The 125,886-nt window shown below is 51.0% G+C and overlaps 2 protein-coding genes across 6 annotated transcripts; both read left to right on the top strand.

Moving 5' to 3' along the window:
• The first annotated feature begins 798 nt into the window (after window positions 1-798).
• Window positions 799-57,555, top strand: GRK3 (G protein-coupled receptor kinase 3). 2 transcript variants are annotated; one of them, XM_039724407.1, is made up of 21 exons: window positions 799-1,012; window positions 14,114-14,190; window positions 28,123-28,196; window positions 30,651-30,752; window positions 31,562-31,636; window positions 32,513-32,574; window positions 33,558-33,609; window positions 34,223-34,314; window positions 36,748-36,847; window positions 43,053-43,131; window positions 43,535-43,665; window positions 44,415-44,509; window positions 45,346-45,453; window positions 47,434-47,500; window positions 47,672-47,772; window positions 49,215-49,281; window positions 49,738-49,833; window positions 52,022-52,184; window positions 52,929-53,065; window positions 53,964-54,077; window positions 55,529-57,555. In XM_039724407.1, exons 1-21 carry the CDS (start codon window positions 900-902, stop codon window positions 55,688-55,690), a joined length of 2,067 nt encoding a protein of 688 aa, XP_039580341.1. In that variant the 5' UTR covers window positions 799-899; the 3' UTR covers window positions 55,691-57,555. The 2 variants fall into 2 exon arrangements, with proteins under 2 accessions (XP_039580341.1, XP_039580342.1); XM_039724408.1 differs by lacking the exons at window positions 799-1,012; window positions 14,114-14,190 and adding an exon at window positions 15,151-15,230.
• A 4,926-nt stretch (window positions 57,556-62,481) lies between these two features.
• Window positions 62,482-120,402, top strand: MYO18B (myosin XVIIIB). 4 transcript variants are annotated; one of them, XM_039724385.1, is made up of 45 exons: window positions 62,484-62,847; window positions 63,837-63,898; window positions 64,520-64,675; window positions 64,754-65,037; window positions 65,101-65,995; window positions 66,217-66,283; window positions 66,419-66,531; window positions 66,629-66,805; window positions 67,835-68,033; window positions 68,739-68,881; window positions 69,791-69,891; window positions 70,287-70,350; window positions 71,567-71,711; window positions 75,825-75,989; window positions 76,544-76,634; window positions 77,511-77,703; window positions 78,326-78,406; window positions 79,213-79,363; window positions 79,486-79,645; window positions 80,286-80,469; window positions 81,673-81,865; window positions 82,384-82,493; window positions 84,064-84,129; window positions 85,444-85,572; window positions 85,800-85,943; window positions 87,474-87,563; window positions 88,749-88,868; window positions 88,979-89,087; window positions 89,566-89,690; window positions 91,286-91,440; window positions 92,386-92,509; window positions 93,086-93,280; window positions 93,381-93,491; window positions 94,044-94,148; window positions 96,144-96,290; window positions 99,352-99,465; window positions 99,869-99,985; window positions 100,619-100,702; window positions 102,066-102,203; window positions 102,440-102,625; window positions 110,141-110,274; window positions 111,479-111,520; window positions 112,321-112,482; window positions 117,756-119,014; window positions 119,785-120,402. In XM_039724385.1, exons 1-44 carry the CDS (start codon window positions 62,703-62,705, stop codon window positions 119,011-119,013), a joined length of 7,734 nt encoding a protein of 2,577 aa, XP_039580319.1. In that variant the 5' UTR covers window positions 62,484-62,702; the 3' UTR covers window position 119,014; window positions 119,785-120,402. The 4 variants fall into 4 exon arrangements, with proteins under 4 accessions (XP_039580317.1, XP_039580318.1, XP_039580319.1 ...); XM_039724383.1 differs by having other exon boundaries at window positions 62,482-62,847; window positions 64,754-65,995; window positions 119,746-120,402; XM_039724384.1 differs by having other exon boundaries at window positions 62,483-62,847; window positions 64,754-65,995; window positions 79,216-79,363.
• The last annotated feature ends 5,484 nt before the right edge of the window (window positions 120,403-125,886 follow it).

Here is a 125,886-nt window from a genome sequence, read left to right as displayed (position 1 = left end):
CAAAAAGCAGGTTCTCAGACGGCTCATAATGAGGCACATGGTGAAATCCTCCCAGCTGTATGCTCTACCTCGCTTTAATCAGATCATTAACTTTCATAAAGATGTAGGCAGGAGGAGTGGCGGCACTTGAAAAGAACTCAAAACACGCTGAGTTTCAAACTTCAGACTTGTCATTGACTTAGCCTTTCATTGAGCCAATTATTTATGACATATTTGATGAAATTCAGAAAAGAAAGCACTTAAAATCTGCATATCTGCTTGGCTGCAGTGGAGCTACTACTACTTGAAGGAGGAACACGAGCAGGGATCTCTGCTCGGAGCCTGAGGACACCTGGGTGCCTTGTTTTCATCGTTATTTGCCAGCAAGTGGTTCAACGAGCACCGATGGGGCGTCACACAGACAGCATTTATTTGTATCCTGTTTTTGCTATGCACGCGTTTTAATAAATTATGAGGAAATTAATTCTGAATTTATGCGTCCAACTGGGTGCTGAGGCTTTGCAGGCAGCTCCGCGGCTGGAGCTGCCTCTGCTGCTCCCCTTTTGCGGAACCGCGGAAGTTTGGCTTGAAAGAACCTAAAATTCCCATCCCACCCCTGGGTAGGGACACCTTCCACTACCCCAGGCCGATCCGAGCCGTGCCAAACCTGGCTTGGGACGCTTCCAGGGATCCGGGGGCAGGCACAGCTTCTGTGCCAGGGCCTCGCGTCAGAGCGGGCCCCCGGCACCGCGACCCCCGCTCGGTGCCGCGGGCGGTCCCCGCTCCGGCCGCCGCCGCTCCATGTCCGCGTTTCTCGGCCGCACCGGCGGAGCCGCCGCCGCCGCCCGCCGCCAACCCCCGCCCCGGGGGCGGCTGCCCCGGCGGAGCCTCCATCTGCAGCCCGGCGGCGGAGCGGGAACATGGCGGACCTGGAGGCGGTGCTGGCCGATGTCAGCTACCTGATGGCGATGGAGAAGAGCAAGAGCACCCCGGCGGCCAGGGCCAGCAAGAAGATCACCCTGCCCGAGCCCAGGTACCGCCCGCCCCGCCGCGGCCCCGGCCCGGCCCCCGCCGCCCTCCCCGCTCCGGACATAACGGTCCGGCCGTGCCCCCGCGGCCTCCGCCGGCACCGGGGCCGGCCCTGGCAGCGCGGGGCCGGGCTGGCTGTGCTGCATGTGTGTGCTTTAATGTGTGTGTTTATTTGCCACAACTTGTGCGGGTTCCCTCGGCGGGTGAAGGGGGGACGCCGCTCCCCGCAGGGACGAACGGGGGTTTATGGATCCCCTGCCCGGTGCTCCGTCCGGCGGGCGAGGAATTCCGTCCGGAGCGGTCGGTGGCAGCGAACGGAGCCGCTCTGGCCGTGCCGCTCTGCGGAGCGGTTTTTCGGTGATGCTTCACGGGGTTTGACAGGGGATGCGGGAGGAGGACGGGGCCGGAGCTCGCCCTTAGCAGGCGGCTCACGGAGCAGAGGTGCTGCTGCAGCTCCGGGCTCCGTCGCCCCGACCTTCCCCGGTCCCACCGCGGCGGCAGGAGGGTGCCCTGGCACAGCCGAGGTTGTTTGCTTGGGGCTTGGTGCTAAAAGCAGCTTTTCTTCTGCAAAAACAGCTTTTTTTCCCGTGGTTATGTGTTGGTTATAAAATCACCTGAGCATCGCTTGTTTATTGCTGAAATTAAAACTGAGCTTTTCCTTTTTTTCGTGGCTCTGTGTATGTGTACATATATATACATACATAAAATGAAGATTTGGCCAGCAAACAAAATACTGCAACAGGAAAAATCTAAACCAAATTTTACTGCAGAATGTGTAGGCAGTTTGGAAGCCTGCTGGTGGCCTAGCCTAGCTGTCTGCTGTGAGCCAGGGATCGCTGGAGCCCTCTTCCCACTTCTTCACTCGTTTTCCTGCCTTTCTGCTGGAATGCTGGGAGGCTGCAGAGCAGGGGAAGGTGGAGGATGCTCTGCCCGTGTTTATCCCCCTTGCAGGGGCAGTGAGAGCTCAGGTGATGAAGTTTGCCTGTTGTGTTTAAGGTCTGGTCGAGGATGGTGCTGCTGGCCAGACAAAGGTGCCTGCTTTTCTCCTGGTGTGTGTTTACACTTCAAAAAATATCCATGACATTTCATCTGCCCTGTTAGCCCGAGGTGCAGCTTTGCTGGGGGTGCTGGTGGCTTCATGTGCCTCTGGAGATGCCAGCGCTGTCCTCGGTGATGTGCCAGCGGTGCTGCTCCCTGTTCCCAGCAGGGATGTGGGCAGGTAAAGGTGGGATGTGGAGGGTTGCAGGGCAGGAGGAGTCCTCCCAATGCCATGAGAGATATCAGCACGGTTGGTGCTTGTGGAGAGGCTGGAAGCTGCTGCCTGCACCGACATCCCTCGTGCCCAGCGCGGTGGAAGCCTCATAGCAAGCACAGCACGAGGCCCGAGGAACCTGCTGTGCTTTGCTCTCCTGCTCCAGGATTGACGTGCTTCGTGGTTTCCCTGCGCTGGGGGAGATGGTTCACCTGTGTTTGGCCCCACAAGGTGGGAGAGGCAAGCCAGGTGCCAGAGGAAGTTTTGCAGGGAAGGCGGAAGGATCGGTGGCCAAAGTGCCTCGCTCCTTGGGATGCCTGTGGAAGGACCTGTTGGTGTGAGATATTAAAGGAGAAGCGTGGTGTGTGATGCTCTGCAGGAGGTGAGAAACCTTCAGTGAGGAGAGGTTTGGGGCTGTACAGGGACACGCCAGGCCCTCGGCACAGGAGCGGAAGGAAGCACGGACACAACCGAGCACAGGGACTTACCTCAGCCCCGGACCACAAACGGCTCTAGGGTGCCCAAAATGACTGAACCTCTCAGCTTCTAACTGAAACCAGGGATTTCCTCATACAGTAGGAAATGGTGACCGTTATTCTGGTGTCAGATATCTTTGTGCTGGCTTCTGGCTGGTTTTTTTGATCCCTCTCATTAGAGCAGACATGGTGTGCTGGGTATACTGAAATATTCTGTATCGCTGGCAAAGTGATTCATTTAAAATGACATAAATCGGCTGGTTAAAGGCAGGTTGATATAGTAACAGGAAAAAAATACAACACACAGAGTCCTCTCTTGTTTGAAATCAAACAATTTTTCCAGATATTCCTTATTTCTGTGTGTGTGTGAGCAGCTCCTTGGAGGAGCCTGAGCCCGGCTCTGTAACACTGGGTGTGCAGCCATCCCCGCCATCAGTCCTGGCTGTCACTGGGACAGAGAGCAGGAAGGTCACTGGAATATCACATCTGCTTGAGAATAAATGCCCCTGCATTATTGCAGTGCTCTGCTCACAGGAAGGTGTTGGTTTATCTCTGGTGGGCAACCACAGCCCAGGGACGGCTCCTGTGCCCTGGTTTTATCTCCTATTGAAATATTAGAAAGGTTTTACCCCTCGTCTCCTTGCTGGAGCCCAGTACACCTGTCGGCACCCTTTTATCTTTCCTAGATAAGGCTGATGCTAAATGAAGCAAATGAGTTTACTGTAATGCAAATTTGAGGGGGCTTCCTGTTTACAAGGAAATAGCTGTAGTGCCGGCAGAATGAATTCCAAGGCTGCAGGCCAAGGCTTAGCAGCAAATAAACTATGAGGGTGAAGAGTTTATTGGCCGTAGGGCTGATTATTGCTGAGTTTTCCTGAATTATCCTCAGACTGGTTTTGTCCTGAAATCGTTAAATATCACAGTTTGGGGAGGAAGCACAGAAAACACTAATGAGCCGGGGAGTGCCTAAGGAAGAGGATTAGTGTGTTTTTGTTTTTGTTAAGCACCAAAACAAAACAACCCTTCTTCCATCCTCTGTCATCTGCTTTTCCTTCCCTTCTGCATTTCCTCCTTTGGTTCCTAAGAGCATTGCCAAGAGCTGTGAGAGCTGTGGTATCTTTCTGCTGTACATTGTTTCCTAAAAGCCTGTTTTTCAGGGAGATTCGCATGGGTGGGCAGAAAGGCTGTCAGAGGCAGAATATCCTGCTGAAATCAGGCCTGGAATGGGAAGGAAGTCAGCCCTGTGGAAATAGGAGCAAACATGAAACCTAAATCTTATCCTGCAGCATTGCTCTTAAATATCTTGAGTTTTGGTGGGAAATGAGTAAATTAACTGCATTCTGAATTTTTCTGCTATTCAGCAGGCTGCTGAGGGTTTTTACTTTTCCATGTCGATTTTACATTTCCCTTATTTTGGTCAGAGGGAGTGGAAGAGCACTATAGAACAGCTGTTTTTATTTGCCAGCAGCTTGTTCTGGTTTGAGTAAAGGATTTGCGTAATGTGAAGCTGAGAAAAATGGTCCAAGAAATCAGGTAACAAATGGGAGAGGGTTCAGGGCTTGCAGAAACCTCTTGTGTGCGCCTCTGGAAAGTTGACATTAAACCTTTCTTGCTATAAACATCACGTAAGCTTTGGGTGCTTTTGGTATACAAATACCACGGGCATGGTAACAAAACACAGCATCCATCTGTCCAGGGTTCGCTCCCTGAGGCTGTAGATACTTCTCATCCCATCTCTCCTTTTCTAACCTGCTTTCACTAATTACCTCTATTTCAAGTTAATTCTGATTTTTCTCCCAATCTTTTTATTTGGTTTCCTGTGTTCCCCTGAATCTTGTTGGAGCATGTTGCAGTCACTTCTTTTCTTAAAAATCATGCTTTTAACATGAGATTTTCCCTCAGTTATCATCTCATCTTCACTTCACTTGTAGGGGTGAATTCTGGCCCTTGGTACCCAGCTGCTTTCTCCTAGGGTGGTTGATGTGCCCTTTGCTTTCTTACCCAGTATTCAAACTGGCTTGTTAAAACTCTGATTGAGGGTTTTTGAAAACACAGAGGTTAATTTGCCTTCTGAATTCCCAATTCTATCCTGAGCTATTTGTAATTTCTTTTCCTCCTCTATTTGTGCAGAATATTGTTGAAATCCAAGCGACATCTCCCGCTCAGGGTTAAGCATCATTGCTCTGTTCTCTCTTGCTTCTGATTTAGTAATTCTGTGCTCTTGGCATTACTTTGCTCTTTCTGTGGATTTCACTTCATTCTTTGAGGTGGCCTTCAGGGATTTCTTGCACCTTGTGAAACTTCTGTAAATCTCCAAGTTGCAGGCTCACGTTCCCCTGTCTGAGCTGTCAGTCTGGGTGACTTTGGTGGTGTTTTCTCTGGCATTGTTTAACGCCTCCGTGTTGTGTTTATTCATTTACCCTGCTGTCTCTGGGAACGTTTTCCTGACAATTGCTTGTGTAATTTTCATTTTTGTTGCTGTTTTGCCCGTGTCAGCCCTCTGTGTCTCTCTAGGTGCTTTTTTGTTGCTGTAAGGAAACTGTTCAGTTTCGGGCACCTTCCTGGGTAGCTCCTTCCAATCAATGCTTGACAAGCATTTCCATTAAGAAATTCTTTCTGATATCCAAAATCTGAAGCTTAAATGAGTAAGCTGAAGCCTATCTGGCTATCTGCATTGCTAGTGTGAAAAGGCACATGTGAGGGTTCATGGGGGGGCTGCTTGAGGAAGGGGAAAAATTTGCTTTTTTCTGAGCTAACGGTACAAGAAAGGCTGAACACTTGTGATTTTTGGTGGATTAGCTGAGGGTGAGAGAGAGTAGTGAAATTTTGATTGGAAATTCAGCCTCCCTGCTTTGCCATCAGCAGAAGTGTGTGGTTGTGAAGGCAGTAAGAAATGGCTCTCTCAAAATAATTGGGTGTGCATACAGAATGCTGGGGCTGCTGACAACGTGTACTTGCTTTTTATCTCAAGTCAGCTTTGTACTCCAGCACTTTCTTGGGAAGAATACATGCCTGGGGATGGATTATGGCCTGTCAGTGTAGGAGGCTGCATGGGAGGGCTCCTGCTTGCTGTGGGTGCTGCTCTTGGCTCTGTTTGGGTGCTCATTCTCTCTATTGGGAATTCAGTTTTTACTGTACCTGCAGTGTCCCACACCCTGATAACAGACAGGCCTCTGCAGCAGAGCACAGGAGGGTGAAAGTCCTTTGCAGAGCTTTAAGAGACAAGGGATGAGAGTCTGGATGAAGGACAGCTTGTTATTATCTGTATTGCACAGATCAGGAGCCAGTTAGGCAATACCTGATGTAGCTTTGTTCACTTGTGGCACCTTGGGCAGGTGCAGGAGTTGAAGATTAATTTTCTGAGCCTCAGTGGAGACCCTCGACTGTCTCAGCTGCTGAGCATCCAGTGCTTGGAGCATCTCTGGGCACAGGAAGGAGAGATCTGGCCTTCAGAGAGATGCTCCAATTACTTCTCCCTGGGGATGCTGCAGGATTGCAGCGTATGTTTTGCAGCACAGACCTTCCCTCGGGTGTCATTACCTTAAGTAAGAAAAAAAAGGGTAAATCAGCGGTGATCTGGGGGGAGATCAGTGTGCAGCCTTCTGTTCCTGTGCTAGAAACAGAGGGATGATTCTAGCTGTGTTTTTTGGGGAAAGCTTCTGAAATGTGATGTTGTGTTACAGGTGTGAAGCACTCTGATCTGGTGCAGGTGGGCTGCAGGGGCTGTGGGACCTGCCAGATGTTTATTTTCAGTAAAATTAATGAACTTCATAGCTCTTAATCCTTTTATAGCTGATTTTTTCAGTGCCCAGACCTTCCTGTGTGACATGGTTTCAGCCAACACTGGAACTATAACATCAGGACACGAGCGTGTGCAGCCCTTGGTTTCTGTTCTGGTGAAATCGTGTGGAATGCCCTGGTTTAATCTTCTTATCAATAATAGCTTTATTTTGTTGGTAATTAATAAAATTAGTAGAAAGCCTATCAGGAGCCGTCAGGTCCAGGTACATAAACCAATAAATAACAGAATTTAATTGAACTAAATTGGTGCAAAAGCAGCAGTTTCTAGCTTAGAAAATACAGCTGTTTTCCACAAGAGCTTCACTCTATACTTATCAAAAACAATCATTCCAATACTGACTAAACACCTATATAAATACGCCTTGCAGAAATAAATAACAAATTTTGAAAGCATTTGAAGGATCATAGAGCCCCTCAGCCCCCTTCCACCATGCCAGGAATTTGTCCTGTCACCACGTGTCATGTCCTATTGAGGAGGGAGCCGGGGGAAAGGGCGGATTTTTTGGGATCTGGTGGAGCTGTGCAGATCAAAGCCATGATTAGGGATCGAGTCTGGGATGTGTGACAGCAGACAGGCACCAACCAGCTGCACTCGCAGCTCCTGCAGCCTCCCTGGGAGCTGGGAATTGCTGGGTGCTCGGGGGAGTTCCACCTCTGCTCGAGGTGCACATGAGCAAAGAGCTCCTGCGTCCTCCCGGGAAATTAAAAAGCTCCAGGGGAAGCCAATGAAACACTCAGTGCTTCAGACCTTGGAGAAAGACACCTCTGTCCCGAGGGGCCCTCCGTGTGACAGCTCTGGGATGTGCCTTGGCTGCTGTTTGTTGGGATTCTGCCTCAATTTCAGCAGGGAAAACGAGCTCTGTGAGGATGAGCTTTAGGTGGTGGGATCCAGAGGATGGTGGTGAATGGAGCTGGATCCAGCTGACACCCAGAGGAAACGGCCTCAAGTTGTATCAGGGGAGGTTTAGTGGATTTTTGGGTGGATTTTGGGCCTCAAAATGGTGAAATTTGGAGGGGGAAAGGACCCGAAATCCACCCAAAAATCCACCTTGGGATCATGAAATCTGGGAAAAGGGACCCAAAATTCCTGGAATTTCAGGATTCCAAAAATTCCTGAAAGATTTTGGGGGCAAAGGTGGAAAACTGGCGAAAATCAGAGGAAAAATGGCACCAAAATGGTGAAAGTTAAATGGAAGAAAATCCCAAAAATCTACCCTGAGACCACAAAATTTGGGAATGGGGAACAAAATTCCTGGAATTTACGGATCCCAAAAATTAGTGGAAGTCTCCATCCCTGTAGTTTTAACTTGTTTAAAAGAGCTTTGAAAGATCTGATTCTTAGGCCAAATATTTCATCCCAGTTTTCACTTTTGATCAATCTTGCATTGCTAAACCTTTTAAATGCACTTGTCCAAAGAGAAAAAAACAACCCGCTTTAGGCTGTGGTGGCTCTGGGTCATTCTGCCAATGCTTTGAATAGCACTTGTTGACCCTGTCATGCTTTCAGTTCAGAGGCCTTTGGGGCAGGATCTTTGGTCCAATTTTAGCAACTTTATGATGGATTTGGATAGTGGAAGTAAACATTTTAAAATCTCTGTAAAATTGCATCCTGAGCCTATAAATGAATAAATAAATCAGAGGCGTCTGTCAGTGTTGGCCGTAGTTCTTGGTCTCTCAGTCAAGGTTTATACTTGCTACTTGCAAAGAAAGTTCTAAACATTTGAGATTGAGAAAGATTAGAAAAAATTGGCACGTCTTCAGTAATTTTGTGTTTGTTTAAAAAAAAAGTAATTTATGATTGGCGAATGCCTTAATTGCAGTCAGAGCGAGGAGATGTGATTTTGCTCTGATTTCCCTTTCTTGTAATTTCTCAGCAGCAGCAATCTGGTGGAAGGGCAAGTCCTTGACACTGCAATTTGGTGTAATTATTCCTGCAAAATTCATGTACTTAGAAGCTTTTATATTAGTTTCAGATTTCAGCGCTGATAATGCCTCAAGGATCTCGGGGCTGGTGTTTTGTGAAGTTGGAGCTACAAAACTCCTGCTTCTGGCTCCCTCCTTGTAAACTTTCTTCATTAAAATAATTTGCATAAGTGGAGCTGCTGATGCAGGGAGGGGAGGGGGTGTGGGCAGGTGTTGCTGAGCTCTAATCCCTTCCATCCCACAGGGCTCTGGGGTGAAATATGTTGCTAATCACCCACGACAGCTCTAAGAGCATTAGTTTGCTGCAGTGAAACGACTTGGCTTGGTGTGGGGGCACAAAATGGGGCAGAAATGGGTGAAGTTGGGCCAGAAAATGGCAGGGTCCCGTGGAGGTGGGGGGGTGTGTGTGGTGTGATGTGTTTGTGGGGAGAAATCAGCGTTTGGGGTCACTCGTTGCTTTGTCAGGTGATGAGGATGAGCATGTGCATTAATTAATAACTGACTCACAGAAGGATTTGCATTGGGAAAGACCTTCAAGATTGAGTGTGATTCTGTGAGTTTACAAGTAATGCATGCATGTATCAGTTTAGATGGTGTAATGATCTTTTCTGTCTTTCTGTGCTGGGAATTTGCCCCATGAACTGCTGGAACCACAGTGAGCACGTGTGTAGCAGCTTTTAGAGCATTGAGAGCCCAGTCATTTGGAGAAGTATTGACTTCTGCTGAACTTTGAGCCGAGTGCAGTCTGAGAGGAAGCAGAATGAAATGGGTTCAGTGGTTTGTGAGTGTTCAGTGTTTATTACCCCTGACACAGGAATAAATGAAGGTGGCTGTGATGTGGAGATGGGATTTTGGGAGTGCAGAGAGTGGACAGGCACTGCCAAACCTCGGCAGTCAAAGCACTGGCAATGGAGTTGATGAATAACTGGCATTTTCTTGAAATAATCATTAATTTGGATGTGCCAGGAGCCATCAGGAACTTAGTGTGCTGTTGGATACTGGAGCCACATGTGGCAGAGGGATGGTATCTGCTCTAATGACAAAGAAGAGGGAAAAAATAAATCCAGCTTTATTTAACAGACTGAAGATCTGAGCAGATAAAGTTTATGACCTGCTCTTCATAGTACAGGAAATGTTGATAGAGTTAAATCCTGAACTAAGCTCTTAGTCTCTGTGAAGCTGCTGTTTCATTCTTATTTTGTTTTTCTGTTCTCCTGTTTCAGCCTATTGGAGAATATATTAATGACTGGAGCTGCTCATTTTTAATGCAGGAGTGGTTCTTCAATGCTGGCCATTGTTTTTTCCAACCTGTGGTGTGCATGTGTACACCTGCACACCAAATAACATCCCACAAATCTGAACTCTTATTGATTTACAAGAAAAAATCATCTGCTCTGATGATAAATAATTCAAAGCTCCTTTAAGATCCAGCAGAAGAAGGGCAGTAGTAAGGAGTTCCTTGACCTAGTTCCAATAGTAGGAGCATTTTGCATAGGGATACACCCCATTGCCTCATTCTGTGCCCTTTCCTTGTCTGAGGAATGAGTTACTTTCAGAAGAACTTCAGGGACAAAGTCTGTGTGAAATGAATAGCATAACCTTTATAGAATTATGGAATAGTTTGGGTGGAAAAGACCTTAAAGCCCAGCCAGTTCCACCCCCTGCTATGGGCAGGGACACCTTCCACTGTCCCAGGGACACCTTCCACTGTCCCAGGGACACCTTCCACTGTCCCCATCCAGCCTGACCTTGGGCACTTCCAGGGATCCAGGGGCAGCCACAGCTTCTCTGGGCACCCTGTGCCAGGACCTCCCTGCTCTCACAGGGAAGAAATATTTCCTAATATCTAATTTAAACCTCCTCTTTGCCAGTTTGAAATCATTCCCCCTTGTCCTGTTGCTACATGCTCTTGGAAAAAGTCCCTCTCCATCTTTCTCAGAAGTGTCAGAACGAGTGCTGATTGTTTTCCTCTCCTCTGCAAATCCTGGTTTGGGCATATTCCCTCATCCCTTGGGGTTGTGTTCCCTGTGGTCAGTTCCTAGTTCCAGTGGCCATCCCTGGGCACACACACCCAGACACCCAGCAGAAGTTTGATTTCTCCTGCTTGGCATGCTTCTCCTGGTAGTCCCAGGCTGTCACTGCTGTGTTCTGGGGAGCAGCAGGAGTGGCTGTTGTGTCCAGTGCTGCAGCCAAGGACAAGTACTGGCTTTGGCTGAGCTCCTCTCCAAGGCTCCTTCTGCTTTGCTGCTCCTCCTGGAACTCGTCTGAGAGGGAGGATCATAGATGCTCTTGCCTTACATGGCCTTTTCTGTGTTAGAAAGGACATAATGTGTTTTCTTCTGAGCTTTTCAGACATGTTTTCAAGTAGACATTTTCCTCCTGTGCCGACCTTGGCACTGCGGCTGCTGCCTGTGTCCTGCCAGGCTGCTCACAGACACTGAGAGCTGTTTAATTCCAGAATGGAGCTTAACCTTGAAGGCTGCTTTTCAGCAGGTTTCTTTGATCAAGGCTGGAGTAACTAGAGCTCCAAGATGCAGCTTGAAGCTCCTTTCAACAGACTGTTCAGCTCGTGATTGAAATAAATCCCTTTTCTGGGCAGGTGGAGGAGCTGACCAGGTTAGAGTGACCTGTTTATGGTTTGATGAGGGTGCAGATAAGTCATCTTCTGCCTGCTTGGGGCTGGCAGTGTGCTCCAACCTGCTCTGCAGGCCTGAGGTGTTTGTTCAGCTCCTTCGTTTGGGGCAGCTTCACCCAGGGGCTCTCAGAAGTGCAAGAGCACCCAGCTGCCCATGCCCAGGCACTGCTGGGCATCTCCCTGGGGCCAGTGGCAAAGTGCTCCCAGTTAAACCAGTAATTACAGAATCCCGCAATCACTGAGGCTGGAGAAGCCCTCCAGGAGCATCGAGTCCAAGCTGTGCCTTGTCCCCACCTTGTCACCCAGCCCAGAGCACTGAGTGCCACGTCCAGATGTTCCTTGGACACTTCCAGGGATGCAGACTCCATCTGGGCAGTCCCTTCCAATGCTTGACCACGCTTTCAGTGAAGATAAAGATGCCCAGAAAGAGGCACACAGCGTCCAAGCTGCATTTCTCACCAAATTTTAGGCCTGACTTTGACTTCCCCTAAACATACTTCAGTTGACTTGTGGTATGTGGATAGTAGATGGAGTGTTCCTGAATTTTTTGTTGTTTGTGGTTTTCTTCCTCTTTGAAATGAAAAGAATACATGAACAAAAGGTTTTGCTGCAGTCCAGTTGGATGTGCTTTCATTTCTGAAGTCTCCCTGGATTTTGTTTTTAGCCAACTTCTGTTTCTGCTCCTTGTGAGTGCTGCTATTAAGGTGGATCATGCTGTGAACTGAGATGAACTCGTGCAGAAACGGCCACTTCTTGCATTAGTGCGTGGTTTGTGCTGATGGCATCTCTGGCCAGGGAAAGCTTTTCAGAAATGGCTGCATTTCTGTGAAATGCAGCTTTTAATCCCAGATTGTTTACATGTAGGGCAACTAATGAGTCAATGGACTAAAGCAGAGAGGGAACCTTTCTTCCTGTTTGTGGAATGTGCTAAGCTCCATTTAGAAATTTTCCATCCTTCTGAAGGATACGTGGACTCTGCTTCAATTCTCTGAACTCCAGAAGATTTCTACCCGTAACTTCCATGTGAGAGTTAGCAGGTGATTATTCTGGATAGTCATAATCCACTCCATGTAATTTATTCCTATTTATTCACATGGATAAGTAGCAATGATTTTAAAGCAGAGCGAGCGTCAAGGAGCTGGAACGTAGGGCGGACTCCTGTAGCCTGTGATCATTTTACACATTTGTTCAGTTTCTGTGGCTGCAAAAGACATTTTGTTCCTTTGACGTTATCCATCAGACCAGAAGTACGGGATGTCAGCAGAGGAGGAGGTGCTGGAGAGGTTTGCTCCTTACACAATCACTGTTTTCCTGGGCGCCTCAGTCGCACGTTAAATTTTCATTATCTTCTCCCATTGTCTAGACTGAAGATCTGTTGATGTAATTTCTTGCAGCGCACTCGTTGGAGCAGAGGAAAGCTTCCTTGATGTCATTATTATGAAAAAGGCTTATTCTGTTACTGCTGGTCTGGTGGTCAGTGGGAACGGGACGGTGCCGGGGGCGATGGCAGCGCCAGGGGGCTCAGGGAGGAGGGAGAGCTGGGGGCTCTGAGAGCTCCTGCCAGGCTTGGTCATCTCCAGTGGCTCCTCTGTAAGCTCAGAGGGAAGAGGGGAAGGTCTGGTTGGCAGAGATTTGGGTTGGATTTTAGGAAGAAGTTGTTCCCTGTGAGGGTGGTGAGGCCCTGGCACAGAGAAGCTTGGCTGTCCCATCCCTGGATGTGCCCAAGGCCAGGTTGGATGGGGATTGGAGCAGCTTGGGATAGTGGAAGGTGTCCCAGCCCATGGCAGGGGTGGAACAAGATATTCTTTAAGATCCCTTCCAATGCAAACCATTCTGTGACTCCACAATCACTTATTTACTGCTCCCTCTTCATTTAAAATCAGTATTTTGTTTAGATTGTTAAAATACACAGAGGGCAGACCCAGTTCTTAATGAACAAATAAACAGCAAGTTCGTCACTGAATAATTTATCATCTCAAACCTGATTAACAGTGTTCAGCCCTCCCAGTTCTTGTCTGACTTGATGTGGTGGTTGGCCTCCAGAGCTCTCGCTTTGGATCACACTGTTCAGAGATCCGTGTTCCACGTGGGACTGGGAGATACACAGAGAACTATTAATAGGATTTTTTCCTACATGGGAGTTTAGGGCCTTCCAGCAAAGTCCTTGGCTTGATTATAGACTTTTTTTCTGGTCAAGTCATTCAGACTTCGTGCCTCAGCTCCTCTGAGGAGGAGTGTGGATGCTTTCCTCCCCCCATGGGGGAGATGTTTGTCAGTATTTGGGAGGCTTCTCAGAATTTTGATGATGGGGTCCCTGTGAGCACACAAGAGGGGATGTCTCTGAGATCAGCAAGGCTTAGCTGCTCAGTCTTGCTGCTGCAGAAATAATCAGTGATATTTAATGGCCTTGTTTAGAGCATCAGTACTTTGTTCAAGGTTATTTTTATAATAATAAATAGTATAATTATAATAATAAGTAGTGTAATTATAGTAATAAATAGCATGTATGGAAATTATTGATTTTAAAATTGGAAACAGAGAAAGTCTGGCGGAATTTTGGCTCGATACTGTGACAATAGAGTTGCTTTACCAAGGCCCAGCACTGCTGGCCTGCATTGATTTTAAGATTTATGTTCTTGTATTGTTGCCCATATGAAATTTTTATGGGCATTATATTACAATGAATATTGAAGTTACTTGACAAATAAAGGAAATCTTTGTTAATGTGGTTTAAGTGAGTGATTGTGACATTGTAAATTAGGCAAAGTAGATGTTAAGTGCACTGCAGCCAAGCAGGGCCTGATGGAGCTGCTGTTGGCTCCTTGTGTGACTTGTGCAGCTATTCTACTGTGCAAGCTAAACCTGAATAAACAGGAATAAAATGGTGACCAGGCTGTCCCCTGGGAAGTGACCCCAGGGATCAGCTCACCCAAAGCCAGGCAGGGCTTTTCTTCAAAGGTTTAAAAAAAGCAATTTAAAGTAACCCCCCTTTTTTTTTCCCCTTTTTTTTTCTTTCAGTATCCGCAGTGTTATGCAGAAATACCTCGAGGAAAGGGGTGAATTAACCTTCGACAAGATCTTTCATCAGAAAATTGGTAAGTCATGTCTCAAGAAAATGTTATTTGTGTAGATATTTTCAAGATGAGCTTCGTTTTTACATTTCTCTGTGGTGCCTGCTGAGAACCCAGTGCTGTAGATTGAAGAACACTGGAGGGTGGACAGGACTTAGTGAAATAAAGGTCTTCAAGAAGATGAAATGTTGTGAAAGGGAAGAAGACAGAGCAAGGCCATCTGTCAACTTCAGGTTCTGGAAAACTACAGGGAAAATAATTAAATTATTTGGAAACATCGAGGAGAAAATGATATTACTTGGTATGGGCTTGTCAACAATGTAATGTGTCACATCAGTTAAACTTTTTTTTTCTTTGCAGAGGTAATGAGCCTGTTGATAAGGGAGCAGGAGGAAAGATCCCAGATGTGTTGTCTTGACCCTCTGACATGGTGTTCTTGCTCCCAACATGGGGAGGGTGAAAACTGTGTGTGCAGGGGGTGAAACTGCTGGGAAAATGGGCTGGTGGAGCAGTTAATCGTGGAAAGGTGGATGCAGGGAACGGGAATATCAGAGAACAGTGCTCAGCCAGCTGAGTGCTGCAGTGAGGAGCTCTGTGTTCTGCTGTGACACACCGAGGACAAGGACAAAAACCCCACAAACCAGGGGAGGGGGGAAATGCCATGCTCCCAGGGAAATCCAGCAGTGTCCTTCCTCTCCACCTGTGCCAGGGCAATCACAAGGCACAGCCTGGGGACCCTCAGGGCAGGGACTTGGCTGTGACAGCCAGCCCTGAGCTGTGTTGGCTCAGCTGGATCACCGGACTAAATATAAAATCAGTGTTGTAGCCAGTGAGGCATGTGAAATAATCCTCTTCTGGCAGAATGTTGTGTCCATCCTGGCAGTGGATTAAAAAAATATACATGGACCTGCTGGGAAAAGTCCAGGAAAGAGCAGTGGGAATGAGCAGTCTGTTAAATCTGACCTACAGGGAAGTATTGAAATAGGGTGTGCTGTGGGCACTGGAAGGGAGAAGTGAGGTTGAACATGATTCAAAACCAGAAAAGCTGTTGCAGAAATGATGAGGTTAGTCCATTTTCTAGAGCTTTAATGTTTCAATGTAAAAAAAAAAAATTAAAATTTTAGTGGTAGTGTGGGTAACAAAGCAGGGAGTGGATTTCATGAGGGGCTCTTGGGATCTTTGTCTGGCAGATTTGAGGAGTGAGTTGGCTGGGATAGCACAGCTGCTCCTGTCTTGGAAATAGGGAATGGGCTGGGAAGTCTTGTGGAGGTCAGTGGTTTTATTCCTGCCTGAAATGGGACTGCAGTGAACAAAGTACCTGATTTCCCAGGAGAAGTGGTGCAATGGGGGCATCTTAGGGCTGGTTGAGTTCTCACTGGCCTCCCTTCTGGCTGGAGCAGAAATACCCCAAAACCTTCCTGCTTGCCTGGCAGTCTGCAGCTCACTGGAGTGGGAGTTTTAGGCATTGCCAGATTAAAATAATCGATGTTCCTGTGTCTCAGAGTGTCATTCATGAGTCTCAGAGCCAGTGGAAGTCTTGGGGAACTTCTCAGTGTTTTTCAGCAATTGGAGTGTGGTCTGTACTTGTGCTTAAAACCATGACTTTTTATTGTGGCAGAAAACTTTTGCCATGTAAATGCAGATACCTTGTTTGCTTGTACTGACACCTCAGTGTGTACTTCAGCTCCAATGCCTGTGCTGAATCGTTAATATTTTGCTGTAGCCTGGCAGTTGCAAAATAAGCAGAATTTTAAGCAACCAAACACAGCCTGTCTTCAACTGAGTCTCTTTGGGGGCAGTGAAATGAAGAAGTCCTTTTTTTTTTCTCTCTATAAAAAGAGAAGTCAAACAGACCATCTTCTATGTAATGGATATGTCTATTTATGTAATTGAATACTTTTCATTACCTGTTACAGCGAGGACTGTTGCAGTTATTTTGATTAGTTACAGCAATTACAGTTAGGTAACTGAAGCCTTGGAAGGATTAGATCTTTCTCTTTTTTTCCCCATGTTGGTAGTAGCCATTAAACCTGGAATTTTAGAGCCCAGTTTCATTAACATTTTAGTTTCTGTGCACAGAGGAGAGGTTTCCTCCTCCTCTCTCTGGGTACAGTCAGAGCAGGACTTGCCCTGGATTACCTGGAAATGAGGAGCAGTTCTGTGAATGCTGTGCAGAGTTTCAGTTATTTCTGAAGCTGAAATAGGATTTAGAATGGAATTAAAAAAAAAAACACGACTGTTTTTAACAGCAGACTTTGCATCTCACTGGAAAATACAGTATTTCCTTACTGTGGTTGTTCATTGAAATTTGATTGCGTTTTCTAGCGTGTTCTTTGCCACTCAATTAGCTCTGTTTCCAGACATTAGCATAATTGCTTGTGGTAAAGTACCTGCAGTTTTAGGCAAGCGTTATGCAAAGGGCTGTGAGCAGAAGTATGGGGAGGTAATTAAAACTCTAATCACCTTTTTGTTCTGCTCCTTGTCTCTTTGGCTGGGGGGGATGTGGTGAGACCACAGGTGGGGCAGGTCCTGGGTGTGCCGGTGTGGGGGGGTCTGCATCAGCCTGGGTCTCCAGTAATTCTGCTGGATCATCCCTGGTTTTTCCTGTGATAATTTTGTGAGGAGCCATCCAGCACTCCCTGCTTTATCCTTACACGCCGACTATAAAATGCACCGAGCTCCCCAGATTTTCCTTGGCAACTGCTCTAGATGGTTTTTTTTTTTTTTTTTTTTTTTTTTTCCCAGACCTAAATTTTTCTTCTCAGCTCCAGGTCACTGTTCTGTTTTTTCTTTTTTTCCTATTTTTCAGTATCCTTTCAGATGTAAACCCAGGCTTTGATCAGCTGTCTGATACAAGGGCTCTGATGTCAGTAGGGATGTTTCCCTGTGCATGTGTCTAATTATGGTGCTGGTCTCATCACCTGCAAGTGTTTATTCTTAGTGAGCCCTAAAATCGTTTTTAGGGTCAGTGCTTTCCTGGTCCCACTGCCAAAACTTGGCCCAAATTCCCTTCCTGCCAGGTGTGCAACTGCAGGGAGTCACAGGAGCAGCTCTGGCTTGGAAACCAAAACCTTTAGGCTCAGGATAAGAGCAGGAAGCTCATCAGGGATGAAAATGGCCCTGAGGCTCCATCAGATTTGCATAAACAAGCCTGTCCCCTGTTTGCATCTCTTCCCTCAGCAAGGCAGGCAGGCTGCTCTCATCCCTTGGTGCTGGCGCTGCTGTTTGCCCCCCGAGTGATGCTCCAGAACGATCTGGAGCTCTCTAAGAATGTCCTGGTGAGTCAGAGGACATGGAGCTCGTGGAAGCACCCAGAAGAGTGCTCTGGCAGCCCGGCCCAGCCGGCTGTTCCTTCAGAAGCTGCTTCCTCCACAGCAGAAGCCTCTTGGGGAAGTACAGCCTGTCTCGAAGCCGAGTGCGTAACCACCTTAGCTGGTTTTCTTTTACCACATCCTGTTTGCTACAACACCAGAGATTAGGAGTTTCTTTAGAAAAAGAAACGTTTTGAGAGGTTTTGGAAGTGTTCAAGGCCAGGTTGGGCAGGCCTAGGAGCAGCCTGGGCTAGTGGAAGTGTCCCTGCGCATGGCAGGGATGGAATGAGATGGTCTGTAAGGTCAAACCAAACCATTCCATGGCTCTGCTATCCCAATATCCATAAATTACACGTGGAATCCACTCTGCTTCACAACTGTGTTAAAATTGCACGTGGAGTCCTTGTCATGTTCCCCTGCCCTGTGGGGTGGGGACACTTGGAGAGACCCTGCCCTCAGAGGGAGGTGGGAAACAAGCAGATCAGGGGCTGCTGCAGCAAAGGCCTTCAAGGGAATCCATGAGATCATAATACTGCTTTAGAACAGCATTATCCTGGTTATTCAGTGCTTTGGAGCAAACTTGCTGCCAGCTACAACTCCGTGACTCTGGGCTTTCAGACTGTGCTGTGAGGCAGGGAATGGAATTGGGTCAGAAATCCTGGGATGTGATCTCAGAGCATCCCACAGCTCCGTGCCTGGCTTGGGTCAGCCTTGGGTTCTCTGATGGCTGCTTGAGACCCTCGTGAAGGCTGACAGGCTGCCCTCATCCCTGGGCTGGGGGGACGTGGCAGTTCCTTCACACCCTTCTCAGTTTCTCATCTCTTGCACAGCCGTTGGGGCTGGGGGAAGGATGAGAACAGGACGTGTTTTAGCTGCTTCAGCAGCTGCTCTTGCCACAGTGTAAGTTTTTCACCTTTCCTAGGAAGCAACTTGCTTTTTTCCCCCCCAAAGGTGGCTCAGTTTTTTTTTTTTTCTTTGTGAAAAAGAGCTAATTAAAACAACTTGTAGTTGACGTAAGAAGTTACAAACCTCTTTTTTTTTTTTCCTTATTTACCATCCACTTTCGCAGAGTGAGGGCTGATCTTTCTGAGGTGATTCATTCCACTGTCTTCCATATCCTCCTCAAGCAGCTCCAAGCTGGAGGCTTTCCCAGCAGGGGGGAAGCATTTTACCATCTGCACCAGGGCTGGTTCCAACCCACGGGGGCTTGTGGGGGCTCTCAGCCCCTTCCCTGCTCCCCTTGTCCTGATCCAGCTCAGCATGGATCATGTTTGTTCTGCAGCTCCTCAGCTGAGCTTCCAGAGCATTTGGTCTGTTTTGTAGCTCCTTCTGCACAGGGACTTTTGTGCCTGCCCTTCTCATTTTCAGGGAAATGTGCTCAAACTGACCCTGCTGGCTGCTGTTTCCTCCAGCTTGGTCAGGGACAACTTTCTGTTAAAAAAAAAAACCAACAAAACCAACCAAAACTGGGGTGAGAACAGCTACAGCAGTTTTGGGTTTGTTTTTTTTTTTTTTTTTTTTTTTTTTTTTTTTTTTTTTTTTTTTTTTTTTTTTTTTGGGGGGGGCAGTGAATTATGCTTTCTGTTGCTTCTTTCTCTAGTTAAGGACTCATTATTTCAGAGTTTTGGTGCTAATCATTAAATAGGAGTTAAAATCTGTTGAGAAAAACATTCTTGGTCTTCCTCTTTCTGCTGGCACCGTGCTCCCTGAACTGCCTAAAAATAACAGGCTGGGAAAAGTGACTCCCTAGAGCATTATTTAAGCTATTGTTTAATTTAAGCAGAAGATCTATGTGCTGTTGGCATTCTGGACTAATTAAATAGTCCTCTGAGGAAATAACAATGAAGGCTATAAAACTTGGTCAGGAGTAAAGAGAAGCACCTGAGATTTTGGCTGTGAAGTGAGCAGGGATGACTTGTCTGAGCTGTAACTCAGCACTGTGATAAATTTGCTCTGTTCTGGTGCTTTGATGTTAAATAATGTTCAGTCAAGTAGCAGGGACATCGTTACTTGGTGGGTTTTCTGTAAAAGCAGGGGCACAGGTTGTTTCTGCAAAGTGGTTTTATTCTGAGGTTCTGGTTCTGACCTGGCAGCCGCCACACAGAAGTAGTCACCACCAAAAATAGGAAGTTGTCTTCCGAACAAAAACGATATTTAAAATGCTGTTTGAAGCCAGATCTTCTTCTTTCTCATGGTATTTCTAATTTTCAGCACAAGATCAGCCTGGGATGTGGGTTGTGGACAGGCTGCAGGAGGTTCTCAGGGGCTGTGGAAGCCCCTCTGTCCTTGCACAGTTCTGTGATCAGTTAAAAACAACACAAGAACCCAAACCACAAGGAGACATCGGAAACTGTGTGGCTGCAAACTGAAAGAGAAACCGTTAATGTGAGATATTTCACAGGGGATCTGCTCCTCACACGATTCTCTGCTTGTACCAAACAAGCTGGGGGTGGGGGGGACAGTGAAAGAGAAAATCCATGCTCTGAGCCTTCTAAAAGTTGGTCTGGTTTTCTGTTTGCAGTGCTTTTTTTTCACCAAATGAGTGTTAGATTTAAGATTTATTTATTATGTCATAATTTCAGTGTTACTGGAAGCTACATTTCTTTCAACACCCTCTTATTTTGTGGTAAAATACAGTGATACTTGGCATGAATTACATTGAAGATCATTTTGAGGGGTGTTGCTGTAGATTTTATGTGCATTGGAGTTGTCTGTCTTGGTGTCAGGGATAAAGAGTATCCAAAGGCACTGTGAAAATGCATGTATTCATTTTGGATTTTCTTTTGATGATAAATAATTGAGCATTTCTTTGTTGGGCTTCAGCCTGATCTCCCTGCCTGCCTTTGTTGGGGGGTTGAAGATGCTGAGTTGTGTGATTTCCCAGGGGAGCTGCAGATTAAATCTGAGCTTTAAAATAGGAAAAATATATACCCTATCATCTGGAACGTCCCATGATGGATAATGTACACATCCTGGTAGATTAGCATTTATATGCAGTGCAGTTGTTGGAAGATATAAGGCATGGGGAGAAAGTCTTTATCTCAGCAGAGCAGTGCAATTATATGGTTTTTGGGTTAAATTATCAAGAATTCCAGGCAAACTGGCAATTTTGAACTGAAGTAGTAGCATAGGAGAGAAGAAGAGAGTGTTAAGGAATATCACTCTTTAATAGAGAGAACAAATTAGAAATTATTTGCATGGCATTTCCCTTGGCTGTTTCCAGGGAAGCTTCCAGAGAACACACACAAACACAAGCACCTGCCCTGCTGTGCACCTGCCAGAGGTGTGTTTGGTTTGCCCCTGGAATCCTCTAGGAAAATTCATTCCTTTTGGATCTGAAGGGCTCTGGGTGGTTGGTTCAACCCTCTCCAGCATCTTATTGAGCTCTCTTTGCTGTGGCTTAAAACTATGTGAGGGAGGTTGATGGGTTTTAGGAAAATGTTCTTCCCCAGAGAGTGCTGGGGTTCCCCAGGGAAAGGGCACAGCCCTGAGGCTGCCAGAGCTCCAGGAGCAGCTGGACAATGCTCTCAGGGACAGCCTGGGATGTTGGGGTGTCTGTGCAGGGCCAGGAGTGGATGATGATCCTCTGGGTCCCTGCCAGCTCTGGGTATTCTGTGATTAACACTGTGCAAAGTGGCTTCCATCCCAAAGGTGCCGTTTCCTCTCTGCTTGGCCTCACTTGGGCTTTCTTTGCCCTTTCCTGGTGGAATCTTCTCCTTGTGCACCACACACTGATTTCCTCTTCTTCCCAGCCAGCAATTCCTCAGTCAATCTGAAGCAGTTGCACTCCCATGGCGTTTTTATCAATGTGTCTTGAAACAGTTCACGGGCTAATTAAGCCTCTGAGCACCACTGTGAAGTAGGGCAATGTTAGTTTGCCATGTCTGCGAGGGGGCATGGTAACAGCTTTAATGGGCTTTACCTGCATAGCTGTAAAACCATTATTAACATGTTTAATAAAGCAGCTTCTCTGGGCCTGCCAGTGCTGCTCATTCCCATCGGTGGGATCACTCAGCAGTATCAGCTCAGAACCGGCACCAGTCTGTAGAATCTAAATTACTGGAGCTATTAAGTGCTCTCACTTTCAGCAGTGCATTTAAAGGATAGAGAGGTCAGAGTTGCAGAGCAGAGGAGCTGGAGAGCTCTGGCTATCAATTACCCCATTTCCAGATGCTTTTATTGGTCCATAGATCATTTCTCCTATAAAAGAACGTGGGCAATACACCTGACAAACCCTCTTCTCTGACAGTGTCCTCTCCAGCCACGGCCTCTGTGACATCCTGCTGTCACCTGTGTCCATGGATGTTGGATAGGTGGGGTCAAATACATCCAAACCAAGTTTCTTGGTGTTTCTAGATACTTCTGCCCATGATTTCTGTGATTAAAAGAGGAAGAGCAGCAGAACCATCTGTGTCTGAGCCTCCAGCTCACAGCAGCTTGCTCAGAGTGCCAGAATGAAGCAGAGGAAGAGTCAGAAATTCCTGCAGGAGAATCAGCTGGGCTCTGTCACTGTTGTTTTAGTGGTTTTGCTGCTCTTTACCTAAGTGCTGTGTGTATTTACTAACTGAATACTGCTGGCTTTGTGTTTTGATTTTGACCACAGCACAACAGTTCCTCGATGCTCTGGCTGAACAATTTGGCTCTTCACAGTGGTTCAGATATTGAGCAGAGCTTGAGGCAAATACTGGCACCAGGGGCTTGAGAACACCCAGAACACCCTTTTGTTGTGGAGTTACTCCATGTATTCATCAAATAATCCTGTCTCCTTGCTGCCACTAAAAACCACACCTGGATCTAGGCCCTACCTGAGGAGCAGAGCTGCAGCTCCCAGTGGAGTTTGTGTGTTCAGTAATTGGTAAAAATAAAATTCCTAGCTTGGAGCAGGGCAGAAAGAAAAGTGTGTTTCTCAATAATAAAGGGGTATTGGTTTGTATTATGTAATTAATTTAAAAATGTTTATAATGGAAAAATACTGGTCAGGAAAAATAACAACTTTCACATCCTTGGTAGGGCCTGAATTGTGATGTGGGGAAAGAACAGAGGCAACAAAACCCAATCCACCACCATGAGGTTTTTAAGCTGCTCCTGGTGGTTAGTTTGCTGGTACCTTCTATTACCGGTTGCAAAGGGCTGTGAGTTTCTTCTGTTTACAAGTGAAGAAAAAAGAAAACCTCAAGTGCTGTGTATTCCTTGATGGGATTTAGTGAAGGAATTTAATCATATTCTTTGTAATAACTGATTGAAATGAAATGCTGCTATTCTGTGCTTAGTGGTCCTTTTAAAAATCAGAATATTTTTGTATATTTCTGTTTAGTGTTTTTACTCCTCCATCTTATAGAGGAGCTTTTTCTTGTGTAAAACCCACTTTTTTCTTTCACCTTTGATATGTTGAATGTCTTTGATTTTTTACTTCAGTCAGCTGGAGTCTGCATGTTAAAAGAGACCAAAATATGAAGGATAGGTAGTAAATATGGTTCAGAGCTAAGTTTTCCCCATTATTTTCTCTGCATGGCTTTAAAAAATGATTTATCACACATTCAGTATTCATACTATTTCATGAGGATATTCAGAGAATCCCTGAGTGCTTTGGGCTGGAAAGGGCCTTAAAGCTCATCCACCTTCCACTATCCCAGGTTGCTCAGAGCCCCATCCAACTTGGCCTTGGACACTTCCAGGGATGGGGCAGCCCCAGCTTCTCTGGGCAACCTGAATCAGGATAATTGAATTATTTCAGTAAGTCTGTATATTCACTGCTTGATATACTCTACCTCCGGCTCAAGATTTTGAGGTTTGACACAGAATTTGTGAATATTCCTCCATTATGTGCCCAGTGTCAGTGCTGGAGGAGCAGCTCAGCTCTCCTGCTCCTCTCCCTGCAGGAATTCCAGGCATGCACAAGTCTGGTGTTTGGAAAGAGGGCTGACCAAGCTTCAACAATTATTTCTCTGGGTGAAAAGCTATTGGAAAATAGGCCTGGAAATAAGAAGTTTTTCTTTGACAACACTTAAAACCTTTTAGGCAAAGCTTATTTTCACATAATGATTTCTAGACCTCATTAAACAAGCTACCTGGCAACTTGCAGCCTAATTTTGAGCTCAGTTTGGTTCTGTTCTAAGGGGATTGTTCTGTGCTTCTCACCATTGGATGCACGTCCTCATGAAATACAGTTTGTTCTTTTCCCCTGCTTTCTATGCACAGGAATATGTTTCAGTCTGTTATAATGTATTATTTTTAATGCAAAGGGAATGAACATTGGGCTCAATTAGGAAAGAATAGAAAAGGGAAAGGAAAGTAGTGGAATGTGTGATGCTTTCTGGGCTGGGAGGATTTTTGTGGCTTTGCACCTTGCCAGAGCACAGTTCCTACACAGTTTTCCCTGGTGATCTTTGTTCCTGGAGAGGAAAATTGGTGGTTCTCTCAGTGGTGAAGCTCTTAGGTGGCCTGGATTACTCTGTGCTGTGTCAGCTCTGTGTGGGCACTGCACAGAACAGGAGCCTGAGCCTGGCCTGGTGTTCTGTGACAATTGCAGGCTGGTGGGAATCACAGGTTTTATGTGGTTTTTTGAGACTTTGTCCCAATGTTTGTGCCTATGACCCAGATCTGTTCCTGGTGCTGGTGGATCTGAAGGTCACTGAGGGCTATTTCAGGAGGCTGAACACACCCACAGCTGGATTTAAACACAGCTGTGCTGTAATGTCACTGTGGTGTGGTGGCTGAGCTTTGTTCTACATAAGAGACATTCCTGAGGAGGAGATGCCCCAGAATCCCAAAATAATTTGGGTCAGGAAATTCTTCCCAGAACCATTGAGTCCAACCTGTGCGAAATCACGACCGTGTCACCACTGAGTGCCACATCCAGCCTTCCTTGGACTCCTCCAGGGGTGGGGACTCTGAACCCCCCGGGCAGCCCCTGACCACCCTTTCTGGGAAGAAATTCCTCCTGGTTTCCAACCTGACCCTCCCTTGGTGCAGTGTGCTGCCAGGGAGGTGCAGAGAGCAGGAGGTGAGACGTCCCTCCAGCCATGGCTTCCTGCTGTTATCCGAGTTCACCAAGCTACAAAGATCACGAGAGACATCTTGGAGTGACTGAGATTGGACACCTTCAAGTGTCCTGAGCAGGGACAGAGCCTGTGTTGCAGGCTCACATTCCCATCCCACGTTCCCAAAGCTTTTCCTGCCCGGGAGCCCTTGGCCGGGAAAGGAGCCCGTGTCTGGTGCAGATGTCACTGCTGCTTTGTTTGTCAGGGTTCTGTATTTATACACAGCACGTTTCGGGAGGATTTGGAAACAGCTTGATATTTTTGTTCTCTAATTTGCTATTTTGCCTACTAGAAAGAGGCTACATCAGCGTTTTGGACCATGTTCAGGCCCGCTGTAAATAGATGCAGCTTCCTTTCAATCAGTGACATTGTGAATGCTGGTATCGGGGCTAAACGTGGCTATTTTTAGCTCTGCTCTCTCACCTAGTCACTCCTGTTTGCTTTAATAAGATTTTTATTTACTTCTGTTAAAAGGTTACTTGAATCAGATGCTCATAAAATTCCAGTTAGAATTAGATAAGTCATTTTCTCCGAGTGTTTCATGATGGAGTTCCTCGTTGTTGTTCTGTTTTATTTTATTTATTATTCCATGCTCTCAGCTAACTGACAGGGATGAAGAGGTGGTGCTGTGGCTGCAGGTGACCTTTAGACTGCTGGAGGAGGCAGAGGACAGTGCTGGCCCCTGTGGCTGCTGCCCTGGGGGGACATTGGCAGGGCCACAGACAGGAAAATGCCACGGAAGTGGAAAAGGAGAAGGCGGCTTTAATCCTGCTGAGTGGCCCTAGTGAGGCCACTCTGGGCTGTGGTGTTCAGTTCTATCTCCACTGTTCAAGAAAGACAAGGAGCTCCTGGAAAGGGTCCAGTGGAGGTCACAAACATGATGAGGGGTCTGGAGTGTGTGGCTGGTCACCAGCAGCATTTGTGTTCTTTGACTGTGGGAAGGGCTGAATTGGAGACAAAAACCAGGGGTGGGGTGATGCTGTTGATTAGAGTCAGGATTTCATGCAAAATTCTTGTGGTCATGCTGGAAAACCACAATTATTTGAAATAAATACTGAAGTAAACATTCAGGTTCTGTTTTAAAGAGATGGGTTAACTTGGTTCCCCTCCTTGTGCCCTCCAAGCTTGGACAGGGACCTTGTCCAGCTGGGGATGAGCTGTGTGAGTACCTGGTTGTGGGTGAGCTGCCTGACCTGAATCTGCTCTCCCCACCAGCCCATCCCTTCCTGTTTGTGAGCCTCTGATGAGCACTGCAAACCTCAAAGGTGGCCTTCATCCCTCCTTGAAAGACATTTTGCCATGGTAATTAGAGTCAGTGCAATTCATGGCACTTGGCAAATTTGTCTTGGGATTATCCATACAAAGCTAAAGGGGAAAATGGTTGTCCAGAGGCTGAGAGCCCAGAGGAGCTGGGTGCTGCCTCACACTCTGTGTGTGTATTATTGATATCATCCATCACTTTGGTGTTGCAGAAGAATCTCTTAAAAAATATTTTTCCTTTCCCTTAACAACCAGTGATCTGGTTGTTGCAGAAATTATATAGTTATAGCAGAAGGAATCTTTAAAGCCAAAGCTGTCAGCATCTTTATTTCATAAATAATTGCTGGTTCTTTTTAGCTGTTACTTAACGCTATCATTTTATTAATTCCTGCTTTCTGTTCCTGGGCTTATTTTTCTGTGTGCTGTTCACTGTGCTTATTGTGCTCCTCGTCAGCTCCCCCTGAACTTCTTAAAACTCCTGTCACTTACTCAATGCTGCATCTGTCACTTCGTTGTGCCATTATGTGAGAGCTGCAGTTTCTGGCTGATCATTTTTCACTCAATCCAGGAGCAGCAGCAAAGGAGGAGATTTCCTTTGTGCTGCAGGGGAAGTGCAGGGTCTGTTGATAGAATGGGAGGTTGAAACAGAAACAATTCCAGTCTGGGGAGCATTATGGTCTAACTGGATTTGTCTGAATTACAGAATCACTGAATGGTTTGGCTTGGAGGGGACCTTAAAGATCATCCATGGTAGGATGGGTAGGAGCACCTTCTGCTATCCCAGGCTGCTCCAAGCCCTGTCCAACCTGGCCTTGGACACTTCCAGGGATGGGGCAGCCACAGCTTCTCTGGGAACCTGTGCCAGGGCCTCCCCACCCTCACAGGGAATGATTTCTTCCATATACCTCACCTAAATTTCCCTTTCAGTCTGAAGCCGTTCCCCCTTGTCCTGTCACTCCAGTTCCTGATGCAAAATCCCTCTCCAGCTTCTTTGTAGCCCCTTCAGATCCTGGAATGTGCTGTGAGGTCCCTACCCAACCTTCTCTTCCCCAGGCTGGGCAGCCTCAGCTCTCAGTCTGTATATTTTGGGTGTATTTGGGTTTTTGCAGTGCAGTGCCAAGGGGCCTCAGGGAGGAGCAGCCCGTGTCCTGTGGCTGCATAAGCCTCTGATTGTTCCCTGTGCCATGGGCTTGGGAACCTCATCTTTCTCTGCCATAATTAAATTTAAAAAGTTTGGAAAATACTGAGCCAGGCTGGAATGTTTGGCGTGGCCCTGCTGGAAATGTGTGTTGGTATATTTTCACACTCCTCCCACAGTTGTCTTTGTGGTTTATTGTTGTGTTTTTTTGTTGTTTGTGGGTTTTTTTGGGCACCAGCCAGGAGCTGGGACCAGGCCAGGGATTTTTCTTTCACTGCATTCAGAGCTGTTTGTGCCACTCTTCAGTCTCTTAATTACCCAATCTTTGGTTCATTGTCCTAGAAAAGTTCAGTCCATTCAGCAGGATTCTGCTCCATGCTGCTGCTGGTTCCGTCATGTGGGAAATAAGGAATTTGAATCAGCTCCCAAAATTTCACTTTTTGTCCTCAAAAAGCCAAGCTGGCAGGGAGAGGTGGAGGTGCACGGTCTGGCTGAGGAGGTGGGGGACTTTGGGTGGGTTTGGCACTGATGGGGACATTTGTGACACAGATTGCTGTGTGAAATTCCAGGGTAGCAGGTGCCAGCTCAGAGGCAGGGAAAGACAGAGAGCTTCCATGGGATGAGGCTGGTGACAGTGCATTAAAATGCTCCTAATGGAAGATTCTCATCTGCAGCCTGCCGGGGTCATGCTCTAAATTACTTGCAAAGGAACTGTAAAGACCCTGATGTAATTTATTGAGCAATAAAACCCATTAGAGGTAACATGAACCGGTAATTCTGAAACGCGAGTGCAGAAGAGGTTGTGCTTCATCAGTGAAATGTAGGTAAATCTCTTGCAAAAAAAAAAAACAAAAAAAAACCAAAACGTGAATAGTGTCTAGTTTTCACTGGGAAAAAAAAAAAAGAGAATAAGAAAATATGGTCTGTGAAGAGGAACAGGATATTTTGGTGCATTATGGAAATGCCTGATAAAATCCTCAGCAGGTGGAAGCAGTAATGGGCTTAATACACCTGTGGGAGGTGAGGCAGGCTTGGGATCCTTTTGTGCTGGAAATGAAGAGCTGGAGTCAGAATCCTAAACCTTGGCAATTGGGGATGCTCACACAGGTTTACACACCCCGTGGTGCAACTCAGGTGGTTTCATGAGCCTTTTTACAAGTGTAATGAGACACGTTTTTTTCTGATTTTTTTCTGTTTTTCTTTCCAGGATTTTTGCTCTTTAAAGACTATTGCATGAATGAGATCGATGAAGCTGTCCCTCAGCTGAAGTTCTATGAGGAGGTGAGTGCTGGTGATGGAGGTTTGGGGCTGTGCAGGGAGCGAGGCTGAGGGAGGCTCTCCTTCTCCTGCTCCATCAGGGAATGCTGAGAGGGAAGGAGAGGGAATCAAAGCAGCGTGGGCTGGTAGAAAAGGATCTGGGATGAAGCTGCTGGTGTTGGGGTGACACTGAAACCCTTCAGGTCCTTCCCAGCAGTTTTTCACCCATGGCAAAGGCAGCAGGGGGGGGATTGGGGAGGAATGAGGGGTGGGAGCTGCTCAGATGGTTCAGGAGCTGCTGTGGCAGAGGGGACACGAGAGGTGGCTTCAGATGGATGAGTTGTGTCCCTTGTCAGGAGATACCCAGTGAAGGAGCTGGCAGGCACTGTGCAGGGCACATCCCAAGGGATCAATAATTCCAAGGAATGCCCTGGCCCTCCCCAGCTTCTGCTGCTGCAGGGTCTGAGCTCCATGGCTCTATTCATTCATTCCCTGTTATATTTGTAACACTGAGTAAAGCCCCAGTGAATCCTGTCCCAGATGCTGATTTCATGGCCATCCTTGATGCTCAGGGTGAATTAGAGCTGGGGTAGCCTTGGCTGCTTCACTCGTGAGCTGAGAATTTAACCTTTTTCCTTGCTATCAGCACAAACAGCTGGTATCAATTTAGAGCTCAGTCCTCAGCAAGATTCCATTCCCCCACTCAGATCAGATACCTGCTGTCAATAAAGAATCTTTTTCTATCATTTCCATCTCTTTATACACTGAAGATATCACTGTCATAAGTAATCCGAAAAGGCCTGTTGTACCAGATTATTTAGCAAGATATTTTTGGCTGCCTCTTTATCTCTGAAACAATTCAAAATTGTATTTTTAGGTTATTAGCAAAATGTTGCCTCAAAAGAATTTCAGTGCTTTGTCATGTACTTCTGGAAAAATCCCATTAAAGATATTTAAAGAGAGGTTCATTGTGTTTTCCTCTGTGACATACCGGATCCAGGAGCTTTTCCTTTTTTTATATATTTGATTTACTTGCTGCATTTATTACACATAGAATAATCTGAGTACATTGCTACATTAAAAATTGCTTGATGTAGAAGAGTTCTGTACTCCAGGGATTTCATATCACTGCAGCTGGAGTCACGATCAGGCATTTAACAGGATGAGTGATTCATCCCGATTGGTTTCAGAAGGAAAAGAAAAGAAATTAAAAAGAAAAAGGGGGGAAAATGGGAAAAAAAATGGGAAAAAAAGAGCTTCTAAATACTTGAAAACAAATGCATTCTGATCCCAGTTTTTGAGGAGATCCTTTTGGTCTTTGGGGGACTCTGCTGAAACCCCTGAACACTGACTGGAGAGTTGGGTCCTTTAACAACCAAACATTGAGGGATAGGAGCTTGTGCTCAAATAAGACAATCAGCTATCCATCAGGCTTCCTCCTGTACTGCTAATTATTTTGTGTCATTGCATTAATTAAAAGTGTTTCTTGGGCAAAGACGTTTTGAGTCATTTTAATTATAAATTGGTATCAAGGGGGAAGCAGCACAGATGGCAGATCGGGGTGGGACTGGTGCCTTATCATGTCAGCAAACACGAGCAGTACAGCTAGAAAGATACTGACTTTAATTAATGTTCCACCTCCAGAGGTAGGTTGGTTCCAGTTTGTCTCTTGAGAACTGGACTCGATGATCTGGGAGGTGTTTTTCCCAACCTCAGCAATGCTGGGGTTGTGTGGCACAGAGCAGATCTGCTCACTGCCAGGGCTCTGGATCCCAGGGCTTCACAGGCTGATGCTGGAAGGTCCAGAAAGTCAGTGCTGAGTCTTTCCCCTTGCATGTTTTTTTACATTTTGTCACTTCTGGAAGAACTCTTTCCCTAAATATGCTCCAGAGGACCCTTGGACTGGGTGAAGATTTTGTTCTGGAACTGGTTGTCAGGATTTGTTCTGTAAATGAACTGTCTGAGATTGCTGTTTTTTCACCTGGAACACACTGATCACCTACAGCACACCTGAGGAAACTGGATGTATTTTGTAAAACTGTCTTTTAGCCACCTTTAGGTCTCAAATCCACAGTGTAGCTGAGCTATGTGAACATTTTGAAATGTGCCTTATATTCTTTCTTGGACATCTGTACAGGATGTGCTGTGATCAGGGAATTTTTGATTGGAAGGGCCTGTTGAGTCCCACTGTTCACTCAGCACTGCCAAGTCCACCCCTGAACATGTCCCCAGGTGCCACATCCAGTTAAATCCCTGCAGGAATGGGGACTGCACCAATTCCCTGGGCACCTGTACTGGGGCTGAAAAATTCCAATATTAAAGGGAAATCCCAGCCGTAACTGTGCTGTCACAGGTGATTTTCCATCAATAAAGAAAACAATCAAATAAAACAATCAAATAAAACTTCAGGTCAAGCCCTGTTTTGACCCAATGCGTGAGAAATCACAAGGAAGTGTGTGGTGTGTGCTTGTGCTGCAGATCAAGGAGTACGAGAAGCTGGACTCGGAGGAGGAGCGGCTGTCGCGGAGCCGGCAGATCTACGACACCTACATCATGAAGGAGCTGCTCTCCTGTTCCCACGTGGGTATCCTGCCCTTTCCCCCTGCCTGGCAGCAGGAATAGCTGCTGTTCCATCTGGGTTCCCCCTTTGAAATCCAGGGTCTGGGTTTGGCTGAATTCAGAATGTTGCTTTTTTTATTTTATTTTTATTTTTGAGGTGTAGAGGTTGGTGGCGTGCTGCAATTTTTATTAAACTTAGTGGACACAGAGGAAATATCAGGAGATTTTTCTGGTTTATGTTTCTTTAGACTAAATGTCTGTTTCCAAAAGGATGAAATAAATGCAGGGTGCATGTATAAAGATGTGACTAAAGTCACTGAAAATACACATTTCCTCCAGCTGAGTTTTGGGCCCATTGATCTGTTCTTAACAGTTTCATGTGCTCTCATCTCAAAGAAGGATTTGCAGGGTGTTGTATCCTGGTGATATCATGCTTTGGGTGGAGGGTTTAAGTTTTTCTTTTTTTTTTTCTTCCCCCAAAATGCATTATTTTATTAGTAAAAAGTTCATGTCTTCTTCTGGCTCTGGAGCTGTGTCTGTAAATGGGATTTTTCATGGATTTGTTAAAGGAGGATCATCACCCCCTTTGATTTTTACCTTCCTCCTCCTCATACTCCCCTCTCCTGCCTTTCTGCTTCAGAATAATCCTGTTACTGGATCATTCTGCACGTTTCACACAATATTCACTGTCACATACCTGTGGGAGGCCCTATTGATTCCCCTTGGGGTCGGTGTTTCCATGTGGGGAAAAAGAACAACAGTGCTCTGACCTGAAATGAAACTCCTGACAGTTCCAACTGTTTGAAATCTTCCTTTTTCTTTTCCAAAAGCCTTTCTCAAAACAAGCTGTAGATCATGTACAAACACATTTAGCCAAGAAACAAGTGCCAGCCAGCCTTTTCCAGGTGAGCTTTCACAGTCTGAGCATTCAGCTTCTCTGACAGAAAGTGACTGTTTAGATACTCTTTAAAGAAACATAATAAATGGGACTGGTGCATATTCTGTGCTTTAAGTGGGATTGAAATGCTTTTCCAAGTCAAAATTACAATTTACTCTTCTTACTATAATATTTTCAAGAACATTTAGAAAAGCAAACTATACCTTAGTGTGCGAGCAGAAGAGTTTTTATAGTTGTGTAATTTTGAGCCATTAAATGATTTAGAGTAAATCACTTTCCATCAGGAAGATGCTCATCCTGTCAGGGTGAACTGAGCAATGGAGAAATAATCTTATCCATCATGGGGGTGTTTGTAAGCTTAAGTGTCTTTTATCTAAATCTGATGTATTTTTATGTGCTGAAAAAAAATGTGGAGGTTGCCCCTGCCTGATGTCTTTGTGCTCCTGAGCTGTTCTGGCTGTTGGAAATTGGTGATTGCAGTGCTGGGGGTGTCTCAGCACTACCTTGAGAGGAGGTTGGGCCCTGGCACACCCAGGGGAGGGATTTCCCTGGAAAAAGTCACCTGTGATTTCAAGGTGCTGATCTCTCAGCAGGGACAGAGAGGAGAGAAGCACCACAGAGATGAGTTTTGGGAGGTTTGGGTTCCACAGGGGTGACAATTTATTGGTAAAATACATTTGAAAGAAGAATTTTTTGCCCTCACACCCCTTAAGGTTTTCTAGCTCATGAAAGTATTTTGTGGTTGACTTCAGGGCACCTGCTCAGATTCCTAAAGCCAAATAAAGTTAAAATGCTTTGTTGAGGCTTCTGTGTAATGGATAGGATTGAAAAAAGACTTTTATTGTCTGCTTAAATACTAATTGTGTTTCCTCACCCCTTTTAGCCATATATAGAAGAAATTTGTGATAGTCTCCGAGGAAAAATATTTCAAAAATTTATGGAAAGGTATGAACACGGAATATTACCTGAATTATCTGCCTGCTGTGGTGGGGAGCCAGGTCCTTTCAGTACTGCTGTAAATAAGGCTAAAAATGTGTATTAATGCACGATTAATGAAATTAACCCAGCTTTGTGGGAAATCCTGATCAGAGTCAGGATGTGTGAGTGGAGCAGCTGGAAAGCTCAGGGATTTCTCAGTCAGGGCACACAGTGGTTGGAGTTTGGGCTGAGAAAAGGCAGAACTGGGGTTTTGGGGGTATTCTGTGTAATAAAGAATTGAAGGCACAGGTCTGGCTCAGCAGAGCAGCCCTTTCCTGCTCCTGTGTCTGGCTCTGCAAAGCTCAGCTGCCACCCAGCAACAACCCAAATCCATTTTCCAAACTGGTTTGGTGACATTCTGTGATAATTATAAAAATGCTTCCATAAAGCTGTTATTTCTTACTTTGAAAATAAATACTTAATTATTCATGTAGGAATAAGCAACTATTTTATTATTTTTTTCCCAAAGCCTGTGGTATTGCTGATGTCTTCCCTATTTTAAGATAAAATGAGTTTAAAATGTTCCTTGGAGTATAGGGAGGTTCATTAACATAAATCGAGCTGCCTGTGTTTTTTTATAATTATCTTTCTCTTGGTGTAATTTAAATGTTTGTTAGTTCCAAACATAGTTGTTTAAATATTGAAAACCATCTTTGAATGATTGAAAACCGTGCAAGAGAGCTGTGGGGACACACTGAGCACTTCCAGGGATAAGGTTATCTGCTCTCTTTCTCTCCCAAGGATGTGGAACATGGAGTGTGCTCTGCCTGGGAATTGTTTTTCTTGGTGGGGGTAAGATTACAGTTGGTGAAAGGAAGGCTGTCATTTATTAAATACCACCCCACGCCCTAGCTCAGACTAGATTTTAAATATCAGAGTCTTGACATTTCCTGTAATACTCTACACAATAGTCTCAGACAACTTTTAAACTTTTTTTTTCTCTTTTGCAGTGACAAGTTTACTAGATTTTGTCAATGGAAAAATGTAGAGCTAAATATTCATGTAAGTACTTACAAGTATATTTATCTTGTCAGAGGCTGATACAGGAAAGAGAATGTTCAGTTTTGAATCCTGCTCTGCAAAGGCCTCATTAAGGAGGGTGGTGGATGTCACTGCTCTGCTATTCTTAGGCACAGCCCTGATGATTCCTGTCTGGACGTCCCCTCTGCCTTCCTCAGCTAATAGAATTTTGATTTTTTAATGGCTGAAAGAGCTGAAGTGCCAGAATTGCTGCTCTTCACCAGCCCAAATCCCTGTCCACCTCCCTTTCCCACTCCAGTCTGTGATCCCAGCACCCTCTGAGCCCCTTCCCTTGGCCTCAGCTTTTGTTCCTCTTCACTTCTGTGTGACAACTTGGGCTGCAAAAATAGCCGAGTGAGACTGGCAGATTTTGGGAGCAGCAGCCTCATTCCCCTTGGTGCTACTTCACACTGTAGTGCTTCCAAGTACATGGAAATATCAACAATAAGGGGCTCCTTTTCCAACACAGTAAATGCTCTTGAATTACAGTTGAGGATCTCAGCACATTCATGGATCATTTAGATGTTTTCACAGTAAGTTTTTTAATGCTGGAAAAATGAAGGTTTTGTTTTGTTGTTTCTGTTTGCATTTGCAGCTGACCATGAATGATTTTAGTGTACATAGAATAATAGGAAGAGGGGGATTTGGTGAAGTGTACGGCTGCAGAAAAGCAGACACTGGAAAAATGTGAGTATCACCCACTCTGTGGCAGATTGTAAACTCTGGACTAGTGAGGAAATCCTTCCAGTCATTTCTTAGGAAATCACTGGGAAGCAGCATCACGTTGCTGTAAAGTTCTTTGTGGTGAAGTTTTATCCCCAGAATTCTGATTCCTGGCTCACTCAGTGGATCCTGTTCCATGCCAGGCAGGGGCTCAGTGTCACACAGCTCCTGGGCACCTGGAAATGTTCTGTCAAAAACAGAGGAAGATGCAAATGTGTGCTCCAACAATTCCCTGGATCAGAGGATATTCCTGTGGAACCCCTGGTGGCTGCTCAGGTGTCACCTGCTCCAGGTGGAGCTGCAGGAACCTGTCCCCAAATCTGGGCAGTCAGGGCTGTGCCAGAGCCCATTCCCAGTGTGCTGCTCCCAGTTTGGGGAATTCCATCAGTGCCTGCCCCATGTGTGGTGAAAGCAGAGATGCCTGCTGCCATTTGGAAGGGAATATCCCACTGCTGCACTTGTGCTTCCCAGAGCTCTCCGTGGGAGCTCCAGGGTCAGCCCTGGGTGGTTTTTATTCTTTCTGTGATCTTACCATTCACACACCTCCCCTGATCATCAGATTTCCATTTCTAGGCCTCATGGTCCCAGTGTGTTCTGATTGAACATCTGGGCATGGATTTAACCAGTTGTTCTCAATATCAATCCATTTCTGTATTTACACCCCAGCCTTTCATCTTGCTTTTCTCCTAACAATTTTAGCCCACAGCCCATCCTTAAACATTTCCCTTCCAAGTGAGCAGGGCATGTGTGAGGTGCCCTGTGTCTGGCTCCTCTGGCATTTATGTGTGCCTGACATCCTTGATAATAATAAACTTCTGACTCTTAACAAGTGGAAGACATCTTAATGCTGCTATTATTATATTCAGTATTTCTGCAATGACTTCAGGTATTTATATTAATACTCTTACTAACAACGCTGGCTTTATTCTTGCTTTGGTACTTTTTGTCCATGTACAGTTCATTCATTTGCCCATGTACAAAAATAAACATTTTATTTAGCTTGGGGCACGCTCAGCAGGCAGTTCTCAGAGTCCCAGGCATCTCCATGTCTGAGCAGGGCTCTGGCAGGAGGTGGATAAACCCTTGGGAAGTGAGAAGGACAGGCAAAGTGAAGCAAAGGACAGGTTTTATTAGATGTAAATAGAGCAAAGGGAAGCAAAATGTGTGAAAACAACTTTCTTTTTCAAATACGAAGCAAAACTTAAGCTGAGGGGTAGAGGTTTGGTTTAGTTCTTTCTAGATCCAAACCTGTGTGCCCATCCCTAACCCAGCTCCCATCCCCTCTAGGCTGCCTCTGCTGCACTTAGAGCCTGTGACTTGATTTGGGACAGGTTCCCAGAGAAGCTGGGGCTGTCCCATCCCTGGAAGTGTCCCAGGCCAGGCTGGATGGGGCTTGGAGCAGCCTGGGATAGTGGAAGGTGTCCCAGCCCATGAATTTAAGGTCCCTTCCCACCCAAACCATTCTGTGATTTCCCTCAGCCTTGGGCACCCCCAGTGCCTCTCTCTGGTCAGGGCAGGGTCAGGGGTTATTTTTACTCACCCTTCACAGACTCCTCAGGGAACACATGAATATATTCCCAGTCTGGAAGCTTAAAATTCACCCTCACTCCCCCACTCCCAACACATTGATGGATGTCAGGAATGACGTGGCTGTTTTTGGGAACTGGAGCTCCCAAAAGGTGAGGCTCTGGGGCTGGGTGGGGATGGGCATTGAAGCACTGCTGTCATGTGGTGATTTCCTAAAAATCCATGAGTGCCCATGCCCAGGAGTCTTCTGTGGAGGAGCACACGTGTCCTTCTCACTGATGTCTATTAATGAACTCACCCAACAGCTTGGAAAAATACCCAGCCTGGATCATATCCTCCTGTGGTTGGTGGTTGTTAGGGTAACATCCTTTGTGAGCAAAATTTTATTAATTTGTGTAGCACAGATGGTAGGAGACTAAAAAAGCTTTCTTGTGTGTATCTGACTTTTTTCTGAGTGGAAAGAAAATTAAGGAGAAAAAAAATATATAAAACTCAGCATGTGTTCAAGATATTGCTTTCTTGATAGAGTTGAAACTGTTGGAATTAAATGGTACCATAACAGAGTTTCTGTTATTTAATTCCTAAGGCAGATCCTTGCTTGTAGGTATGAGAAAATGAATATATGTTGTGTAATTCCTATCTCACTGCGATGGTTTGGACATGGAATTATTTGTTAAAGCACATTTCTCTGTCAGGAGGCTTCTGCTGGAAATGTGTTAATTCTGGGACATTTTGGAGGTTTTTAGTCCTGGGTTTAAGTCTTTCAGGAGCTTGCTTACAGGATCCTGTGAATGTGCATGGCCTGGCTGCCAGTGAATAGTCCTGACAGAGGAGATCTTTGGTGCTTTTGCTGATTTTTTTTTTTTTCAGGTATGCAATGAAATGTTTAGATAAGAAGAGAATCAAGATGAAGCAAGGAGAAACATTAGCCTTAAATGAAAGAATTATGCTGTCTCTTGTCAGTACAGGAGTAAGTATCACTATGTTATTCTTTCTTCCTTCCATATAATATAAAATCTGTTACATATAATGCATATTCCATCAATTCCCTTATGTGACATGCAAAAATTAACCTCCACTGGAGCCTCCCCCTGATTCTTGCAATGTGTCTGAAATGAGAAGGGAAAAACCAAACTTGCTTGATCAGTTTGGGTCCTACAGAATGAGCATCTTTGCTGCAGAGGCTTGAGGGGGTGCCCATTTCTGAGGTAATTCATCCTCCCACTCTTCTGACGTTTTAAATATCCATTTTAAAGTATTTTTGTTTGAAACTTTTCCAAAACACGATTCTGTCTTGTAAAAAAGAAATTTTTTCTCTATAGTTAGATAGTACTTTGGTGGGATCTAAAGTGCTCCTGCAGACAAAACTCCAGTTCATCTTCCCTTTCCTGTTACTCTGATATCCAGTTTTTCCCTTTTTGTTTTCTGTGTACTGTAGCTGAGTCAAGGTGTGCTGTTGTATTTGCAGTGACCCTCGTGGCAGGAAGGAATGATGAATCTGACTCTGTGTTCTCAGAAGGCTAATTTATTATTTTATTATACTATGTTATATTAAAGAATACCATACTAACTATGCTAAAGAATGCAGAAAGGATACTTACAGAATGCTAAAAAGATAATAATGAAAACTTGTGACTCTTTCCAGAGTCTCAACACAGCTTGGCAGTGATTGGCCAATGAGTGAAAATAACTCACTCCAGTGAAACAATCACCTGTAGGTAAACAATCCACATGAGCAAAACACAGGAGAAACAAATGAGATAAAATTGTTTTGCTTTTCTCTGAGGCTTCTCAGCTTTGCAGGAGAAAAATCCTGGGCGAAGGGATTTTTCCAGAGAATGTGAATGCCACAGTGTACCAAGCCATCTGTTCTATTTATAAATTGGATTAAAATGAGACGAATTAAAATCTGAAGCTGAAACCATCACTGGTGTGTGCAAAAAGCCAGCAGCTGCCTGGTGCTGGCTGCCCAGCCCTGGGGTCGCTGGCTGGTGGCTCAGAGCAGTGCCAGGCAGGACGGGAGGTGGCTGTGCCCTCCTTGCAGTGACACCGAGGTTGCCATGGCTACGGGTGATGCTGGCAGGAAGGTTCACTCCCCTCACCTCGTGGTGCATGAATTAAACACTCAGTGTGGGAGCACAGCCCCCGTGCCCACAGACGCGGGGGGATGAGGATGAGGATGAGGAGGAATTGTGTGTGGTTTTGTGCAAGGGCTGTGCAGAGAGCAGCATTCCCTGGTGGCACAGAGCAGTGGCCTTTGTCCTGTGACACCAGGGCTGTCCCCAGACATCAGGGGATCTTCTCTGTGGGACAGACCTTGAAGATCCTCAAATCCAGGCGTTATCCCCACCCTGCCATGGCCACCACTAAGCCAAGGAGAGCTTCCAGTGCCTAAAGGGGCTCCAGGAGAGCTGGAGAGGAGCTTGGGACAAAGGAGATTGGCTTCCCACTGCCAGAGGGCAGAGTTAGATGGGATATTAGGAAGGAATTATTCCCATGAGGGGGGGAGGCCCTGGCACAAGGTGCCCAGAGAAGCTGTGGCTGCCCCATCCCTCAAATGTCCCAGGCCAGGTTGGATGGGGCTTGGAACAGCCTGGGATAGTGGAAAGTGTCCCTGCCTTGCAGGGGTGGAACTGGATGAACTTGAAGGTCCCTTCCAGCCCAAACTGTTCTGGGATCTGGGATTTATCCCTTCAGGCTTTTTGATCAAGTTACCTGTTTTCACCAGAGATAAGTTGTGGTTTGTCCAGGTGTGTCAGGATTCCTGAAAACCAGTGGGGAGTGGGTCTGTAGTAGAGACTAGACAAGAAATCGAGGCAAATGAGTAATAATGGTCCCATTAACTTTAATTTGTGATTCTGTGGCTCCAGCACTGAATGTGAATTTGCATGTCTAGAGATTCCAAGAGAAAATAGTTCAGGAGCAGCTGGTGGAGGCAGTTTTCTCACAGGCCAGCACACGGTGAGGCTTTAAGCAGGGGCAGCAGCAGGAGGAAACATTTGTTTCTTTTGTTAAGGATTATCAGCTCGTTAGAGTGACATTTCTTTCAGATCCTCAGAAATCTGAAGGGCTTTGAAGAGAGGTTTTGTAACAAAGTGCTGCTCATTCAGGTCAGGTACACCTGGGCAGGAGAAGCTGGAGCACTTGGAATATGCAGAATGAGATTGGTTTGAAGGTGCTGGAATAAGAGAATTCCTTCAGTCCCTGAACAGAAGCTGGGAGGCTGCAGTGGCTCGTGGTGTGCCCAGGGACAGTTCTGCACTGCCCAGAGCAGAGTGGAACTGGGAAATCCATCACAGTACAATTAGTCATTTAACTGGGAATCCAGATGTCTCTGCAAAAAATGCATAATAACAGCTGTGCAGATGACACAGCTGGTTGTGTAATCAGCTCTGTTAATCCACCTCAAGCCCTGGCATTCCCCAGCACCCTGGAGCACGAGCTCCCATGCTGGAGTTGGTCGTGGCTGTGTGATGAGAGCAGCTTTCCATGGGTTTAGAGAGAGCAGCAATTTCCAGTGGGGTCAGGAGTACAACAGAGCATCTGGAGCCTCTTGGATGGTCCTGGTGGCACCAAATTTGGCTCTGCAGGGCTCGGTCTCTGTCGGCGCCTTTGCTGTGTCACTGTGGTGTAACGGGGACAAACTGTCACTGAGCTTTGTGTTTCCTCTTCTGGAAGACACAGGCCCCATCTTCCCCTCCCACAGGCTGGGAAGGCGTTGTGAAATCCTTGGAAGGTCACAGAGTAGGGAAAAGATTTTACTTTCTGTTAAAACAAAAAGATACTTCATTTCTGTAGTAGCCAATATTTGCCTGATTCCTGTTGAAAACTGGAACATGGAAATCACCAAGGTGGTGATGGACACTATGGAACCAGCCAGTCCCAAATTGCTTGTGGAAGGAATGGTTATTCCATGAATCTTTTCCTGAGGGTAGGAGGGGATCATTCCATCTGTGTTGCAAGACCAGGGGCTGTGCAGGGCTGTGCCTCCTCTCTGTTGTGGCTCCCAGTTTTTTCTTTCTAAAAAAACCTCAGCAGCTCAGCTGCCTTACCCAGATCTTCTTGAGATGATTTTACTGATGGCTGCAATCAAGATTTCCTCCAAGGGATGATAAATATAATCCCAGAATATCCTCACTTGGAGGGCCCTGCCCAGGACACCCCAGGAGATCAATAATCTGGCTTTTTGGAGCAGAACAGGTACTTGGTTGGTTTTCACTGTTTCAGGCACTGACACATCTTTGGTGACATGTCAGGACAGAGCTGCCCTCCAGTTAAACTGGGACACAGCTGCTCTGTGCTCTGCACACCTTTGTCCCCTGTTTGCTGTCACTTTGTGCCCCAAAGCTCAGTGCTTGGCTTTCAGGGAAGAGTCAAAAGCAAAGGTTTCCTCCTAGAGCACTTTTTAGTGTGCTAATGTCTTTAAAATATCACATTTCTACCTTTTTTTAAATGGTTGCTCTGATATTTTTTTTTCCTTCCACATGATTTATTGCCACAAATTTGACTTCAGCATTTCTCTGGATTCAATCCAAGATTGTTTGGATGTAAGGGACTCTTTCCAAACTGGTCTTAATTCACACATTAATGTCATAATGTTGCTTATTTTCATCAGAGAGGAAAGTTGACTGCAATGAAGAATTGCTCTCCAGGGAAATTGGTTTTATTGCTTTATGTGTTCTTTAAAAAAAATAACTGTAGGGTGTTTTTTTTTAATGCTGTAGAATACTCTTTTGCTGTGTTTTTTGTGTCAGGAAAATACTGCAGTACAGTTTTTCTCTCTGTTAAGCAAGGAGAGGGTAGTGATGAAATTAGGAATGCTTGCACAAAAATGAGTTATGCATCACATTTACACTTCCAGATAACTCCTATTTTTAAAATCCATAAAAATATAAGCAAGCTATGTTCTACTGTAGAAAAACCTTTTTATTTTTCTATGTGTGGTGTTTAAATTCTACCACTAAATCCTTCTGGGTAATTAGATTGCTCTGAAATTTTAGGAGCCCTGCTTGGGGACACTTCTGAATTACCCAGTCGATGCAGGAAATTAAGTTAATAATTCTGCTAAAGCTGCTGTTGTGAAGTTAAGTGGCAGCTACAATAGTCCCCAGCACAGAGTTCATAACCAGAGGTGGTGTCTTGTGTTAGACACCACATCAGGCTCCTTATTTTTAGGGCCAGTTAGGAATTTTTTTCCTGAATGTTGTGCAGATGTTTCACACCCATCCCTCCTGTTTGGGGGGTGCAAAACACAAACTGCAGTTGGGTTGGAGAGGGGCAGGAGGTACCCTGGTGTGCCATTCACATTTTCTGAAAAATCCCTTTGCCCAGGATTTTTCTCCTGGGAAGCTGAAAAGCCTCAGAGAAAAGGGAAACAATTCTTATCTCATTTGATTCTCCTGTGTTTTACTGGTCTGGGATGTGTTTAGAGGTTGTTCACCCACAGGTGATTGTTTCATTAGTTTCTGATGTGAGTTGTTTTTACTCTATGGCCAATCAGTGCCAAGCTGTGTTGAGACTCTGGAGAGAGTCACGAGTTTTCATTATCTTATTTAGCATTGTGTAAATATATTTTCTGTATTCTTTAGTATAGTTTAGTATAGTATTATTTAGTATAGTATCTAAAATAATAAATTAGCCTTCTGAAAATGAGAAGTCAGATTCATCATTCCTTCCTTCATTGGGACACCCCACAAATACAATACCCTGGCACTGTGGGGATCCCTGAAATATAATTTTTATTTGTAAAGATGCATAAATAATATATATAAAGATTGATAATATTTATATACAATATATTTTATGTTATTATATAACATATAAATATATTGTTTATGTAATGTAATATTTTTAAGATTTATAAATTTATGAAGATTTAGAAATACAAAGAAACCTTTCTATCTCAAGCCCATGGAAGGATGAGGGGCTCTGAGTGTCCCTGTCCCTCCCTTTCCTCTCTCTGGAGCCGCCCCACGCTGCCCAAGGCCGCCGTGTTTTGCTGTTTCTAAATTGGGAAGGGAGCAAGTTCCTGTCAGAGATTCCCAGAGCTTTCCCTGCTCCATCCTGCAGCTCCAGGACTTTGTTGGAGCCACGTGGGGCTGTGCTTCCTGCAGGGTGTGCGGGGCTGCTCTGCCTTTGGGGTCGGATGTGGGATGGGATGGAGCACAGCCGTTCCCAAAGGGATCACTGCAGAGCCACCCCACAGCCCTGCCGTGCTCCCACAGGGTGTCCCTGCCCATGGCAGGGGCTTGGGGTGAGATGAGCTTTAAGGTGCCTCACAACCCAAAGCATTCCTTGGTTCCATCCCATATGGCTTTGGAGAAGAAGTTGAGGAGGTGCAGCCACCCCCTGGTCGTTAGCCAAGAGCCTCCTTGTGTCAGGAATAGTGTGGCCAGCGGGACAGAGCAGGTCCATTCCTCATGGAAAGGGTTCTCCAGCCCTGGCACAGCTGCCCAGGGCAGTGGTGGAGTCACATCCCAGGAAGGATTTTAAGATCTGTGGATGTGGCACCTGGGGACGTGGGTTAGTGGTGGCCTTGGCTGAATCCCTCAGTCTCAGACGGGTTTTCCAACCTCAGCAATTCCATAATTCTGAATTAGCCCTTGCATGCAGCACTTACAAGTGCAGAGGAAGGTCTGCCAGCTGCTGCCCTGGGGTTTTGAATGTGTGTCCTGGAGGTACCAGCACACAAGCAGACCTTGGGAACAAAGATGTGTTTTTCCAGTGGAATTTTTTATGGCTGCTTGTCTTAGACATGGGGTGAATTGAGGTTCAGGTGCATCAGGAGGTGAGGTGAAGCCCATCCCTGCCCTGGCTGCTCTGCTCTGACCTCCTAAACCTGCTCCCACAGCCCTTGTGTTGTGGGTTTTGCAGGATCTGGATGTTGCTGTAGCTGCTTCCTGAACATTGTAATGCTCCAGAATCCCAGCTCCTGCCTGGGGTGTTCACATTCCTTCAATCTTCTGTTGGAAATGCTACTGGAGGCCAAACACCTTCACTGTCACCTGGGCAGGGCCCTCATTGGGGGGACAGGGGCTACCAGTGAATCTGAATTTCAGGAGAGAATTTGGGAATACTGGCAAATAGCACAGGAAAAACACCAGATGTATTTTTATCTTCCCTAGGTCACACTTTGCTTTTTGCCTGAGGTGAACCTCTTTGCTTTTCCCTTGCAGGACTGTCCTTTTATAGTCTGTATGACCTATGCCTTCCACACCCCTGACAAGCTCTGCTTCATTCTGGACCTCATGAATGGTAAGCAAGGCTTGTTCAGATGATGATGATGATGCAGAAATTTTGGCAGGAGGATTGCTGAGACGGTTGGTCCCTCAAGCCTATGAGCTGGTTTTATTCTGCTCTCCACAAACCAGTGTGTGGTACAGCCTTTGCTGATGTGGAAATCCTCTGCTGGATTAGTCACTGAATGCAAATGTTTATGAAATAAATGCATTTTAAAATGGAGTTTCAGACTGATCAAATCTCTGTATGAACTTTCTCAGCTGTTTTGTCACCACACAGATTTGCAGAGGGTGGGGCTGTGTGATCCTCAGGTAATAAGAACCTACAAAAGCTGAGCTGTTCCCCCACAGTGTCACCCTGTCTGCCTGCAGGGTAAGATTTTACTGTTCACTTAATTACATCTCAATTCTCATTTCAGGAGGAGATTTGCACTACCACCTCTCCCAGCACGGAGTGTTTTCTGAAAAAGAGATGAGGTTTTATGCTACTGAAATCATCCTGGGGTTAGAGCACATGCACAATCGCTTCGTGGTGTACAGAGACCTGAAGGTAAGGGCTGCTGGGTGCCTGAATCCACACAGCCCTCAGATAACTTCCATGGATTACCCTTCCTGAAACCCTTCCTTGGCAGGATTATTTCTTTATCTGCCAGATTTTTGTACTGAGTTTTCAAAGTCGTTCTAATCTGTGCCATTATCCAGTTTAACCAGCCCGGGAGAGGCTTCCTGGGGGTCACTGTAAATCCTGTGAAGTGTTACTGATCTCCCTGATGGCAATAATTTAGAGGATATAGTGTATTTCTGGGAGCCCTGAAAGAGGCCTTTGTGTGTGTAACAGGGGACAGCAGCAGGACAGGTGCTGGGGGTTTCACTGGCACTTGGGAAATCAAGGACAGGTCCCAGAGAAGAGTCCCTGGACCAGGTGACAGCACAAGGGGATGAAAATCTGCCCAGAGACTGAGAATAAAAGATGTAAGAGCCACACACAGACCCTGCTGTGAAGAAACCAAAAGCACCTTGAGGCCAGAATGGATTATTCATTTATTTCCTGCTTTGTGTTCAAACCTTGCCTGGTTATTCCCTCCTGTTATTCAGTATTTCATAACCTGTGGAGTTGATGGTAGTGCTCTGTGAGAACGTGGATTTTTTATCTAGGAAGTGCCTGGTATATTGATGTTAAATAAAAGAAGGCAATTACCAATTACCAGGGAGTATTGATGTTTGAGTTGCTGTGCTGTGAGAGTTTGCAGTTGTCAGCTGGGGAATACCAAGCACTCACCTCCTTCTGTTGGTTTCCAGCCTGCAAATATCCTGCTGGATGAACATGGGCACGTGAGGATATCAGACCTTGGGCTGGCTTGTGACTTCTCCAAAAAGAAGCCGCATGCCAGTGTGTAAGTATCATGTCTGGGGGCTCTGCTGCACATACAGGTAGTGCTAAATCCATCCTGAATTTGTCTTTATAACTTAACTTTGCCTGAAGGGGAGGAATGACACTTGTGTGGCCCAGGCTTGCTGAGCTGGTGGCTGTAATGAGGTTTTTTGGGCTCCTCTCCCTGTTTTCCTGCACAGTTGTAGCAGCTGATGTGTAGGCATGGCTGGGAGATGACACATTATTTCGGGATGATTCACTGCTCAGAGAAGAACCTGACTGAGTTAAAGTACCAGATTGCTTTAATTGTCCCAACCTGGTAATTAAATATTCCCAAACTGACTAAAATCCTGGATTTATTGTGTCTTTCTCTTTCTGGATCTTCATGGAACTAGAAGCAAATTATTTTATTTTCTGCTTCTCAGCATCAGGATTTAACTGGGATGTGAATTCCTGGAGTTGGGTGTGGATTCATATCTTACCTGGCACGTTTCATTCTCAGGTCCTCAATTGCCCTGATTTAGTCTCGGAATTTATGCAAAACGGGAAACTCCAGCCTGTCACACCTTAAGAGATTTGCAATTCTGTAGCTTCTTGAAAAAAGTCCGTATGTTTTGAGTATGTCAAGGGTAAAAGCAGTACCTGGTGGCTGCTTCTTAGTGGTGCCCAGGGGTGAGCTCAGGAGTGCCCTGTGCTCACACAGGTGACACATAAAACCCATTGGCAGCAAAATAAAATGGTTAAAATTAATTCTTTCCAAACTGGGCTGTCTTATTGAGAGAATACTTGTTTTTAATGATTTTTTCCCCAGTGATAATGTTGGATGTAATGAATGCTTTGTGCTGTTGTGCTCTGCAGAGGAACCCACGGGTACATGGCCCCCGAGGTGCTGCAGAAGGGCACAGCCTACGACAGCAGTGCTGACTGGTTCTCCCTGGGCTGCATGCTCTTCAAGCTGCTGAGGGGGTGAGTGGGGCTCCTGCCTTGCCTTTGGGAGCCTGGGGGCCTCTGTGGGTGTCCCTTGGAATAGCAGGACATGGTGTGTCAGATTCTCTGAAGTGAAGCCTCAGTGCTGGCCCATGTGTGACAAAACCAGGCTTTTTCTTCCAAACCAAACCCAACCCAAGCATCCTGTAGTAGCCACAGGTGTGGGACATGAGGAAGGCACTTCTGTCTGCTCTTTGCACTGCTGCAGGCAGCAGTTTGCTCCTCTCTGGCAGTGTTTTAAGTGCTGAGATGTTGGTCCTTGGAGTGCTCCAAGCAGCCCTGTTGAATCATGGGCTTTGTGTTGAGACCTGGTGTGGAGGAGCTCTTGGCTGCACTGGTCCCTTTTTGGGTCCTACTCAGCCTTCCCTCCTGCAGGGTTTGGGCCAGGTACAAGGTGTGGATCCTTCCATTTGCTGAATCTGCCCTGTTACCTTACCAGTGTCCAAAGGTACACAATAATTGCAGCTTTGTCAGCAATTACCTCCTCATTAAACTTACGTGTCTAGAATTGATTAATGCCATGGGATTTATCTGAGCAGTCAACAAGCACTGATGGGCAAGTGCTTGTTGAAAAAGGCATCCTCAGTGTTAATGGAAACCAGAAGAAATCTGAGGCTTTTCACAGTGCTTCTCTGTAAAGGTTGATCATTAGGTCATCCTGTGTCCTCACACATAATTAATTATAAGCTTTTATCTCCATTGCAGGCATTGTACAAAGGAAGGTCAGTGTGTGACTTGTGAATTGAACTCTAGAGCTGTATCAATTTAACATTAATTGTGCACAAAGCAGACTATGTAAGGGTGCAAATAAAGAGAGGAGTGGTGTTGAAATTGCCAGTCTTTGTCCCTGGCAGAGATGTTCAGGGTGGTATCAGTGCTCAGCCAGAAGCTAGAGCATTATTCACAGTGAACTCTCATTCCTCATCTGTTCTGAAGCCAATTAAACACATCACCAAACAAGGGCTGGGCACATGGTGCCATTTCTTGGTATTTGGTAAATTTAGTCTGGCACAGAATCTGCCCATAAGTCGCCAGTGAATCATTTTCTTCCCTGATCTACTCAGAGCCTCCTTGTCAGAGTACATGAGGCTGTGTGGGAACCATTTACCTGTCATGCTGAAAAGAGAAAAATTGAAGTCCTGGTCCATCCATTGCATTCATCAATCAGAACATTTTTGAGAATAAAAGGAAAATAACTTGGGAGTAGCAGGTCTCTAGTTGAAACATGCTGGTACACTCTGCCATGTGGTAAGCCAGAATGCTTTAGAATAGCTAATTAATGGAATTGATAAGTGAGTAACATTTTGATTGTGAAAAACATCATCCCCTCAAGGTTTTAAAGAAAAGAAGCAGGGACTATATCCTAAATATAACCAAAATATCTCTTACTACAGTACTGCTTCTTTCACGAAGGACTGTGTGATAAATCTCTAATGGGTCACAGTCTTGTGTAGCTTAGAGGAAAATTCAAATTCAAGCCAGAATTATAAAGCAGGAAAGGGATGAAGCTGATAATTTATAAGATACCATCAGATATCTTCCCAGTGGCTGATGCTGTGGGATCTGTGATCTCTTATCTCTTTACTTTCCATGATGGGGAATGGTGAGTTCAGTGGGTCATGCTCACCTTCCCTGTAGAAATCCTTGGATTTAAATCCCTGTGGGTGATGGCTGCTTGGGGTTTAATTGTTAGCTGAAAACTGTTCAGGTTTTTGGGAGATAGATGTAATTGGTGAGGCATTTGAAGCACATCTTAAAGGCCAGATCACTGTTGAAGAATTACCCAACTTTCTACTCACCTTCCTGTGGATCAGATTGCTCTGCAGGACGGGGGTGATGAGGGGGAAGGATGGAACTAACAGGATGCTCCACTCTTTCCTGGCATTGCCACAGCTGAAATACCCTGATATGCTGAGGCTTTGCATTTATTTATTAGCATTCTTTTTCTTCTTTCCACAGGCACAGCCCTTTCAGGCAGCACAAAACCAAAGATAAGCACGAGATCGACCGGATGACGCTCACCGTGGTAAGGCCTGGCCCCAGTGACATCCCCGTGTTCCCTGAGCTCCCATTTCCCCTAAAACTGGAACTGCACCCCCTGTTGTCCCAGAGAACTGTATCTGCACGCAGAAGAGCTGTTTCCAAACACCAGCAGAGAAAATGGTGGAATATCTCTTTGTATTTCCTTTCTCCACAGAATGTGGAGCTCCCAGATTCCTTTTCTCCTGAGCTGAAGTCCCTTCTGGAAGGGCTCCTGCAGAGGGATGTGAGCAAGAGGCTTGGATGCCAAGGAAGAAGGTAGGTGTTGTCTTCTCCTTGGACCTCTGCCTTGAAAAATTTCCATTTCTCTGTCAATGAGTGAAAATCTGCTTCCTGTTGTGAGGATTTTAATTTTGGAAAGAGAACATTAAAAAGTGCTGCTGCATGGAATTACATTTCAGATTCCTTCGGTTTGGACATGTTTTTTGGACAATTTCTGTCCTTAAAGCCTTTCTCTGAGTTCCCTGCAGTCATGCTTGCATTGGGTGGTGTTCCTGCTTCTCATCCCTCGGTTGTTTTTCTGGTTTTGCCTGATCTGTTTTGGCATGAAATCATATGACTTGACTCAGACATACTGATAGGGAAAATTTATTGCTTATATTGTATCTGTAATGATAAGAGCATAGTACCAAAAAAACCCCAAAAAACCAATCCAAAAAACAATCCCAAAACCACCAAGCAAAAAGCTGGGATGGGAGTATTGCTGGTGCTGCCTGTCACTTGATTTTTCTGAGGAAAAGAGCTTTTGTTTTGTTTCTTCACTACAAAACACTCCTTGCTCCTGCCAGACTCACCTTGCTTGTAGCTGTTCATGAAATTGTTATCTCCTGCTTAAAAAGCCAGTGTGAGACTGAGAGAGAAAGGGAGAGGAGTAAACAACTGTTGAGAAACCATTGGGATGTGTGATAACAGGTAGATGGTCACACCTGAGCCTGGGGCTGGCTCCAGTTCCAGTGGGAGATTCAAAGGGTTTTTGTTTTGGAGCCCTCTTTGATAATGACCTGAGATTGCTTTTCCCTGGGAGATAACAAGAGGAGTTGATTATTTTCCCATAAAATTTGTTTAATGTCAAATGGTGTGGAGTCATCTGGTTATTTACAAGCAGTGATGGGGCTCTGAGTCAGAGCAGTGTTTGGGATCTGACCCAGATCTGTTTTTTTTTTGAGATCTGGTCCACATCCATGTTTGGGATCTGACCCATAGGATTGTTGGGATCTGACCCAGATCCATGTTTGGGATCTGACCTAGATCTGTGGTTGGGATCTGGTCCACATCCATGTTTGGGATCTGACCCATAGGATTGTTGGGATCTGACCCAGATCCATGTTTGGGATCTGACCTGGATCTGTGTTTGGGATCTGACCCAGATCCATGTTGGGATCTGACCCAGAGCAGTGTTTGGGATTGACACAGATCAGTGTTGGGATCTGACACAGAGGAACGTTGTTTGCTGTTGGAAATGATGGAGTGCCATCAGGAGTTCTTGCCTGCCAGCCCTAGAGCAGTGTTCCAAGTGTTTCCACATGAAAATCTTCTCTCCTGTTGTTTACTGAGGAATTCTTGTATTTTATTTGGCAAAAAAAAGAGCATTTCCCTGATGTTCTCAAGTGATAGAAATGTGACCTTTGAGGGCTTTGTATTCCTTGAATACACTTGAAAAGCTCTTTCATTTGTTGACTTCAGTCACTTCTGTTTTGCAGCGCACAAGAAGTAAAGGAACATCCTTTCTTCAAAGGCATTGATTGGCAGCAAGTCTATTTACAGAAGGTAAAGGATAAAGACAGTAATTTAACTGACTTGGTAAAGCAGTAAAAGGAAACTAAACCCAAACAGGTACTGAACAGAAAACCTGAGGGTCACAGTGCCCAGCACAAGTGCTCACTCACACAAATACTGGGAGGGTTGTTGATGAATATTTGGATATTCATTACTACAGAACTTCCTGATTGTTAGGAGTAAATGATAACATTTCCAGGCTCAAATGACTGCATGTTTCCTTTCCTTTGCTGTCTCTAAACTGGGGAGTTTTATCCCCAGATTTTTGAAGGAGCTCTAATTAAAAGAAGTGCCAACAATTTTGCTCTGAAGTTTAATTCCAAGGGGGGCACTCTGGCACAGTCAGGTGTAATCTGTGCAAAAAATACAAAGGTTGTGCATGACTACAGAAGGGAGTTAAATAATACCCATGAATTTGTCTTTAATGATGCTGATTTCAATTTCTAGTACCCTCCCCCCCTGATTCCTCCCCGGGGAGAAGTCAATGCAGCAGATGCTTTTGATATTGGCTCCTTTGATGAAGAGGACACTAAAGGCATTAAGGTACCCACCTCTCAGTGCTGCAGGGTGGCACTGGGACTGCTGTGCTTGGCTTTCCATGTGTGTGTGGCATTCCTTTGCTTCAGGGCTCTGGATGTGCAAGGAATTCCTTCAGGCTGGGAGAATCAATCCGTGCTGTACCTTGGGCTGGTTCCCCTGTTTGTTGTTGCTTTACAAGTTCTTAAGTTTTTAGGTTAACTGAAATCTACTTTCTTACCAAAAGTTTTATGTGATGAAGGAGATGTTTCAAATGGTCAGGGAAGAATTGGGAGAGCCTCAGTTTTTCAAGAATACCTTATGGTTTGTGTGTTTAAAAGTTGGGATTTATTTCTGGTAGCTTGGAGAAATGGAGCTAAACTAAACCTTATTTTAATAGTTGAGTGGTCAGAGAGTGCTGGGGAAAAATCTTTAAAATTACAAACTGTGTTAATAGTAGCAATGTCATAAGTTAGAAGAGTGGCAAAAGAAATTTTCAGGTTCTGATTTACATTATCCAAAATGTAATGAAAATAATATAAATTATATTAAAAAATAGAGAAGTTAGAGCTGCTGGCCCCTTTGGGACTCACATGGAGGGGGTGACCCCCCTGTGAATTCCTCCACTCTCTGAAGTTTCCCTGGGACTTTGAGGCAGCAGGGCTTGGGTCAGTGCCCTTCATTGTTTTCATCACCCATTTCTGCAGTAGAACAGATCTCATTCTTGTTCTTACAGAAGTGAGTCAGGAGGGAAACTAATTGTTCTAAACTTTATAAGGAAAAAGCCCCATTAAGTACTCAGTGAGCCTAAAAGGGAGCTCGTCTGTCAGTGTCACCTGCTGTGGTGACAGAAGCTGGCACAGAAAAGTGCAGAGAGCCCAGGATGTTCTTTATCCCAGAAAATTCCACATCTTCAGCATCAATGTTAGCCTGGCAGGATTCCAGTCTGCTGTGATCCTGCAATGCCAGGATTCAGAGGAACATTTTGCAAGGAAGAGCCAGGGAGTCTTTTTATTTCTTGAGGGGCTCAGAGGTTCTCAATGACATGATTTATGATTTAGTGAGAGCTCCTCTCGTGGAATGTGAATCACCAGCAGGTCAGTGCTGTGTCATCTCCAGTTTGGTCTCAGAATCTCATAGCTCAGGCTGCCCAGGGGATAAATTTACCCTTGGGGGTGAGTCAGGGAGGGACAGCACAGCCCCCCTGGGTGTCACGGGCTTCCAGAGGGGACAGGAGGATTCCTGCCTGAGTCAGCTGCCAGCGAAGGTGCCAGGAGCCCTCTCTGCCCTGGGCACCACAGTTTGAACCCTTTGCTCTCCTCCCTGCTCCCTGGGGTTGAATTTGTTCTGCAGAGCGTCCTGTGACCCCCAAAAAGAGCATGTGAGCTTTGGGGTTATGAGGGGGGAGCCCTCAGGGGATGCCTATGGCTGTTCCCCTTTCCTTGGGGGCTGCAGGGAGATCTTCTGGGTGTGTATTTTCCTGCTGGATATAGAGTGGATCTCTGAAAAGGAGAATATCTGTTCCAGGAGTGCCTGGCCTGACTGCAGCAGGAGAATTAAGCTGCTGCTGCAGCTGTTGCTGCTGCATCCACACAGCTTTGAGCTCCTCCAGGGATGGGCACTCCACCACTGCCCTGCTCAGTGCTGGGAAGCCCTTTTGGTGAAGGATTTTTTCTCCTGATTTTCTTCAGTGCAATTCAATTTAAGTACTCAAAGGATTAGTGGAGAAAAGAATCCTTCTACCAGTAAAACTGAGATCTGCAGCACATGCTGATGAATTCTGAGGGTTGATTATTAAGAATATAAAGCTGTGGAAGCCTGGAAGGCTTTGCTGTGGAAAAGGTATCTTTGCACTTATTCATGGAGTTTTTGGGCTGGGGAAGTTTTTGTGCAGCAAACTTAAGAGTACTGCTGCTTACATTGGAGTAATTGTTTAAATGTCTAGAGAGCATTATGGGGCAGTGTTGAGTGAGGATTTTGGAGCTATCAAACCAAACAAGTTTTGAGCAGGTGGCCTATTCTCTGCACATAAATTAATATCTTTGCTTAAATTAGTGTCTGTGCTTCTCTTGCTTGCATCTGTTTGTTTTGTGAAGCTTTGAGTTCAATCCATCGTGTCAAATAATACTGTTGCATGGGTAACTATTAACTGTTGGGGATAAGAGTAGTGAAAGTTATTAAAATGTTGGGTTTTTTGTTGTTTTTCTCTTGCAAGTTGCTTGATAGTGACCAGGAGTTATATAAGAACTTCCCTCTGGTAATATCGGAGCGTTGGCAGCAAGAAGTAGCAGAAACTGTTTATGATGCAGTAAATGCAGACACAGATAAAATTGAGGCCAGAAAAAGGGCTAAAAATAAGCAGCTTGGCCACGAGGAAGGTAATCTGTCCTTACACTTCTCTCATCTTTTGCTGCTAGGTAGTAATTCCTGGGTTTGGAGTTCTCCCATTGCTGCCATTCCCAGGAATCGTTAGGATTTGTTTAATTGCTGTCGTGTTGCTTAAGATCTTTCTTAATGTTTTGAAATGCTGAATGATGACATCAGGCTTTGGAAGGAGATTCATGGAATCACAAGAGTCCTGGAATGGTTTGGGTTGGAAAGGATCTTAAAGCCCATTCAGTTCCACCCCAGTGCCATGGGCTGGGACACCTTCTACTGTCCCAGGCTGCTCCAAGCTCTGTCCAGCCTGGCCTTGGACACTTCCAGGGATCCAGGGGCAGCCACAGCTTCTCTGGGCCCCCTGTGCCAGGGCCTCCCCACCTTCCCAGTGTGTGGGGTTTGATTTCCTGCCCAGGAGCTGGGAAGGGCCCCAGGAGGTTTTGCACAGCAAACTGCAGCTTGCACGGGGGTGTCGCATCAAACCCCCAAACTCTGGAGAGCAGCATTCAGCGCTTTAAAAACTTCCTCCAGTGAGATACTTCTTTAAGAGCCAAGTCCTGCCCTTGTTCCCTGCTCTGCAGCCCCAGCAGCTGTGTGGTTAGGGCAGGGCTGGGGCTGTGTGTGTGATCTGACCCTGCTGAGGGCACGGCAGGTCCGGGGCTCCGTCCTGCACAGAGCTGTCTCAGAATGCCTTCAGCTGCACCTCCCGTAGCTTTGCTCACTAACATCTCCTCTTGGTTTAGATTATGCCCTGGGCAAGGACTGTATCATGCATGGCTACATGCTCAAGCTGGGGAACCCCTTCCTGACTCAGTGGCAGCGGCGTTACTTTTACCTCTTCCCCAACCGGCTGGAGTGGCGAGGAGAAGGAGAGTCCCGGGTGAGTGAGGGGCCCTGGCAGCTCTGCTGCAGCTGGGACACACCTGGCGTGCCCAGGAGTTCTCCTGGGGCAGGAGTTTTCTCTGAGTAAAAGCCCATTTGAGTATCTTCTCTCCTGTCTCTCTGTAGTTAACACATAGCTTGCACTGCACACAGGAGACATAAAGTTGACTTGAGAAACCTGTTTGTTTTGTTGTGTTTTTAAAGGATTTTGGTAGTTGATGGTGTTGTTTTTCGTTTAGGACCTCTGGACTATTTATACAAAAAAACACAAACTGGTAAGGTGGCAAATGCTATAGCATTTTATTTCCAAGAAAATGCTATAGTGGCTGTAGTGTAGCCCAGCTGTGCTCATGTACAGGGCAGATAATTTGTATATTTAAATTAAGGAAGCGTTTGGAATTTAAGACATTGTGTACTCTGCAGTCCATAGGGAGAGTTTTCCTGCACACTGCTGTGTTATGTTCTCTTTGTAAGTATTCAGTGCTGAAATATTCCCTTTCAGCTCTTTGAAGTAGTGAAATTGCCTTTTTTTGGTAATAACAGTAATGCTTGAAAAATGTATCAAATTATATGCAACTCTTGAGGGAAAATAGTGAATATTCTGTTTGCAGACACACCTATTTGTAGATTCTTATTTCATGCTGTCATTACTGGCTTTCAGAACTGATATTTTGTTGTCACTATTGAAGCAACAAAGCCCCTTGTAAATCTCTCTCTTACCTTACTATCTATCTTTAGTTCATGACCCAGCCTTCAGAAATAAATGTTTGTGTAATGACATTTAATGTTCATCACTTAATTCATGTGGATAGTCCAGGAAAATGAGATAGTGGCTTTATTTGATGGGCAACAGCATTTTTTTCAATTAATTCTCTGCTCTTTTGCAAATGCTGCAGCAAAACCTGCTGACAATGGAACAAATAGTATCTGTTGAAGAAACACAAATTAAAGATAAGAAATGCATCTTACTGAGAATTAAAGGAGGAAAACAGTTTGTCCTACAGTGTGAGGTAAGACTTGATTTTTTGATAACCTGATCAGATTGTTTTGCATATGACAAACAATTGACATGTTTTTGTGCTCATCCTGTTGCATGTTAACTAAGGCACTTGGTGAAGCAGAGCTGAAATGTTTATCACCCTTGAGTTCTGAAAGCAGGAAACCTGCAGCTTGTCATGGATTTCAGTGGCATTTGGGACAAAATGAGTTGGGTTTATTAAATAGCTAAAAACCCCCAAACTTCTCAAGCTCCAAGGGCCTCGTTGGCTCGTGTCTCACTGTGGGGAGCTGCTGGAGCTCATGTGTGGAAGGGGAGAGTGCTCAGGTCTTCAAAACATTGTACCAGCTTTCATTGGGGTGATGGAGAATTGCACATGGGCAATACCCAAAGTTGTTCATTCCTTTGGAAAATGAAAATATCTTCCCTGAAGTGCTGTCTGACAGAGAATATCATAGATATTTTTGCCCCCAACAAAGGAGAAGAATGATGAGGAGGACTCCATTGATATCAGAAGGCTGATTAGTTACTTTATTATACTATATTATTCTATACTGTATTACACTGTATTACATTACATCTAAACTGAGTCTGCCAAGCACTCAACTGCACTCCACTGCACAACATCTGGTGACTGTCAGCCTACAGTCCTGACACACACACACACACACACCTGGATCCAAGGGGTCAGTGAATCAAAACACTCACACCAAAATCTAATTACCAATTCCCTTCAGGGAAACAATCTTCCATAATGCATTCCACTTGTGAGCAACAAGAGGTGCAGCAATTGAGGTAAGAATTGTTTTTTCCTTACTCTGATGTTCAGAGAATGTGAAACCTAGAAATATTCTCGGGAAGAATTGTGCCTTGCTTTTTCTCTGTGAGGAGAAATGTGGCTACAAGAGAAGTCACCACGTAGGATGAAGTGCCAAACTGTTGCCACATTTCTCTTCGTAGAGAAAAAGGCACAATTCTTCCCAGGAATATTTCTGGGTTTCACATTCTCTGAACCTCAGAAAAGAAAACACAGTTCTTATCACTTGCTGTGCCTGTGCTGTGCCAAAGTAGAATGCAATATGAAGATTTTTTTACCCAGAGTGGGGATGTTTTGTTCCCTTGGGCTATCAGGGCCAAGTGTGTTTGTGTGTTGGACTGTCACGAGAGAATCAGAGATGAGTGCAGTTCTGTGCAGTTGTGAGCAAGGCAGATTCAGTTTAGATACAATGCATATAGCATAGTATAATAAAGTAATTATTATTATAATATAAAGTAATTATTATATTATACTATGCACATAGCATAGTGTAATAAAGTAATTATTTAGCCTGCTGCTGATGGAGTCAGATGCATCATTTTCTCTCCCTCACCCACGTCGGAGTCGCCCTTGTTTCGGTAATTGGTGATCCCGACGTGATTCCAGCACGCAGCCTTCACACCAAACTGCTTCTGTGTCTCTTGCAGAGCGACCCCGAGTTTGTTCAGTGGAAAAAGGAGCTGACAGAGGCTTTCACCGAGGCCCAGAGGTTGCTGCGCCGGGCTCCAAAGTTCCTCAACAAATCCCGCTCCACAGTGGTGGAGCTCTCGAAGCCCCCGCTCAGCCACAGGAACAGCAACGGGCTGTAGGAGACACCCACCACGTTCCCGCAGGGAGAGCTGCTTGGTGAACCCGCAGAGCGTCCCAGAATCCTTGCCAACGAAAGACTTTGTGCGGAGCCGGAGGCGGGACGTGCCTGGGAGAGGAGGAGCGCGATGTTTACAGCGTGGGATCACGTCAGCACCCTGCCCCGGCAGCGCCCGCCGTCACCGAGCCCGGAGGCTGCTCCCTGCTCCCCACCCCCGGCGGGGCCCGCCCGAGCTCCGTCCCTCTGGAACTACTGATGGAAGGAAGAGGCTTTGTCCCTGCCGTGCCCGGGGTGGCGCGGGTGCTGCTGGCTGGGTGACGCTCCCGTGGTGACACCGACGGACCGTGGTGGGTGCCCCCTCACTCTGTGGTGTTGCCGTGTCCTTCCCGACCATTACTGCTGACTCTCTGATAACCTTGCTCCATACTGCTGATGATCAACAGTGTGACTCTGATGCACTTCAAAGTACTGAATTCTAACTGTCCTGTGGTTTAAATGTTATTGCTACTTCATGGGAGCGTTGAACTCGAATTATTCCCTGGGTTTGTTGTACTCACTAATAGTAGCTACCACCGTTTTGCTTCTTCTACGTATATGCAGTACTATAACTGACACAATAGAGTAATAATTGGTGAAGAGGAATTTATGGTAGCTTCATCTAGTGCTCTGTTGTATAAATTGACTATTTTAGCACAGTTTTTAAAGAGCAGATTCCTTTTGACAAGTTTACAGTGAACATAAAAGACAGTTCTTTTCCATTTCAGGTCAACTGCACTTTTTAAAAAATTAAAAAAGAAATTATTTAAATCCAGTGCATTCTAGAGCATGTGCTGGGTTCCGGTGTGTGTGGGTACCTCGGTACGTATCCCGGCTCACTCCTCATTCCTGGGACTTGGGATCCTCCCCTGCTGTACACAGGTGTGCTCCCATAGCATAGAAATCCCCAGAAATCCCCAGAAATCCCCAGGTCCCCCTGGAGCCCGGCCTGGGAGGTTCGTGCACATATCACAGCTCAGCTTGGGAAAGGATCTCTCATTTTCTGTTCTGAAGAGTTCAAACTGCCCACAGTGAAAGCAGTGTGAGGAAACTGAGCGTGGCACTGACAGAATGAGCTGATCAAATGCCAGGTTTATGTTAATTCTACCTGAGGCATCAGGGTGGAAAGTCTTGCTGAAGGAAAGATCTCATCCTGAGCTGTCCCACAGCTTCAAGCTGGGCCTTGCCCTGGGTGTTGTGGTGGTTTTCTAAGAGAGAAGTCAGGGCTGCACTTGAGCTGTTTTTCCAATTCAGTGAACAGCTTAGAGAAGATTTTTCTTCCCAGCTACAGAGGTACAACTCTCACAGTCCCTGAAGACAGTGGAGCTGTGCCTGTGTCAGTGGGAGTAGAAGTTGTGCGTGGTTTGTCGAGCGTGTGTGGCTGTCAGATCACCACGGAGTTTGGAGAAAAGTAGTAAAAGTGGCTCTGTTTGCTTCTGCATGAGAGCTGGGTTTGCTGCACAGCTTGTACAAACCCTGCTGACCAGCTGGGGCTGCACCAAAGGGAAAATGCATTCTGGAAAACACCCCCCTGAGAAAGTAGTTTCTTTCAATGATTTCCCCCCATATTTATTTTCCAAATTATTCTGTGTAAACAGCACCAGCCTCTCTGTCATTCCTGTTGAGCATTTCAGCTCCTCTGTAAGGAGCAGTGTCAGAGGTGATTGGTCAAAGGTTGGACTTGATGATCTTGGAGGTCTTTTCTGATCTAAAATAATCCCATGATTGTTTGTGTGGTATTTAAAAAACGTTTGGGATAAAAAATGCCTCATCCCAACTGGCTGTGGTTCAGCTTTCCCTACAATACCATGCAATGCTCGTATTTTTCTGCTTGATTTAGAAAAAAGCCCTCAAATGATGTTAAAACCTTCTCACAGTTCTTGTGTAAGTTGTTTTTACTTTCTTAGTCCCTGCTCAGTCCCATTCTTCTCCTTCAGTTCTTTTCCATGGCTGGATTTCACTCTCATTCCCTGTCAGCAGATTCCAGTGCCGATGGCAGTGAGGGAGGAACAGCTCATCACCTGGGAAATTGTGCCTCAAACCCAGAGATTTTATATGAAATGAAGGCTGTGTATTGTCTTAGGGAAATACATTTATTTTGAAATGTGATGGAGTTGGGATGGCCCTGGAATATTCTCATTATTGTGATCCTTGCTGCTCCATCCAACCCCCAGTGGGAGGGGCAGGAAAAGATTTGGATTTCTTTAGCCAGCTGTGATTTATTGCCAATTGAAAATAGCTTTATTTTTCTGACTTGTGTCTAATTGTGCAGCTAGGAGAGGAGAGGTTATCACAGTGACAAACTCCTGAATGAAGGTGGGATCCCAGTAAGAGATGGGGCTCTGTGTGGAAGTGACTGGATGTGTTGCTGTGGAGGGAGACCTGGAATTGCACCCTCCAAACCAAAAAATCCTGGATACTGCCACAGACTGCTCCTTCCTGGTGTAGGAACCAGAGTCTCTGAAGTTTTTGTTTTGGACAAAGATTCCTGGTAGTGTTAATTTGTGGGGGATCTTTAGGATTCCTCCTTTATTTGCTAATTATTTTGCAAATTCATGAAAATGTTAAAGGAGCATTTACTGTGGGGTGTTTTTTGTGTTTGTTTTTTTTTTCCAATCCTTCATCCAAGTGTTGGCCATCCACTTCTCCCAGTGTAAATCTTCTTCCTCTTAGTTGTGTTTGAGCTTTTTGTGTTCTTGTCCCTGGTCCAGCAGAGCCTCGGCTGCAGGCTCTCGGGTTCTTCCCAAAGTGCTGCTGTGAGAGAAGCTGGAGTAATGCTGGAGTGGATCCAGCTGGGATTGACATTCCTGGTATGTTCCCCCACCCCCCAGCAGGCTTCAAAAAATCTTGGAGCAGGCTAATAATAGCTGGAAGTGTGTCTGGGAAGGGAAGGCTGGCAGGTAGGGAGAGAGCAGCTCTGGGGATAGACCTTGGCTTAGTCACATCCGAGTTTTCCCGAGTTTCTTGGGGCTGCCCTGAGCAGAGACAGGAGTTGGGCTCTGATGATCCCTTTGGGTCCCTTCCAGCTCAGGATATTCCTGTGATTCTGCACCTCCCCTTTAGCAACCCAGTGGAAGATTTTCCTCTCCCGCTTCTATCAAGGGGAGAAAACCCAAAAATTAAATTGTGAGGTTGAGTTTGGCTTTGAGATAAATCAGCTGTCTGCAGCCCTCCCGCTTCTGTCAAGGGGAGAAAACCCAAAAATTAAATTGTGAGGTTGGGTTTGACTGAGATAAATCAGCTGTCTGCAGCTCGGTGTGGAGGTGGTGGAAACACAGGTTTGTGCTAAAAAAGCCTTGTTTTGGTTGTGATCCTGCCCACAGTGGCCCCTGGGGCCCGGAGGAGCTCTCGGGGTTGATGCTCCCTGAGCAGCACCAGCCCCAGCACCGTCACTCCTGGGGTTTGCAGGGAATCAGCTCATGAGGAGTGAAATCCCTGGAGCTCTGAGTCGCTCTTTCCCTGGCAGCTGGTCAGCTTCAGGACCAGGTTCCTTGATCCCGTGTCCATCTCCGTGTCCCACGGCGGTGTCACCGCCCAGCACGTGGCAGTGACACGGCTCCTCCTCCTCCTCTGAGGTGTTTGCACCCGAAATACCCCCAGGGGAAGGACTGCTTGAAGTGTACAGTAGACAATAAATAATTCTAGGTTGTGTTGATTAATATAAGGAATGAGTCAGTTCTACAAATTAAAGGAAATCTGAAAAGCGTATTTTGACAAAGCATAGTATTAATTTTAATATTGTAAAAAAAAAAAAGAAAAGGAAAATATCTAAAGTATACAGAGAAAAGATGTATATCCAAATGTCTGAGGAGTTTCAAGATAATCTACTTTTGTTTCCTGTTGGTTTCTATTCCATGGTGTACATATTGTGTGGATGGAACATCGGCTGTTTTAATACTATTGTTAAATTGTATTTTTATTTTGTGTTAAACTAATCATCACAGACTCAGCTTTATTTTGTTTATGTAAAGGTTGCTATGCTCTGTAGGTATAAACCCGAGAATTCTATTTTAACAGAAAAAGCATTTTATATTATTTATTAAATACATGTTTCTCCAACTTCTGACATTCCACAGAATTTCTGCTCTGTTTATGTATGGAAGTGGCAGCTCCTTTCAAGCAGGATCAGCCAGCTTTATTCTGTTTTTCATGACAAAGTAGGGATGGATTCCGTGAGGTTGTGCAGCCTTTCTCTCCCTGCACGGGGACTCCAGGCTCTATCAGGACCATCTCAGGTGGCTCCTGAATGGAGAAACACCTGGGAAAATCCTGCAAATTCACCCCTCAGTGGGGTATTTCCACAGTTCTCCTTCATCCCTCAGCATTCCCAGAGCAAGTGTTTATTCACTGGAGTCTGTGCTGAGTTAAAGAGAATTAATGACCTAAACTGGGGCAAGGAGTCAGAGGGGTGTTTGATCCAGCCCAGCCATCAGGGAATTGCAGAGCTCTGTCATTCCCAGGGGAAGGAGCAAGTAGAGGGAGAGCCTGGACACGGCGCTGGGCTCAGGACCCAAAATGTCCTCACTGGAGGTGGGTTTGATGTTTCAGGGGGATCACTTGATCCTTAAAAACAGGATCCTGAGGCAGGAGCAGTGCTAGATCACTGTCCCAGGGCCAGGGCAGGACCCTGCTTGGTGTCACATCTCGGGGTGGTGGCCACCAGGGACCCTGCAGGGATTGTCCCTGCAGTGTGGGGAGGGTGGCACCAGGCAGGACCCCTGCGTGGTGCCATCTCCCAGGAGCTGCCTCTGCTGGGCACATCTGGGCACGTCTGCAGGGCCAACCCCAGCACCTCTGTCCCCAGTGAGGTACAGAAATAGCCCTGAATTTATCAGGTCGCTCAGTTCCTAAAAATAATTCCAGTTGTGAGCCTGGCCTTGTGCAGTTTGAGGAATGCTTGAGGTGTAACATTGTGTGCTCTCAGTTTCCACCGTGGTGGGGCTGGAGGTCTGTGCTGATCCCTGTGGCATTTCTGGGTGAAATGTGGCATTTTCCATTGCCACATTTCCATTGCCACACTGCTGCTGAAGTTCTCTCCGTGCTGAGGGGCTGCCTGGGGCAGGGAGGGATCCCTGCTCTGCTCCCCAGAGCAGTCTCTGCCTTTTTCCCCAGTTTCCTTCTCTGATCCAGTTGGATTTTGGGGTGAACTGTAGCCCAAGCTGTTCCTGGAGTAGGGGGAGCTGGCAGTGCTGGTGGCATTGTGGCTCCTTAGTGTCACCCCTGGAAAGGTGCCGTGGTGGGGACAGTGCTGCTGGCCTGGGGTGTGTCAGGCAGGGATTTGGCAGAGAACCTGGGGACAGCTGCAGGAAGGTGGCTTTGTCCAGGGCCAGGTTGGTCTGGGTTTTGTGTGACACGCTGAGTTTCCAGGCTGGAAAAGGAGATGGGCTGAGGTATGGGAGGTGTCTCCTCAGGGAAAGGGAGAGAGCAGACAGTGGGTGAGGTGGCACAAAAAACCTGTGTGAAAAACAGAATAAAGCAGGAGCATCCTCGGAGAGGGGATTTGTGAGCACTTCTAGTGCCTCCCTAGGTCCTTTAAAACAAAAAGGAGCAGATTCACACGAACAGCTACTCGCGATGAAGGAAATGATCGAAAGAGAACCTGTCCAAAATGTGTAATTAATGGTAAGCAAAGCCAGGATCTGTAAATAACTTTAGATATTGTATCGATGAGATCATTCCTTGTTTTATGTACTTGGCTCTTTCCATATTTATTGTGGGGAGGAGGGTCCCATGAGCTGTGGCCTCGCTCCTCACGGACTGTCCCGGAGTTTACAGCCCCGTCGTGGCGGGTGTGCCACACTCGGTTCTTGCCGCCAGTATTTTTTTAACGGATTATTTTGGCACAGCTAAGCTGCTTCTGTGTGTTGGTCAGTACAACTGCTCTCCTACCAGACCAGACCCCAATAAAAACCATCCTTTGCGTGTGTGCTGGTGTCCTGTTCTTTCCGTGTCACCCGTCCCTTCCCGCGCCGACCGTGAGGCTGTACTGGGCTGTACTGGGATGTACTGGGATCTACTGGATGGACCCCACTGCCCCATGCACAGGTAAGTCCCTTCCCTCCCCCCAGCCCCTGAGCATGGTGTGTTTGTCCTGGTTTTTCCGAGGGACACACCCCAGCTGTGTCCTGCAGGTGAGACGTGCTGGCTGTGCCAGGAGGGACTGGGAGGTGTGTGACAGGTGACCAAGGGTGGCTTTCCACCCACAGTGGCCAGGCTCCCCCATGGCTGCAGTGCCACCTTGGAAGGATCATGGAAACCACGTCCTTGTGCTGTTCCCAGGTGGGATTGGGGTTGGTGAGATGCTCAGCCAGCCCTCAGTCTCCTGCCAGGGGACTCCAGACTGACAATCCTGTTTCCTTTCTTACTACCAGAGCCATTCTGGCAGTGGGTGCCGGTGCCCTGGGTGTGTCCGTGGAGCTTTTGGGTCAGATGCTGAGTGGCCGAGGTGGGGACATTGCCCCTGTGCTGCTGGACTTGTCCTGAGCAGGTGACATGCTCCCTGACTGGCTGCTGGGACATGTGGGACACAGGTCCTGCTGGGCCCTGGGGGGTCACCCTTGTCCCCATGTGGTCACCACGTGTCTGCTGTGCTGCTCCCCTCCCACCTGCCCTGCCTGGGTGCTGACCACGCTGGTGTTGGTGCCAGGGGCTATTTTGAGCTCTGCTCCCAGGTCCTCCTCCAGCTCGGCCCCATCTCAGGGCTGGGGGAACTGGGGTGCACTGGGGAGCCCCGCGCTGGGCTCCCAGCCCTGGGTGTCCCCCTGGGGCAGCCCTGGAGTGCTCTGGGGGGTGGCTCACACCCAACCACAGCGCTCCCCCCATTTCTTTGGGGTGCAGAGGTGCGCACCAAGCAGGGCACGGGTGACACACGCGTGCCAGCCGCTGCAGAAGCCAAGGAGCGGGAGGGCCCCGCGCTGCCACCGCCTCTCCCCAGCCGAGGCCCCGGTGCCACCGCCGCGGCTATTTTTAGCAGTGACATGTGTCACCTCAGCTGCCACCGCGGCGGGGGCGGGGGGAGGCGGCTGCTGACCCTCTCGGCGCTCCCCGCGCTGCCGCCCGAGGCTCGGGGCTCGCCGGGATCCCGGGGCCGCTGCGGGACCGCCGCGCCCTCCGCCCCGCCAGGTACCGGGGGCCCGGGCGGGGGTCGGGGTCTGTGGCTGCGCCGGGCCGGGGACCACGGCAGGGAGGGATATTTTTAGTTGGGAATGGATGGCCAAAGCGGCAGCCCCGGCTGCGGGGGCGGCTTCCAGGCGCGGGGCTGTGCCGGGGAAAGAAACACGGCGGGGCAGCGATGGGGACGGGGATGGGGACGGTGCTCCCTGCCCTGTGCGGGGTGGTGGCTGGGGACCCCTCGATGGCCTCGGCCATGGCACACACCAGGACCGATCCAAACGCCCTCGGCCCGCCCGGGGCTGTGTCCCGAGCGGGAGGAGCGCGGTGCTGGTCCCGGTGGTGCCACTCCGGGTGCTCGCTCAAGGCACGTCCCCTCTGTGCCTGGGTTTCCCCGAGGAGGGTCCCTCTCCGGCCGGGGGTGACAATGCCCTGCGGCTCGCCCGCTCCGGGCTCTGCGGTGCCATCGGGGCCGGTTCTCCGGGGACAGCCGAGCCCGGCTGGGGGGACAGCGCGGGGGCAGCGCCGGTCCCCGAGGGCACGTGGCGCTGGGGGCAGCCGCCCGGGAAGGCAAGTGACATTCCCAGCCCGCTCCTGGCCGCTCCTGCCCTTTACTGTACAAGGAGATGCGGCTGCCGGGGAGGCAGAGCGGGGCCGGACGAGCCCCGGCGCGCTCGGTGCATGAATGATCCCGACAGGTGAAACCGCGCTCGGCCCCAAGTGGGGCACGGATGGGCTCCTCAGGCCATCCCACCATCACCCCCCTGCCACCAACCCTCTGTGCCACCAACCCTCTGTGCCACCACCTCCCTACGCTGCCCTGGTAGCTGCTGGTGGCCTCCCCGTCCCCGCCGTGCCCCAGCGGTGCCGTGAGCTCAGGTGGGCAATGCCCGGCAAGGTCACGGTGCTGCCGGCCTGGCACAGCTCTGGGGCCGGCAGCAGCCCCAGGCTAACTCTCTCCTCTCTCTCTGCCCGGCGCGTCCCCGCGTGTCTCTGCACAGCACCGTCCTGCCTCGCCGCCACCATGGCCATCTCCTCGCGCCTGGCGCTCTGGGAGCAGAAGGAAAGTCTCGGTCCCTGGTGGTGTTTTTGGTCTGGGTGCTCGGGCTGCCTGGGAGCTCAGTGCTGGGGGTATCACTGCAGCAGCATCCCTGCAGCTCCTTGTGCACGCTGTGCTGTGTCCAGCCCCCTGGCTCTGGGCTCACAGCCTGAGCGTTCTGTTTTGAGTGATTTTTGCCTGCCTGCGTGAGCCTGGCAAGGCAGGGCTTGATGCTGGTGCTGCTGCTGGAAAAGCTGTGGGGCTGGTTTTGCCCTGGGACCTGCAGGGCTGCATGTGGCTGCGGTGATGCTGGAGCTGCTTCTTGCCTGGTTGCAGCCAGGACGGTTCCTGCGGTGGCCACGCCGGGGCTGCTGGCACAGAGCAGAGCTGGCACAGAGCAGAGCTGGCACAGAGCAGAGCTGGCAGCACACGTGGGCTCCTGCTGCGCCAGCCCTGGGGGGCTGCACCGATCTGGGCGCTTCTCTCTGGGCTTTTCTTCTCGGTGCTTCTGCTCCCACAGCATCCCTGACCCAGCCTGGTGCCGCAGGGTCTCAGCCGGAGCAGGGTGCCCTGCTGCCACTAAGAGGCTGTGCTGGCTCCTGTCCCCGTGCCTGCCCTGTGACCCATCTCTGCTCCCAACCCCAGATTCGTGACGAGGACCGGGGGCCACCCCCGTCTGCACCCCCCCTGCTCCTGTCGGTCATCCCCGGCGGGTTCATCAAGCAGCTGGTGCGGGAGACCGAGCAGGAGGCCAAGGCGGCGCGGCGGAGGAAGGAGAGCAGGCTGGGCACCAAGGAGGAGGTGAGCACTGAGCGACCTCACACAGCACCGGGCAGCTGGGTGTCCCCAGGTGTCACAGCAGGCTCCTCTCCTTTGCAGCCTGCAGGGAAGGACGGAGAGAGCCGAGGAGGGGCGGCCAGCGAGGGGCCACTGCGGAACGGGCTGAAGGCAGAGGGGCAGGGGGGCAAGGGGGTCACTGCCCCCCCTCACAAGGAGCTGCCCCCTGTGCTGGGGACTGTCTCCAGCAAGACCCCGGCCCCTGCGCCTGGTCCAGCAGCGCCTGCCCCCAAACCGGCAGAGACACCTGCCAAAAAAGCAGAAACATCCCCCAAAACGGCAGCACCTGCCCTTAAACTGGCAGAGACACCCCCAAAAAGAGCAGAAACATCCCCCAAAACGGCAGCACCTGCCCCCAAACTGGCAGAGACACTCCCAAAAAGAGCAGAGACCCCCTGCAAAGCAGCAGAGACATCAAAACCAGCAGAAGCATCCCCCAAAACAGCAGAGGCTTCTTCCAAACCATCAGAGACCACCCCCAAACTATCAGAGACCACCCCCAAAGCAGCAGAGACCACCCCCAAAGCAGAGACCCCTCACCCCAGGGCTCCCAAGGTGGGAAAGCTACCGTGGCTCAGGAAGAACCCCAAGGACTCCTTCCTGGGGGGCAGCCCCCCAACTGCAGCTCCTGCACCCAACCAGGGCCCCCAGCGTGGCAGCAAAATCCCAGTGAAGGAAGGGGACACAGTCAAGGGGAGAGTCCCTGAGAGCACCAAGGAGAAGGGGACAATCCCTGAGAGCATCAAGAAGGAGAAGGGGACAATCCCTGAGAGCACCAAGGAGAAGGGGACAATCCCTGAGAGCATCAAGAAGGAGAAGGGGACAGTCCCTGAGAGCACCAAGGAGAAGAGGACAGTCCCTGAGAGCACCAAGAAGGAGAAGGGGACACCCCTGAGGCACGAGGAGCCCCCAGCCAAGGTGAAAGCCCAGAGGGAGCTGCTGTCAGCCAGGAAAGAACCAGAGAAGATGAAGAAAGATGTTGGAGGTGACAAGAAGGAGCCAAGGGAGATCAAAAAGCCTGAAAAAGCCACAAACAAGTCAGAGGGACTCAAGGGGGAGCCGGGAGGAATCCAAGAGAAGTCCACAGATGTGGGAAAAGAGGTGGGGAAGGTGAAGGAAGAGCTGGGAAAGGGTAAAGAGATGCTGAAAGAGAGCAAAGGGATTGGCAAGAGCACAGACAAGGACCAGGCTAAAGAAACATCAGGAGGGAGCAAAGAGATGAACAAGAGCATGGAAAAGGAGCGGGATGAAGAGGCATCGGGGGAGAGCACGGACAAGGACCAGGTGATGTGCCAGGGGTTATCTGGGTTTTGGGGCACTGGTGCAGTTTTCTGGTTCCATCCAGCTCCTCCCTTTCCCACGGGCTGAGCTGGGGCTGGTGGGATGACAACCCCAGGCCTGGATGGGCAGGGCTGTGGAAATGTCCCTGTCCGTGGGGCAAAGGCAGTTTGCTCAGCTCAGTTTTCCCCCTGCTCCTGCCCAATTCCCCTCTGTGCTCCCCCCAGGCTCCGAGGGACGTGTGGTACGAGGCAGAGAAGGTGTGGCTGATCCAGCAGGACGGCTTCACCCTCGGTAACTGTCCCTGCTCTGCCCTGGGTGGGGAGCAGAGCCGGCTGTGCCCCGGTGGGTCGGGGCTGGCTTTGGCCCCTGGCACACCCCACACCGGCTCTGCCCGGCTTCCCCCACGCTCAGCAGCCTCTCCTTCAGCCACACAGCTGAAACCAGACGTGGGGACCCCGGAGCTGCCGGCAGGGAGGGTCAGGGTGCGCCGGGACGAGGATGGCACTGTCACCGAGGTGGACGAGGACAGCGTGCAGAGGGTGAGCCCCTTCCCCGGGCTGGGCGTGCAGGGACAGTGCCAGGGCTGTGCCCAAGGTGTCGCGGTGCCAGCACACAGTGCCTCTCTCCCTTCCCCAGACCAACCCCCCCAGCCTGGACCAGGCCGAGGATCTGGCCACGCTCGTCAGCCTCAACGAGTGCAGCGTCCTGAACACGCTGCGGCAGCGCTTCCGAGCCCGCCTGCCCTGCACCTACGCGGGGCCCAGCCTGGTGGCCATCGCCGCCGGCCCCGAGCCCGCCCACGGCGCCGGGAAGGTGAGAGAAGGGACTGGGACAGCGGGATCCCCCGTGGGAAGCGGCCACCAACCCTCCAGGGGACAGTGGCGGAGGGCGACGGGCGCGGCGGGGCCGGCAGGTGGCACCGTGGGACTGTCACAGTGCGGGGACAGCCGGGACCGGGATGCTCTGGGGACGTTTGGGACCGGGGATGCTCAGGGGAAATTCAGGACCAGGGATGCTCTGGGGACGTTTGGGACCGGGATGCTCAGGGGAAATTCAGGACCGGGGATGCTCTGGGGACATTTGGGTCTGGGGATGCTCCGGGTAAATTCGGGACTGGGGATGTTCTGAGGACATTTAGGACCGGGGATGCTCTGGGGACACTCGGGACTGGGGATGCTCAGGGGACATTTGGGACCGGGGATGCTCTGGGGACATTTGGGACTGGGGATGTTCTGGGGACATTTGGGACCGGGGATGCCCTGGGGAAATTCGGGACCGGGATTGCTCTGGGGACATTTGGGACAGGGGATGCTGTGGGGACGTTTGGGACCGGGGATGCCCTGGGGAAAATCAGAACCGGGGATGCCCTGGGGAAATTCAGGACCGGGATTGCTCTGGGGACATTTGGGACCGGGGATGCTCTGGGTAAATTCGGGACTGAGGATTCCCGGGGGACGTTTGGGACCGAGGATGCTCTGGGGACATTTGGGACCGAAGATTCCCTGGGGACATTTGGAACCGGGGATGCTCAGGGGACATTCAGGAATATGGTTGCTGTGGGAACATTTGGGACTGGGAGTACTGTGGGGACATTTGGCGACTTGGGATGCTCTGGGAACACTTGGGACCAGGCATGTTTTGGGAAGAGGATGCTCTGAAGATCCTGATGGCCAGGAATGCTCTGGGAGTGCTTGTCTTGGGGCTGGGGGAGTTCTGAGGACTCAGACCTGGGAGGTTCTGCACCCTGGGGAGAAACCATCACCCTGAGTGCGAACCCCTTCAGGATTTTCTCTGTGAGAAGCCTGTTTGGGACGTGCTCTGTCACCCTCTCCCTGCCCGCAGGTTCCCAGGGGGAAGCGGGACAACCTCCCCCCACACATCTGCTCGCTGGCACACAGAGCCTACAGGAACCTGCTGCTGCAGAGGCACGACCAGGCCATCATCCCCCTGGGGCACAGCGGGGCCGGCAGGACCCGCTGCTGCCAGAGAGCCCTGGAGTACCTGGTGGGCACGGCGGGCAGCCTGGACGGCAGGGTGTCAGGTACGGGCAGGGAGAGAGGTGTGGGCAGGGAGAGAGGTGTGGGCAGGGTGAGAGGTGTGGGGAGGGTGTCAGGTGTGGGCAGGTGAGAGGTGTGGGCAGGGTGTCAGGTGTGGGCAGGGGTGGCACTGGGTGCTCGGTGCTGGGCAGAGGCAGCACACAGAGCCTGTGTAGGCTGGGGACACACAGCCACACAAAAACCTGTATTTGTGTCCCCTGGGATGGCTCCTAAGAGCCTGTGCAGGTTGGGGACACACAGCCATGCTAAAACCTGGATTTGTGTCCCCTGAGGTGGCTCCTAAGCAGCCGGTGTGGCCTCGAGTGCCACTGTCCCCATCCCAGACTCAACAGATTTGCTGCTTTGATCAACAGCAGCGGGAGGGAATTACTCGAGTGACTCTTTCCCACCTGCTCGGGTTACTGGTGACGCTGCTCAGCAGGCAGTGGCTTCAGAGGGCAGGGTTGGATTTCGGAGCTCTCTCGGGTACACCGAGCTCTTGCAAAGGGCTGAGGGACAGCCTGGAACAGGCTGGGCAGGCTGGCACGTCCCCTTCCTGCCAGTATACACCCGGTGTGGGATGCTGACCCCATGCCCGGGCAGCTCCCCAGGGCTGGGACAGACCCCAGGGGAGCAGGCAGAGGTGAGGCAGGAGGAGACACCTCCAGAGCTGCGGGGTGGCTCAGGGGGCTCTGCTGGTGGTTTTGCAGTGGAGAAGATCCAGGCCATGTTCACAGTCCTGGGAGCCTTTGGGTCGGTGACCACCAGCCACAGCAGCAGCTCCACGCGCTTCTCCATGGTCCTGTCCCTGGATTTCAGTGCCACTGGCCAGGTCACTGCTGCTCACCTCCAGGTACCTGCCACCTGCTGAGATGGCAGGGCTGTGGCTGAAAATGGGAGTCCTTGGGGTGGGGAGGAGCCCCCTGAGCCGCACTTCCCAGCCAGGCTGGGCACGAGGAGCGATGCTCTGCTCCTAAACCAGAGGTGCCCAAATGGCCCCCAAAGAGCAGAAGCTCTGTCAGCAGCGTGGCAGGGTCCCCCAGCCTGTCCCTGTCCCTGGCAGGGAGCTCAGGGCAGTGCTGGGATGAAATGTTGATGAGGAAATGTATAATTCAGCATTTCATTAGCAGCACCTCACGGCCGCCTGGAGCTGAGCCTCAGAGGGCTTTTATCACCGTCAGGGCTCCTATCAAAGGCTCTTTAATCAGAGCTGCCCGTGCCCCGGGCCTTGTCTGAGGGAGGAGGAGGGGGCTGGAGCCTTGTCTGCTCCTGGGGAGCACCAGGGCTCCCCACTGCTGGCCCTGCTCTGCCCTGGCCACCCACGGGGAGCTGGTGCAGGAATGTCCCCGTTAGAACCACCAGAACCCCTGGCACGTCCATGGGACACGCTGGGGTGGGGATCCCCAGCTCTGCAGACTCATTGCTGGCTCCAGTGCTGGCACTGAACACCTTTGGCAAGGCTGGAGATGAGCTGGGTTTGTCTGGAGCTCAGGCAATGACTTATCCCAATCCTGCAGCATCTTTGCTGGGGCCATGGCACTGCCCAGACCTCTGGAAGCTCAGAGGGACCGTGGGTGTTGCTTTCATGCACTGAAGTGCTGCTCCTCGATGCCTGGATCATGATTCAGCTCTTGCTTGCACAGCCCTGGGTGGGAGGAGCAGCCCCCAAACCCAGCTGAGTCCCTGCAAGGAGAAACCCAGCCCCTCCTTGGCAGCTGCCAGGAGCACCTCCCCACGTCCCTGTCCCCTCTTCCCTCCCCAGACCCTGCTGCTGGAGAGGGCCCGCGTTGCCCAGCAGCCCGAAGGAGAGAGCAGCTTCAACGTCTTCCCACTGCTGCTGGCAGGGCTGGATGTGGCAGAGAGGTGGGTGTGACAGCCCAGGCATTCCCCATCCTTTATACCCAAATTCCCTCCATCAGTGGGGTTGTGAGACCCCCTGATAAGAGACTGTGAGAGCAATGGGATCTTTCTGCGTGTAGAGAGATTTCATGAAAGGAGAGCATTTCCTGATGCATTTTTGCCCCTCCACTAAAGCTGAAATTGGGGTGATAAATGAGACAGAAATCCCTTTCCCTCTCACTTCTGGTTCCCACCAGACTGTGTCCCCTGGAGAAGGCTCCTGCTGCTCCAGCTGATGTCCCTGCATGGGGCAGTGCTGTGGTGGCCTGTCCCATCCAGGTCCCCCAGAGGGTGGCTATGGGTGCTGAGGGCAGGCAAGGAGGGAGCTTGACTCTCATTTTTTTTGTGATTACTCCCAGGACGATGCTGCACCTGCACCAGGTGGCTGAGAGCAATTCCTTTGGGATCAAACCGTTCACAAAGGTAGGGAGAGGGAAATGCTGGAGCCTCGTGCCCACCTGAGGGGGGCTGCTGCAGGGCACCCCCTTTGTCACCAGCAGCTGGAGGGTGACTTGGAGCCCCTGGTTCCTGGGAGACTCGTGGGGATTCCACTGGGAGCCTGGAGGGGAGGGAGGGGATGTTAGGATGTGAGGAAGGGTCTGCCCAAACAGCCCCCCCAGCACCCCTCTGCTGGGACTGGGGCTGCCCTCCCTGGGATGTGTGCTTGGGATGCCACAGCCAGCTTGGCGCCAGGTCCTGCTGCTCCAGGGTCACCAACCCTGCATGTTCCCCTGCAGCAGCAACTCCCAGGGGCAAGAGCATCCTTTGGGCAGCCCAGAATGTGAATTTTAGGGGTTAAAGCTCCATGGCTGACTCCCACCTCCAGCCCCTCATTAGTCTGAGCTGTCTGCAGAGCCCTAGCAGATTGTCCCCGAGCCAAAGTGCTGGGATGAATCGCAGCAATTTGCAGTTACATCATCTACTGATGAATCCAATATTCCATCTTCATTAGGGAGCTCCTGCTCCACTTTGAAAGCCAGAGGAACTGACTGCTGGAGCTGCAGCTCCAGGGAGGGCACAGCGAGCTCCTCACCCTGCTGCTTCATCAGACTTGGGCTCAGAGATGGGGTTTTACCCTCCTTTCACAGCTCTGGCCTCTGGGGATTTGCCATCCCAGAGTTTTCCCTGGTCCCTGCCAGGATGGGGTGCTGCCTGCTGGAGCTGGTGGCTCCTGGCCCCACGGAGCAGCCCCAGCTCAGGGACTGCAGGAGGGGGGTCTGTGGTGGGAGGTGGCAGGTGAGGTCCTGCTGGTGGCCAGGAGCTGCTCAGCTCCGGGCAGGAGTGTTTGCTGAGGAGTGAGGGGTCAGGGCTGGATGGGCTCTGGAAGGTGTCCCTGGCACAGCTTGGAAGGAGATGAGCTTTAAGGTCCCTTCCAACCCAAACCACTCAATGATTCCATTAAATAAAACACCCACCTCCAGCTGCTGCTCTGGAGACACTCCTGAAGTGGGAATTTCACATCCTTGTGTGACAAGGTGATGTACCCAGCTCCTAACACCAGGCACCCCAGGAGCCTGCCGGTGGCTTCTCCCCTTGCTCCAGATTTTCTGTGTTTCCTTGTTGTCCTGATGGTTTCCCTTTCCCTTCTGTGGGCACGGTGCCCAGCAGAGGCAGTGACAGTGGCTCTGTCCCCCTGCAGCCCGAGGACAAGCAGAGAGCCTCGGTGGCCTTCTCCCAGCTCCGGGCTGCCATGGGCACGCTGGGCATCACCGCAGAGGAGCAGGCGGCCGTGTGGCGTGTCCTGGCTGGAATTTACCACCTGGGAGCTGCTGGAGCCTGCAAAGGTGAGGGCAATCCCGCCTCTGCTTCCCTCACACCTTGTGTCTGTGCTTGGAGCGTGTCCTGGCAGGGATCAGTGCTCAGGGATGATGCTCATCCCAAGGCTGCTCCGTTTGTGGTGGCTCCAATTTCTTCCTTGCTCTTCCTGCGTGGTGGGAGGTGGGATGCTGGTGGAGCAGCTCTGTCCTTGCCACACGTGGACAAGGCAGGGGCTGCTGGGTGTTGTGGTGTTTTCGGGGTCCCCAGATGAAGGTGGGAAATGATGAATCTGACTCCATGTTCTTAGAAGGTTAATTTATTATTTTATGTTATTATATTGTGTAAAAGAATGCTATACTAAAACTATACTAAAGAATAGAGAAAGGATACAGACAGAAGGCTAAAAGATAAAGAATCTCATGACTCTCTCTCCAGAGTCTGACACAGCCTGATTGTGACTGGTCATTAAGTTAAAACAATTCACATCTCCAACCACATTCCAAAGCAGCAAAACACAGGAGAAGCAAATGAGATAAAATTGTTTTCCTTTTTCTCTGAGGCTTCTCAGCTTCCCAGGAGAAGAATCCTGGGCAAAGAGGATTTTTCAGAAAATATGATGGTGACAGGGTTTCACCTCATGCCAGCTCCTTGGGAAGGACTGGGGTGGGTGTCTCCTTTGTTGTCATGTTGTCCCCAACGACACCATGAAGGGACAGCTTCAGGTAGCAGTAATTTCATCATCTCTTGAGAGTCTACCACAATAACTGAATTATAATAGGCTGAGTCGGGATGAAGATTGTATTTATAGAGACTTTGTTAATACGGACAGGCAGGAATTGCCTTATCCCTTACAAATTATTTTAGGACGTGCTCTAACCCATTTTAGAGGCAGCCACATTGATTTACACCCTTCAATTTATGAGGGCTGCATAAAGGCTGCCATAAACTAAGGCACAGACATTTATAAATGTCTCTGCAACATGTCATAACACATCTTATGGTAATTTATGCCATTAATCATTTATTAATTATTTTAAAAGGATAGACGCTGTCAGGACTTACAGTGAGTTCTCTTTTCTCCTTCTTTTTGTTTCTCTTTCCTCAACTCCATCTATCTTAATGCCCTTCCAGCTTTTATAGATGACCCTGTGCTCTCAGGCTGATGAGTGTCAGAAGGCTCTTGGCCAAAAAATTTGAAATTCTTTCAGCCCTGTGAGTTTTCAGGAGAGCAGATTTTGGAGACGTGTCTCATTTTGGGAGCGCCCAGCTCAGTGGCAGGTGGAGGGATGGTCACAGGGAGCTTTGCTTTGCTCAGGCTTCCTGCACATTGTGTAAATCAGTCTGGGAGGGAATGGAATGCTGTGCCCAGCAAATGCTGCTCCATTCTCTGAGCAGGAGCAGGATGGGAGTAGCGGATCCGGGCAGGGCTGCAGCTCTGAGCACTCTCTGGTGTGGGATTAACAAGCAGATCATGTCTCAGTGTCGCTCACTCTGGTATTGATTCCCCCACCGTGTGTCAACAAAAGGGGAGAAATGAAAGGAAATATGGATAAAAAATGGATCAAAGCCGGGTGGAGCAAAAGTCTCAGTGGGGGCGACGGCTCTTTTAATGTGGTTAAACCTGTCTCCCGATAGCCATCTCTTCCCTTCCCCTTTCATGCCCTTTGATGTTGTGTATTCCAAATCCTCTCCTTGAAATCTCGCCGAAGGGAGCCTCGGCACTGCTTTTCCAGGGCATTCAGGAGCTCAGCCAGGCACCTCCTCCATCCCCATCCCCGGCCACGGCCCTGGCACGTGTTAAACTGGCCCCGGTGTGGGCTAAAGGCACTTTTCCCCCTTCCCTCCTCACCCGTTCAGTTTGTGCAGGAATAAACCAGGAGGGAATTTCACCACCTCTCCCTGGCTGGGGGTGGAAAATGCATTTGCAGCTACAAAAACGCTGAGAAGAAAAGGCTGAATTTCAAAAGCTCCTTCTGCTCCATCCCAGCGTCAGCTCTTCCCGCTGCCTTTGAGATGTATTAGAGCAGCTCTTTTATTAGGAAAGCAGCCTGGCAGCTGGAGGCCAGCAGGGCACCCCGGGCACCATTCACCTGAGTGCTCCAGTCCCTTTGTGGGCTGCAGAAAATCCCCTGGTTTAATTTATTTGCTGTCCCTGTAAGCAGGAGGGAGGTTTGGGGCGCAGCGGGGGCAGCGCTCAGCTCGCTCTCACGCTGTCCTTTTGCTGCCTGATATCAGAATATCAGCATATCAGAATATCAGAATAAAGCTTTGTGGCTCCCAGCTCCCTGTGGGCTTCCCAGCACGCACCTGTAATGGAGGTGGCTGCCATTCCAGCCCTCCTGGTGCCGCCACAGGTGTGTCAGGGGTCACTCCAGACCCCCTGGCACAGCGAGGCTGCTGCAAATCCAGCCTCCAGAACGCCTCTGGATGGAGGAAAACCACAGGGCAGGAGAGCTGGAACCTGCTGCTCAGGTGGGGGACACTGAGCTGCCCCAAACCCTGCAGAGGTCAGGGGGACCAGGGCAGCAGGAGGGACAGGAGCATCCGGACAGCCAGGGGGGGATTTTGGGGTCAGTGAGACCACCAGCAGTAGCCCAGGGTGAGTGCTTGAGCTGCTGTGGCCCCGGGGGTCCTGTACAGACCCACCCCCATGGCATCATGCCCTGGGAACCCAGGAAATTGGGCATTGAGCAGTTTGGAATTGGGCTGGGGCTGTGGCAAGAGAGGCTGAGCTGTCCCCGTGAGTGCTGAGCCTGCGTTTTCCTTCTGCTTCTCTTAAATATTACCAGGGCCAAAGTAATTCCCTTCAGGAGTTAAAGTCAGCGAGTTTTCCATGGCCACATCACACTCAGGAGAGCCATGTGGGGCTGCTGGTTATAGTTCATGGAGGCTAAAATGGTGCCTGGGGATGCCAGGGCTGAATGGACCCTCTGGTTTGTCCCAGGGATGTTGGAGTGGGCACTGTGGGATGCTGCAGTGGGCACTGTGGGATGCTGGAATGGGCAGTGTAGGATGCTGCAGTGAGCAGTGTGGGGTGCTGGAGCAGTGTGGGGTGGTTGAATGGGCAGTGTGGGATGCTGGAATGGGCAGTGTGGGATGCTGCAGTGAGCAGTGTGGGGTGCTGGAGCAGTGTGGGGTGGTGGAATGGGCAGTGTGGGGTGCAGGAGTGGGCAGTGTGGGGTGCTGGAGCAGTGTGGGGTGGTTGAATGGGCAGTTTTGGGTGCAGGAGTGGGCAGTGTGGGATACCAGCCAGGTCTGTGCAGCCACCCCAGCCCTTCCAGCTCCCTGTCAGGCAGAGCTTTTGTGTCTGACAGGAATCAGCGCCCGTCCAGCCAGCTCAGACAAGAACAAGTGGAAACAGAATAAATCAAAGCCTGGAGTGTTGAGGCAATTCCCCTGCCTGCTCCAGCACAGCCCTTGATGTCAGAGTCCTTCAGTCAGCACAGAAAATACCGGGGAAGGATCAAAGGGGAAGGGAGAAGGGGGTTGGCTCATGGGTGTGCTGCGAAGCACCCCCAGCCCTCGAGCCCTGCTTTGTGCACCCCCTCAGCCAGGAGTGGGTCCCCCATGGAGCTTCCCGGGATGTGGCCACCTCTCACTCTCCATCCCACGCCCTTTCCCTGCCACCAGCTGTTTTAAGGGCCCATTTTAGCTGTGAGCCCCCCGAGCTCCTCATCCAGCACCCCAAAGTGCCACCCTGAGGTCTCTGGGTGATTTTGGCTGCTCCTATTTTTGCTCATCCCCCTGTGTTTCTGAGCTGTGCTGCCCAGCTTCCTCCACTGCGCCTTTCTGTAAAAGGATTAATCCTGCAGATGACTTCCCTATTGATTTAAATCATTAAGCTGGAATCGTTATCACGGGCTGTGAGCAATGCCTGCTCGAGGGCAGGAACTGCTGCTCCCGGCCGTGGGGACAGCAAACACCGCTGGGACCCTGAAAGGCGATCCCGGATTTCGAGGGATTGGCTCCTAATCCCATCAGCTCCCACCAGCACATCTGCTGCTTTGCTCTGCCGAAACTCCGACGCCCTGCGGTTCGCCCGCTCCCCGAGTCGCCTTTGGACCGCTCTGATTCTGGGGGGGCACCGGGGTGATGCTGAGGCAGGGCTGGCCCTGGCTGAGCCCCGTGCCCCTCCGCAGTCGGCAGGAAGCAGTTCCTGCGCTTCGAGAGCGCCAGCCGCGCTGCCGAGGTGCTGGGCTGCGACGTGGAGGAGCTGGGCAGCGCCGTGTTCAAGCATCACCTGAGGCACATCCTGGCGCAGGTGACAGCGCGGGGCCGGCCCCCGGCAGAGGAGAGCCCGCCAGGTATGAGCCGGCATGCCCCGGCCCCTTGATTTGTTTGCGGAATTCAGAGATTTCCCCCGTTTTTCTAGGCAGAGCTCTCAGTATTTAAGCACCTGTGTCCTGCAAGGAGATCTGGATCAGGGATTGTGCTGCTGAGCCGCCAGAAACCTTAAATTATTGTATGGCTCTGATTCATGGAGGCAGATCCGGCATGTGTGAGGTGGGAGGGTGAGATATTGCCTGGATTTCAGGTCAGCCTTCCCACACTCCTTAAAGGCTGGACTTGATGATCTTGGAGGTCTTTTCCAACCTTGATGATTCCATGGTAGCAAGAGAATTCCAGCTGGGCCCTGCCAGTTACCCTGACAAAAGCAAGAACCCGAGGAGGAGACCTTTGACATGGCAATAGAATTCCTTAAACCCACGTGAGGCAGGAGAGGAGCTGGAGGCAGGCCAGGGGATGTGCTGTGGAGCTGTGTGGGTTCCCTGCACCACAATCCAGGGAATCCCAGGTCCCACCTCAGCTCTGAACTGGGAAATAAACGTGTTTCCTGCTCTTCCCTTCGCTGTGCCAGGGCCCAAGATGACGGGAGTGGAGTGTGTGGAGGGAATGGCCTCGGGGCTCTACGAGGAGCTCTTTGCTGCTCTGGTCTCGCTCATCAACAGGTACCAAAGAGGAGCTGGGGGTGGCAGCCCCTTCCCCAGGGCATGGAGCATGGCTGATTCCTGCTGGAAAAACAGGCAGCTGTGTGAAAATCCTCATGTGGGAATGGCACTGGTACTGCAGAATGCAGGGAGACCCCGATGCAGGGAATGATTGGCATTTGATTCTATCAATCCAGAAGGCTTAAAAATTGCTTTATTAAAGCTATACTATATTATATTAATGTTGTATTATAATTCTACTAAAGAGATACAATACAATACAATACATATATATACTATATATATAATATATATTATATATATACACTATATATACACTATACTATAGTATATATATGATATATAGTATAGTATATATACTATATATATATACTATATATACACACACTATATAGTATATATATATATGCACACACACACTATATATATACACTATATATACAGTATATATATATAGTATATCTATACTATATATATATCTCTACTATACTAAAGATACATACCAAAGAAAATCTCCTGACTGTCTCCAGACAGTTAGGTACAGCTTTGACTCAATTGGCTAAGGAAACAAAACTTTCACTGGTGTTTAATTAATTAAATTATTTTAGGTAAACAATTTTCTTAACACATTTTAGATGTGTAAAAAAATAATAGGAGTAGAGAATAGAGATAAGAATTGGTGTGGTTTTTTCCTTCTCTCTGTGCTTCTCCAAAAAAAAATCTTTGGGAGGTTGTGCCTGCTGCTCTCTGTGAAGAGAGCTGCAGCTACAGCGCTGGCACTCCATGTCCTGTGCTCTGTGGCACTGTGAGGGCACAGCTGGCACCACTCTGCTGCCCGTGGGTAAATCCTGGTGATCTGTGTGTGGCTCTTCCCAGGTCCTTCTCCTCCCAGCACCTCTCCATGGCCTCCATCGCCGTGGTGGACAGCCCTGGCTTCCAGAGCCCGCGGCAGCAGCGGCGCGAGCGAGCGGCCACCTTCGAGGAGCTGTGCCACAACTACGTCCAGGAGAGGCTGCAGGGGCTCTTCTACGAGAAAACCTTCCTGAGGGAGATGGAGAGGTACAGAGAGGTGAGGAGCAGGGCTTGGGAGCTGCTCCCAGCACCCGGGAGTGCCTTTGTGCCCAGGGGTCCCTGTGCCCCGCTGTGGTGTGAGTGAATAACTCAGGGGCTTCACTGGGAGGGCTGCGGCAGAGCTGGGGGAGCTCTGCAAGGAGCAGAAGCCTCTCTCTCCACCCCCTGCCTCAGTTCTGAATCCTCTTGGCTATTTCTGGTGTGCCAGAGCTGCTCTCTTGGCATCTTTGTGGAAGCTGCCGTGGCAGGGGAGTTGGAATGAGATGATTTTTCCCAACCCAAACCATTTTGGAATTCTATTATATGCTTGCTCCAGCTCAGGAGACTTTGTGCCTTCTCTTGGCACAGCTGACTTTTTCCTCAGGTGATGAATAATAGAGAATAGAAAGGAAAATGATAAATTATTGCAGAAATAAGCTGTTGAGAAGCCTGGAGGCAGAGATGAACTTATTATAGGCTGGAAGGAGTTACCATAATGTCTCTAGCTCTGGGAAAAGAGCTGAATTCCTATGGTTTAACACAGACATCATCGAGTAAGGCTAGATGTGCCCTTCCCTAGTGATGAAGACTTCCAAATGCCATCCCACGACTGAAACAAGCTTTTAAATGATGTTTTCCAGGAAAATGTTGAGGTGTCTTTTGATCTTCCAGAGCGCTCTCCCCTGGCCACGCTGTCCATCATCGACCTGAGCTGCTCCCAGGTACCCTGTGCCCTCTGCACCCTGCTGCTGCAAGCAGTGAGGGCTCCAGAGGCAGGGTGGGACCCTGTGGAGCATCAGAGCAACCTGAGGTGTTGCAGGGAGAGGGGGGGCACAGCATCCACCAGGGTGTTTTTTGGCTTTTTAAAATATAAACACCCACCCTGACTGAGCTCTGCATTCCATCCTGGGGTGACAGGCTCCTCTGGGACAGTCACTGCTGTGATGGGTGATGTCCAGAGCTGGATCAGGTGGGGAGGGGCTGCTCTGGGCTAGGTGAATTATCATGGTTTCTGCTGGGCTGTTGGGGTCCACTCCAGCTAGCTATGGACCCTTGCCCACACGATAATTCATAGATGAAGATAAAAAATTGAGAAACGCTCTTCTCCACATGGGAAATGTTCTCCTTTGTTCCAAGAGACACAGCAGGTGGACAAACCCATGGGAGAAGGAGGGCGTTCCCTGGTGGCAGGAGAATTTTATATTGGGGACAGAGGAACAGGCCCACAGCCAATGAGATACTGTGAGGAGAGGGGAGGGGAGGGTCTCTTCACCCAGGCAGAGACCACCAGAGGGTACTGGGTGGGTGAGGGAACACCATGTGATGGGAGAAAGGGACAACAACCCACGTGATGTAACATAACCCATTCAGTGCAACATAAAAACCACTCTGTGCAATTCCCAATCACCCAGCGCAAAGCAACAACCAAATAACTATTCAGTGCAACACAACAGCTCGGGGCACAGCTGGAGCAGGGTGTGGGGTCAGGGTGGGCTGTGGCTGGAGCAGAGCCCCCCGCGTCCCCCAGCAGCCGCAGGTGCTCCCGGGCAGCCCCGGGGCCGCTCGCCGGGGGCTGCTGTGGATCCTGGACGAGGAGGTGCTGGTGCCAGGCTCCGGGGATGGCACTGCCTTCGAGCGCCTCTGCTCCTACTTCGCCACCAAGGGACCCGACCAGGATGGTGAGTTGGGCTTTGCTTGGCTGCCCAGCCTCTGGCGTCACCGTTTGGCTTTGGGATTTTGGGAGATGTGGATGGTTAAACCCCTCACTGTGTTTTTCTCTGGGGTGCTGTGACCGTCCCAGGCGAGGGGCACCTGCGCAGGTGTGAGCAGACGCTGCACTTTGAGATCTGCCACCAGCTGGGCACGGCCCCCGTGCGCTACGACCTCACGGGCTGGGTCAGCAAGGCCAAGTTCAACCTCTCGGCCCAGAATGCCATCCAGGTGCTGGAGAACTCCACGGTGTAAGTGCCAGGAGGTGCCACAGTGCCCGTGGGAGGGGACTGGGGATGCTCCTGTCCTGGGCTGCAAAGCTGCGCCAGCTCTGGAGACAGAGAGGGGAGTGGGGCATCCATTGTATGAACAGGGGGGATTGGTTTCCCAGTGCAGAGAGCAGTGTTAGGTGGGATACTGGGGAGAATTTCCCGGCTGTGAGGGTGGTAAAGCCCTGTTTCAACTCTGGAAGTGTCCAAGGCCAGGTTGGACAGGGCTTGGAACAACCTGGGCTAGTGGAAGGTGTCCCTGCCTGCGGAGGTGCAGCACAAGTCAGAGCTGTGAGGCTTCACCAGCAGCTGCCCGGGTTTTCCCTCTGCTTTGAGCAGCCTTGCAAACGAAATTGGAACTGAAAGGGAACTGAAGTGCTGCAGGTGTCAGTGCACACAGGGGGATTTTAACCTTCTGCTTGCATGCTCCTGGCTCAGTCGGTTTGGGCTCCAACCCAGGGAAGCTTTAACAGCAGAGAACAGGCTAGGGACTTCTCCCATGCTCCCACCAGGGAGGATGCAGAGGGCGGGGGTGTCCCGGCACCCCTTCCCGCTCCTCAGAGCTGCACCAGTCTGGGATTTGGGGTGGCAGAGGCCGGGTGCCAGCGTGTGTGTCCCGCAGAGGCGCGGTCCGGCAGCTGGCGCAGCCGCGGGCGAGCGCTCCGCCGGGCTGCCGCGCCCTGGCCGGGCTGGACGGCCGCTCCCAGCCCGCGCTGCACCGCAACGCCTGCCTCAGGAAAACCTTCGCCAGCAGCTTCGCCGCCGTCAGGAAGAGGTCGGTGTGCGCCCAGATCAAGCTGCAGGCGGTGAGTGCCAGCGCTGGGACACGGCGGTGCGGGCGGGGGGTTGTGGCACGGAGCGTGGTGATGCCACGGGGGGATCTTGCCTCGGCAGGGTTCCTTACCGGGGTGCCCGCAGCCCCAGCAGTGAGTGAGCTCCTGCCCGTCCCATCAGCGATGTGGCCAGCGGGGTGCTGTGCTGCTGTCACTCAGGGAGAGCCACAGGCAAAGAGATCAGGCATGGGTGGCACAGATCACACAGAGATCACAGATCTCACACAGAGCACACACAGATCTGACACAGAGCACACACAGATCTGACACAGAGCACACACAGATCTGACACAGAGCACACACAGATCACAGATCTCACACAGAGCACACAGATCTCACACAGATCACACAGATCTGACACAGAGCACACACAGATCACAGATCTCACACAGAGCACACAGATCTGACACAGCGCACACACAGATCTCACACAGCGCACACACAGATCTCACAGAGCACACACAGATCACAGATCTCACACAGAGCACACAGATCTCACACAGATCACACAGATCTGACACAGAGCACACACAGATCTGACACAGAGCACACAGAGCACACACACATCGCACACAGACCACACACAGATCTCAAACAGATCTCAGATCACACACAGCTCACACACAATTTCACACAGATCTCACACAGATCACACACAGATCTCACACAGATCTCACACAGATCTCACACAGATCTCACACAGATTACACGAGCACCTCGCTGCTTTAATCCTCTTAAGTGCTCAGACAGTATCCAGCCCTCGGCGCTGGGCACGTGCCAGGCTCCTGCTGCTCTCACACCTAATTAAGTGTCCAAACTCTCTCAGGAGATGAGGCTCAGGCTCTGCTGAGTCCCTGATCAGCCTGTTTTGTGGTCCTGCCTGTCCCTGGCAAACCCCCTCCCCAGCATCCCTCAACCACAATGATTTTTAATCCTTCCAATCCAAATAATTTCATGGTTCTACAAACCCTGGCCATCACCTGAACACGTGGCACATCAGGAGGAAGGGTCCTGCTCACCACTTGTGTTCACCCTCTGACTGATGCTGCTCCCAACTCGGAGCTGACTCCTCCACCTGCCCAGACACCCTGCAGGTGCACAGGGAGCATTTCCCACTGCCAGCACGTGCTGACCCCACTGTCCTCTCCATCCCCACTGACCTCTGCCACCCTCCAGGATGCCCTCACCAACCTTCTCCGGCGGTCCCAGCTGCACTTTGTCCACTGCCTCCTCCCAGGGATGGGCCAGGAAGGGCCGGTCCCTCGGCCCCCAGCGCCACCAGACTCAGCCCCACAGCTGGATGTGGTGGCCCTGAGGACGCAGCTGGAGGGGAGCCAGCTCCTGGATGCCCTGCGCCTCCACCGTGTCGGTACGTCCAGACCCTGCCCCTGCAGCTCCCTGCCCCTGGCTCAGCCCTTCAGCCTTTGCTCATCACCTGCTTCTCACCAGCAGGCAGGGAATCCCCCTTCCTTCAGAAATTCCCCATTCAGAAATTCTCCATTTTTATTCCTGCTTTTTGCAGGGGTTCTGAGCCCCTCTCCTGCCTGGTCTCTGTGGCTGCAGCTCCAGTGGAGCTCCCCTTGGAGCATCAGGCTGCACCTGCACTGACCACAGCCACAGCCCGTGCCACGGGGACAGGGAGCTGTGCAGGAGGCCCGGGGGTGACACGAGGTGCTGGGGTGGCATCTGGCCACCTCAAACCCATCTCGGTGCCCTCTCCCTGCCCTCACTGCAGGGGTTTCTCTCTCGTGGCAGCTCCCCATGTCCCTCCACCCCCGGTGCCCTTTGCTGTGCACAGGATGTCCCAGCAGGTCCCTCCCCACCTGCCAGGGGCAGTGGCAGTGCCGGGGGCGTGGTGCAGCCCCCAAGAGCCCTGTGTGCCCCCAGGCTATTCGGATCGGCTGCTCCTCACCCAGTTCCGCAGGCGCTTCCAGCTGCTGACCCCGGAGGTGATGAAGAAGCACAGCTCTGCCTACGAGGTGCCAGATGAGAGCAAGGTGTGTGCTGGGCTGGGGGGCACGGGCTGGCACCCCCGGTGGGGCTGTGATGGTGCCAGAACTGAGGGGAGAGTGTGGGCATTGCTGTGGCACAGTGCCTCTCCCTGGCTCCCCAAAAACCTGGGGCTGAGGACAAGCCAGGCAGCATTCCCAGGGACCCAAGAGAGTGGAATCTTCTGGGCACTGGGCATCACCTGCAGCCTGGGGTGACTCCTCACTTCACCCCGTGATGCTGAAAGCCAAAAGGGCTCAAGAGGGAATTTGGACACCTGCCAGTTTTATTTGTTTCCAAGTAAATTTGTAGCAAAACCAGCAAAAAGCCATGCCTGGAATAAAGCTATGGATGAGCCACCAAGAGCTGAGAGGAGCTGAATTAAAGCTGGGCACGTGCTGTGCTGTGCAAACTGCAGCCAGCATGTGCAAAGGCAGTTAAGACCTCGGGATTTAATAAGACAAGTCTGACAATTGGGAAAGGTCAATATTGCTATGAAATGCTGTCGGAGGCAGAGGGTGCCTTGTCAGCAGCGTGTAAGCAGGGGATTTGGAAAATCCCATCCTCCCCGGAGCTTGCTGCCACGAGGGTTTGTCAGCTGGGAAATGCTTCCTGGGACGTGGCATGAACCTGGCTGCTGGAGCAGGGGAGGCTCAGCTGTGAGGGGACAGTGCAGCGGGAGCTGGCCCTGTGCTCATGCTGGGGTGGGACTGTCCTGCACAGCCCTGCACCACTCCTGGTCCCAGCGGTGCCACCAGAACAGGCACAGCCACAGCACTGGTGCTTCCTCACCCTGGCACGGTGTTTCGGGCTCTGTGATCCACATCTCCCTCCCTGGTGTGCTCCATCCCCTCCTTGCACGGCTGCTAGTGAGGCCAGGGCTGCAATCCTGCTGCTCCTGGGTGGAATATTCCTTCTGTGGGTTTGTCCTTCGGGGAGCAAATTAGATGATGTTGTGTGGAATGAGGTGTTAGCAGAGGATTTTTGTTACAATTTCTGTAGCCCTGGGGCTTTCAAACCATCCATGCAGCGTGGCTGCCCCGGGGGAGTGGCTGGTGTTGCTGCTGTTATGTTCATGTTCTGGTCCAAAGCTTGGAGTAATTGAGTTCAGGCTTCTCCTTGGGATAATCTCCTGCTTGAATCCTCCAGGAGTTCTGTGCCATGGGCTCAGGGGAGAGCTCAGCCCTTCCCCTGTTTTTGGCTCCATGGGATGAGCTGTTGGTGAGGGGGGCAGGAGGGGAGCACTGAGTGCAGCTGGACAGTGCTGGGACAGGCACTGTCCCCTGTGTCACCTCCTGCCCGTGTCCCAAGGCTCTGCCAGACCAGGAAAAGGAGGAAAATCTTCCCTGCAGCTGCAGATCTCTGCTCCCCATCCTGCTGAAAGCCTCAGGGGAGGGAAGTCCTTGCACTGGGACTTGGAACTGGGCTTTGGCAAAGGGAGGAGGAAAGGAGGGCAGAGCTGGGTGGACCCTCACTGGGTGCCCATGAGGACTGGGGGTCTCTGAACCCCATTTCAGCAGCTGACAGCAGGGTGAGGGTGTTCACTGAGCAGTCCCATGATGTGCCCCTTCTCCGTAGGCTATCGAGGAGCTGTTCCAGGCACTGGATCTGGAGAAGAAGAGCGTTGCCATAGGACGCACCCAGGTACCACAGTGTGCCCTGCTTCCCTGTTGCTCTGGTGTGTGTGGGCACAGCCTCATGCCAGGCTCCCCAGCAGCACAAAGCTCCCCAAACTGGGGACAGAGGCTCTCCTCCACTGCTGCAGATGGCACCAGGTGGGCTGGGAAACTGAGACTCTAAATATCAGAGTAAAATCCTCGTAATTCCCATCTGAAAGCACTACCCAGGGTCACTCCTCTACCTAATTACCAAAACCCAGCCAGCCCCTGGTGGTATTTAAGTTCCTAATTACCACTGATGTCTCCTGGGAGTGAAGGGGGCTTGGGCAGCTCGTGGCTTTGCTGCAGAGCAGGAACTGTCACAGCAACCACATTTGAACCTCAGTGTGATGGTCTGAAAGAAAAATTAATTTCACGTGCGTGCTTGCCTTCAGCTCTGGAGTTTGTAAAGAAAGAATTCACGGAACGGTTCTGTGGAGCAAAATGACTTTCTTTTATCCTGCACTGTGCAGTTTGTAATTATCTCCTCTCTGGAACCCTCGTTCTTAATCAATAGCACGGTGGCAGCCCCGGTCACATTTTGTTAGGGACGAGTTCGCTTTGCCGTCGCTTTGAGCATTGATTTTGTACCAGCTGTGAAACTTGCAGGGCTGGGGAGTTAATTCAGACATTAATGAGGCGATCGAATGGGTGGTGGAGCAATCATGGCATCAGCTCGGGAGAGCCACTTTCCTTGGGGTTGTGCTTTGATTCAATTTGGCACAGTTAAAATGCAGCTCTCCCAGCACTGCCCCGGCCTCGCCCGTGTCACTCAGGGTTATTAAAGCTGGGCCATGGAAATGGCTGGGAGCTCCTGGTCCTGGATTCCAAGGGCTTCTCCCAGCAGTGACCCAGAGACACTTCAGACACTCAGAGATCGATACCGGCCTGGGTCTGATGGCATCAGCAAATCTGTGTCATTTCTGAGGCGCTTCTGACCAGTTCAGAGAAAGAAAACAATCTGGTTTATTTTGGTTTTGCGATTGTAACACATCATTGCTGTTACCTGTGTGTATCTATGTCTCACTGGTCAGAATCCTCTGTCAGTGGAGGTATCCATCCATCCATCCATCCATCCATCCATCCATCCATCCATCCATCCCATCCCATCCCATCCCATCCCATCCCATCCCATCCCATCCCATCCCGTCCCATCCCATCCCCACAGTGAGGGGAACAGGCAGCGTCCCACAGAAAAAGTTTTGAGGAATTGCACCTTGTGATGGTCGATGTCTCTGTCAAGGAGGAGGGAGGGTTCCCAGCCCTGGCCTGGGGTGTGTCACCTGTTCCTTGCTGCCAGGTGTTCCTGAAGCCGGGGGTGATGTCCAGGCTGGAGAAGCAGCGGGACAAGCTGATAGCCCAGAAAATGACTCTGCTCCAGGCTGCCTGCAAGGGCTTCCTCAGCCGCCAAAAGTTCAAGAGACTGAAGGTACCCATCCCGTGGGCTGGGGGCACCTGAGCCCACCCGGGTCAGCGCTGCTGGGACACGGCCCACAGCACCCAAATACAGCTCTTTAGAGCTCCCTTGAAGCTTTCCCCTGTAGCCATGAGATGCTGTGCTGCCATCCCTGAGCTCCTCTGCCCCTTTCCCCCTCCAGCCCGGTCCCTCCTGGCAGTCCTGGCTGGGTGAGGGTCATGGCTGCTGTGTCCCCACAGATCCAGCGCCTGGCCATCCGCTGCATCCAGAAGAACCTGCAGGTGTTCCAGGCAGTCAGGCACTGGCCCTGGTGGCAGCTGCTGAGCCACGTGCGGCCCCTGCTCAGCGTTAACCTCGCCGAGGAGCAGCTCCGCGCCAAGGAAGTGAGTGCCAAGGGTGGGCTGGGATGGGTGCGACAGGACAGGGTTCTCTAGGGGCTCTGCCTGATGGATTGCTCAAGTTGAAAGTCACTTCTGCCCAGGCAAAGATGTTTTTCCTACCATCCAGAAGTTGGCATCTGTTCTTAGCCCAGTGCCACACGTTCTGCAGAGCTGTGGAGGGAGAAGTGACTTGCTTAGGGGGACAGTAGCAAACACACCCTGTTATGGTTGTGTTTGAGGGTCCCAGGACAAGGGAAGAGATGAGAATCTTGACTCCATGTTTCAGATGGTTGATTTATTATATTATGATATTATATTAAAATGCTATACTCAAACTATACTAAAAAGAATAGAGAGAAAGGATCCGTCGGAAGGCTGGAAAGCAATAGCAAGGAAGGAATCATAACAAAAGCTTGTGACTCTCAGAGAGTCCGTCACAGCTGGATCTTTGACTAGTTATGAAGTAGAAACAACTCACATGGACCAATCAAAGATGCACCTGCTGGTAAACAATGTCCAGACCACATTCACAGCCATCAAATAGTTAATTGTTTACATTTCTTTTCTGAGGCTTCTCAGCTAGAATAGGAGAAAAATCCTAGCAAAGGATTTTCATAAAAATATCATGGTGACACCATATCCCCAGAGTCAAATTCCACCCCTGGGTTCCCCCACTGCCCTCCTCGTGCCCTCTGCAAGCTCCAGGGCTGTGTCCCCTGAGCCAAACCCCTGGGGATGGGCTTGTCAGCCTGTGGGGAGATGAGTATTCAAACACCCCTGTGACAGAGTGGACTCCACTCTGTACTGTCCCCAGTGCTGTGCTGGCATCCACCTGTGTTGTCCTGGGTGATGGGAGATGCTCATGGACATTTTTTGTCCCAGGAAAGGCTCCTTTCAGCCCTCTGCACCCTCTGAGACCTGTGCTAAATTCCTCTCTTTCCTGGAATCCCGCTCCTCCTCTTGCCTTAGCGAGGTTTTAACAAGATGTTTTCAGGCTGGCTCAGATGAAATAAAAGCTGCCCAAGCCTCTGTTTTTGTCTCCAAACCCACCTGGGATCCATCAGGCCCCATCATCTGTTAACCTCTGTTTTTATCACCATGCTGCACGTTCTGCTCCTGCTCAGTGTTGGACATCAAAGCAGGACAAGGCTGCGTGGAGCAGCTCCTGCTGCCTGGGAAGGAATCACAGCCAACACTGTGCCTTTGCACCATGCTCTGATACCTGCCAGGGCCCTGAGACACTCCCTGGGCATGATCCAGGCCCCTGGCTGTTCATCCCAGGCTTTTGAGGTTTGCTGCTCTCTCATAAAACATGCTCTACACACACCAAAGCTGACATTCCCTCCGATGGAATTCATGTCAGGAGCTGTAGTCCCGGCAATTTGCAGTGAGCAGCCTTCAAAGTTGCCTGGTAAATTTTATTAATAAGGCAGCTATGTCTCTTCCACTTATTTTGAACAGAAAACAAGGTTTTCATAAATAAACCGAGGATGCTGGAACTCTCTGTGTGTGTTTTTTTCCAATCTTCCCTAGGAGGAGCTGGCGGCGCTGAGAAGGAAGCTGGAAAAATCCGAGCAGGCATGCAGCGAGCTCAGACAGACTACAGAGAGTCTGGAGAGCAAGGTACAGCCCCAGAACCTCTGGTGCAGACCCCAAAACATCTGATACACACCCCAAAACCTCTGCCACAGCCCTGCTTGGCCATGTTGGGATGGGAGCTGATGGGGATGAACAGGAGCAGCAGTTCCAGCAGAGCAGGAGGAGCCATGGGCAGGGGCAGCTGCCAGGGATGGTCCCCTGGACAGGATTCTGGAGAGGCTGCAGTGTCCAGCTGCAGAATTCCAGGCTGACATCACTCCAGGCTGCCCAGAGAAGCTGTGGCTGCCCCATCCCTGAAAGTATCCAGGGCCAGGTTGGATGGGGCTGGGAGCACCCTGGGCTGGTGGAAGGTGTCCCTGCCCATGGGGTGGAACTGGATGAGCTTTAAGGTCCTTTCCAGCCCAAACCATTCTGTGATTCTGCGTTCCCAGCTGGCTGCTGATCCTCTGTGGGTTCTGCTCTTGGGTGCGCAGCTCCTTGTGATTGTGCCTGGGATTTTGCCAAGCATCATGAGGAGAAGGAGCTCCCAAGGTTTCTATAAATACCCTGGGCTTTCCCAGCTCCCTCGGCTGCAGCAGGGCTGAGCTGGGTCTAGGCTGCAGCTCTGCGTGATGGAGCCGACAGCCCCCAAGGCCAGGACCCTCCTCATCCCTGGGAAGGGGGTAAAGATGGTTTAGTTTAAGCCTTTGGGAATGCTGAGCAAGGCAGCTGCCTCAGGGCAGACCTAGGAAAACACCAGGGAGAGAAATCCTGTGGGATTTGCTTACTGGGTTAAGCTTGTGGGATTCCCTAAGGACCTGGTGCCTGCACAATGTGAGGTGCCTTAAAATGCTGTCAGACACAGGAAAGGAGTGTTGGAATGCTGTGTTTTCCTGTGGCTCTGCAGCCCCTGGACTGGCTGAGCAGGAAGGACCATGTGCCCGTCTGCTCTGCGGAAAATGGAATTGATTTTCTGGATTAATAATTCTCCCCTTCTGCTCCTGGTTTCAAAGGAAATTTAATGCAATAAAGTAGGACAATGGAGAGCTGTGATGAGCCCTGCAGTGCAGGCAGCGTGGCACAGGCAGCTGCCACACAGGAGCCTGGGCTGCCACTGGTGACACTGGTCAGGGCCGGTGTGCACTCCTGAGACCAGGCAGAGCTGTCGGGATGGCTGTGGCGTGGCAGAAACCCCCCAGCCATGCCCAGACTGACCCCCTGCTCCCCCAGATCATCGACCTGACCACGGAGCTGTCGGATGAGCGCTACAAGGGCGATGTCACCTGCCAGGCCCTGGATGGGGAGCGGGCGGAGCGGCTGCGGGGCACCCGCGAGCTGCAGGAGCTGCAGGTACAGAGCCCCGAGCCCTGTGCGGTGACAGTGGCCCTGCCATCCCCCTGACACAGCCCTCCTGAGTGCCCCAGAGCTGGGTAGAGCTGCTCCCTTCCTCCCTTCCCCAGAGCAAACACGACCAAGTGCAGAAGAAGCTGGAGTCGGTGGAGAAGCAGCTGGAAGAGGCCCAGCAGCTGGTGCAGCTGCGTGAGATGAAGATCAGTGGCTCTGGAGGAGGTAGGGATGTCCCTCTGGAGGCAATGCATGCTCTGGGCATCCAGCCTGACCTCTGGGGCCGCAGAGAAGAGGGCAGAGGTTTGTCCCCCCCAGTCAGTGCCACTCTGCAGCCCCTGGCCACTCCAGAGCGTTCTGTCACCCCGCGTTGCTCATCCAGCGGGAGCTGGCAGTGACAGCTTGGTGACACAGCTCTGGATCTGGCATGGGGCTGGTGGTGCTGTGCCCCAGGGTGCTGCTGCCACTGCTGGCATGTGCTGGGATGGGGTGGGATGGGATGGGGATGGGATGGGCACACGTGCTGTGCCTGAGGCAGGGCGCAGGTTCTGTGTGAGCGGGGCACACAAAGCACAGCCGTGCCCCATAAGCTCTGTGCTGGTTTCAGTGCTTTGTGCACCCCCTGCCCTGCTCCCAGCAGGGCCACGGGGGCTGGTCAGGCCCCAGCACCCACCCTGCACCCCTGGGTGTCTCTCGTTGGCAGAGGATGAGTGGCAGGTGAGGTTTGACTGTGCCCAGACCGAGATCGTTTTCCTGCGGAAGCGGCTGGCACAGCTGGAGGAACGGCTGGAGGCAGAGCTGGGCACCAGGACAGGGCTCGAGCAAAAGGCAAGTGCTGCCAGCCCAGGAGGGGACAGGGGCACCCACGGCAGCAGGGCTGTCCTAGGGATATTCCTCTCCCTGCTCCCAGGAGCTTTGCAGGGCTTAGGCTCAGCATTGTGTCTGCTTTATGTTGCTGTTCTCACTGACCAGGAAAAAACAGATATTTTCTACTGGTCTGAGCCTCAGAAATCACTTTTGCATAGCAAAATTCCACCTTGGTCAAGTGTGAGCGTGGGCAGAGGGTGAGGAGCTGTGGGCAGGGGGTTTTCAGTGGTGGGTCTTGGTGCTGCTCTGGCTTTAGGAGCTGTACATGGCTGTGCTGTCCCCATCTGTCACAAAGAGCTGGCAGCTCCCGAGCTTTGCCCCAAGGAGGGAAAAAGCCAACGTGCTTCCCTGAGCAGTGCCTGGGAGCCAGGTCACTTCCCATAAGGATAAAACAAAGAAATAAAGATTTCTCATGGTACATTAAATAGTAATAAGAAAGAAGCTGAGTTTTAGGAGCTTGGGTAAAGTGAAGCAGCCCATTTGCTCTCAGTTAGTGTGGAATTACAGGCTTCATTAATGCAAGATTTTGCTTATTTAAAGCCATTCCTTAACGACTCCATTCCCTGGCGTGGGAGAGCTCTGCGTGTCTGTCCCAAACACCACAGGGATCCTTGGGGATTCCAGTCCAGACGCAAAGAGAAATGGGACCAGGCATCGCCCCTGACTCAGCAGGAGAGGCTGGGATGCTGCAGGCATCGGGGGGTGCCTGGAGCTGGGGGGGACACAGCACCTCGGGCTGTCCTTGTTTAGTGAAAAACCTCTGGGTGAACCAGCCCTGGGGAATAAAGTGAGGCTGAGGCCTGGTGGGGATTTTATCCAGGGGTGTGGGGTCAGTGGGGCTCCTCTGTGGGGTGTGTGGGGTCAGTGGGGTCCTTCCTCTGTGGTGTGTGTGGGGTCCAAGGGTCCTTCCTCTGTGGGGTGTGTGGGGTCAGTGGGGCTCCTCCTCTGTGGGGTGTGTGGGGTCCAAGAGTCCTTCCTCTGTGCAGTGTGTGGGGTCAGTGGGGTTCCTCTGTGGTGTGTGTGGGATCCAAGGGTCCCTCCTCTGTGAATTGAGTGTGCCATGGAGTCTATAGGGTCCCTCCTGTGTGGGGTCCATGTGTCCCTCCTCTGTGGGGTGTGTGGGGTCAGTGGGGTTCCTCTGTGGTGTGTGTGGGATCCAAGGGTCCCTCCTCTGTGAATTGAGTGTGCCATGGAGTCTATAGGGTCCCTCCTGTGTGGGGTCCATGTGTCCCTCCTCTGTGGGGTGTGTGGGGTCCAGGGGCCTTTCCTCTGTGGGGTGTGTGGGGTCAGTGGGGCTCCTCCTCTGTGGGGTGTGTGGGGTCCAAGGGTCCCTCCTCTGTGAATTGAGTGTGCTGTAGAGTCTATGGGGTCCCTCCTCTGTGGGGTGCCTGTGCCGTGGTGTCTGTGGTGTCTATGAGTTCCCTCCTCCACGGGGTGCATGTGTCCATCTTTTGGGCGGTCCATGGAGTCCCTGTGGTGCACGTCTCCATCTTCTGTGGGGTCCCTGGGGTCCGCGTGTCCCTCCCTGGCTGCCACAGCCGCTGTGCCCTCCGCAGCTGGGCGAGGCGCGGGCGGCGTGCCAGGCGGCGCGGGACGGGGCGCAGCGGCTGCGGCGGCGCTGCCAGCGCCTGGCCTGCGAGCTGGAGGACGCCCGGCTGCTGGCTGAGAACCAGCAGAGCCGCAGCCACGAGCTGGAGAAGAGGCAGAAGAAGTAAGGCTGGTGGGGAGCACCGGGAGGGCTGGGGGTGCTGGGGCAGGAGCCAGGGAACGGGGAGGGTTGGGGTGGTGAAGAATCGTGTTTCCTGGGCTGTGGGGTCCACTCTGGCTGGCTATAGAGCCTTGCCCACACAATACTTCATAGACAAAGGTAAAAGATTGAGAAGCACTCTCCTCCACGTGGGGAACGTTCTCCTTTATTCCAAGAGACACAGCAGGTGGACAAACCCATGGGAGAAAGAGAGCATTCCCTGGCAGCAGGGAGCTTTTATACCCCAGGATGGGGACACACGGAGAGGTCCGCAGCCAATGGGACACCAGTGAGGAGTGGTGAGGGGAGGGGTAACCCAGGGGAGAGATCACCAGGTGGTACTGGGACAGGTGAGGGAAGGGCCACGTGATGGGGAAAATCCTGGCAGCAGGGAGCTTTTATACCCCAGGATGGGGACACACGGAGAGGTCCGCAGCCAATGGGACACCAGTGAGGAGTGGTGAGGGGAGGGGTAACCCGGGGGAGAGATCACCAGGTGGTACTGGGACAGGTGAGGGAAAGGCCACGTGATGGGGAAAAGGGGTAACAAACCACATGATATATAACATAAGCTATACAGTGCAATATAAAACTATCTGGGCAAATTCCCAATCACCCAGTGCAAGAGAACAACTAAACTGGTGCACCACAACAGGGTGGGTGAAGAGCTGCTGTAAGGGTGGAGCTGCTGTAAGGGTGGAGCTGTTTTTGTTTTTGCTGCTGGGAGTTATTTTTCCATCCCATTGCTCTGTGACTGACACAGGGTCTGAGCCCAGACCGGTTTGGGTTGGAAGGGACCTTAAAGCTCATCCAGCTGCATCCCTTGCCATGGAGGGGGAATATTCTCCTTCCACTATTCCAGAGTGCTCCAAGCCCTGTCCAGCCTGAGCTTGCTGTGCTGCCCTCCAGGTTTGACCTGCAGTTAGCCCAGGCCCTGGGGCAATCTGCCTTCGAGAAGAGCCTCCGTGAAAAGCTGTCCCAGGAGAACACCAGCATCCGCTGGGAGATGGGCAAACTGCAGCAGAGCCTGGAGGTACGAGGAGATCCCACTTTGCTCTGTTGGACCCACTTTTGGGAGCAGCACTCATTATCCTTGCAATTAGAGCAGAGGCAATCAGGAAACTTGATTCCAATTTCTCTTAGCACAGCTCAGTGTGTTTAAATCTCCTTCCAGAAGGGGTGTTGCTAGGTGTAAGTGATGCTCACCCCATGATTCAGCTAATCAGGGACACCCCATTTTCACTGGGGTCACTTGTGCTCTTCCTCACATGCCTACCCCCAGTCCCACCTTGGGGAAGGTGCTGTCTGTGCCCCATGGGATGGTGCTGCACCAAATGCCACCGTGGTGGCAGGGGCATGGCTGCTGGGGTGGGGGGAACCCCCAGGGCTGCTGCCAGCCCCCCCAGGCAGCTGGGGCTGCAGGGAACCCACGGGGGACACCCCAGGGCAGTGGGAAGGTGAGGTCAGGATCAAGAGGGAAAACTGGGCATGTGGCTCTCGATGTGGGACCCCTGCTGCTGCTCCAGGGGGTTGGCACGATGCCTTTGGGAATGCTGTGGGTTCTGGGAGCAGGGTGTGAGTGTCCAGGCTCTGACCCCGCTCTGCCCAGCACAAGGAGGCCGAGGTGGCCAGGCTGGAGCAGCAGGTGGCCGTGCTGGCTGGTCGAGTGCAGGAGCTCAGCACCCCCGGGGCCACGGACACGGTGCCCACGCTCAAGAAGAAGCTCTGGGACCTGGAGGGCAGCGCTGCAGAGCAGAAGAAGGAGCTGGAGCGGCAAACAGCTGCTGTGGATCACCTGGAGCAGGTAACGTGGCGCTGGGGGGATCAGGGGTGTCTGTCCCTGCTGGGACAGCCCAACGCCATCCTCATCCCCTCGGGGTGTGCATCACCTCTGGGTGTTTCAGCTCCACGAGAGGCTGGAGCTGGAGATTGAGAGGATGAAGCAGATCCACCAGAAGGAGCTGGAGGACAAGGACGAGGAGCTGGAGGACATGCAGAAATCCTGCCAGAAGAGGGTAGGTTTGATGCTGGCTGCTCCCCATGTCCTCAGGAACCCTTCCAGGGGTCCATGTTCTTGTTTTCCCACCATCACCCCAGCATGAGCCTCGGTCACAGCCTTGGGGTGCAGGCTTGGGGTCAGGGATGAGCCCCTGTCACAATGGAGGGGCTGTTGGGGACAGTGTGTGAGAGCCACACGTGATGCAGCACATGGACCCAGTGCTCCCAGTAACACCAGTGTCAGCTCCAGGGATGTCATGTTTGGGGATGATTTGCAGAAAACAGCCTCTCCTCAAGGCCATGAGGTTGGTGGGTGCAAACACGAATTCCAGAGCTGCAGGGGCATGTCTGGGTGTGCTTCAAACAGCCCATCCTGTCCCCAGTGTCCTGCAGGTCCCTGGCACTGGCACTGCCAGGGTAGGAGGTGCTCCAGGGGACGTGGCCCATTCCTGGTTCCCAGTGCTGGCTGCAGAGGTGACTCCCTCTCCTGGGGAATGCCAAACCCCCACCGTGGCAGTGGCACCTTGAGGGGTGGCTGGGCACTGAGCGTGGCTGGCTTTCTCCCACAGCTCCGGCAGCTGGAGATGCAGCTGGAGCAGGAGCACGAGCAGAAGCAGATGGTGCTGCACGAGAAGCAGGACCTGGAAGGGCTCATTGGCACCTTGTGTGAGCAGGTAAGGGGGCAGTGCCCTCCCAGGGGATGATTCGTGAGCCATGCCCTGCCCTAAAAACAGGAGTGGGGATAAACAAGTGCAGCCACAGCAGCAGCCTGGTCTTGGTGCATGTGCAGCTGCTCGTGGTGCTCTGTCCCTCATCTGTCCCAGATGCCACCCAGCCACAGCAGGCACTGGGATCTGGAGGTGTTGGGACTGCAGGTATCACTCAGGGGCTGCATGGTCCTGCTAAGGACCCGCAGAGGGGAATTGTTCCTTTCTGTACAGAATTATCCAAGCAGGGGAAGGTCCCTGCTTTTTCCTGGTGTTTCATGAGAGCCAGACTAGCCAGGTCTAGCACTGGAGTGCATCCAGCTGCCTAGAAAAGCAGTTTATCCAATCCTGCTCGTTGCAGAGGAATTATATCCCAAGCATATTTGGTGCACAAATCCTTTTTCTCTCTCTGATCAGTCTGTGGCAGCAACTGGAAAAAAGCACACCCAGTTCTGCTCCTGTTCAGCCAGCAGGTGAGGGGCTGCACTCAGCCCCCTTGGGCATCCTTGGCATCACCTGGAGGCCACTCCAGAGCTCTGGGGACTGAGAGAGGCCAGGGCTGAGGATGGCAGCAGCTCAGTGTCACTGTCAGGTGGTGCTGCACCCCAGCACTGCCCAGAGGATCTGTCACATGTCCCCACCCACCCTCACACTGCTTTGTCCCAGTGCCACTCACCCTGGCACAGAAACCAAGCCCTGTGTCCTCTGGCTGTTGGCACAAGCTGTATTTCACCATTTCACCAGCCCTGGCAGTCCTGTGAGTTCATTAAACGGGATGAACCCGGCATGTTTGCAGCAACAGAATGGGGGGCATATTTCAAGCAGACACAAAATGGTCTGACAAGGCTTATCCAACACAACCCTCCTGCTCCTGGCTTAGAAAATGTTTTGGGAGCTGTCACAATAAATAATGCTGTATCAAAGCAGGGGATTATTACAACAGTCCAACACATCCTGCTTGTTCGTGGGAGGGGAGCTGAGATGGATGAGCAGGCAGCAGGAGCTGGGGGGACTCAGGAGGAAAGGCTTCCTCTCCCTCCAGGACAGCCCCCAGGTGTTGCCCTGGCAGCCCCCAGCCCCCCAAGGACAGTCCTGGTGTGAGGAAAGGGGAGATGGGGCCACGCAGCTGGAATTGCTGTGAGACACAACCACAGTTTGGCAGCAGCTATTAAATCAAATCCTGCCTTTGTCACTTAAAAATCCTGGGTTGCAGTGGTGGGAGGGGGCAGCTGGTTCCGGCCATGGCACCAAATTTATCCCCTGTGGTCGTGGACAGACCCTGAGCAAGAGAAAAATGATGTGAGCAGTGTCCAGGATCCAGCTGGAGGGATGGCAGGGGAACAGCAGTGGTGGTGCTGCAAACACCCTCTGGTTTGGAGAGGACAGTTCATTAAAAAATGGGAAGAAAACAGCCAACCCAGAAAACTAATTAAGGAAATGGAGATGCCAATGATTTCTTGTTCCAGCAAATTCCAGCCAGCTCTAAACCAGGCTACAAGGTCAAATCCACACAGCAGATTTTAGCCAGTGAACAGAAAAAGGAGAAGGAAGGGGTTTGAAAGGAGAGCCATGGAAAACAACCTAAATGGAAAATGCTCTTATACCTCAGTTATGCTGAAATCGAGCACTGAAACCATGTCCCTGTTTATTTGGTGGCTAATTCCTTTATCCCTGTAACCATGGTTGCTCTCTCCGTCTCTCTGGGGGTTTTTTAAGGTACTCCTCGTGGCTGTGTGGCCAGGCTGTCCCTCTGGCCACAGGGGTGACCACTGGGGGGATGTGACTCGTGGAGAGCAGGGCTGGGCAAATATTTCCAGAGGAGCAGCTCTTTTGTGGGGAAAAATACAGAACTGGCCGTGGCACTCAGTGCTTCGGTGCAGTTAACCAAAACATCCCTAAATTGAGTGGGGAACGCTTTGGGATGGGGCAGAAGGGCTCAGGCACCCCCTGTCCCCTGCCCAGATCGGCCACCGCGACTTCGACGTGGAGAAGCGGCTGCGGCGGGACCTGCGGAGGACGCGGGCGCTGCTGGCCGATGTTCAGCTGCTGCTGGCGGCCCCAGGCGAGCCCGGAGGCGGCGGCCAGGAGCTGGAGCACCTCCGCCAACAGGTACGGAGGGGCTGCGGGCGGCGGGGACCATTCCCGGCCGCCCCGGTTTGACTGAGCGCTGGCACGCAGCGGGAGTCTCCTCGGAAAAGGAGCGCTTCCCTGTAATTAAGGCAACGCTGGTGAAGTGTTTTTTCCCTTTTTTTGCTGTTAATTACCTTCTGTTTGGCGCGTTTCTGTGCGTCTCCTACGGCCGGGCTGGGGCGGCGTTGCCATAGGGATGCTGCGAGCGGCAGAGAGGGATGGGGGGATTTGCCGTGGTTTGAGCTCAGCGGTGTTGGGTGACCTGGGGAGCGGCTCTGTGCCACCACACTGGGGACATCCCCCACCCCAGGGTGAGCTCTGAGTCCTGTGGGGTGCCCTGCCGTGGGATAGGGGCACCACGGGGCTCTCCATCCCCTGGTGGGCCGTGTATTCCCAAGTGCCAAGCAGGGGCTCAGCTAAAGCTGCTGGTCCTCTGAAACCACTGAGAAATTAATCTGTTCTGCACATTTCCCCTGGAAACGAACGAATCTGGAGGCACGAGCAACTCCAGCAACACCCAAATATAATTGGGTGGGTAGTTGTGCATAAATAACAGCTGTGAGCAGCAGCTGTTCCCACCTGTGCTGGGGGAGAAGGGGAAGGTGAGCTGGGCCTGATGGAGCTAGAAGGGTATCCATGCCCTTACCTGGATGTCCAGGGCAGGAGATGGCCATGGCTGGGACAGGCCACAGTGGGAATGGCCATTTTTTGCACTCTTGTGCTTTTAAGTATTATTGACCCAGTGCTGTAGTGCTGTGCTTCATGAATCCCTCGGTGTTTCCCAAATCCCACTTTGGGGCTGGAGAGGTTGCACTGCCCCTGTTTTTTCCCAGTCCCTGGTGGGAGGGAAATGTGGCAGGGCCCTGCCCTCAGGTCCCTTCCATGATCTGAGGGGGCTGCGTGGATGCTGAGGTGTTTCCTCTGCCCATCCCGTGGCCATCCCGCCGTGTCCAGCCCCATCCCTCTGGGGAATAATGCCCAGCTCGCCTGGGGAGCAGAGCTGGGGAAGTTAATCTTTACTCCAGAGAGTAAAGTCGTGGAGAGAGCAGTCTGGGCATCTGGGGGGGCTCAGCCTGGGGAAAAAGAGGCTCAGGGGGGGGACCTTGTGGCTCTGCACAACTCCTGACAGGTGGGGACAGCCTGGAGAGGGTCAGGCTCTGCTCCCAGGGAACAGGGACAGGAGGAGAGGAAACTGCATCAAACTGTGCCAGGGGAGGGTGAGGTTGGACACCAGGAGGAATTTCCTCATGGAAAGGGTGATCAGGGACTGGAAAGGGCTGCCCAGGGAGGTTTGGAGTCCCCATCCCTGGAGGTGTCCAAGGAATTCCTGGACATGGCACCCAGTCCTCTGGGCTGGTGACAAGGTGGGGATCAGGCACAGGCTGGACTTGATGATCTTGGAGGGCTTTTCCAACGTTTATGACTCTGGGATTCTGGGATTCTTGCTCCCTGCACACCCAGTCCCCACAGCAAGGCAGGAGGTCACTCTCTGTCCCTGTGGTTCCATGGCTGCGCTCAGCTCCCTTGAGTTTGGAGAAGAGCAAACAGCCTGGATTTTGGGGATGCGGAGCTTTTGCTGTGCCACCAACACTGAGACTCTGCCTGTGTTTAAAATGCCACATGATTATTCTGTCCTTTAAGCTGAAACAATTTCTAATGGCATTCATGACGACTTTCTCAAAAGCCAATGCATCCTACCAGCAGCCCACGGACCTGCACGAGAAGAAAAACTTTGCTAAAATGTTACATTTCCGTTAATCAAAATCCATATGGCTGGAAGTGCAGCATTGTTTCTTAATAAGGCTGAGGCATCCATTTTATGCAGGTATTTAACAGATGGTGTTCACAGCAAACTAATGTTGTTCCACAGTTCATACATTATGCATTTTTGGGGGGAATTTCAATTTATTCTTCCCAAGTGGGAAAATTCCATTACACGAAGTGAATTGGAAGCTGATGTTTAATGAGGGGTCCTGGAGATGCTTTTCTCCCTGATGGAACTATCAGGGATTTGGTGGGAATTGTGGCAGGGAAGAGGCCAGTCCATGATTGTGGATGCAGCTGTTTCTAGAGCAGCTGGACAGGTGGGAAAGGCCATAAAACCAGGAGCTGATCTGAGTGGCATCTTCAGCTCATCCCAGCAAAGCACAGAGACTTTTTTACAGCTGATGGAAGAAAGTTCTTCCTTTTCTAGTGAGAGGTCTCAATCTCCCCAAACAGTGGAGGGAAGCTCTAGTGATAGTATTCCATGATTCCCCTCACCTTTTAAATTATTTTTTTTTGAGAAAAAGAGATTAAAAAGTAAAAAAAATAAATTCTCAAACTCTTGCCATGGTGTGCAGCTTTTCCCGTTGCTCCCTGGAACTCCACAGGGAAACCAGGACCAGGCACAGGAAATGAGCAGTGAGCAGAGGGGTTTATTTTTCTCTTTCGTAGAGAAAAGAAAGAAACCCCAACGAGCAGGGGAAGGAACTGGATGTTCAGGTACAGCCTACGACAACTCCTCCGCCCAGGCAAGGGGGGAGTTTTCGGGATGACGCTGCAGCTTCCAGATGTTTGCAGCCCATTGAAGAGCGTTGTGATCTTAATGGCTGAGCTGTAAAACCCGAGAGCAAATTAGCGTTTATAAATGGGATCTTCCACGTGTATTTGCAAATGCAATTTACGCCACGTGAAAAGCCCATTTGCAAACCCCCGAATCATGAATTGCTCTAATCAGGACTTACATGTAATTCACATAATTTTGCAAATTAATGATCCCAGCTCCACCTCGCCGAGGAAGAGGGAGGATGTGCCACCGAGGCTGCTGGACTCACCAGGACAGTCAGTGGTGTTGGGATCTGTGCTGGGAGGTGCCAAGGAAGCTTTGCCTGCCCTGTAAACCAGGAGAATGGGTTTAAAACGTGGAGATTCTGGGTTCTTTAGCAGAGAAAAAATGCTCTGTGGAAGCGGGAATAAACGTGGCTGTGTGGCACGGGGACAGCCCCATCAGCATGTGGGTTCTGCTCCTTTAATGATGATCCCCTGCAACTTTTCCCAGTTGGAAGAGAGTGAAGCCAAGTGTGCAGAGGCCCAGAGATGCCAGCAGGCAGCCGCCCAGGAGCTGGAGAACCTGCACACGGAGCTGGAGACCCTCAGCAGAAGCAAGACCCTGGTGGGTTCCTGGAGCTGTCCCAGGGCAGGGCAGGTGGGAGGGCACAGCCCCACCTCGGGGGGTTTGGCAGCAATCAGCAGCTGCTTGGCTAAATCAGCCGCTACCAGAGTGGTTAATAAATCACCTCGCAGTGTTAAATACACGGGTGAGGATTTTTACAAAATATCCCAGCGTATTTACTGAGTCTCCAAGGTTATTCCTCACTAAATCTTAACCTGTTCAGTTTGGAAACAACAGCCCTCGGGGGGGTTAATGGGTGGACAAAATTCCTGCAGGGCAGCAGCATCCCATGGTCCTGCTCTGCCTCTCTGATGGGCTGGAGGCTGTTGGCAGCCCATGCCAGAGGGGATTTGGTGGCTTCCCTGTGGGATCCATGAACCAGGTGCTGTGGATCCTCCTGCAGGTGGACGAGCAGCTGTTCCAGCTGCAGCACGAGAGAGCAGACCTGCTGAAACGCATCGATGAGGACCAGGAAGACCTGAATGAGCTCATGGAAAAGCACAAGGCTCTGATCGCCCAGGTAGGAGCTGGGGCAGTGTCTCCAGCCCTGCAACGGCTCTCAGAAAGCCCTGCAGGCTGGCACAGAGCAGGTGGTGGCCCCTGGGGCTGCACAGAGGGGTGAGGAACCCAGGACAGAGATGCTGTGATGAGGAAGGGAAGGCTCACAGCACCAGATCCTCTCACCTGCTTTAGTTTCAACACTTGGGGAATCCTACAGCTGCCCCTCTGGGTTGTTTTTATTCTTCCTTTCACCATTTTCTCATGCAGAGGTTAAAAAATGCTGCCAGCCAGCCTTGGGGCTTTCAGTGCCATATCCAAACTATGTCAGGCTCTCCCAAAGGATTATCCTGGGAGCTGAGGGACCCCAAAACTCCCATGGGAGACAGCAGGCTGGCCAGGCTGACAATTCACAGTCTGATGCCCTTTGCAGAGGTGGGAGGGATCCAGAATCCTGTGTCTGGAGCCAGGACAATCTGTCCTGATCCACAAATACTTGTTTCAAAAATTAGGGAAGCTGCAGTGAGTTGGGAGGATGAAGCTCCATCAGGGCAGTCCAGGAGCAGCTCACTGTCCCAGTGGCAGGAGGTTCAGGCAGGAACCAGCCCCCTGCTCTGATCCCACTGCTCCCACTCCAAATGTTCTGTTTCTGCAGTCGGCCACAGACATCGCTCAGATCCGGGAGCTGCAGACGCAGGTGGAGGATGTGAAGAAAGAAAAGCAGAGCCTGCAGGAGAAGGTAATTCCTGCAGGGGAAGCTAATTCCTGCCCAGCCTGTGGCACCCCTGCTGAGGAGTGGGATCTCTTTAGGCTGGAGAAATCTTTTCCTGGCAGAGTTTTTGGTATTCACAGCCTGGCTTCTCCCTCCTCCCCTGCTGAACTGCCCTGGCTGGGATGGGCTGACCCCAGGGCTGCCCCGGGGTGGGCACCAGCAGGGGCTGCACCCCCTGGCCTCAGTGGCTGTGCCAACCCTCCTGGAGTGAGGGATTTAATTTTAAACACATGAGTAATCCCATTAAGTGAAGTGCTTTACTGGAGCGTGGCTAAGCTGCCCAGGAATCAGAAGCAGGACTCGCTCCTCCGAGGCGGAGGGGGTGGTGCTTTGGAGATAGGCTGGATAAAAGGAGGCAAATTCCTGCAGTTTTAGGTCAAATCCAAAATCTGAACCCGGGATCACTAAAAGGGCAGTTTCCTTTGGAGATCTCGGTGTAAGAACTGAGGAAACAGCTTGGCCCAGGCAGCTTTCCACAAAGACTGTGAATTTTTACTCCTGCTGTCCTCAAAGAGTCTGTGAGGAGAGAAAAGCAAAGGAGCCCCAGACACGTGTCCCTGGCCAGCAGGTTCTCCATTCAGAGCCACACATCGGTGTCACACCTGCTCCGTGTGCCTTCAACAGCAGGGAATTCTCTGGGAAGGGAGGGCAAGGCTTGGACACATCACCTCAGGGGCCAGGAGAGACCCCAGTGCATGTCAGGGACTGGAGAGGGGATCTGGAAAGGGGGTCAGGAAAGGGGGTCTGGAAAGGGGATCAGCAGGGAGGATCAGGAAAGGGGGTCAGCATGTTAGCGTTCAGGGACACATAATCACTGAATGATTAAATTCAGGTGCTTTTATTAAAGAGCTCTGGGTGTCAGGGGTACAGACCCAAATCTGACTCCGCCATGGGTTCAGGATGAACATGTTTTTATGTTCGTTATGTAACTTACATATTAATTATTAAATGTACATTGTTCTATTGTATATATTGGTTTCATCCAAGCATAGGTTTCTTGTGATCCTCCCTCAAACCCTTGAACATAGTTTCTCATGATTCTTCTTACGATTAAACAATAATTATATCTAAACAATCATCACATCTAACAATTATCTCATTTATCATATACTGGTTACACAGGTGCAGTTTCACATGATCTGGCAAACACAAGGCCTAATGTTTCCCAGGGCCTACTTTCAACATTTCCCCAGGGCCTACTAAGCCTTGCTTTCTTTCTAACCCCCCGAATTTTCTATGGTTTTAAAATCTTTCTCTGTCAAGCAGAGGGGTTCAGCAGGGGGGCTCAGCAGAGGGCCGGGGGATGCTGACACAGCCCCTGCTCTCCCAGCTGCAGGCAGCTCAGGCCAGGGCGGCCCAGCTGGAGCAGTGCCCGGCCGAGCGCGCCATCGTCAGCCGCCAGGAAGCTCGGATCCGGGACCTGGAGAGCCAGCTGGACTTCCAGGCCGTGCAGATGAAGCGCTTCGAGGTACCCCCTGCTCAGCTGGGCTGGTGCCAGGCAGGCCTGGCAGTGCCACCGCCTCGCCTGTGGGGACAGCAGCGCCGGGGAAGGGCTGGGAGGGACGGCTGGCGGCTGGGGCAGTCCTGGTGGTTGGTGGCACTGCTGCTCTCTCTGTTCCTGGTTTCTGGGGGTTTGTGACAGCCAGCAGTGGCTTGGTGCTCACAGGGAGCTTCCCAGCAGCTCAGCTTGCCCTCACCCCCCAGGTGCTGGTGCTGCGCCTGCGGGACAGCATCATCCAGATGGGAGAGGAGCTGGAGAAGGCGGCCGAGTCGGAGGCACGGGAGAGGGAGAACACCAGGTACTACCAGAGGAGGATGGAGGAGATGAAGGCTGACATGGACGAGCTGGTGCAGAGGGAGCTGGAGTCCAGCCGCCGGCGCATGGAGCTGGTGAGGAGCTGCTCCTGCTGGGGTTTGCATGCTCCCATGGCCACAGGGGTTTGCTGCAGCTGGAGGTGACCTCTCATAACCCCTGGGATGGTCTGAGGGCTCAGAAAAGTCATTTTTGTGTGGTCCTTTGTGTGCTCTGGGGATGGAGTTGGTCCTGGGCTGCTCCTCTGAGAGGGGCAGGGAATTGCTTTGCAGCTCTCTGCAGCCCCAAACCATTGAACCAAAGCTGTCCTTGAGGACCCTCATGTTCACTTTCTCCATGGCTGGTCTGGTCACTCTGCTCCATGGTTTTTTTTTGTGGGAAGGAGGTGGCTTTGCCTGCTGTCATAGAAATGCAGTTCACGTGTGGATGTGGCACTTGGGGACATGGTTTAGTGCTGGACTTGGCAGTGCTGGGGTAGCCGTTGGAGTGGATGATCTTGGAGGTATTTCCATCCTGGATGAATCTATGATTCCAAGTTAGGTCATTCCTGCAGCTCCTCATGCTGGTTCTCCTCATGTCAGGCAGAACCAGGGTGGGTGGGGAATGCTGTGGCCCTGCAGCAGCCCCTGGGTGCTGGTCACAAGGCTGGGTGTGCCAGGGCTGGGTGTGCCAGGCTCAGCCCAAGCACCAGCTCCTCCTGGAGCTCCAGGCTTTGCCAAACCCTGCTGTGGCTGCAGCTCAGACAGTGCCAACCACAGCTAAACCCGCTCCGAGTGAGCAGAGCCCCAGCTGGCTTTGGAGAGCAGCAAAAATAGATTCACCTTCACTTTCCAGCTCTTTCCAGAGTCTCTTTTCATGTCGTTTCTTCCAGTAATCCAAGGGAAAGCCTCGCTCCCGAGTGGTAATTGAAAGATATTGCACTTCTGCTGGCAGCAGGGCTGAATTAGGAGCAGTTATTTTATCAATAATCTTTTAGTTAGCAATCAAGGAGATTTCGGGATTTACTCTGCCCCGAGGCTGCCAGCCTTCCCGAGGGGAATGGTGTGAGTGATTCCCAATCCTGCACCAGGTCAGGCTTAGTCCTTGCTCTGCCTGCTCCAGCTGCCAGGGCATCCTCCCCTGGGCATGGAATGAGGTCGGATCTCAGCCTCTGATGCTCTGCAGAGCCGTGAGATGGAGGGTGAGAGGCTCTGCTGAGGTGCCACGGGCATTCTGGGCTCCCTGATCCCCGTGGCACTGGGGAGCTGTGGCTGTGGGTGATGTGATATTGGGTGTTTGTTGCAGCTCTGCTGGAAGGGCAGTGCTTGGAACGTGGATTCTCTGGCTGTTGGGATGGGGGTGGGTTCTTCTTGCTGTATTTTTGGGGTTGTGCCTGTATTTTTAGCAGCTTTCTGAATGTTTCATGTGGGGATGTGAGCGATGAGTGAAGGAAGCTACAGGAGCTTCTTTGCTCCCTTGTGTTCTCCCAAATAGAGTGTGCAAAGAGGTCTGAAAGGGATTTTAGAGGCACCTCCCTCAAATAAGACACAAACAGCTGAAAAACAGCTGAACTTTTAAGGCAGGACTGAGGGCTCTGGGTTTATCCAGATGCTCAGATATTTGGGGTCATCTGGCATCTGCAGGAGAGAGGAGCAGGGGGCTCCCCCAGACACAGCTCCCCATCCCAGCATTCCCATGGTGATTGCTCTGTGGGATCTGGCTCCAGGGGCTGCTGTGGCATTCCTGGGAGCAGAGGCATCCCCCAGACCGTGTCCTCTGAAGAGCAGTTGAATTAAACATGGCGCAGAGCTGTGATCAAGGAGCCCAGCCCAGCTTGTCGGGAGCCTGGTGGGGAGCATCAATAGTTAATAGAAAGCCACTTATGGCTCTGCTCCTGCTAAATCCCCCATCAATTATAAATCCAGCCTGAATTATTCACTTGACATTACTTAAGTCATGCTCTGCTCCTAACAATTTTTTAAAAAACTTATTTAAATACACGCTGGTGAGGTTGTGGACTTACCACACACTGTCAAGGTTTAAAGGGGGGGTGTTGAAGGGACAAATTCCTGGCAGAGACTGGGTTAAAAATCCTGTCTTGTTTCAGAGCTGCTGCCTGTATATGTAGATATATATGGCATATATATACAATATACAGAATAGGAGGTGTTTTGTTCTCACACCTCATATTTATCAGTGGAAAATGCCATGCCACCATCCCCAGCCAGGCTTAGGGTGTCTCCATTCCATCCCTCCTTCTTTTCCCACACAGTTTGGGGCAGTTGGGAGGCAGCCTTGTGCCATCCAGCAGGGAATACCCAGTGAGGAGCAGGGATGAGAGCTGGCTGCCAGGCAGATGGCTCTGCCTCATGAATTTTGTGAGAAGGATGGGTTTTGAACACTCTCCAAGCATGTTTGGTAATGATGGGGGTAGGACTTGGCCCTGCTGGACTCTCTTTGCTCTGGCTGCACATCCTGGGTTTCCTCCCTGGAGCTGGAGCTCCTCTTCCAATAAAATCTGGATCCCAGCCTGCAGCAGCTCCTCATTTCTCAGCTGCTGTTTTGACACCCAGAGCTTGTCAGGCCAGCCCCAGCTCCCTGGTGTCCTCAGACCATGGTGAGGAGGGAGGGATGGATTTCCAGCTTGGGGAGCTTAAATCCAAGGCTGCTCCCTGTGTTCATTGTGTGTGCACAAACACTCGTGCTTGTCCCCTACGTGTGTCCCCTGGTGAGGCTGCAGGGCTGAGAGGGATGAACAGGGCTGGGAAGGGTGGAATGGTCTGGGAAGGGTGGAATGGGCTGGGATGGATGGAACAGGGCTGGGATGGATGGAACAGGGGCTGGGAAGGGTGGAATGGGCTGGGAAGGGTGGAACGGGCTGGGCTGGATGGAACAGGGGCTGGGATGGATGGAACAGGGGCTGGGAAGGGTGGAACAGGGCTTGGAAGGGTGGAACAGGGGCTGGGAAGGGTGGAACATGAGCTGGGAAGGGTGGAGAAGGGCTGGGAAGAGTGGAACAGGGCTGGGAAGGATGGAATGGGCTGGGAAGGATGGAGAAGGGTTGGGAGCAGCAGGAATGTGGGACAGTGAGTCTCTGGGACGAGGCAGTGTCTGGGATTTCCCTCTTGAGGCTGCTCTTAGGGGAGGATGGTGCTGGCTGAGCTGCTGCTGGCTGAGCTGCCTGCACAGCTCAGATTTAATGGGGGAATTGAAGCATCTGGATGAAAACACTGGGATAAAAACTCTGCAATGAGGCCAGGAGTGCTCAGGTCTCTTCTCCTGGAGAGCCAGGAGCCTTCTTGGAATGCCTAGGGAAAAACAGGGGCTGACCCAGCTGGGATGAAGCCCTGGCTGGCCCAGGCACAATCCAGGGACCCTCTGGGTCCCCTCGTGTCCCTCTGTACCCAGCACAGCTCCACTGCGCCCTCCCCCAAGCACACCAGGGGGGCTGCTGGGTGCTATCCTAAAATCAGCTTTCTTTAATGAGGCTGTGAAACTCATCAGCACAATAATTAACTAATTTTACAGAAAGCTGAAGTACAGGTGTGAAGATATTCTTCACAGGTTGGTTTTGTTTTTTTTTTTTAATTTTTGTGAGAGCCTCAGTGTAAATAGTGCAAATAACCTTTGTTTTCCTCTGGTTCTTTTGCTGGCAGATCTTTGTGCCCTGGCCCCACTATGGCCACGTTGTGTAACACAACAAAGCTGGAACTCCAGGATTAGGAGTTTTTGCTCATTTGCAAACTACAAAGGTTTTTTTTTTGGTTTTTTTTTTTTTTTTGTGTGGGGGGGTTTTTTTTGTGGTTTTTGGGGTGGTTTGTTTTGGTTTTTAATGATTTCTTGAGAGTTTTTTTGGTGTGTGGTTTTTTTAAATTTTTTTTTGGCTTTTTTTTGGTAGGTTTTTTGGTGTGGTTTTTTTGGATGGGTTTTTTGAGGCTTTTGGGGTTTTTAATTGTTTTTTAGGGTAAATTTTGGGGTTTTTTGTGGTGGTTTTTTTTTTGGGGGGGGGGTTTAATGTTTTCTTGGGTTTTTTTTTGGTGTGTGTTTTTTCTCAATTTTTTTTTTTTGCTTTTAATTTTTTGTAGGTTTTTTGGTATGATTTTTTGGTGGGTTTTTTGAGGCTTTTGGGGTTTTTAATTGTTTTTTTGGGTAAACTTGTTTTGTTTTTTGGGGTTTTTTTGGGTTTTTAGTTTGGTTTTTTGTTGTTGTTGGTGTGTTTTTTGGTTTTTTTTGTTTGTTTGTTTGTTTGGGGGTTTTTTGTTGTTGGTTTTGTGGGGTGTTTTTTTTTTGTTTTTTGTTTTTTTTTGTTTTTTTTTTTGACGCTTCCAGTGAACTCGAGCAGCGAGGTGGGAGCTGTTTGTGCCTCCAGCCGGGAACGCCGCGCTCCCACCCAGGCAAACGCTCCGCTCGCTGCAGGGTCCCAGCCATCCCTCTGATGTCCCCGCAGCTCCTGTCCCCATCCCCGCCCGCTCCTGGGGCTTCCCTGCTGCTCTTCCCTGTGCCTTGGAGGAAGTGTAAGGACAATTATCATCAAAGGCAGCCGGTCCTTAGAGGTGACAGCGGCTGATGGAGGAGCCAGGAGTGAAAGCTCGCCTGCGTATTTGCTAATTAGGGCTGTTGTGATTCTGCTTTGCCATTAAAAGAGTAAATTCCTCAGGAATCCATCAGCTGCTCGCTCGCCAATTACACGGTGCTCACTCCAGCCTTCAACCCAGCAAATTTTGTCGCTTCAAACTTTCCCAAAACCCCGCGAGTTAACGGCTTAATTAAAAATAATAATGATGGATGAATTCCGCAGGTGCACGCTAAGTTGTTAGAAGAAAAGGGATCTAAGTTGGATTAATTAGATTACACTTGACTTGAGGTGGATGGGAGTGAGCACCGTGGTGTTGTCACAGCAGAAATAAACAAAAATACAAGGTGGTGACAAGGACGTGGTGCTGGCCTGGGAATCGTTTGGAGTCCCAGGGATCATTGCACTGCTGGTTTTGTTTATCTCCTTTTAACCTCTCTGCAGATAATTCTGAGACAAAATTAGTTGGGGGAATAAAAGCCTCTTAAGGAAAAGAAGGTTTAGAAATCCCCTTCCATGAGGGATGTGCAGAATCTCTCCAGGAATCCAGCTGAGAGCAGCTCCCTGTGGGTTTGAGGAGTGCCAGGCATCACTGAGTGAGCTCCTGTCCCCTTGTCTTGGGGAAACCTTTAATCCAGGCTCCCTGTCAGCAGGGATCAACCTCAGCCCTCTAAAACCATGGTTTCTGACCCACCAGCAGAGCCAGTCCTTTGCTCTGGGGCATCTGTCCCCCAGTGTGAATGGGAGAATCTGGTGTGGAAATGTATTCAGAACCAGGCAGAATGTATATTTTATTTACTGATGATAAAATATACATCAGCCAGGGGTTCTGAGCTGGGCAGGCTTGTCCTGCTGTGCGTGTCTGACTGGTTTGGTGGAAGCAGCCAGAGGTGCTGGTGCCAAAATGGGTTTAGCAGCTTTAGCCCCTCAGGTCCATGGTGCAGATTGCCCAATAATATGAATTTTTCCTCTTTATTTCTCTCCATTTTCTGCTCAGAGGAAAAAAAAGCCAGCTCTGCCCAGTGTGAGGGTGTCAATTCTCAGCCCAGGGACTGTGTGAAAAGAGAAAAGCTTCTTGGATTTACATTTAGATGGAAACAACGTGTGTCAGAGGTGTCCAGCAGCTCCCTGGGTGCCAGGGGCCTGGTGCTGGGATGGGCCTTGTCAATTCGTGTTCTGCAGGCAGTATTTTGCCATCTGAAACGGAATCATTTTGGCAAAATCATTCCTTTCCTTGAGACAATTGCAGGGTGTGGAGAAAAACACGAGGTGCCTCCGTGGCTGAGATGTGGGACAGCTGGGATGGGGCCGAGCAGTGTCAGCTCTGTTTCCTGGCTCACATTCAATCTCCCCTCAGGTGGCCTGTGGGCAGGGGACCCCAGGGTCACCCACAGTGCCCAGGGTCACTTCTGGTCACCCTCCCAAGGCCGCCAGCGTGGGTGCCACAGGCTGTGGGTGCCAGGGATGTCCTGGGGGTGGCAGGGGGAGCCCCAGCTCAGCAGGGATGATCCCTTTCCCCAGCGTGGGTGCCACAGGCTGTGGGTGCCAGGGATGTCCTGGGGGTGGCAGGGAGAGCCCAAGATCTCAGCATTCCCAGGGTCATGCAGAAGGTAGCGGGCTCAGGGGGGACCCCCCCAGCCAGGGTGACCCCCCAGCCCCCAGGACATTCTGTTTGCTGCTCCCACAGCCATCCCAGGGGATTTCTGTGTCTGTGGCCAAAGGAAGGGGGTTTGGGGTGCTGGTGGGGGGATGCTGTTCCATGCCTCCCTGCCCATCCCTGTTAACAGCAGCAGAACAGAGGAGTGGAATTAAATGCAGCCACTGAACTATATTTAATTTGTGCCATAGCCTGCAGATGAGTCAATAGAGGCTCTTATCAGCCTGTGGAAGGGCTCAGCTGTTTTATCAGGCAGCAGTTCCACTCCCTGCTCCTGCAGTCCCAAACACTGAACCCAGGCACGTGGGCACCTGGGGCTTGGGGCTCTTTCCTCCTCTCCGGTGTTTCACTGTGAGCCCTGTTCTGAACCCCTGAGGTCCCTGATGAAACACTTCCCTTGATGAAACAGCTCCTTTCCTCCTTCTCCCTGAGCCAGGAGGGAAGTGGAGGGCTTGGAAACACCAAGTTTCAGGAAAGTTCCCAGGAGCAGTGAGGTTTTTCCCAACGCCAGCGCGTTCCCAGGAGCCGCTGTGACGCTCAAACAGGGCTGTTTCTTTCCATGTTTTGATGAACTGAGATGCTCTTCCCCCGGGGCCCCTGTGCCTGGTGATTCCAGGCCTTCCATTATTTACTGTGACAGTGTGCCAGCTCCTGTGCCCTGGCCTGTCTCAAGTCATCCCTCACCTTGTCACCGCCGCTGTGGCGATTTCACAGCTGGCAGCTTCAATCACCGTGGATCTGCTGCTCCCTCCTCTGTGCCCTGTGATGGCCTGGGAGCAGCAGGAAGGGCTCCTTCCCAGCTGGAAGGGTGTGGAATGTGATGAGCATGGATGCAGGGCAGGCTGGTGTCCTTGGTGTGCAGGGTGGGCGATGTTGGTCCATGGAGCTGTGGGGGTTGTGTCGGATTGTGAATCCTGGAATGGCTTGGGTTGCAGGGACCTCAAAGCTCATCCTGTCCTTCCCCTGCCAGGGACACCTTCCACTATCTCAGGTTGCTCCAAGCCCCATCCAGCCTGGTCTGGGACACTTCCAGGGATCCAGGGGCAGCCACAGCTTCTCTGGGCACCCTGTGCCAGGGCCTCCCCACTCTCTCAGGGAAGAATTTCTTCCCAATATCCCATCTAACCCTACCTCTGGCAGTGGGCAATCATTCCCTCTGTCCTGTCACTCCATGCCCTTATCCAAAATTCCTCTCCATCTCTCTTGGAGCCCCTTTTAGCCCTGGAAGATGCAGTTTATGTTCACAGGCACCACAGGGCACGTTGCAGCTAACCAGCCCCCAGAGGCAGCACTGGGGTGGGGGTGGGATGGTTCAGCAGCCACCCCCCTCGCAGTTCAGGTGCTGTGGCAGGTGCAGAGCCTCACCCGGTGTCCCCTGTGCAGGAGCAGCAGCTGGCAGAGCTGGCAGAGGTGAGGCAGGGGCTGCAGGCTGACCTGGGCACCTCCATCCGCCGCATCGCAGACCTGCAGGTGGCCCTGGAGGGGCTGCGTGACAGCGACGACAGCGATGCTGACAGGTGAGGAACGGGGGCTGGGGGAGCTGGGGGGAGCTGGGGGGCTCAGCTGCTCTCTGCTGGGGAAGGGGCAGCGCTGGGAAATGCCAGGGTAAGTTCATGTTGTCACCCTCACGTGTTTGCGCTGCTGTGAGCAGAAAGCTTTGTGTCAATGGAAGGTTTCATGGAAAGTGTCACCCTTGAAAACCATCCTGGGTGGCCCAGCTTAAAGTGAGCAAAAAGGGTGGGAATAGCCCCATTTGTACAGCAGGTCCCTGGCAGCAGTTTGGTGGTGCCCCAGTGCTGGGTTCATTGAGTGGAAATCCTGCTTTGATCATCCCCAGGAGCTGGAGGAACTGGGTGATTGGGTAGGGGGTTTTACTAGGAAAAAAATGAGGAGAGAATTCCAGTGCATTTCTCAGGTGTTAGTTCTAAAGCCCTTCAATTTTCCCCTCTGCCACGCAGCTAAAGGGGCATCATGACAAATGGGGACAAAACAGAGAAATGAGTTTAAAAGGAAAAAACAAGAAAAAATAAAGCTGAGGCGTGCTTGTCACCACTTGCTCTTGCTCTGTGTGGTGATTAAACCAGGGAAGGGTGAGACAGAAGCTTAGACACTCACTGCTTCCCAAAAGAAGAGTGATTTCCAGTGCAGTTGATGCATCAGTGGAGGTGAGAAATGCTTCCCGGCAGGAACGGCAGCGGCTGCGGGCAGGAGCAGCCCCAGGCATCACTCCCCGAGCATCACTCCCCGTTCTGCTCCCTCCTTTTGCCCCAGGGTCCCTTTGCAGCCCGGCCTGACCCGTGCGGGGAGCAGGGAGGGGTCTCAGCCCCACTCCTGTGGCTGTTTTGGGAGTGCTGCCCAGTGTCTTGGTTTGAAAAGACAGGTGTTTGCTAAGGAAGGCAGGAGCCTCCCTTGAAATGGAAAATGTAAACCCCCCCCTCCGAATTACGATGATTTTGGAGTTTAGGGGCTCTCAGGCAAAGATATGGGAATAGGAATTACAGAAAACTGCCCCATGAACAGAAGATAACCGCCCCACCTCTATCAGCTGGCAATAAAATACACATTACACACCCCCAGCTGCATCTTTCAGCCCAAGACACCTGGCCCAGCCCTGCCCTGGCCACACAGGCTGTGCTGCAGTTGGGCTGGGCAGTTTTGCACCTCGTGGTGGGTTTGGGGTCCCCCGGGGCCATCACTGACCCTCTCCCCCTGTCCTTGCAGCGCGCGGACGGCGCGGGAGTCGCTGTGCTCCAGGAGAGACACGTGAGTGGTGCCAGGAGATGGTGCTGCCAAAGGACAGAGCCTGGGCTTCTGCCACCGCCCAGGGAGCACCAGCAGCTGCACCGAGGGGTCGTGAGCCCTGCAGTGTCTGCTGCAGCTGCTCACACTGGCATCCAGCTGTGCTGCTGTGTGCCCCATGCCCATCGACCCACTCCCACGCCCTGGGAGCTCTGGCTCTTATCCCAAGGGATGCTTCCACTCCTCTGGGCTGTGCTTTGAGGGATGAGGATCTGTGGCTTTGAAGGGAAACTGAGATCCTAAAGATTTCATCCCCTACACGTGGCCTGGGGGCTCTTGCTGGGTGGGCTGGGGCAGCTCAGGCTCTGGGGGAGCCCAGGGGTGCACAGGGCCCTGTGGGGTGCCCAGGGTGACAGCAGCTCTGTCACTGCAGCACCAGCCCTGGGGAGGTGTGTAGGGCTCTGTGGGGTGCCTGGGGTCACACTGGCTCTGTCACTGCAGCTCCAGCCCCAGGCACTGCAGGGTTTTCCTGCCCAGGGGCACAGGGCCCTGTGGGGTGCCCAGGGTGACAGCAGCTCTGTCACTGCAGCTCCACCCCTGGCACTGTAGGGTTTTCCTGCCCAGGACCTACAGGGCACTTGCAAAAGCTTGAGGAAATAATGAATGGCAGCAACAATGGTGCAAGGACCAGGCTGCCTGGAAAGGTTTCTTTTCCCTGTGCTGGTCACAGGCCACCCACCCTGTGCCCTGTGCCACCATCAGAGTGACCCACGACCCCTGCAGCCCACACCTGCAGGGCTGACAGGTCTCTCCTGTCCCCTCAGGGATGCCTGCTCCAGTGTTGGCTCCGTGCTCAGCCTGGAGCCTGCAGAGAGTGTGAGATCCTGGCCGAGCTCCTCCTCAGGCTGGACGTCCCTGGTGAGTGCCAGCGTGGCCGGGAGCGTTTCAGCACCGTCCGTGGGCAGCCGCAGCACCCAGAGCCTCAGGTAAGGGACCCCCAGCCCACCCTGGGGGTGTTGGGGGGTGCTGAGGTGTTGGGGCTCCCTCTGGGCTCTCCTGGGATGTGCAGAACGGAGCTCAGAGGGACCCGTGGTGTTTAAGGTCAAAACATCGAATCAAGGCAGGCAGTCACTGCCACGCCAGGATCAGTGAAACACCAGATGAAAGTCACTACATCAAAAACGTGCTTCAAGCAGGAAAATATCCCTTGATGTATTCTCTGGAGATAATTTAAAGAGGCAATGCAGCCTATTTGAGGATTTGTATGCCATATGCTCGCTGCTGAGGGAAAGTGATGCGTTTCTACTGTTCTGATATCAAATATGTTAATTTTTGGTGGTGATGCTTGCGGGCTGAGAGAGCTGGAGGGAGCCCAAGCACCTGCACAGCCCAAACGTCTCTGCTTTGCTCTGTGGGTGCCCAGGTGCCCATCCTGAATTGGTGCCCATCCTGAATTGGTGCCCATCAGAGGGATCACCCAGTCCAGAGCAAAACCCCATTTCTGTGTCACAGAGAAATCTGTGTTTCACGTGTGAAACAATCACACGGCTTGAATTTGGAAAAGCTCTGTAAATCAGGTCTGGGGCTGCATTGTGGAGGGAGCTGTGAGGATGGAGGATGGTGTCAGATCCCCCTGGAGGTTTGTGAGGACAGGGATGGAGCAGGGATGGAGCCCTGGGGCAGGGAGCAGCAGAGCATCATCCCCCTGCAGGGAAGGTGGAAAAGGTGCCAAGCATCCAAACTCGGGGTGGGCAGGGCTGAAACTCAGGGTGACGCAGAGCATCATCCCCCTGCAGGGAAGGTGGAAAAGGTGCCAAGCATCCAAACTCAGGGTGGGCAGGGCTGCCAGGGCTCCTGTTTGCAGCCCCTGTGATTCAGGACCTCCCCACCCTGCTGCTCTCCCAGGGGTGGTGTCTCAGGACACACTTCACTACTTTTCCACTTTTTCTCCCCATAACCAGGGCAGGTGCCAGGCTGATGCTGGGCACAGCTCCCTGCAGGTGTAGATGCTCCAAGGTGACAGGGTTTGCCAGGGTTGTGGAGCACAGTTTCACTGCAGACATTAGTATTAATGTCCCTGCTCTGATTCTGGAGAGCTCCATCCCCACGGCCCCCACCTGCCTTGTACAGGAGAATCACAGTTGTCAGAACTGATGTTCTGAAGAGCAGCTCCCCAGCAGGAAACACCCTGGGTGAGCTGGAGCAGTCTGGGGAGGTACAAGGCAGAGTTTAAGAGCAGTCAGGCAAGGCAGAGACCTGTGGGGAGGTCACAGAGTCCTGGAATGGTTTGGTTTGGAAAGGACCTTAAAAATCATCTCATTCCAACTCCCTGCCATGGGCAGGGACACCTCCCATGGAGCAGTGGTGAGTGGGAGCCCTGAGAGCTGTGGGCTGAGCTCACTGGTGCCCTGCACAGTAAATAAGGCCCTTCCTAAGTGCTGCTAAGGAGGCTTTGGTCCAAATGACCCAACTCTGGTCATTAACGAGTGACAGAAAAACAGGCATTGTGGCTAATATCTTATTTCTGAGTTAAACACCTTGGATTTATGGAAGATATGCAGGCTTTCAGGTTGGACATCAGGAGGAATTTCCTCATGGAAAGGGTGGTCAGGCCTTGGAAGGAGCTGCCAAGGGAGGTTTGGAGTGCCCATCCCTAAGGAAGGTGGCACTCAGTGCTCTGGGCTGGTGACAAAGTGGGGATTGGTCACAGCTTGGACTCTGTGGTCCTGGATTCCTTTCCAACCTCAGTGAGTCTGGGATTTTGGGGTTTGCTGGGCTGCCTGTGGCCCTTGTGAAAAGCAATTTGTCCTGAGCCCTGGCCACAGTGTGAGCATCACCCTCTGTGCTGGGGCTTGTGAAGGGACAAATTGCAAATGCTGGTGTGGGAGCTGAGTTTGGCTGCAGCTCGTCGAAGATGGAAATAGAGCGAGGAGGGGATGAAATGCAAACAAACAGGAGACGAGACTGGAGGTAATAAAAATGAGATCAGGGAAACGAGCTCTTCCTTATTAAGATTCCTTTGTTTTACACAAGCTCCCAGTAATGAAAAACGAGTCCTGCTCGTGTTGGCTGCTCAGCACCACATCTGGGGTGTTTGCTGAACAAACAGCTGCCAAGAGCCAGAGGAGAGCCAGGAGCTCTTATCACCCCTGTGCTTACAGGAGGGAGACTTTGATTAACGTTTCCTTTAATTCTCTGCTATTTAAATGCCTGTACAAAATGCTGGCCAGCAGAGCTAAGCCTCCATAAATATGACACAGCGCAGGGTTAGGATAAATATGATTTTTTTTTTATTAAGAAGCCAATTAAAAAGTTTATGTATTTATTGTGCCCCTTTCCAGGCAGGTCAGGGTTGTGCTGTGATGGGAGATTATCCAGAGGTGCAGTCAGGGAGTGGATCCACAGCCCAGGATCTGCCTCTCCGTCCTGCATCCCACAGGACCGGGGCATCCACAGCCCTGGCATCACCCCAGGATCACCCTGACAGCAATTCCCCTCCCACCTTGGTTCACAAAACCAAGAGCCCTGGTCCTGAGGCTGCTGGGGATCCGACACGTTTATTTTTAAGCACGATTGTGTCAGGAGCAAATCATTACGTGGGAAACTGGGAGCTCTTGTGTAGATGATGGTGTGACAAGAAAATCCTCTTCTGACAGAAATGAGGCCAATGTCTCTTCCCTCCCTGAAATGGAGCTGTCTTGGCTTTATTTATCAGCTCCCAGGAAAAGCATCCCAGCCACACTTTCAGCCCTGGTCATGTGTTGCAAAGCATGTGTGGATTTTATTGTATAAATGATTTCAACTGGTATAATTGTAATCATGCTAATTGCTATGTAATCTTCACTAATTATTGTTGTATGTCATTTGGTTTGGTGTGAATGGCAGATTGCAGAGCTCTGTTGGCTTCCAGGTGCCTCCCAGGCATCTTTTGCTGGGAAAATCATCTTCCCTGAGGATGTTGGAGGAGCAGGGCTCTGCTCAGGGCTGGAGGGGCTCATGGTCCTGCCTCCTGTGGCATCACCTTCTTTTGGGGCTGCCTGTGACTTCCTGGGGTCATTCTGAGCCCTGGGATTTCATGCTGGGAATCAGCTGGGGATTTATGGATGAGCAGAGGATGCTGCAGGATGGGGTGTGACCATCTGGTTCTTGTGTCCTGCCTTGTGAGGGGGATGAGGAAGGTGAGCCATGATTTTGGAGGGGATTTTGGTAGGCATAAGGGAACGCTTAAAGAACCAAATCATGGAATGGTTGGGGTGGGAAAGAACCTTCAAAGTCATCCAGTCCCACCCCTGCCATGGGCAGGGACACCTTCCACTGTCCCCAGCTTGCTCTGAGCTTTGTCCATCCTGGCCTTGGACACTTTAGGGATCCAGGGGCAGCCACAGCTTCTCTGGGCACCCTGTGCCAGGGCCTCACCACCCTCACAGAGAAGAATTCCTTCCCAATATCCCATCTAACGCTGCCTCTGGCAGTTTAATGAGTGCCAGGGCCTCACCACCCTCACAGAGAAGAATTCCTTCCCAATATCCCGTCTAACACTGCCTCTGGCAGTTTAATGGGTGCAGAAAATAAGAACTTTTGGGAGAGACAAGGATGGATGGGGCAGTTTTGGCCTTTGGCTGTAAACCAGGGCATGGTGAGTGTGAAGTCCCTGCTTGGACTCCGGGGCTGTGTGGCCCATGCTAGCCATGGAAGCTGGAACAATCCCACCTTTGCAGCTTTCACTCCATTTCAGACTCTGAAGCTTTTCAGAGAAGCAGTACCTGTCAGTCATGTTGAACAGGACAATAAATACAGCATGTTCAGTCCTTGTTCACAGCCCATTAGTGGTTCTCACATCTCCACTCACTTTTATCTCAGCCTTAAAACCCAAATAAAAACCCTGATACTGGTGTTTAATTTATGAAAGCCATTCATGCAGCACACAGGTTACAGTATTATTTGGAAACGTGCAGAATGAATGGAGCAATTTCTGTACAAAACCTCACCAAAGGATTACACCAGCCATTTAAGTAAGATGCAATTTAGGATCCTAAAATCCAGCATTATTGAAATGTCTCAAACTATTAATCAGCTGTGGTGCTTCAGCAGCGTCAGCACAGGACGGCCCTGAAAGGTGCAGTGATTCAGGGAGATGAAATCTCTGGTTAATTCCTTTTGTGTTGAATAATCAAGTGATTTAGGCTAGTTAAATGAGCAGGGAAAGGCGGTGGGTACCAGTTCAGGGGGGCATCTCTGTGCGCTGGGCTGTGCCAGCGGGTGCCAGGAAGCTGGAGCTGCTCCACTGCCCCTTCCCATCTGCAGTCACACATTTCCCAGCTCTGGAGTTTGTCTTCAGCCCGTCTCGGCATGTAAATTATTTCACGGGTCAGCAGAGTCTGGTCCGAGATTCCGGGATTATCCTCTCCCACCCCATTCCCATGGCAACAGCGCCATTCCCGGGGCAGGAAGCTTCATTAGGAGCGCTGCTCCCTCCCACAGATGCGTTTGTTTTTTGGGTCCTGCCCTTTTGCTCTGCCCTGTTCCCTCTTTCCCCCCTCTTTTCTTTCCCAAATTCCCATCCCAGCAAGGCCAGACCTCGTTTCCCTGGCTGAGCAGTGATGGGGTACCTGGGAGTGGGGACACTGCCACAAAGCAAATGCAGGTGCTTGGAGGGGATCACAAAGTGTCCCATCAGGGGCTTGGTGACACCAGTGACCCCAAGCCCACTGGTGACAGCAGTGCCCATCTCTGTGACGGGTGGATCCCGTGTGGTTCCTGCACCAGCCCTTGTTTGGGATGTGGCCCTGTCTGGCCATCCCCCCTTGCTGTGCAGGAACACCTATTTCAGGGGTTGCAGGGCTCCTGTTGGAGCAGCAGCCTGGGTGAAACATGCCCAGCAATAACACTGAGATGTGTCGGGGGTGCGCTGCGAGCTGCTTTCATAAAATTTTAGTGAATAATCTTTGGCTTTGACAGAAATAAAATAAATCCTACATATTGCTGTAATCTGTCAAGAAGAAGGATATTTGGAGGTAAGTGCTGGCTTGGCAGAGCTGAAGCTGGTCACACCGCACGCTCTACACCAGGAATTATCCAGGCTGGCTGACCTGGGCTTATTTAAGATAAAATCCTTGGGCATTGCCCAACTGCTGGATGCAGCAGTGAGTTTATCCCACGGCAATGCCAGCTTTTCACTGCTCAGCCTCGTCCTTGCTGGATGCCATCCCGGTCACTGGGAATCCCACAGTCTAACCTAACACCGATTTCTCTTGTTCAGGGTGAGCAGGGACACCAAGGACCCCGCTCTGAGCCGGCCTCTCTCCTCCCGGAGCTCCGCCCGGCCCGGCGAGGCTGCGGATCCGGGCAGGACAGCGAGTCCCCTGCTGGCCTCCAGAAGACGGGAATATGGAAAACCTCAGGCAGAAGAAGAGCTGGAAAGCCCAAAGAAGCCCGTGGACAGGGCAGGAGACACATCCCCGGCTGCGGACGGGAGCATCCCCAGCGCGCTGTCCCCGCCGGTGCCCAGCAGGAGGAGGCTCTCGGGGGTCTCGGTGGCCTCGGGGCCGGTGCCCAGCTCTGCCGCCCTCTCGGAGTACGTGGAGGAGCTGCGGCGGCAGCGGGCAGCGGAGCGGGAGCTGCCGGGGCTGGGCATCGCCTCTCCGCTGCCCATCTACCGCACCACCGGCGCCGCGGCCCTGCGGCGCTCCAGGGCTGCCCCTGCGGCCGAGGAGCCCCCGGGGAGCCTGGAGGGAGACCAGGCAGGGGACGGGGAGGCAGCGGGTGCCAGCCTCACCCGCTCCTCCAGCCTGCGCAGCATGGCCTCGGAGCCCCCCGAGCCCCCGCGTTCCCCGGCGCTGAAGAAGGCGTCGAAATTCGGCTCCTACGACTCCCTCCTGCCGGCCCTCGACGGCTCCGGCCGCCGGCCGAGCTCCCCGGCTGCCGGGATGGAGGTGGCGCGGCTGAGCTCCTGGAGGAGCTGCCTGGAGCCGTCGCTGGAGGATGTGGAGCTGGGGAAGGAGCCGGAGGGATTTCTGAGCTCCCTGCCCGGAGATGCGCTGGGCGAGGGGAAGGGCAGCGACCCCTTCAGCTGGCGAATACCCACCCTCAACTACGAGAGGAGAACCAAGGTCGACTTCGATGATTTCCTGCCGGCCATCCGCAAGTCGCGCTCGGCCAGCAGCCTGGCCAGAGCCCGCAGGGACAGGAGGGACGGCCAGCGGCCCCTCACCGTCCGCTTCGAGGACGAGGCCATGGCCGATCTGGAGCCCTCCGAGACCAAGGGCACGGCCAAGTGCGGCCCAGCCCCTCGGGAAGAGCCCGGGGAGCTCTCCGACTGCTCCTCATCCTCAGGATCCCAGCGCTCCTCCCGCAGCGCCGACAGCATCAAGAGGCGGCCGCAGCCCCCGAGGGGCGCCGGGGAGGGCTCCAGCGGCAGGGCCGGCGGCCAGGGCAGCGGGATGAGCCGCCGAGCCGAGGCCGAGGGCAGGGAGGATGATGTCAGCAGCATCATGAAGAAATACCTGGGCAAAGAATAAGGTAACTGTGCTGGCTGCCCGTGGCATGGGCTCAGAGCTGTGGGGGCACGTTTGGGGTGCTGCCCTGAGCCTCGGTGGCTGTGCTGGTGATGGGGAGTGTGTGGGGACAGGATAGTTGGGATAGCAGGAGTCTCCGTGCTCGTCCTGGTGTGTCAGAGCATCCCAGAGCTGCCTCGGGGTGTGTGGCACTGGGATTGGTCCCCCCTTGCCTTTGCACCTTCAGAGCTGCCATGGGGACACTGCTGGTGCCAGGGACAGCCCCAGAGCCTTCCATAGAACCAACTCGGAATTTCCCAAAACCACCATCCCTCAGCTCCCATCCCAGCACCTGGCAGACAGCCCCCAAGCGCTCCCTGCTCAGGGGCCCAAGTTTCTTTTGGTGATTAGAAATCAGCTCAGGTTGGATGCTGGGGGTTCCCTCTCTGGAGGATGGGGCTCCCATCTGGCCCAGACATCCTTCCCCCAGTCCTCAACAGCCTCCAGCACCCACTTGGATGCCATGTCTGGATTGCAAGTGACACTTGGAGAATTAGGATTTATTGCTGCAATCCAGGTTTGAAAGCGGAGTCCCTAATGAATGCGCCACTACTGTAATTAAGTGTTTAAAATAGATTAGAAAAACATTTTGTAAAACCATTGCCTTTAGAGTAACTTATTGGATGTCAAGCTGTGACCAAATTGACTAAGCCAACACACGAAGGGAGCGCGTGTTAATAAAACATTTCTTTCCAGGAAGCAAATTTGCATAATGCAACGTCCCACTTTCTGCAGGATCCGTTTCCATCAAGCCCCGACCCGCAGTGACGAGGAGCCACGTTGGGCACACAGCTTCCCTGCTCCTGGCAGAACCACCTCACGTGAGCAGAGACTGCAAAAGGATCCACAAAAGTCATGGGATGGTTCTACAAACTTTTTTTTTGGTCCTGGACAGAGCGTGGTTTCCTCGTGCTCCTGCCCCGTTTGCCAGTGCCGCAGCTTTGCTCAGGGCCAGCCGCTGGACAAGGACTTTCCTGTTCTCCTGCAGTTGTTCAACTTGGGAGTTGGTGCTTAAATTAAAACCCAGCGGCTGCCGCAGATGCTGAGGATGTGCCATGGCCTGGGAAAGCCGCTCTGAGGGGAGCTGGAGGGACACCAAACCCCTCCTTTGTAACCCAGAGCTGCAGCCCAGGTGTCAAATCCCACACTGCACTGCTCAAAAATCAGCTCATCTTGACGAGGTTCTTATAATTCCACAGGTATTTGATGGATCCATCTGTGCTTCCATGGCTCCAGCCTGTGGGGGACACCTGGGCACATCCCAGTGGCTTGCAAGGCACATGGGCAATACGGGGCTCTATTTAATGTCTGCTTGGTTTTTACACAATAAAATATTTGCTTCTTTGACACACAGGTCCCTTCTTGTCATTCCTTTCCCCACGGTGGGAGCAGATCTGTGGAAATTGTGCAGTGCAGAGCTGAGCACCTCCTTCCACAAAAAAAAAATTCCTCTTTTCTTGGCCTCACCCTTCTTTCCTAGAAGAGATCCAAACTTATTCCTTGATCAGAGATTTGGGGCACAAGGATACAGGTCCATGCACAAATCTCTCCTCTCCATCAGGGATTTCCAAGTCATTTGCTTGGCTGGCAAATTTCCACCAATTTGCACATTCTCCTGGGACCCCCCGGGCCAGCCACAGGGCAGTGGCAGCTTGAAAGGCCAGTTGGGCACTGTTCAGCATTTTGTTTTGCCTGTTGTATTCTTCACCTTCACTTCTCATTTAAAGCGAAGCCTTGCAGCAAGCAGCGTTTTCCTTGTCAGGGATGGATGGGGAGCCTGGGGAGGAGGGCTCACATCAGCACTTTGCTCGGCTGCCTGTCAGCAATTCCCGGCCATTCCCGGCAGCTCCGCGGGGCTGGCAGCCTGGCAGGGGGCAGCTCTGCTCAGGGTGACATTCCCTCTGCTCCCACGTGTCCCTTGCAGGATGTGTGCCTCATGCAAGAAGGCAGCAGATGAAGAAATTGCCTCTAATTAGTTTGAAATTGGTCTTTTTTAAATGATTCTGCTATTTCTGGGAGAGAAAAAAAAAAACCCAAGTGCTTTTCTCTCTGCAGCGAGTATTGCTCCCCAGAGGGATTTCACAGAACCAGGGAATCACAGAAGGGTTTGGGTGGGAAGGCACCTTAAAAATCATCCAGTTCCTCTCCCTGCCATGGGCAGGGGCATCTTCCACTCTCCCAGGTTGCTCCAAGCCCCGTCCAACCTGGCCTTGGACACTTCCAGGGGCAGCCACAGCTTCTCTGGGCCCCCTGTGCCAGGGCACCCCCCCCCGCACAGGGAAAGATTCCCTCCCAATATCCCATCTAACCCTGCCTCTGGCAGTGGGAAGCCATCCCCTCATGTCCTGTCCCTCCATCCCTTGTCCCAAGTCACTTTTGAGCTCTCCTGGAGCCTCTTTAGGCCCTTCAAGGGGCTCTGAGCTCTCCCTGGAGCCTTCTCCTCTCCAGGGGAGCACCCCCAGCTCCCCCAGCCTGGCTCCTTGGCAGAGGGACCCTGGTCTGCCCCAATCCAACTGGTGGCACCTGAGGGGAGGGACACCAGTGGCACCTGAAGAAAGGACACCCAGGAGCAGGAGTCCAGTGCTGCCCCACCTTCAGCCCCTGAACTCCAGCCTACAACCACCACTGGCCGAGGTGTTGCTTTGCAGCTCGTTTTTAATCTCATCTCCAAACGTGACACAAATTGCTCATTATTTGTGGCTGTAGCAAAATTATTCTTTTGACACAAAGCCTTTGATTTGGAATTACTACAGTGTTGGGTTTGCTGGAAATTAAGCTGTTCCTATTTCAACTTGTGGGAGAAAAGCAGATTTGTGTGTAATACGCTGACTTCTTCCTTTTCCTTTTGCTTCGCAGGACACAAAGGAAATTGCTCTGTCACTTGGAATGGCTGTGCACATCCTTTAATGACAAACCAGGACAAAACGATGCTTGGCCTGGAGCGTTGCAGGCTCAGTCCAGAGAATTGTTTGCCCTTGGAGCAGCCAGAGAGCAAAGCTCATGGATGGTGAGACCGAGCCATCCATCAGTGCTGGCCGGCGGAAAATACGGTGTGTGCACAGCACAGGAGGGAAAGCTCTGGTTGCTGCTCCCCCTGGGAGGCTCAGGGGACACAAAAGTGATGGCTGAGCCAGGCAGGAGCAGGACCACGGCCATTTATAGCCTGGAGTGGGAGGACAGGAGTTATTCCCACTGCCCCTGTGTTTTAGCACGTTCACTGCTCTCAGCACAAGAGCTTTGCCCTGTGCTGCTGGCAGGGGTGCAGGCCCTGGGAGGGAAGTGTGGAGGCTCCATGTCACCCCTGGAGAAGGGAGAGTGCTGTACCCAGCACCCCTGTGCCCACACCCCTCCCTCTCCAGGAGGGGCAGACCCTGGCAAAGGGAAATGTCTCCACATCAAATGCAAGAGCATCAAGCAACCAGACTGCCAAGGCTCTAATTAGCATAATTAAAGCGTGCTCTCTTCTCCCACTGGCTGTGCCTGTGGAAAGCCTTCCTCAGAGGAGTGATCTCTGTGAGAGCTCCTTCTCCGCATGATGCCCATCACTCAGGGCTGTGTCCAGAGCCATCCTGCAGCTCTCCTGGAGCTTTCCTGCTGGCAGAGCTTCTTTTGGCTCATCACATCCGTCCCTCATCGGCAGTGCGGGTGAGCTGGGCAGGCTCTGGTGCCATTCCCCACCCTGCTGAGGTGGGCACCAGAGCTGGAGACCTCCCTGGTCTCCCCATCACCCCCTGAACCACAGCACTTTGCAGGAGCTGAGCATCAAGGAGATCATAGATTTCCTGGGTTGGAAGGGACCCACAGGGATGATGGATCCAACTCCTGGTCCTGCACCAGACCACCCTGAGAATCCCACCACATGCCTGAGGAGCCCTGTGGCCTCCTCCATAGCTCTCAGAGCAATCAGGGGACTCCATTTACTGCACTTCCAAATGATTAGCTGGGTCTGTGAGCCTTTTTTCCAACAAATAAGCTGTTTTCCCCAGCACCTTTGTCTGTGAACGCTTGGCTTTGACTCCTAACTCTGCTCAGGGGGGTGGGAAGCATCCAGAGCTGCACATCCTCCCCTGGTAGAGCAGCCAGGGCTGTTCTGATGGGTTGGTGGCTCTGGCAGAAGGATGGGGACGTGGGACCTCCACCTCTCCTGCGCTGTGTTCAGCTCCTGCCCACGCTGACAGGATTCAATTTCACGGCACTTGGATGCAGTGAGTTAATTCCTGATTGCTGCCATGCACGGAGCCTCTCTGCCACTAAATGTGTCCCTTCCAAAAGGGAGATAGAATTGAAATTATTCTCCTTGGGGTGGCTCAGCAGGCGTGGCAGCCTCCCCCTGCCCTGCTCACTGTTTGCTGTTGTGGCTGGGCTCGTGCTCCAGCAGTGGCCAAGCCCACCCCCAGCACTGGGACCTCCAAATGGGTTTGGAATGGAGAAATGGCTCTGTGAAGAGATGAGCCAAGAATTTGGCCTGGCGTGGCACTGCAGGGATGGGTGGAAAATGAGAATGGACTGGATTTGCCAAAGCAGTGCTGCCTTGGCCACCCTCCTCATCCCTGTCCTGACAGAGAGCAGGAATTGTGTCCCTGTGCTGTGCAGGACCGCTGAGGGTGACCCTAAATCCCCTGTCCCCACCAGAATCAGGCTCTTATCCCTGCCCAGGGTGTCCCCCCACTGCCCATCCCTGTCAGGAGGAAGGCAGGATGTGCTCCCTGCCCAGCTCCCACCTTTCCCCTCGCTCAGGGCCATCTGTCAGCCTGAGCTTTATCCTTATTGAAGCCCCGCTGGGATTCCTGCCTCAGTGCCAGCCAGCCCACACCCTCCTGCCGCGCTGGTGACAAGAGCTTTGTTGTCTCCCGGCAATCCTGGAGCATCCCGGAGCATCCCGATCATCTGGGGAGCATCAACCACCCCACACCCGCACCTGCCAGCGCCTCCCGCTGTCCGAGGGGGAAAATATCCCTGAGGTCAGGACAGGGAGTCAGAGGAAAGAGCTGGGGCCTGGGCTGAGGCTGGGTTTAGGCTGACACTGATGCTGCTGCTCCCGGGGCTGGAAAAGCTGAGATGCAGATGGCAAAGGGGGATGTGGTGGGGCTGGTCAGTGACCTCCCCGGCTGGGATCTGCCCAGGAGCAGAAGGGACAGAGCTGGCCCTGCTCTGGACCCTCACGTGTCCCTGGTTTCTCCCAATTCAAAATAATGCAGAATTTATAATACATATAATGCAGAATATAATGCATTTATAATGCATATAATGCAGAATATGCATTATAAATATATAACATATGTAATGCATTATATGCATTATAAATATATTGAATATATTATATATTTTTTATCATCTATCTGATATATTTTGCATATACATTGTAAATAAACTATTCGATATATGGTATTTACCTATTATACATTGATACATCTTATAATTACATTGTATGTTATATAATACATTATATATTATAGATTCTGTGTGATGCATTTTATTGATGTATTCTATATTTATAGAGGAGCTTGCTATGTCATCAAATGACTGATACAGTAGGGAAAAACCACTATAATTATCCTCATTCTATTTTCCACTTTCACTAAGTGTACTTTTGAGCTGTTATAATGGCTATAATTAATTTTTGGTTGTTATTTTGGAGTGCAGGCCCACGCAGGCCTTTCCCACCTATATCCAAGAGACCACTTTTACCACACACCCACAGAAGGCCACCCTGGCCATTAAGGAAAATTGCTGCCAAATGAACTTAATACAAATTAGATTTAGCTGGACAGCCAGTGAACATTCCCACTAATCTGGATTGTGCTAAATAATTTATGAGAGGACTGAGGGCAGGAGCTGGGTCCTCATTTCCTCACCCTGGTGATGAAGAGGCAGCAGTGCCACTGCTGGGCATAAACCCCCACGCCTTGGCCGTGGCTTTGGGGGAAAAGTGCTGTTTTTCCCTCAACTCCCAGCCAGGCTGCTCTTCCTGAGTGATGAATTTCTCTGAATCAAAGTCCTGAAAGAACAGCAAGAGCTTAATTACAGTGCAGGGTCTTTGTGCTCGTGTGGCACATTGCAAACCAGCTGGGGAGAGAGCTCCTGCAGCAGGAACCTCCCAGAGCCGCTGCTGGCACTGGGCTACCTGGAGCAGAGGGAGGCCTTTAAAGGGAATAAAACCCACCCAGCAGAAGCAAATCCCGGATCTGAGGCTCATTTGCATTCCAATTGCAGAGCTCTGGGCTGGCACTGACTCCAACCCACCCAGGCATCACCCACAGCAAAAAAAATCCAAAACTGGGGCAAACCGGTGCCGCTGAAAATGCTTTTCCTAAGGAATATTCATGTTCTCCTCTGCTGGCTGGAGCAGCCAGGGCACCATGGCCGTGCCTTGGGAGAGGGGTCCCTCAGAGCCAGCCCTGACCCTGAGCTCGTCACGCTGCTGCCACTTTCTGCTGATGTGTCAGAAATAGCTCAAGGTCTCGGGGGCTTTCAGACAAAGGTTTGGTACCTGTCCATTTTAATTACTCTCCAACAGCACAGCCTTTGTCAGCTGCCATCCTGAAGGATAAAGCCATCCTGCTTTGCCAGAGTTTCCCAGCAGCAGTGGGTGGGATTTCACAGGGATTTGGTCTGCCTGGTGCTGTACAAACACAGCCAGGAGAGGTGCCAGGGAGGGGGAGCAGGGCTTGGTGCTGGGGTGCCCCGGGCAGGCACCGGGACCAGCACCAGGACGTGGAAGCTCAGCCGAGCACGGGGAGCGTGGGCAGGGATCCAGGGAAACAGGACTCCGTGCTGGAAACCTGAACATGTGCTTTCTGGAAAGTGCCAAGAAAGCAACATTTGGAGGTTAAGAAA

This window comes from Passer montanus, unplaced genomic scaffold, assembly GCF_014805655.1.
Source record: "Passer montanus isolate IOZ18808 unplaced genomic scaffold, ASM1480565v1 scaffold53, whole genome shotgun sequence".
NCBI classification, from domain to species: domain Eukaryota; kingdom Metazoa; phylum Chordata; class Aves; order Passeriformes; family Passeridae; genus Passer; species Passer montanus.
Note: the sequence above shows the minus strand (reverse complement) of the source record. Positions and strands in the feature narration are given on the sequence as shown.

What these genes read in the sequence shown, in the direction of transcription:
- MYO18B (XM_039724383.1), top strand. Translation starts at nt 62,703, where the DNA reads ATGTGTCACCTCAGCTGCCACCGCGGCGGGGGCGGGGGGAGGCGGCTG. An exon ending in CCTGGACGGCAGGGTGTCAG is followed by an intron (nt 68,034 to 68,738) that starts GTACGGGCAGGG and finishes GTGGTTTTGCAG; the next exon opens with TGGAGAAGATCCAGGCCATG. An exon ending in AGCAGCTCCGCGCCAAGGAA is followed by an intron (nt 85,944 to 87,473) that starts GTGAGTGCCAAG and finishes AATCTTCCCTAG; the next exon opens with GAGGAGCTGGCGGCGCTGAG.
- GRK3 (XM_039724407.1), top strand. Translation starts at nt 900, where the DNA reads ATGGCGGACCTGGAGGCGGTGCTGGCCGATGTCAGCTACCTGATGGCG. An exon ending in ATCACCCTGCCCGAGCCCAG is followed by an intron (nt 1,013 to 14,113) that starts GTACCGCCCGCC and finishes TTTTTCTTTCAG; the next exon opens with TATCCGCAGTGTTATGCAGA. An exon ending in ACCGGATGACGCTCACCGTG is followed by an intron (nt 47,501 to 47,671) that starts GTAAGGCCTGGC and finishes CTTTCTCCACAG; the next exon opens with AATGTGGAGCTCCCAGATTC.